General features: G+C 58.9%; 9 protein-coding genes and 2 long non-coding RNA genes across 22 annotated transcripts in view; 6 read left to right on the top strand and 5 right to left on the bottom strand.

The window, feature by feature from the left end:
• Positions 1 to 16,448, top strand: part of EVI5L (ecotropic viral integration site 5 like) — a 28,260-nt gene extending 11,812 nt beyond the window's left edge. For 2 of the 6 annotated variants that reach the window (XM_059388867.1, XM_059388866.1), the window contains exons 3-20: positions 539 to 728; positions 1,125 to 1,349; positions 1,453 to 1,527; positions 2,101 to 2,226; positions 3,600 to 3,743; positions 3,930 to 4,019; positions 5,104 to 5,201; positions 5,284 to 5,344; positions 8,602 to 8,655; positions 9,520 to 9,552; positions 10,649 to 10,789; positions 12,100 to 12,270; positions 13,754 to 13,894; positions 13,979 to 14,134; positions 14,239 to 14,385; positions 14,465 to 14,560; positions 14,674 to 14,769; positions 14,935 to 16,448. In XM_059388867.1, the coding sequence (XP_059244850.1) occupies positions 539 to 728; positions 1,125 to 1,349; positions 1,453 to 1,527; positions 2,101 to 2,226; positions 3,600 to 3,743; positions 3,930 to 4,019; positions 5,104 to 5,201; positions 5,284 to 5,344; positions 8,602 to 8,655; positions 9,520 to 9,552; positions 10,649 to 10,789; positions 12,100 to 12,270; positions 13,754 to 13,894; positions 13,979 to 14,134; positions 14,239 to 14,385; positions 14,465 to 14,560; positions 14,674 to 14,769; positions 14,935 to 15,219 (2,329 nt within the window). In that variant the 3' untranslated portion in view covers positions 15,220 to 16,448. Of the gene's footprint in view, positions 1 to 524; positions 729 to 1,124; positions 1,350 to 1,452; positions 1,528 to 2,100; positions 2,227 to 3,599; positions 3,744 to 3,929; positions 4,020 to 5,103; positions 5,202 to 5,283; positions 5,345 to 8,601; positions 8,656 to 9,519; positions 9,553 to 10,648; positions 10,790 to 12,099; positions 12,271 to 13,753; positions 13,895 to 13,978; positions 14,135 to 14,238; positions 14,386 to 14,464; positions 14,561 to 14,673; positions 14,770 to 14,934 lie in introns of all 6 variants that reach the window. The other 4 variants (XM_059388869.1, XM_059388871.1, XM_059388870.1 and 1 more) reach the window with 4 other exon arrangements.
• On the bottom strand, positions 6,920 to 10,640 carry LOC132010901 (uncharacterized). Of its 3 annotated transcripts, XR_009402303.1 has the most exons (4): positions 10,252 to 10,640; positions 9,991 to 10,062; positions 9,282 to 9,397; positions 6,920 to 7,913 (listed from the first exon to the last, which is right to left on the bottom strand). It is a non-coding gene; the product is annotated as an uncharacterized LOC132010901 (long non-coding RNA). The 3 variants fall into 3 exon arrangements; XR_009402302.1 differs by having other exon boundaries at positions 9,965 to 10,640; XR_009402301.1 differs by having other exon boundaries at positions 9,991 to 10,640.
• A 2,838-nt stretch (positions 16,449 to 19,286) lies between the features above and the next one.
• PRR36 (proline rich 36) lies at positions 19,287 to 24,398 on the bottom strand. Of its 2 annotated transcripts, none has more exons than XM_059388864.1 (6): positions 23,938 to 24,398; positions 23,110 to 23,384; positions 22,894 to 22,993; positions 22,567 to 22,679; positions 20,302 to 22,473; positions 19,287 to 20,109 (listed from the first exon to the last, which is right to left on the bottom strand). In XM_059388864.1, the coding sequence occupies exons 1-6, from the start codon at positions 24,381 to 24,383 to the stop codon at positions 19,604 to 19,606; spliced, it is 3,612 nt and encodes a 1,203-aa protein (XP_059244847.1). In that variant the 5' UTR covers positions 24,384 to 24,398; the 3' UTR covers positions 19,287 to 19,603. The 2 variants fall into 2 exon arrangements, with proteins under 2 accessions (XP_059244847.1, XP_059244848.1); XM_059388865.1 differs by lacking the exon at positions 23,938 to 24,398 and adding an exon at positions 23,802 to 23,895.
• A 2,028-nt stretch (positions 24,399 to 26,426) lies between these two features.
• On the top strand, positions 26,427 to 27,607 carry LOC132009676 (uncharacterized). Its single transcript, XR_009402032.1, has 3 exons — positions 26,427 to 26,816; positions 27,097 to 27,188; positions 27,518 to 27,607. It is a non-coding gene; the product is annotated as an uncharacterized LOC132009676 (long non-coding RNA).
• Positions 27,608 to 29,103: 1,496 nt separating this feature from the next.
• Positions 29,104 to 36,630, top strand: LRRC8E (leucine rich repeat containing 8 VRAC subunit E). 2 transcript variants are annotated; one of them, XM_059388861.1, is made up of 3 exons: positions 29,104 to 29,660; positions 32,883 to 33,025; positions 33,592 to 36,630. In XM_059388861.1, the coding sequence occupies exons 2-3, from the start codon at positions 32,888 to 32,890 to the stop codon at positions 35,833 to 35,835; spliced, it is 2,382 nt and encodes a 793-aa protein (XP_059244844.1). In that variant the 5' UTR covers positions 29,104 to 29,660; positions 32,883 to 32,887; the 3' UTR covers positions 35,836 to 36,630. The 2 variants fall into 2 exon arrangements, with proteins under 2 accessions (XP_059244844.1, XP_059244846.1); XM_059388863.1 differs by lacking the exon at positions 29,104 to 29,660 and adding an exon at positions 31,348 to 32,711.
• A 1,490-nt stretch (positions 36,631 to 38,120) lies between these two features.
• On the top strand, positions 38,121 to 47,816 carry MAP2K7 (mitogen-activated protein kinase kinase 7). Of its 2 annotated transcripts, XM_059388857.1 has the most exons (12): positions 38,121 to 38,343; positions 40,106 to 40,153; positions 43,078 to 43,219; positions 43,408 to 43,474; positions 43,591 to 43,704; positions 43,794 to 43,913; positions 44,056 to 44,163; positions 44,294 to 44,473; positions 44,577 to 44,657; positions 44,756 to 44,898; positions 45,383 to 45,428; positions 45,546 to 47,816. In XM_059388857.1, exons 1-12 carry the CDS (start codon positions 38,220 to 38,222, stop codon positions 45,678 to 45,680), a joined length of 1,308 nt encoding a protein of 435 aa, XP_059244840.1. In that variant the 5' UTR covers positions 38,121 to 38,219; the 3' UTR covers positions 45,681 to 47,816. The 2 variants fall into 2 exon arrangements, with proteins under 2 accessions (XP_059244840.1, XP_059244841.1); XM_059388858.1 differs by lacking the exon at positions 40,106 to 40,153 and having other exon boundaries at positions 38,124 to 38,343.
• A 1,326-nt stretch (positions 47,817 to 49,142) lies between these two features.
• Positions 49,143 to 52,603, top strand: TGFBR3L (transforming growth factor beta receptor 3 like; the record flags this gene model as incomplete). The annotated part of the gene is given in 7 exon segments (XM_059388860.1): positions 49,143 to 49,201; positions 49,203 to 49,377; positions 49,460 to 49,768; positions 50,391 to 50,511; positions 50,602 to 50,760; positions 50,968 to 51,040; positions 52,540 to 52,603. Coding segments are annotated over 6 exon segments (891 nt in total), but the record flags the coding sequence as incomplete, so codon positions are not given.
• A 70-nt stretch (positions 52,604 to 52,673) lies between these two features.
• On the top strand, positions 52,674 to 55,193 carry SNAPC2 (small nuclear RNA activating complex polypeptide 2). Its single transcript, XM_059388859.1, has 5 exons — positions 52,674 to 52,892; positions 53,552 to 53,671; positions 53,838 to 53,906; positions 54,168 to 54,468; positions 54,559 to 55,193. Exons 1-5 carry the CDS (start codon positions 52,710 to 52,712, stop codon positions 54,897 to 54,899), a joined length of 1,014 nt encoding a protein of 337 aa, XP_059244842.1. The 5' UTR covers positions 52,674 to 52,709; the 3' UTR covers positions 54,900 to 55,193.
• A 1,312-nt stretch (positions 55,194 to 56,505) lies between these two features.
• Positions 56,506 to 58,021, bottom strand: CTXN1 (cortexin 1). The gene is made up of 2 exons (XM_059387699.1): positions 57,874 to 58,021; positions 56,506 to 57,496 (listed from the first exon to the last, which is right to left on the bottom strand). Exon 2 carries the CDS (start codon positions 57,474 to 57,476, stop codon positions 57,228 to 57,230), a length of 249 nt encoding a protein of 82 aa, XP_059243682.1. The 5' UTR covers positions 57,477 to 57,496; positions 57,874 to 58,021; the 3' UTR covers positions 56,506 to 57,227.
• Positions 58,022 to 58,636: 615 nt separating this feature from the next.
• On the bottom strand, positions 58,637 to 72,564 carry TIMM44 (translocase of inner mitochondrial membrane 44). Its single transcript, XM_059388856.1, has 13 exons — positions 72,470 to 72,564; positions 70,279 to 70,380; positions 67,401 to 67,571; positions 66,400 to 66,480; positions 65,519 to 65,668; positions 64,650 to 64,789; positions 64,320 to 64,405; positions 63,502 to 63,594; positions 63,291 to 63,415; positions 61,940 to 61,990; positions 60,192 to 60,281; positions 59,499 to 59,609; positions 58,637 to 59,193 (listed from the first exon to the last, which is right to left on the bottom strand). The coding sequence occupies exons 1-13, from the start codon at positions 72,512 to 72,514 to the stop codon at positions 59,074 to 59,076; spliced, it is 1,365 nt and encodes a 454-aa protein (XP_059244839.1). The 5' UTR covers positions 72,515 to 72,564; the 3' UTR covers positions 58,637 to 59,073.
• Positions 72,565 to 97,212: 24,648 nt separating this feature from the next.
• On the bottom strand, positions 97,213 to 133,587 carry ELAVL1 (ELAV like RNA binding protein 1). 2 transcript variants are annotated; one of them, XM_059388855.1, is made up of 6 exons: positions 133,439 to 133,587; positions 121,933 to 122,120; positions 111,906 to 112,009; positions 106,400 to 106,553; positions 101,492 to 101,717; positions 97,213 to 98,787 (listed from the first exon to the last, which is right to left on the bottom strand). In XM_059388855.1, the coding sequence occupies exons 2-6, from the start codon at positions 122,102 to 122,104 to the stop codon at positions 98,463 to 98,465; spliced, it is 981 nt and encodes a 326-aa protein (XP_059244838.1). In that variant the 5' UTR covers positions 122,105 to 122,120; positions 133,439 to 133,587; the 3' UTR covers positions 97,213 to 98,462. The 2 variants fall into 2 exon arrangements, with proteins under 2 accessions (XP_059244838.1, XP_059244837.1); XM_059388854.1 differs by having other exon boundaries at positions 101,492 to 101,627; positions 133,439 to 133,519.
• Between the last annotated feature and the right edge of the window lie 800 nt (positions 133,588 to 134,387).

Genomic DNA, 134,387 nt, shown 5'->3' with positions numbered 1-134,387 from the left:
GGGGGCATCAGAACAGGAGAGACCATCGGTTTGTGGCTTCTAGACTGGCTGGTCTGCATAGGAAAGGTGCACTGGCAGGCAAGTCCTTATCTCTAGGAATCTGCTAGGCCTGCGTGGGCGGTCCCTCCACCGGCTGGGAGGCCCCAGATGTCGGAGCTGCGGGAACACTCGCAGCAGGCTGCCCCGCCAGTGGCTCGCCCTCTCTACCCCGGTCTGTAAAGCCCAGATCTTAACAACACCTGCCCTGCTAGGCTGATAAGACTGTCAGCTCATGCACATGCTTCTCAGCCCAGTGCTAGACACGGAATGGGACACCCGGAAGGCAGACTCTCCAGGGGCCCCGGAATAGGGGTGCGGCTTAGAGAGTTTAGGGCACCGGCCAAGGTCACTGGGCAAGAACAATTTAGACCCAATGCCTGGCAGCCTCTGGGGCTCCCGGGAGGAGGGGCAGGGCGCCCCACGGCGTCACTAGAGGCCCGGGGCTGCGGCGGGAGGTGCCCGAAGCCTGGGCCCGCCTCCACCAGCCCTCCATGGCCAGGCTCCTGGAAGCCGACTCCAAGTCCATGCGCTCCATGAACGGCTCGCGGCGGAACAGCGGCTCCTCGCTGGTGTCCAGCTCCTCGGCCTCCTCCAACCTGAGCCACCTGGAGGAGGACACTTGGATCCTGTGGGGCCGGATCGCCAACGAGTGGGAGGAGTGGCGACGCAGGAAAGAGAAGCTGCTGAAGGTGGGCGGAGCCTGCGAGGCGGGGCGGGGCCAGCTGAGCCCCTTGGCCCCCGGTAGCAGCCCTGGGTCGGGGGGTTGTGGGGGGGTGTGTCTTCCGGGGTTCGAGGGCAGAGGGCAGCGGTGGAGATGAGCCTTGCCAGGATACGGGTGGGACGAGGCACGGGGTGGGAATGGCGAGACAAGCGGCTGTCACGCTGGCGTCTCAGGTACCCGGCTGTCTCCTGCCCTGCTGTGTCCGGTGCCCTGCTGGGGACAGCACATTAAGTGGTGTGGACTCTGCGGCACAGTAGCTCCCCCAGCTCTGGGCCGCGGGCGAGGGCTGGTCCGGGGGGCTGTGGGGAGGCTGCCCCAGGACAGGGTCCAGCAGCCTGCCGCCCCCGCCCCGCCCCGCTGACAGGAGCTGATCCGCAAGGGCATCCCGCACCACTTCCGGGCCATCGTGTGGCAGCTCCTGTGCAGCGCCACAGACATGCCGGTCAAGAACCAGTACTCGGAGCTGCTCAAGATGTCCTCGCCGTGCGAGAAGCTGATCCGCAGGGACATTGCCCGCACCTACCCAGAGCATGAGTTCTTCAAGGGCCAGGACAGCCTGGGCCAGGAGGTCCTCTTCAATGTCATGAAGGTGAGGACTGGAACCCTCGGTCCTCACCCCCCCACCTCCCCCACTCCCACACCGTTGGTGTTGGCCTGCTGGGGTGGGCCCTAACGTGTGTGTTCCCTTGTAGGCGTACTCCCTGGTGGACAGGGAGGTGGGCTACTGCCAGGGCAGCGCCTTCATCGTGGGCCTGCTCCTCATGCAGGTAGGTGGCTGGGGCCAGGCTTGTGGCAGGAGCAGTGTTCCCTCCACCCAGGGTCTTTCTAGAGTCAGAGCTTCCCTCTCCATGCGTCTGTGACTTCTGCCAGTCTCCAGGCCAAGCCACCAGTGGGTGGGCGCAGAGAGGCTGGCCACCGGCACCATCCAGGGGCTGAACCTCAGGCAGGGGATTTAGGTCAGCCTGTGTGGTCTTGGGTGGGCTGAGGGTTTCCTCCAGAGACCCCAGCAGACTCAGGAGGCGAGAATGGAGACAGCTGGGGGTGGAGGGGGACCAGAGGGTGTCTCAGTTTGGGCTCTGGATGTGGGCAGACCTGGGCTTCAAGTCCCAGCGCCACAGTTTCCTACTGGGCGGCCTGTGGCAGGTGACCCTGGCCTCAGGAGGGTTCCCATCAGTCAAACCCAGGTGGCCATACTGACCAGAGGCCCCTTAGGAGGGTCTGGGCCGCCCCCGCAGTCCCTGTTCTGTAAATCTAAATGGAACAGAAGCAGGCGAAGCCCTGCACCCCAGGGCCGTAAAAAGAGTGGCGATCACCCCTCCCAACCCTGCCTGTTCCCCCAGATGCCCGAGGAAGAAGCCTTCTGTGTGTTCGTGCGGCTGATGCAGGAGTACCGCCTGCGGGAGCTCTTCAAGCCCAGCATGGCGGAGCTGGGGCTCTGCATCTACCAGTTCGAGTACATGCTCCAGGTGGGCGCGGGCCGGGGCTGGTCTGCACCCTCCCACCCCTGTCGGCCGCACCCACAGGTGCTAAACTAGGGCAGCCCCACTTCCGTCTCGTCGACTGACAACCCCAGGGCCACGAAGTCGCCTGCATGTTCCAGTTCAGAAAGGGGTCCTGTGCCAGCGAGGCTGTGGGGTACAGGCCCGAAGGAGGGCTTCCGGGGACTGGGCGAGGGCCAGCCATGGGTAGTGGGGGCTCCTGAAAGCGCGGGGCTCCCGGAGCCGCTAGGGCAAGAGGGTTCAGCCTGGCTCTGGTCGGATGCACCCCCGGCCCCCTCCCTGTCTGCTCCCCAGTGTGGCGGAAGGAGGGAAAGTGTTGTCTGCCTGCCTTTGCTGATACTGGAGCGCAGCCTTCTCTGTTTATAAATAGCAGCCCCCGCAGGCCCCGCCCCTGGCTGGCAGACAGAGACTGGGCGGGCGCGTGTGCGTGTGTGCGTGCATGTACGCACACGCGTGCGCGCGCACAGGGCCCGCTTTAGAAGCTGGTTGCGGGTGGGGCTGTGTAGTTCTGCATGGCACTGGGTAGCAAGGTACTGTCACTGGAGGGGACCTGGTAATATTGGCAAGCCGGTGGTCTGGGCCACAGAGAAGAAGCCACCTGCCCCGGGTTGGGTAGGCAAGGCCATCCCTGGAGTAGGGGGACAGGCCCAGAGAACCCCGGGCTGTGGGACGAAGCCCCAGGGTGGCGGGGAGACATCCCCAGAGTCTGATCTCTCTTGGCGAAGGACATCCAGGGGCTCCTGACCCCTTGTCCAGCCTTAGTTTCCCCAATTTCTGTCCCTTTTCAGCAGTCTGAAGTTCAAGCCCATCAGACCCGCATCCCCTGGGCACTGCTGGGCACCAAGTGTGATGGGGGGACTGTGGATGGGCACAGCGATGGCGGGTCACACAATATGGGGTGAGCTGCACTGGGCTCACACCGCACCCCACTCTCGCTGTCTGGGTGACCTGGGGGAGTGACCTGACCACATAACCATCCTCCTCCCCCACCCTGAGCCTTAGAAGCTCCCTCTTGAGGCAGTGGTGGGGATCCCATAAGTAACTGTGCCAGCACAGGCTCCCCGAGTGTACTCAGCCCCCTCCCCACCGGCTGCTGCCGCTACTGCCACCCCTGCCTGTTTCCCCACCGCCTGCCACGTAGAGCTCTTGGGTGCTTCAGCCTCACCCAAACACAGTGCCAAGGGCGCACAGAGGAAGGGAGCCACAGGCTGCCCGGGGCGGGCCAGGAAGTCTCCCTGGAGGTGGGGCACTGAGACCCCGCACTAGCGCGGGGAGAGGGCCCACTGTGCCCTCAGCCTTCTCACGGTGCCTGGCCTCCTCCTCCCACCCCCTCGCCCCAGGAGCAGCTCCCGGATCTGAACACTCACTTCCGCTCCCAGAGCTTCCACACGTCCATGTATGCCTCGTCCTGGTTTCTCACACTCTTCCTGACTACCTTCCCGCTCCCTGTTGCCACCCGTGTCTTTGACATCTTCATGTACGAGGTGAGGACCCCAAACACCACTTCCTCTCCCAGATACCTGCCGTGGGAAACAAATCCCAGCCAGGCCCAGGCTAAGGAAGGGCCAGGGCTTGGGGGAGGCAGGGCGGGGGGGCGGATCAGAGCTCCTCCCAGCTGCCCGCCCTGGGGGAGCAGGACGACAAACTCGCTGCCATCACCCCCTTTGCAGGGCCTGGAGATTGTGTTCCGGGTGGGCCTCGCGCTTCTGCAGGTGAACCAGACAGAGCTGATGCAGCTGGACATGGAGGGGATGTCCCAGGTGGGCCAGGAGGGCCGGGTAGGGTGGGATTCCCTTACACCAGGGGCACCCGGGCAGGTGAAGTCCTCCTGAGAGATGGGGAAGGGCCTGGCCTCACGGGCGGAAGGCGTTCCTGAACATCTGCCCTGTCCCGTGCTTCCCGGAGGCCTTCCTGGAGGACGAGGCGGGCTCTGAGGAGCAACCTGGCTACTGGGGTCAAGAGGAAATGGTGGAAGGCCCAGGCTTGGGCCAAGCCCCAGGAGGTCCCACCACCCACTTCCTGCTCCCAGCTCTGGGTCCTCCAGAGTCTAATGGGGCAAATAGTGATAGTAGCCAGATTGCAAGGCCTTGGGTGTGGTTTCAGCCCCGGCAGCTGGGCCAGGTGAGAGCAACGGGCGGGAGTGAGGAGCCTGGGGCAGCTTCACGCCCGCCCTGCCCGCTGGAGGGGAGGCCAGCCTGCTTTGCTGCCATATCCCCATCAGGCAGGCCCCTTCCCCTCCCAGCATCTTCCAGCTGGTGCTTCAGGGAAGAATGCACAAAGGCCACGGCTGTGTCCGTGAACACGGGCATCCATTGTGTGCAGCTGCCAGAGGGGGCCAGCTGGGCTGGGTGGCGGGAGCCGGCCTGACCCTGAACCGCAGCAAGCTGTGTCCTCCACCGGCGCCAGTGCTTAACCCTTCGCCCGGGCTCCCTGGGCCCAGGCAGGCAGGCCGGCCACCAAGGGGTCTTCCCTCCGCCTTGCTCCCATGGCCCTGATTCCTCCTCTCCCTGCCCTGGGACAGCGATAGGACCCCCTTCCTCTGCAAAAGGCCCACCGCCACCGGGCCTCCAGCTGGCTGCAGGAGCTGCTGAAGCCCTGCTTTCCGGGGCAGAAGGCAGTCCGGACTGCAGGCACTTGCTTACCCCCCACAGCCCATGCACTCACTTGCTCCACACGCGCTGACAGAGCGCCCACTGCAGGCTGGGCCCTGAGCTGGGACATGATGTCCCTGGCAGACCGGCTCCTCCTCAGGGAAACAGGGTACAGCAGGGCTCTGCCCCCCCCCCGCCCCGCCACGAGTCAGGGCCTGTGTGTCAAGGATGGCCTGTGCCCACCCCCCGACAGTACTTCCAGAGGGTGATCCCCCACCAGTTCGACAGCTGCCCGGACAAGCTGGTCCTCAAGGCTTACCAGGTCAAGTACAACCCCAAGAAGATGAAGAGGTCAGTACCGGGAGGCCAGGGTGCTGGCAGAACGGGGTCCCCAAGAGTGGGATGGTGACCACAGCGGCCCTCCTGTCTGCAGGCTGGAGAAGGAGTACGCGGCCATGAAGAGCAAGGAGATGGAGGAGCAGATCGAGATCAAAGTGAGTCCCCAGGGAGGCGGGGCACAGCGACAGGATGCTCTTGGGACGCAGCCTTGCCCAGGCCACGAGCCAGCCTGTCCTCGGAATCTGAGGCGTCTTCCCTCCGCCCACCTGTCCCCTCATCCAGCAGCAGGGCCCACCCTGCTGCTGGAGACCCGTCCCAGGGCTGGGGGGGGGGGGAGGCAGAGAAGCTGGATAGGTCCCTGCCCTCATGAGACCCCCCAGTTACAATGGGGAGATGGTTGGGGAACCCATAGGTACAGAGTATGGACTCCAGAAAGTACTCTGGGTAAAAACATGCAGCAGAGAGGTGGAGCTGACCCCAGGGACCACCGCTCCAGGCCCACAGAGTCCGTGCAAAAGGCCAGGTTGCAGCAGGCCTGATGGAGTCGAGGAATGTCAGGAAGGCGGCCTCGGTGGACGGAGCCCTGGGGTCGGGGCAGGCAGGAGCCAGGTGCCACAGGGCTCCCCACCCACTGTGACCCTCCGACCCTCCAGACTCTCCTCCCTCTCCTTTCTGCTTTCACCTTCCACACGTAATTTTACTTATTCATGCAACAAGCATTTATTAAGCACCTACGGTGTACCAGAGTCATAGGAGACTGAGGCCCCACCCCCCTGGTCCAGTGAGAGGAACAGACACAAATACATAACCCCTGGCTTTGTCCTCTTCAGGGACAGAGCCCCACAGCGGCTGGGACTAGAGTCCCACAGACCAGGATTCAAATCCCAACTCTACCATGGACCAGCCATGTGACACAGGAAGATTCACCTCTTTGAGTCTCAGTGTCCCCTTCTGCAAAATGGGGATAAGATTTGCTCTACTGTTCAGATTATTATTATTTATTTCTATTTTTCTTACCACCACCACTATCAACATCTCCACCTCCTTTAGAGAGGGAGGAGCACCTAGGGGGCTCAGTCAGTTACACATCTGCCTTCAGCTCAGGTCATGATCCCAGGGGCCTGGGATCAAGTCCCATATCGGGCTTCCTGCTCAGTGGGAAGCCTGCTTCTCCCTCTGCTTGTCACTCCCCCTGCTCTTGCTCTCTCTCTTCCTCATAAGTAAATAAAATCTTAAAAAAAAAAAAAAAGTTTCTAGAAAGGGAGAGGCAGAATCTAGATTAGAATCCAGGTCACCTGCCACCCATACCTGAAGGGAAAGAGACCGTCTGTGTCCTGGCCCCATTTGTACGTTTTCCAGAAGTAGTTTTGTGTCCCAAGTTTGCAGGCGTTCCCCTTTCTCAGAAATGGTGGCTTGACTGATGCACCAGTCCAAACTTGTGTGCCCGTCCTGCTCATGCAGTCATGGGCCTGCCCCCATCTGGTGACAGAGGACCTAGCAGTAGGTAGGGACACAGCAGATACTCAGACTACATGCCCCACCTGGAAACTACTCCTGAGAGGAGCCTGAGAGCCCACGGGCTTAAAGGATCCAGGCAGATGCCTTGTCCCATGGCCCTGCTCTTTGCTCTTTCCCTGACAGCCTATTTCAAAATGTACCTGGAATTTGCTTTAATCAGGTGTGGCAAAGTGACAGACATGGAGCCAACACAGAGACTGCCTTTGAAAGAAGAGTTTATTATTCATAGTTCCCAAAGGGAGGGGGCACGCCCCACCATGCTTGGCAACATGGGGAAGCATCAGAGTGGGTCCGGAGGCAGAGGGTGAGGGGGCAAAGCATGGGCCAGAGCCTTTATTGTGGTCTCCACAGAAAAGAATGGGCAAGGCTGGGTAGTCGAGTTTGAGTTAAAGGTTGGTTCCTTTGAACAGTTTCAGGGAGCTGCAGTCTACAGGGGGTCCCTCGTTGTCTTGGGGGCAATTTAAGGCAGAGAGAACATTGGGCAGGATGGCATGAGTGAGATGTAGTAGGTGGGTGTAGGCACTGGGTTGGCTGGTTTGCATCTGAAAGGCACACTACTACTGGTTTGCTGTGTCTAGGAATCAGCCAGTCCCAGGCGGGGCAGTCTCTCCAAGACCGGCCGCGTGGCTAGATGTCAGAGCATCAAAAATACAGAAGAAAAAAAAAAAAGCCTGATGTATACCTAGACCCCGCAGTTCCGGCTCACTCCTTGTGTCGTTTTCTCTTTGGAGTAAGCGGGAGAGGGGAGTTGTTACTTGGCCACATCGAACTTCTCGAGGATCTCTGTGCTTACAGAGTGGTGGGTCAAGCCCAGAGATGGGGCAAGAGCCCTCCAAGAGATCCGGACTCCTGATTCCAGATGTGGGGCAGAGACTTGTGCCTGAAACACCTCTAACCCAGGCAAGCTGCGGGGCTCAGACAAGACACTGCCCCCCTCTGACTCAGTTTCCCCATGCATGACATCGGTGAATGACTGTGAATCACATCTGTGATTCTCTGACTGCAGATGCTTCCCGAGAGTGTTCTAGGTGTTTCCATCACCTTCTTCTTCCCGGAAGAATCCGGAAAATGTTCTGTGTGGCCCACAGAGAGGCAGCTCCCCCATTAATAATGGATGAGTGTGGGGTCTCGGGGCTTCAGGAAGATGGAGGGTCTGGTTGGTCTTCGTTCAGAACACACTTAAGATCCAACCATCCACACCCGCGCCTTAAAGGGAACATAAGTAGAGACTAAGATGCGAGGCATATATAAACCTCACTTTGCTTCCCAAAGGCCATGGGGAACTTAAAACCACAAATATCTAACCCAAACCCATCAGTCCAGGGGAGAAGGTGAAAAGCAAAGCAAGAGGCCTGTAGAACCCCCGCTGGAGGGAAGTGACGGCTTCTGAGTCCCCTGACTTTTGGTGGGTCACAGAAACATAGCTGTCCAGCTCAAGGAGGCCCGTGGTATCAACAGGACCCCCTCCCCGGGATCCTGACTCTGAGGACAGTTCATTCGGGCGCTGGAAGCAAAGCAGTGAGGGGTGGGAACAGACAGGCCCAGAGGAAGGCCTGCCCTTGTAGGAAGCATCACATTGGCCTTGGACAGGCCCCAGCCTGGGCTCCCAGGAGACTTCCCAGGAAGGCAAGGGTGCTGATGGCTGACCCCTGACACACAAGTGCATATCCATGAAAGCGATCACTTTAAATGAACCAAAGTTTGTTTAAAAAAAAAAAAAAATCGAACGGGCCATGCTTGACGGGACTTGGCCCTGTTTTCTCGGATGCCTTCCCCAGAGCGTTGATGATGGCTCTATCTTGCCTGGAGGCAACCTGGCCCTTAAGGGGACAGACTTCTGTCTTTATGGGAGTGGGAGTGGGTTCTGACACACTTTCCCCCTCTCCCTACATAGAGGCTTCGGACGGAGAACCGGCTCCTGAAACAACGGATCGAGACCCTGGAAAAGGTGAGGAGTGCGGCCACCAGCCTGGGGCACCAACTTCTGCAGGCCCCAAGCGGGACCCAGCAGCCAGAGGGCCAGCCAGCCCCCTGCCCGGACCCCACCCTGAACCAGTGGCCCCCCACCAAGAGCCCCACTGAGATCTGGGCTGCCACAGAACCAGAGGCATAGGGCAGCTTTGCTTGGGATTGGGTGTGAAATTACAACCCAGTTAACTGTAAACCCGGGTCCCTCCTGGGCTGCCTGTGTAGGGGGAAGGAGGCAGACTGCTGCTTTGACCGGGGTGCCCCGAATTAGGCCACAGGCTCCCAACCCTGTAATTTGGAGGCCTCACCCTGGAAAGAAAGGAGGTAGAGGAGGGGCGGCCTTACACTGGCGCCGTGGGGTGGGGGTGGGGGGATGCCATAACCTTGATCCTGGCCCCCATTCTGTTTTTAAAGATGGGAGTAAAGGCGGGGAGGGGCACCCCACTTGCCTCTCCTCTCCAACTCCCACTCGGCGCCCCCGCTGACCACAGGGGGGCCTCGATTCTTGCGCCAAAGCCTCGATTCTTATTCCATGTTAAAATATTCCGCTCCCCGCCCATCCCTGCCACCACCCCATCCCGCAGCCCCCCGGGACGGCAACCCCACCTGCCCAGACACACACGTCCCTCTCCAGGACGGAGCCAGCTCTGGCTTTGCTCTTCCTCCGGGTCCTCTCCTGCTGGTTCTTTGGTTCTCTGGTCTCACTCCTCTCTCCCCTGCTTCTAGAGATAGTCCACTGCGTGTTAGTGACAAGTGGTTCTTGTCTGTCTCTCCCCCTCTCCTGTCCCTGCGCCTTCCGCTCTGCCTCCTCCCCCTGTCGCTCGGAACCCCCTCCGCCGGGTAGGAGAGCGCTGCTCTGGCTGATAGGTTAATCCAGGTACTGTAGCTCTTTGTCCCTCCCGCCCCCCCAGGTCCCTCCTGGTCCCCGCACACCACAGCCAGGACCCGCCTCTTCCCTGGCCGCTGCCAGCCCGGGGCGGGGGCGGGCAGAAGGGGGCAGGCTTGGCACCATGCATGGGGGTGGCTGGAGACTGCTTCTCGGGGGAGACAGAGCTTTCCCGAGGGGGAAGGAGGGGTGTGCGTGTGAGAGCATGGTGTGGGTAAGTGTGAGTCTGTCTGTGACTGTACACGCATGGGGACAGAAAGCCTCCTCCCTCCAGGGGACACGGGTGCGGACCCCGAGGCTCTGTCAGCTACAGGCCCTGATGTGTGCACTGCACTGAGCCGCACACACACACACACACACACACACACACACACACCCCACTCTGGCCCTTCACTGCTCCTACCTGCAAGGCCTGCCATCTTCTCTCACCTGCTTCTGCTGCTGCCTCATCTTGAATGGCTTTATCTGGAAGCTTCTGCCCGCCACCTGGTGGCTCCGAGCCTGGAATGGGGGGACCCGGATTGGGTGGGTTGAGGGGATGAGGTAGGGGGAGGTCTTAGCCCCAGGTAGATGGAGGCCCCAGGATTCAGGACTGGAGAAGGTTCCAGAAGAGCTGTGCTCCACCTCCCAACCCTGCCCTAAGGGGTTGGTCCTGAGTCCCTGGGCCCTCCACTGCCTCCAGACCCCCACCTTTGCCAGGGGAGCCCGGCCTCTGCTGTGCCTCAGTCCTAAATAAGGATGGTTTCTCCTCACCTGGGACAGAGGCTGAGAGCCGGGAGCCAGCAGGGGAAAGAGCTGGCCTCGGCCCCAGCCTGGGGTCCCCATTCTCCATTTCAGCCCCACAGAACCTGGGCCTGGGGTGGGTGTGTGCCCTAAGGTTCCTCCCCGTGTCCTGTTCCTGCCTGTGCCCCCACCAACCCCACAGGCCCAGACCCGGTGGGGCGCCCCATCCCAGGCTCTGAGTGCGGGAGGCCTTGCCCTTGTCCCACCCCATGTCCGCCCTCTCGGGGCCTCCCAAGAGGCGGGCCAGAGGGAGGGCCTGGAGTGTGAGCAGAGGGTCACGGTGTCCTGTCCTCCCTGTGCTCAGGGGCAGGTGACTCGGGCGCAGGAGGCCGAGGAGAACTACGTCATCAAGCGGGAGCTGGCGGTGGTGCGGCAGCAGTGCAGCTCGGCGGCCGAGGACCTGCAGAAGGCCCAGAGCACCATCCGGCAGCTCCAGGAGCAGCAGGTACCAGGCAGCGGGGCGGGGGGGGCGCTGCACCCCACACCACCGCTCCTGCTTTCTGGATCAGCCCCCTAAACCCTGGGAGGGGCAGGGGAGGGGAGGAGAAACCCAGAGGGAGTGCAGATTCTGTCCCCCTCCAAGGAAGCGGCCCCACCCCCAGATTGGGGAATCCTGGGGTTTCTATCTCCCCTGCCCCCAGTCCGTGAGGCATCCTGGGACCCCGGCTCTACCTGCAGGGTCCCCCCCCAACTGATGTGGTTGTGATTCCTTAGGGGAGCCCTGGAGTGTCCCCAGGGCTGTCAGACTTCCCCAGGGGCCAGCCATGCAGAGTGGGAGCTAGCATGAGAGACGGTGGGGGGGCTCCCCACTCCAGAGCCCAGCACTTTGCCCCCAGAAGAGGGTCTGGTCTGTGCCCACCACTCTGAGCTGGCCGAGTGGGGGTGTGGGGGCGGCCCAGGTTGTGCTGTGGAGTCAGGACCTCTGCATCCTGGGAGGCGGGCCCTCGGGCCAGAACACTGTGAAGAACCCACTTCTCCAGGATGTGGATTCGGGATTTTCCTTCAGCTGCACCCAGGCCACCTTCCTTATTTGATGACCCACCAGCGGCATGGCCCACGGGGAAACCAAGGCCGGGCTCATCCCGACCTTGGCGCAATGCCCACTTCCGGGCCAGGGAGACCTTCCCCTGCCCCCCCCCCCAGCTCCAGCCTTTAAGGAGCCTCCCTCTCCCACCAGCCAGGTCTTCACTGTTGAGCTCGAGGTGCACGCACCCGCCTCCCCGGGCCCCCATATGGGGTACCTTCTGGGCACTGAGCAAGAAAGGGATCCCAGCAGACTTTCCTGTTTCCCTTCCTGTTTTGAAATGGGGGTCCAATGAGAGCAGGGAGGTGGAGAAAGGGGCGGCAGGAGTGCCACAGCCCTGAGCCCGACCCCGCTCCCACCCCCACTGTCTGGTTTGACAGCGACCACCAAGGGAGAAGGGTGCCCAGTCCTGGGACCAGCCACTGGCATCCCTCCAGGGGCAGCCTGAGACCCTGCAAAGACCCCTTCAGAAGGTCCCTTCATTGTGGCTTTCCCCGGAAAGAGGCTAAGCCAGGACACTCCTAGGCACAGAGCATCAGAACCCCCATGATGGGCTTGGGCTCTCTCCCCACAAGGTCAGAAGGCACAGGAAGGGTGATCCACGGCTTCTCCTTACCTTCCAGCCGTGTCTACCTGCAGCCTGAGCTCCTCTGGCAGCCTGGGGGCTTTGGGGGGCGGGGGCAAGGCCCGGGCCCACAGCCAGGCAGCAGGAAGGCCTGCTTATCCTTCAGCGGCAGCCTGGGGCCCAGCACAGCCTTCTGCCTGCCCCCCAGGACAACCCGCGCCTCACTGAGGACTTCGTGGCCCACCTGGAGACCGAGCTGGAGCAGTCGAGGCTGCGGGAGACCGAGACGCTGGGGGCTCTGCGAGAGATGCAGGACAAGGTTCTGGACATGGAGAAGGTGCGACTGGGTGGGCATGTGGGTGGCTGTCCGGGGAACGATGGGCAAGAGGAAGCGGAGGTGCCGGCTGCACTGTGGGAGGCGTGTGGCCAGGCCCTGGTCAGGAAGGGGTGACCAGGCAGACCAGCAGGGCGCCTCAGACCGCCTCAGACCGGCTTCCCAAGGAACCTAGAGAGCCTCCCTGACCCTCTGGTGCCCTGCTTGCTCCCCCATGCTCGCCGGCAAGGTTCTGGGCCTCTGGGGAGTTGGGCCCCTCACCACAGACCCTGCCAAGCCCCAGACATGCACACACATGTCAGGGTACACACAAAACAGAATGACTCCTCAAGGGGCACACCTGCCCTCGTGCCCCAGGCCAGCGGTGTGGTGGCTTCCATGGGCTCCCTGGGCAGACAGCCCCACCTGTGTGTGTGTGTGTGTCTCCCTCCCTGGGCTCGGGGATGGAGTTGGGAGGGAAGGCCAAGGCCCATCAGGGTTGCTCTCCCCTTCCCCACCCCCAGGGAGATACCACCCAGGGCTTGGACTGGGATCACCCTCTTCTGGAGCCTGCTACCCTGAAGGGGGCCCCAGACTTCCTGGGCGGAGCTCAACGGCTGTCCCAGACTCCCTATTGACTCAGCTCCTGCAAAGACGCTGGAAGAGAGGTGCCCCGGCCAGCAGGGGGCAGCAGGACCCACTCACACACGGCAGGAACCAGGCCTCACTCCTCTCAAGCCAGTGATATTTGGGGTGCCCTCCCAGGTGGGGTGTCTCTGCCCTATCCATGGGCTTCTCAGTCCCCATCAGCCGGCCCAGAGCTGGGCTTCCCTCCCACCTGCCTCCACATCAAAGGGAAATAAGCCCCAGGAGATCCTGCCACCAACACCACCCCCCAACAACGCCCACACTCAAACAGGGGTCAGTGAGGACCCCCCGCAGCAAGCCAGATTCCCATCTGGCTGGAGCACAAGTCCCTCATCACTGAGCCCTTGGAACGCTGGACTCCGGGTCTAAGCTGGCCCTCAGCCTGTTCCAGAGGAAGGGGCTGCCTAGCCTGGGGTCTGGCGGGGTAAGGAGCAGCAATAGGGAGGGGCCACCCATGGTCTCAGCTGCTGCTGGGGCAGGTCCCAAGTGTGATCATGGGCCCCAGGGGGCGGATCTCAGGTTCCCAGGATGGGGAGGCACCCGCCCTTGCCCAGCCTGCCCGGTGTTAACAGCAGTAACATTTACGCAGAATGCAGGCGTCGGGGTCACCCTGAGACAGTCCAGTGAGAGCTGGCGCTCTCCACACCCCTGAACTTCTGAGATCTCTCCCTGGGGCCGCATGGGTGGGGTCTGCTCCGCAGAGGCCTGGGGCCCCTCGCCTGGTGTCTCCTGGGGTGCCGGGGACACAGTCTCCCCGCGGGGTGCTCAAGGTGGGGCTCAGAGGAGACCTGACGGAGGGGTCTCTGTCGGGGCCGCCTGGCCGCAGCTGCCCGGGCTCTGACCCCCTTTCGCCCTGCAGAGGAACAGCTCGCTGCCCGACGAGAACAACGTGGCGCGGCTGCAGGAGGAGCTGAAGGCGGTCAAGGTGCGGGAGGGCGAGGCCGTGGCCTCGGCGCGGGAGCTGAAGCTGCAGCTGCAGGAGCTCTCGGACACCTGGCAGGTGAGGGCCCCCCCCCCCCGGCGCGCACGCAAGGGCCCGCGCGGCCCTCGCGGCTGCAGACGGACCGGCCCCCTCTCCCCCCAGGCCCACCTGTCCCGCGGTGGCCGCTGGAAGGAGTCCCCTCGGAAGCTGGTCCTGGGCGAGCTGCAGGACGAGCTGATGAGCGTGCGTCTGCGCGAGGCCCAGGCCCTGGCCGAGGGTCGCGAGCTGCGACAGCGCGTGGTGGAACTCGAGACGCAGGTGGGCCCGGGCGCCCGCGCCTCTCGCAGGGGGTGTGGCGGGGCGGGGCGGGGCGGGAGGCCGGCGGCGGGACCAGGCGGTGACGCCCGCCCGTCCGCCCCCAGGACAACATCCACCGCAACCTGCTGAACCGCGTGGAGGCGGAGCGCGCGGCGCTGCAGGAGAAGCTGCAGTACCTGGCGGCGCAGAACAAGGGGCTGCAGACGCAGCTCAGCGAGAGCCGCCGCAAACAGGCCGAGGCCGAGTGCAAGGTGCGCCCCCGCCCGCCGCCCCGGCCCGGCCCCCGGCGCGCCGCGCCCCTTGACCTGCCCTCGCCCCCTCTGCCCCCAGAGCAAGGAGGAGGTGATGGCCGTGCGCCTGCGGGAGGCGGACAGCATGGCAGCGGTGGCCGAGATGCGCCAGCGCATCGCCGAGCTGGAGATCCAGGTGAGCCGGGGGTGCCGGGCCGGGGGGGGGGGGGGGGGGGCGGGGGGGGGGGGGGGGGGCGGACCCCGGGGCGGGCCCTGCGCTGACCCGCGGTGACCTGGCCCGCCCCGCAGAGGGAGGAGGGCCGCATCCAGGGCCAACTGAACCACTCGGACTCGTCGCAGTACATCCGCGAGCTCAAGGACCAGATCGAGGAGCTGAAGGCGGAGGTGAGCGCAGGCCGGCGGCGGGAGGGGCGGAAGCCCTGCGTGTGCCCCCGCGGGGCAGGGGCGGGTGGTGCCGGCGGGGAGGGCGGGAGGAGGGGCGGGGCGGCCGGGTTCTGTCCGCGGGGGCGCGGCGGGGCGGGCCTTCAGCGCTCGGGTTCCCCGCCCCAGGTGCGGCTGCTGAAGGGTCCGCCGCCCTTCGAGGACCCGCTGGCCTTCGACGGGCTGGGCCTGGCGCGGCACCTGGATGAGGACTCGCTGCCGTCGTCGGACGAGGAGCTGCTCGGGGTCGGCGTGGGCGTGGGCGCGGCGCTGCAGGACGCGCTCTACCCGCTGTCCCCGCGCGACGCGCGCTTCTTTCGTCGACTGGAGCGGCCGGCCAAGGACAGCGAGGGCAGCTCAGACAGCGACGCGGATGAGCTGGCCGCGCCCTATAGCCAGGGCCTGGACAACTGAGGCCTTCCGTGCCCTGCGTGCTGGAGCCAGGGGGGCCCCCACCTGATGAACTCCACGCCCTCCGTGGTCCCGCCCACCGGAGGGCTCAGCCCAGAGCACGGGGGCGCAGAGGCTACGGCCGCGGTCTGAGGATCCTCAGGGTCCCCCCAGCAGGCCTACTCTCCCCAGCAGTGTTTACCCATCTTGGTCTGTACTCCTCCAGCCCGGCTCCCTGGAGGGTCTGCCCCTCTTAACAGCCAGGGCAGGGAATGACCCAGAGGTCCCAGGACTGGATGAGCAGGAAGCTCCCCCCTCCCAGCAGTCTCTCTTCTGGGACAAGGGTGGCCCTGCTGGGAAGGGCCCCGGAGCTAAAGAAGGCGTAAGGAAGAAGGGGCCGCTCTGGGCTGGACGTCACCACCCCGTGATGCCCCTGGGGACCGTTGGCGGCTGGGCACAGATGACCAGGCTAGGCTTTCCTGCCTGGTGCGGGCATCATGGCCCCTGCAGCAGAAACCAAAGTCCCCCCTACTGTACGCAGGGCCAGCCGGGGTGTGAGTGGACAGCAGGAACCAGCCCAGACCTGGGCAGGACAGACCTGTCTGTCCCTGCTTCTTGGGGGCCAGAGCAGCTGCAAGGAAGAGACCCCCTTTCCCCAGCACCCCACATCTCCCTTTTGGGACACTCCCATCACCTTGTCTTGGCCAATGATGGAGGGGCTCCCCCACCCAAGCTAGCCTGCTCTCCAAGTGGTCCCCCGCCTCCCCATCCCTTCTTCCTTTCCCGTGTCCCCGGCCTCACCCTCTGGCCAAGGCCATGCCCCAGGGGCAGGAACCTTTCCAGAGGCGTTACCTCCCCTCGGCTGCTCATGGTGGTCCCGGCTGCTCATGGTGGTCCCGTGCTCTCTGCAGAGTCAGAGCCAAGAACGGTGCCAAAGTCCAACGATACCCCCAGCCCCTTGCCCCCAGGGCCTTGTGACCTTCAGGCCTCAGACCCTGTCGGTTCTCCTGGAGCCTGGAGCAGCGTCAAAAGCAATCTCCCTGGCGCTTCCTGGGATGGGGATCCATGCCCAGTTACCCCTTTCCGGTCGCCCGCTCCTCAGTGTTAACAAAGCCCGGGGACCAGGGTGGGCATCCGAGGGGCTCTCCCATGTGCCCCCCACACTGCCCACCACCATTTTGCACACTGCCTGTTCACACTCCACATGTCGCCCAGGCGGGAAAGATGGAAAATAAAGTGTATTTACACAGTCACAGACAAGGGCACAGCACGCCTGGGGGAACGGCGAGCAGCTGTGAGTCCCCAGCTCCTTGTCCCGAAAAGCGGTGCCAAGGGGACCAGACGGTCCTTGCCTATGGGAGCCTCCCACGGTCTAAGGGAATCAGAGGTAGGGGGCCCAGCAGGCCAGCAGGGATACCAAAGAGGCTGCCCAGCTGGGGTGGGGGGCAGCATGGGAGAGAAAAAGGCAGGCGCTGGTTCCGTGTGAACAAAAGGTTGGGGGTTGGGGGGGATCTGATGGGGGGACAAGTCACAAAGGTCTTCAGATGTCAGGCTGACACATGGACCATTATGGCATGCCCATTTTCGAAAGGGCGGCTCTGGAGATGGTGGGAGTGAGGAGGTATTGGGTGGGAGGCATGATTTTTCACCCAGGCAAGTTAGCCTGTGCCTCCCCTGAGAGACCTGGAGGATTGTGGGGGCACAAGGCTTCAGAAAGATGCGGGATCTGATCGGTGTTCATTCTGCTCACACTTCCGGAGACCTTCGGGGTCCTCTGCCCTGCACCGGGCTGAGGAGTCCCCAGTGTAGTAGAGACAGACAGTGGTGTGGGGCTTTGGGCTAAGCCTGCTGACTTGTGGGGTAACTGCCCAAAAGAATCAAGGAAGGTTTCCTGGAAGGTGGGGGTGGGAGGTGGAGTCCTCTCCAAAGACAAAAGCAGAGAGCGAGACTTGGCAGGTCAGCAGGAGGCGCAAGATGCCATTGAAGAAGGAAGTGGGCAGGGCCAGACTGAGAATCGGTTCGGGAACCAGAATTTGTGCTCTGAACTGAGGGCACCGGGGAGCCATGGGGAGCTTAGGTGGGAGAGGGGGCACCATCAGATGGACCACAGTGTTGGGGGTCAGTAGGTCAGGACGGAACCCCAACAGCTGGGCAGTAGGGACAGTGAGTAGGGGCCCCCCGGAGGGAAACGAGGCCCAAAGAGGCAGAGCCCTTTGTGGGGTTCCCCGTGGAGCTAAGGCAGGGTTGGGGGGATGAGTAGCGGGAGAGCCAGGGATGGCAAAGGAAGGCTTCCCAGGAGGAGAATCTTGGTTGGGTTCAGGCACATGCCAGCCGGGCCCTGCCCTCTGCACCAGAAGCGCCCCCACCCGCAGTGGCCTGACACCTGCCAGCAGCAAGGCATGAAGCTGCTTCTGCACTAGGACGGCCACGTCCCACGCACTGACCCATCGCCCAGCCAGTGTGTGTCCCCACACCATTCCCATCATGCAGATTGAACACTGAGAGCCCCGACAGTTGCTGTCTCTTCTGCTCCCACGGGTAATTCTACCCCAGCTGGCTCCCCAGGAAGGGGCAGGGCCCCAGGGGGCAATGTCTGAGGTTCTGCCCTGCTCCATCTCGGGGGCTGGTCTTGATGCCCTGGCTGCCCAGCACGTCAGGATTCAGCCCTAGCATCTGGAAAGAAGGATGCCTGGGTCCTTGCAGGGCCCTCTGGTTTGCCACTGAACTCCAATCTTGAGTGAGGGAGCAGCCTGCCCCCCCATGTACATTGGCCCCCAGGGGCGGAGGTGCACCGTCCCACTGGGAGAAGGTAGATTTTGTACTAGGACCCCAGGCTGACATCGGGGGTGAGGACAGGCAGGACTCGGTGATCTGTGCCTGACAGGACTACAGGGACCGGGTCTGGGGGCAGAGACCAGGCTAAGGGTCCAACACGGTCCTGCTCTGTCCTTTTACCAGCCCCGTTTGTGGTCCCCACCAGGCCTGCATCATACTTGCCGTAACACAGGAGACCCTCCGGGAAAAAAGGCCCGGGGGCTGAATTTTTGGCCCCATTATTTAGGAAGAAGGGCCTGGGTGGGGCTAGAGTCGTCCAGGGTCAGGGTGATTCAGCTGCCAGAGGAAGGACAAGAAATTCTGATAGGGAGACAGGTGAAAACAGACTGACTTTGTTGAGAACCTTTGCTGTGGGCACAGGCGAGGACGCCTGGCTGGAGGGGCTTGAGGAGGGCATCCTGAGATGGACGGAAAGGGGAGGCCCATGCGTTGGGAGGCACAAAGGGGCATGGTGGGAGCACCTGGGGAGCGAGAGGCAATGTGAAGACTTCTCGGTCTCCCACTCAGCCTTGGGGAGAGGCTGCTCCTTCCCCGCAGAACCCTCTCTGCACAGCGGGCTCGCAGGGGCAAGGAATCCTCGGAGCCTCCTGACCCACGAGGACCCTGTAGTCTACACCAGGCCTTCTTAAGGGGCCCAGGGCCCACCTGCAGACCTACCTTCTGCGTTGGAGCCTCCTCAGTGACAGAGCACAGTGCGCCCTGGATTGGGTTGGGCTGGGAGAGCGCAGGAGAGCCAAGATCGCCCTCAGGTCTTCAGCGACCCCTCCCCTCCCTCCTCTGGGCACTCCCAAGGTGCACCCTGTGAGGAGGCCTCAGGAAGGGACGCCTTGCCCTCGTCCCAGACCTGGAAGAGCCATTCCCACATGTCTTTCTCCTCTCGGCAAGAGATGCCGGCTCCCTTAGGGGAGTATAGGAAGAGTTTCGGTAGCTCAGCCACGCCCGGCACGCATCACTCCTGCACTTGATCTCGCAGTATCAATGGGCCGCTCCTGCGCCTAATGTTGCCACCGCAAATCTCCCAGGAAAAAAGCCCAGGCCCACGCACGTGCGTGGGGGCGCCGCGCTGGACCGCGGGGACTCAGCCGCACCAGGTCCCATCGCAGCCCTGCCTCTCGAGCCCGCGCCTTAACAGAGAAAAGGCACCGCTGCGTTGTGTGCAAGAGACCTTCAGCCAGAGCTACGACCCGCTCGTGCCCTGCCCCTCCCGCCGCCCCGCGGTGGACCACCCCCCCTCGGCGACCGCGAGGAGCGCAGGCTGCAGGGTCCCGCCTTTATTGCAAACTCGGGGAGCACGTAGTAGACAATACTCAGGACATGGGGTGGGGCCTAGACCAGGGAGGGGGCGGGGCTCGAGGGGAGCCGGAGGGAGTCCAAGACACCCGGCCGGGCTCCAGGGGGAAGACCTTGGCCAGAGGCGTGGGTGGAACGCGAGCCTGGCCCCAAATCTAGGCCTCCAGGGGCTATGTCCAATCCACCGGGAGCCAGACTCCCGAAAGAGGGCAGCCGGGCAGCCCAAGACAAGAGAGGCATAACCAGAGAGAAGGGGTGTCGTAGGCGGGGCTAAGGGTCTGGCTCAGTGGAAGGTCTCCACCTCCACCACCGTCCAGTCACCCTGCGGGGATGCCACGTCGTCCGGGGAGAAGCTGGTGACCGAGGTGATGCTGGCGCGGGACTCGTCCAGGGGAGACAACAGTTCAGCCCAGCGGCCCAGTTCGGCGTCGCTGAGCGCAGTCCGGGCGCCCCCCGCGACGCCACCAGCTCCCGCGCCTCCTGGGCCGCCGCCGCCAGCAGCACCCTCCGCCGCAGCTAGCAGCAGCGTCCGGCTCAGCAGGTGCTGCACGACGCTGGCCTGCAGCGCCCCCAGCGGCAGCTCGCCCAGGCGCGCCGGCTTCGCGCCACGCGAGGCCGCCGCCGCGCCGGCTCCAGCTACCACCTTCCCGCTACCCGCGCCGGCGCCGGGCCCCGCATCCAGCGCCCCTGGGGCGGGGGGCGCCGACTCGGGTCCCTCAGCCTCGTAGATAGTGCACAGGCCGTCAGCGGTGCCCGAGCCGGCAGCGGGAGGCCAAGGCAGGGGCGCTCCTGCGAGGAGAGATGCCGGGCTGGGCCTATGGGGCGTAAAGCGCGGCTCCCGCCACAAGGCCCCGCCCCTCGCCTCCGTCCCGCCCCAGACCCAAGTGACCTGTCCGCGAGCTGAACACCCCCTGGCCTCCCACCCCGCCCCCCTCCCACCTTGCCCCTCCCACAGCCCGGCGGGAGCCAGGGGCCGCTTACCTGGGGTGCTGCGGACGGCCAGCGGCGGAGCGGGACCTCGGCTCCAGGAGGCCGGGTGGCAGGCGGCGAGCTCCGCGTCGGCGGGCGGGGAGGCCGCAGCGCCGCCCTCGGGCCCACTGTCGTAGCCGCGCAGCTCTTCCGGCGTGCTGGTGGCGCTGCTGCTGTGGCCCGCCAGATCCGGGCCACTCAGCGTGCTGGACGGGCTGCGCGAGGGCGGTGGCGGCGGAGCCGGGGCCAGCGCCAGGGTCAGCCGTGGGCCCGGGATCGGGGCATCCGGACCTGGGGTCGGGGGGCGGCGAGGGGCCTGCAGAGGGGGTGAGTCCGGGGGAGAGGGAGGGACTTGCAGAGGGGGCAGAGCCAGGGAAGGTGGAGTCTGAGGAGGGGGCGTGGCCACGGAGGGAGGAGCCTGCAAAGGGCGTGGAGAGGCCTGTAGAGGAGGCAAGGCCAGGGAAGGTGGAGCCTGAGGAGGCGTGGCCAGGGGAGAGGGCGTGGCCTGCAAAGGGAGAGTCGGGGTCTGCAGAGGAGGTAAGGCCAGGGAAGGTGGAGCCTTCGGAGACGGTGTGGCCAGGGGAGAGGAAGGGGTCCGCGGAGAGGGTATGGCCACAGGGGAGGGTGGGGCCCGCGGGGAGGGCGGGGTCACAGGAGAGGGAGGGGCCCGCGGAGAGGGTGAGGCAGGGGGAGAAGGAGGAGCCTGAAGAGGAGGCAAAGCCAGGGAAGGTTGAGCCTGGGGAGGGGGTACGGCCAAGGGAGAGGAAGGGTCATGCAAAGGGGGTGATACCGGAGAGAGTGGGGCCTGAACTGGGAGCACGCTCGGGGATGGACTAGCCTGCAGAGGGGGTGTGGCCAGAGACACTGCAGTTTGTTGAGGAGCAGTGGTTAGGGAAGAGGGTGGGGCCTGCGGAGGAGGTGAGGCCAGAGAAGGTGGGGCCTGTGTAGGGAGCGGGGCCGAAGAGGGAGTGGCCTGTAGATGGGGTGTGGCCAGAGGAGGTGGGGTCTGTGGAGTGGGCACGGCCAGGGCAGAGGGTGCAGCCTGCAGAGATGGTGAGGCCAAGGGATACGGGGAGCACAGAGGAGGAGGAGGACCCTGTGAAGAGAAGGTGGTCAGAGGACAGGGAGAGGCTTGCAGAGGGTATGTGGCCGGAGAGGTGTCCTGTGTGGGAGGCGTGGTCACTGTATAGGGTGTGGCCTCAAGAGAGGGAGGAGATAGGGAAGGACTGGCCAGTGGAGGAGTAGTAGTCGAAGTGGAAAGGCCCTGCAGAGGGGGTGTGGCTTGGGGAGAGGGCGGGTTTAGCAGAGATGTTGCTTGAGTAAGAGGGGCTTGGAGTGGGGTCTTGCTTGGTGGTCCTGGAGCCAACAAAGGAGATGTGGCCAAGGAAGAGGGGGGAGTCAGAAGAGGGGGCAAAGCTGGAGAAGCCTGGGTTGGGGGCATACTCTGCAGAGGGGTTGACGATGATGGAGAGAATGAAGCCAGAAAAGTGTTCGTGGGAGAGGCGGACGCCTCCAAAAAGGAGGTACCCAGGTGTGTGGGTGGGTCTTGCAAAGGAGGTGTGGCCGGCGGAGAGGGGAGGGTCTGAGGAGGGAGTGGAGCGGAGGGAGGAGGGGCTAAAGAAAGAGGCGTGGCCAAAGGACCATTTGCGGATTGAGAAGGGGGCGTGGTCGGTGGAGAGGGAGGGAGCGTGGCAGGCAGGGGAGTGCCCGTGATATGCGGAGGCGGTGCCAGTTGTGCCCTCGAACCCGGCGGAGAGGGTGTGGCTAAAGGAGGAGGAAGACCCTGCGCAGGGGTTGCGCCCTTCCTTGGGGGTGTGGACTGGCGGGGGCGCAGAACCTGCACCCCTTTCGTCTTGGGCGGCGAGGGATGCCCCAGAGCCCGAGGTGTTCCACCCGGCGAGGCCCCAGGGCGGGCGGGAGAGGACAGAGGAGTGGCGCTGGACCCCAAGGGGCGCGAGGCTGGCTTCTGGAGGCCTCCGCCGGCGCCGGGTCGCCTCCTGGCGGCGGGGCTCGGCTCTGCGGTAACATGCTGCGGGGCACTGCTCACTGATTTCCTGGGAGCCTCGGTTGGAGGCCGCGGCCGGGCACTGGGAGCTGCCCGAGGGAGACCGACTTCAGCGCCTGCAGCCCGAGACCGACGGGAGGTGGCTGGGGAAGGGGCGCCTGGGGAGGGCCCAGAAGAGTCTGGAGACAAAGCAGAAGGCGGGAGGGTCAGAGATACTTCAGGGCTCCTCCCCTTCACTGCCCAGGAACCCCCATCCTCCCCAGGTCACGTACCTCTCCGTGCCCCGGTGCTCAGCGCGCTCCTTCTGGGGGTTTCTGGGGCTTTCCCTCTGGTCACGGGTTCCTCAGCTGGGGGACGAAGCCCCTTCTGTGCAAGAGAGCCTAGCCTAGGGACAGGAGTGGCCGCCCTCAGTTACAGAGCTCCTTGTTTTCTCCCAAGTCTCATTTTCTCATTTATACCCTCTCTGCGGACCAATAATGGCTTTCATTCAACTTGCACCCAGTGACCTGCAAATGCTCCCACTCCCCAATTCACATGTAAAATTAAGTTTCCAGATAGTGACACTAACCCTTACCAAAGGGACTGGGGAGGCATTTTACCTGGTGGTCCCGCTGGCACGTCCTGGGCTGGAGATAGAGCCTGGGCCTGAGGTCTTGGCAGGGGCCCGCTCCCCTCTCCCAGCAGCTGGGGGCCTGGAGGCTGTGGGGAGAAGGCCAAGTCAAGTTGGTGCCCCAGGAAGGAAGGGGAGACTGGAGCCTTAGAAGGAAAGGGGGGCAGGAAGATAGGATCTGAATGGGGGAAAGATGGTGCGGTACCTGGACTCCGGGGGCCTGTCCCAGCGCTCTGTGTTGGTCCCACCCGGGGACCAGCCTCCGGGAGAGCAGCTGCCCGGATACCCCCGGATCGCTCAGCCAGGGGCCCTCGCCCCGCAGCTCCCGCTGCTCCCAGGACGCGGAGAGCCGCGCTGGTTACTGGAGGAGGAGGTCGGGGAGACCCTGGGGGCCTGGGGGTAGGAAGGCCTGGAGGGCGAGAAGCCGGCGTCCGCGTGGCCGCCCCTGACCTGCCCTTGTCCCTCTTGTCCATCCCGCACCTGATGAGGAGACAGACGGATGGATCAGCATCTCCTGCACTGCTATGCTGCCTGCACGGACCCTGGTCCTGGTCCCTCGCTGCCCCTTCCCCAGCGTTGTCACCCATGGGCGCCCGAAACCCGGCCTCGATCCACTTCCTTCCCACGCACACACCCACTCACCCACCCACCCGCCCAGCTGCTCAGGATTGTCCCCTAGTCCCAACCCCACCGCCTTCCTCCAAAGCTAAAGCCCCAGCCCGCCCGCCTCTGCTCCCTTTCAGGACGAGACCCACGCCCCCACCCCTCGCCCCTTCAGGACCCGGACCACCAGCCTCGGGGACGGGGGGCTGCTATAGGCTCCAGCTAAGGGGGACGGGAGCGCACGCCCGGGTCCCCTCGCCAGCCCCCCAGACCTTTCCCCTAGGATGCGGGCACCTGCCAGGAGGAGGAGCGGCCCCAGCGGCCCGCGATGGGGCTCGGGGAGACAAAGAGCGGCGTCCGGAGCGCGTCCCCCTCCCCCAGCCGGGCCCTGGTCCGCGCCGCCCGCTCCACCTGCTCGCGCCGCGCTCACCTCAGGCTCCGGCCGCCCGCCTCTCCACGCTGGGTCGTCTGGGGTGGGGCCGGGCGGGAGCGCCGGGGCTGCAGCGTGCGGCGGGCGGGCGAGGGGAGGGGGCTGCGGGCTGTGGCGCCGGGAGCCGGGCCCGCCCCTCCGCCGCCGATGGGAGACGGGGGCGCGCGCGCTCGTTCCAGACCCGGGAGGCGGTGGGCGGGAGCGCGCCGGGGGCGGCGGGGAGAGGCGCTGTGGAGGGAGGCGCGGCTTCTCGGCTCCCGAGCCGGAGGGCCCCCGATTCCCAGACGCAGGGGCTTCGGCGGAATCCCTTGGGAGTCCCGGGAGGGCCTAGCCCCTTCCTCCCGACACACACACCTGCCCCGGCCCCCCCGACCCCAACCACCTGGCGACCGAGGCCCGCCTGGACGCGGATAGGCTGGGCCCTGACAACCAGGGGGCGGGAGCATCGTGCCTCGTGCCCATTCAACCAATCCGGCCCTCGGGGTCCTTGTCCCAGTCCTCGCCTTCGCAACCGCGCGACCGCGGAGGCCCGGCCCCCCAAGGATCCTCGGGGGCCTCGGCCCCTCTCATATCCAAGACTTTTCCCAGACCCCAGAAAAATCCTAATTGGTTGGGGGGGGCGGACTACGGAGAGAATACAGCCCTGGAAGTTTAGGGGTAGATTCGGATTTGGGGGAACACAAGAAGAAAGGAACGATGGGGAGGAGGAGACAGGACTGTGAGAGGTGATCCAGCCTTTGGCAGGGCAGAGCACCACCCCCTCCACGCCCTCCTATGTCATATGAAAAAGGGAAGTCAAGTCGGCAGAGCCGAGCTTTGGGGGGCGGGGGCAGCGGGCAGATACAAGATTGGGAATGGGGTGGAAGGGGTCAAAACTGGTGCATGAAGGAGCAGAGCCCATCCTGGCCGAGGCTGCCCAGCACAGCCGGGGGGGTGGGCGGTGCTGGAGGTGTCATTTTGGGGACTTTAAACAATTCCTGCAGGGGTCTCAGTGGAGGGCCCTGACCAGGGACAGTGGCATGGAGGAGGCAGAAGCATGAAGGAGATGGCCATCCTCAGCTGTTCCGCACTGGCCCACTGATGCCAAGCGCCCTCCTGCACCCCTACCTATTGCTACACAAGCTACCCCCCCAAAACCCTCCCCATCCCCACCACCCTACACACACATAGTGCTTTCTGCCTAGGATGCTTCCTCTCTCCGGACTTAGCCACCCCCTACCCCATCCCAAAGCACCAGCGCTCTCTGCCCCAACCCGTTCTCCATCACATGTCTGCATGTCCATCCGCACATGGGCTGTTCATTCCTTGTCTGGAACTGGGGGACTTCCATGCACAGGACAAGAAGAGGAGTCATTTGTCTCCTGGCTGAAGCTGTCCTGGAGGGAGGAGGTTGGGGGGCAGACTTAAATAGGGTGGGGCTGGAAGTAGGGCTTTGGGTTTTTGCACTTTAGGAGTTGTGCTCACCACTGAGGGTCAGGGAATGGAAGAGAACAGGTCGGAACTCTGCAGTAGCTCTTCTTTCAAGGAAAACCTTCCTCCAGACTGCGGGAGTGTCCTCTCACCATTCCTCGGGGCACTGCCCTCTCGATCAGATCATTCTAGACCCTGCCTCCTGCCCCCAAGTCTTCCCGAGCGTCACCTGTGTGAGCCCCTTCTGGCACGACAGCAGCCTGGTCCCTCCGCCAGCCCACCCGCCCCCTCACCAGCAGTGCCCTTCTGAGTGAGTCACAGCCAGCTACCCAGATATCTGCCTCCTACCTTGTACAGGGCAAGATCCCTCCAAGGCTACTCTGAATCCATCCTGCCTTCCATTGGGATCTGGACTCTGCCCTCTTTTAAGAACACTCCAAATGTCCATCAACGGGAACAGATTATACAAAACAAAGTATGCCTTATGGTGGAATGGTCCTCAGCAAGAAAAAAAAAAACAACAGACTACCAAGACACTCAAAACAGGGACACATCTCAAAAACATTCTCCTGAACAAAAGAACCCCCCACACACACACACACACATACACACACACCATGCACTGCCTGATTCCATTTATATAACACTCCAGAAAAGGCAAGCTAATCTACAGTGACAGAAAGCAAAGCACTGGTAGCCGGTGCTGGTGGGGGAGGGAGACTGTTGAACGGCCCACTGTAGCCAGTCTCAGACTCCTGAGCCTCCGAAATCCTGTGGGACAATAAATGCAAGTGGTTTTAAGCTGCTAGGATGGGGCGGGGGGTGGGGAGATAAAAAACGACCTCATGTTCACAAAACCTAAAAAGTTGGGTATTCCATACCAAGCATTGGTGAGGATGTGAAGAAATAAGAAGGCTCGTGCACCATTGGTGGGAGTACAAAATGGGGGAACCGGGGCGTCTCAGGGTCCTGGGATCGAGTCCCGCATCGGGCTGCCTGCTCGGCAGGGAGCCTGCTTCCTCTCTCTCTCTGCCTGCCTCTCAGTGTACTTGTGGTTTCTCTCTGTCAGATAAATAAATAAAATCTTTAAAAAAAAAAAAAAAAAAAAAAAAAAAAAAACAAAATGGGGGAACCGCGGTGGAAAACAGTATGGCGGTTCCTCACAAAAGGAAACAATTAAAGAAGTATCATATGACCCAGCAATCCCACCCAAAAGAATTGAAAGAAGAAAGAGAGAGAGAGAGAGGGAGAGAAAAGGAAAAAAAAGAAAAGAAAAAAAGAAATAGATCCAAACACAACTATGTTCATGGTAACATGAACCACAATGGCGAGGTACCCCTTCATGGATGAGTGGATGAACAGAACGTGGTACATCCACACAATGAGATAGTTCTCAGCGTTCAAAAAAGAAGGACATCCTGACACCTGCTACAATGCAGATCGACCTTGAGGACATCGTACTCAGTGATGTAAGCCAGTCACAAAAGGACGCATACTGTATGATTCCATTTATATGAAATCTCTAGAAGAATCAGATTCATAAAGACACAGTAGATGGTGGAAGCCAGAGGCTGGGGTGGGGGATGAGGAGTTAATGTTTCATGGAGACAGAGTCTCAGTTTTTGCAAAATGGAAAGTGCTCCGGAGACGGACGGTGGTGATGGTTTCAGGACAAGGGGAATGTACTTAACAATGGTTACAATGGTGGGTTCTGTGTTACAGTGTTTTACCTTGATTTTTTTTTTTTAGACTGGTTATTATCAATGTGGAAAAACTCACGTGGGACCCATGGGAATGTAAAGTCGGCCGTCTTTCATAGTGAGAGACTGTGTGAAAGCAGAGTGAGTATGCGTGTCCCGTGACATCGCCATTCCACTCCGGCAACTAAACTCCTCTTTATCATCTGAGCACCCACAGCCCCCACGTGGGCAGAAAGTCCAAAGTGCCAGGGAGTTATTACCCTCTCTATCCCCCTTCCCCAGAGCAGCTCTTAGTCTGACAGGAGCTAGTGCGTCAACACTTCGGCTCTTGGGTGGGACCCCGTGGAGGTCGGTCCCACACCATCTCCCAGAGCTCCCCAGCAGAAGAGAACCCTAGCGGCCTGCGCACCTGTTCATTTGCCCTCATTCGTGTGCCATTGCTAATACTTACTGACCTCCTTCCTTTGCAGGTCTCCCCTCCCCATCTTCGGCCCACTTCAGTGCTTCCTGAGATCACTTTCCAGGGAGACCACTGGAGTCCAATTCCTTGTCTCAGGATCTGCACCTAGAGGCGTCTGAACTGAGACAACACCTCAATCCTCCACACGCCCATCATTTACTGAAGCCCCATGGGGTGGCAGGCACCGTGCCAATGTTGGGGACCCAGCGGGGAGCAGGAATCTCATGTGCTAGGGTCCTAGGGCTTCTATCCCAGTGACCTCAGAGATTCGTACAAGGGTGTAAAGTAAGGTGTCTCAGGATGCTCACTCCGGGGGCGTGTGGGGGGCTCAGTCCATTAAGGGTCTGCCTTCAGCTCAGGTCATGATCCCAGGGTCTGGGGATGGAGCCCTGTGTTGGGCTCCCTGCTCCGCAGGGAGTCTGCTTCTCCCTTTCCCTGTGCTGCTCCCCATGCTCTTATGTACATTTGCAAACGCTCTCTCTGAAATAAATAAATAAAGTTGTTGTTTTTTTTTTTTTTTTTAAAGGATGCTCACTCCAGGGGCACCTGGGTGGCTCAGTGGGTTAAAGCCTCTGCCTTCCGCTCAGGTCATGATCTCAGGGTCCTTGGACTCGAGCCCCGCATTGGGCTTTCTGCTCAGCAGGGAGCCTGCTTCCTCCTCTCTCTCTGCCCGCCTCTCTGCCTACTTGTGGTCTCTCTCTCTCTCTCTCTGTCAAATAAATAAATAAAATCTTTAAAAAAAAAAAAAAAAAAAGGATGCTCACTTCAACATAAAGCTTTAAACACCACCCCTACCCCCAGGACATGGATCTAAGGAGCTACTCCTGGGCAGGAAGGGGTGAAGGAGAGGGAGACAGGACTCCATCTCAAATGCCCCAAAGTGGCGCTTGGCCTTTTTCACCCACCTCACCCTGCGTAGTGACATGCACAGCACTTTCCCAGACCGAGATCTCATTCCCTGGCCTGTCTGCCTGCTTACCTCCGTGTTGGCTGCCCCTGCTCCGGCAGAAGCTCTGAGAGAGAACGGGGCCTTGCTTATCTCGGCCTCACAATGAAGGTCTACATTGGGGCTGCCCATGGGGGAGCTCACAGACACTTTGGAGAAGTTGTGCCTCCCAGGGTCGTGCCAATCGCAAGGCTTCACAGAGGAACCTAAGCGGAGAGGGGGTGGTCCCCATCCTCAAGGTTTGGAGCGTCTGGCTATCTCCGGTCTAGCGGACTCATGGGCTCCTTATTCCTGCAGGGGAGGGATCTCATTCTCCCCTTTCGTCAAGGTCCCCTATCCCTTGAGGTTTACAGATAGAAGCGATCAAGGTTCATCAAAGGCCTTCAGGCTGAAGCGGGTGCTTTCTGATTCTAAGACTCAGCGTAGGCCTCCTCGGCGGGGGGAGGAATGAGTGGGGGTGGAGAGGCAGTCATCCTTTCTAGAAGCTGGCCTCCCAGGCTGCCCTCAAGCCTGGGATCTCAGAGCCCTCTGGCCCCTGTGCTTCCTGGCTCTGCACCCCCCACCCTACCCCAGACCTGAGGGCAGCTTGCCCCTACCCTTCCCAGGGAAGTCCAGAGCAGAACTCAAGGCTGGGCAGGGTCAGACCAAGAAGCGCCCCCACTCTGCTCAGCTTCCCTTGGCCTGGTGCTCAGAGCAGGAAAAGGGAAACCCCCCTTGGTTCCCCGGACTCTGTTCACTGGTCCCTTGGCTATGCCTGAAGGTGGCTACACCTGGGGGAGGGGCGGGGGTGGGGAGGCTCGTCACCTGTTCCTGACAGGGTCTATGCAGCCTGGATCCTGGAAGGAAGCCCCGAGGCTGGTTCTGGGAGCGCAGTCCCTCCGGGCCCCTCCGTTTCCCCGACTGCAGCCTGAGCCAAAGGTCTAAGACCCCCGCTCCTCCGGCCCGCCCCTCACCCACCGCGGGGAGAGCGGGGGCACGACTGCCCTCCTCCCACAACCCCTCCGCGCCGGGAGTTGGGGGCGACCTGAGAGGGCCCAGAGGGAGGCGGGGCCGGGCCGTCCACGGGGCGGGCAGGCGGGGCGGCTCCCGGGCTCCTGTCCCGCCCGCCCGCCCTGACTCACCCAGGCTGGCCCGGGAACTCTGCGGGAGTCCCGGCCGCTCCGCTCCCAGGGACCCAGGAGTTGGGCCCAGCGTCCCAGCCGGAGCGGTGAGTAGATGGCTGTCTGTCCCCGGGGACGGGGCGGCGGGGCGCGGGTCTGGCCCGCATGAGGGCCGCCCCAGGTGCCGCTGACCCTGGCGCCCGAGCCCGCGGCCCGCTGGGAGGCACAATGAACTGGGGAGGGGGTGGGGGCGGCGAGAGACTCGGCCGTCGGCAGCCCGAGGGCGCCTGTCAGGGAGCGGGGTGGGGGTGGGGGGTCTGGGCTAGGACGGAACGGAACGAAGGTCAGCAGGATGGAGGACCCCCCCCCCCATCCCCGGGGTCTTGATCCTGTTCCCCTCTCCTTGCCTGCTGGGGGAAAGAGAGAGCGACAACTCACCTCTGCGAACCCCTCAGCGCCCCCAGAACCTCACCCCTTGGGATCCTCTCCAGGGTGTCCCATCCAGAACTCTTAAACCTCAAGACTCCCTCCGCTCCCAAGTCCTGGCAGTGCGGCTTGGAAACATACTAGGTTGGGAGCCCCCAAGCCCGGGCCTGGCCCAAGATCTGCTACTAAGATCCCCCCACCCCCCCTCAGTTTCTCGCACTTTCTTTCCCCCTCAGTTTCTCTCTTGTGTAAAAGTCAAAGATTGGACCCGTGTGTTCCAAAGCCTGTTTCAGGGCTGACAACTATCACTGTGTTTTCCCTGCCCATGAGCATGGGCTGTGGGTTGAGGGGGGGCCGGGACCAGGAGCACCCACCAGTGCCCTGTTTTGGGAGGCCACCTGGGAGCTCCGGAGAGGGCCTGAGAGAGCAGAAGCAGGGGTGAGGTACGGATGGGTGGAGCTCGGGCTGGGCCTGGTGGTTAGGTGGACCAGGACCCTCCAGCCTGGCCATCCGAGCAGCTGCCGACCGCCCATCTGCTCTGCTGGAGCTCCCCTCTGAGGGTCTCCTGGAGAAGACACGGTGGCATCTCAGCAGAGGTTTTCACCCACAAGCGTACAAGGCGGTGTGGGGGGGTGCTACCAGGCAGATGAGACTTGGGGGTTACGCCTTAAATACCACTGGTAGCTGTGAAACCTCCAGCTGATTATTTCCCTCCTTGAGAGTCTGGAAAATGAGGGTTGCAACACCCTCCCTCCGAGAGTTGGGAGGAAAGGAGGTCCTGGAAGCATCTGGTGGCCATAAGGAGCGTGTGGCCGAGTGGCTGTTTTCCTCCGGACTCCCCTTCCCTCAAGCCCTCCGCCCTGGGGCCCAGCTCAGACAAAGTGGGGGGGCCCATCTTGTGTCTGTGGAAGCTTAATGGCAGGTTCGGGCCATCCAGTTTGAGTCATGGAGACAGATAATGATAACCCCCATGTCTGCCTCCGATGGTGTTGTGTATGTATACCTTGTTCCGTGAGAGCCACAGGGCCTTCCACTGGGGACCCTGGGTGTCTCTGCCTTGTTGCCTTTGATTGCAGTCCTGGTATGGTGGGCGCTAGAGCTCCTGGCCAGGCGAGATGGACGCAGGCAGAACGTCGGTCCCTGCCCATGTATTTTTGCCACAGCCCCCAGAAGTGCTCTCCTTAGGTTGAACAGCGGAGTGGGGTCCCTCACAGGGACAGGTCCCCAGCAGCTGGCTCCCGGCTCTCCCCTCAGCTCAGCGTGTACATCCAGGCGCACACTCCAGAATGCCCCCAGGTGTCCCCTTGGATGGCTGCTGTGTACATTGGGCCCCCCCCCCCCCCGGGCATGAGCCCCACGTGTTTAAGATTCCCCAGGGACTGGACTGATACAGTTTTCCTTTTAGGATCGGGTGTCACGGTGAGAGGGAAGGATGGGGCACTGTGGGAGGGAGCCTCGGTTCTGTCTGAGCACCCCCTGTCTGCGTGCCCGGTTGGGGTGAGTCAGGGCCTGAGTCAAGGGGCCCTGCCCCTGCCATCCCAAAGTGAGGGCCTCTGATGGGATTAGAAGGTGTGGTGGACTGCCCCGCCCTCAGCCCTCAGCCTGGTGGGCAGAACCCGCATCCTGTATCCTTGCCCACCTCCACCCCATCCCCACCCAGGAGCCAACCCAAGGCCTCACTGACCTGGGGACCAACAAAAAGGAGGGTCGGAGGGAAGTGTCGAGTAACTGACTGAGGTGTGGGCCAAGGCCAGGTTCCCCTCCCCTAGGAAATGGGTGAGAGGCTGGGGGACCCGTTGATGGCCCGGATGCCTCCCTCCCTTGCCCAGTCTCCGGGAACCCCATATGGGAAAACTGGCAGGGTAGAGGAGCACGGATGCTGGGAGGGGCGGTCCAGCCTCGGAGCCCCCTGGGAAGCAGTGCAGGTCTTGCTGCCTCACTTTCCTTCTGTCCAGCCTCAGGGCGCTGGGTAGGGAGGCTCCCTGTGGGAGGCAGGCTCCCCCGGCTCCCTGCTTGGGAGGGTGATGTCCCAGCCTGTGGCCCACGCCCCCATGTGACTTGCTCCTGGCCGTCCGTATCTGAAATAATGATACCTTGGTCTAAAATGAAACCCAGGGACAGACAGAGTGGGCCGGCCGCCCAGCCCCAGTCCCGGGCTGTAGGTGTCACTCTGGCTTCTCCCTGTGTTTTCCATTTCCTGATCCTCTGCCCTCCAGGCATCCTGGCACCCCCTACCCAGGCTTCTGTTTTCTGCCTCAGATTCTGGGCACCAACCCCTGTAGAAACCCAGGTGTCCTAGTGCTCCCTCCCCCTAACTGACCAGCCTTCGGTTTTGCCACTCCCTGCCCCTCGGGCCCTGTAACCAGAGCCAGGCTCCAGCCGGCTTTTCCGGTTGGAGGTTGGAGGTGGTGCCCAGAGCGCCCCTGAAGGGGGTGGGGGGCCCACACCCCGGAAGTCCTGAGCCTGCCTCAGACGCGCTCTGGCCCAGTGGCAGAGAGAGCTGGGGCTGGGTGTCTGGAGTCAGAGCCGCAGAGCGAGCGCTTCGGGCTCTGCATCGAGGGTGGGCGGCGGCTGCGTTCTGCGTTCGAGAGCGCCACACGGGCCAGCTGGGGGACAGCGGCCCTGTGGACTGCGGGTCCTGACCTCTGAAAGGGCCAGCAGCGTCAGATGGGAGCGAGGATCCCGGGGAGCAGAAGTGGGAAGAACAGTAGGAGCTCGGCTCCAGGAAGGAGGTGAGGTCTGGGGCAGAGGGGAAGGGGGCACACAGCTCGTGCGCTCTGCCAGGCTGGGACAGGCGAGAAGGCAAATTGGGAGCAGAGGCAGGTGTCCGGCTCGCTGGGGGCCCACGACCAGGCACCCCCTCTTGAGGGTCTCTGCAACCCCTGCCTGCCCCTCCCCCGCAGGAAAGATGATTCCGGTGGCCGAGTTCAAGCAGTTCACGGAGCAGCAGCCCGCCTTCAAGGTGCTCAAGCCCTGGTGGGATGTGCTGGCCGAGTACCTCACGGTGGCTATGCTCATGATCGGGGTCTTCGGCTGCACTCTGCAGGTAAGGCGCTCCGCCGGGGCGGGGCGGGGCCTGGGGATTCCGGAAGGGGGTGCCACCGTTCTGGAGCCTGGAAGGGGGACATCAAAGCGTTGACGGGGGTTATTTCCTTCTGCGGCTGTGAGGCAGAGGGAGCCTGCGTTCCCTGCCTCTCTCCTTCCCGGCTCTCCCGTGGCCTCTGACATTCCTTGGTGTATAGATGCCCGTAGCTCCTCTTCCCTGTGCATGTGTCTTTGTCCAAAGGACGTAAGGCCCACCTTAATGACCTCACCTTAACTTGATCACGTGTGCTCTGCAAAGACGATCTAGTCACAGGTATTAAGGGTTAGGACTTCAGGATCTTTTGCCAGGGCTAAGAGGGGGAGAGACCAAGCATCGCATTCAACCAAACTCCTTTTTTCAAAGACTGAGGTGCTTTCAGAGGCTTAGCGACTCTTCCAAAATCACAGCCAGCTGAGGACAGTCAGCAGGGCCTGGGGCTTCCTCCCACCTTCAGCCCACCTGCCCCCCTCAGCCAGCTATCCAAGCCGACCCAGCTCCTTGATCCTCTTCCCTCGCCTCATTCCCAGGTGACACAGGACAAGATCATCTGTCTGCCCAGTCACGAACTCCGAGAGAATCTATCCGAAGCCCCATGCCAGCAGCTGCTGCCCCGGGGCGTCTCCGAGCAGATGGGGGGCCTCCGGGAGGTCAGCGGCCTCAAGAACAACTTGGACCTCCAGCAGTACAGCTTCATCAACCAGCTGTGCTACGAGACCGCCCTCCACTGGTACGCCAAGTACTTCCCCTACCTGGTCGTCATCCACACACTCATCTTCATGGTCTGCACCAGCTTCTGGTTCAAGTTCCCCGGCACGAGTTCCAAGATCGAGCACTTCATCTCCATTCTGGGCAAGTGTTTCGACTCGCCCTGGACCACGCGGGCCCTGTCCGAGGTCTCTGGGGACAACCACAAGGGCCCCGCTGCGGGACGGGCGACGGCGACCGTGGAGGCGTCCGCAGGGCCAGGAAAGGCAAGTGAGGGTGAGAAGGAAAAGGTACTGATGGAGCCTGAGAAGGTGGTGACGGAGCCACCGGCCGTCACCCTGCTGGACAAGAAGGAGGGCGAACAGGCCAAGGCGTTGTTTGAGAAGGTCAAGAAGTTCCGCGTGCACGTGGAGGAAGGCGACATCTTGTACACCATGTACATCCGGCAGACGGTGCTCAAGGTCTGCAAGTTCTTCGCCATCCTGGTCTACAACCTGGTCTATGTGGAGAAGATCAGTTTCCTGGTGGCCTGCAGGGTCGAGACCTCGGAGGTGACAGGCTACGCCAGCTTCTGCTGCAACCACACCAAGGCCCACCTCTTCTCCAAGCTGGCGTTCTGCTACATCTCTTTCGTGTGCGTCTACGGGCTGACCTGTCTCTACACCCTCTACTGGCTTTTCCACCGGCCCCTCAAGGAGTACTCCTTCCGCTCGGTGCGGGAGGAGACCGGCATGGGGGACATACCGGACGTCAAGAATGACTTCGCTTTCATGCTCCACCTCATCGACCAGTATGACTCGCTCTACTCCAAGCGCTTCGCCGTCTTCCTCTCCGAGGTCAGCGAGAGCCGCCTGAAGCAACTCAACCTGAACCACGAGTGGACGCCCGAGAAGCTTCGGCAGAAGCTGCAGCGCAACGCCCGCGGCCGGCTCGAGCTGGCCCTCTGCATGCTCCCGGGGCTGCCCGACACCGTCTTCGAGCTCAGCGAGCTGGAGGCGCTGCGGCTGGAGGCCATCTGCGACATCACGTTCCCCCCGGGCCTCTCGCAGCTGGTGGGCCTGCAGGAGCTCAGCCTGCTGCACTCGCCGGCCAGGCTGCCCTTCTCCTTGCAGGTCTTCCTGCGGGACCGCCTCAAGGTCATCCGCGTCAAGTGCGAGGAGCTCCGCGAGGTGCCCCTGTGGGTGTTTGGGCTGCGGGGCCTGGAGGAGCTGCACCTCGAGGGGCTCTTCCCCCCGGAGCTGGCTCGGGCAGCGACCCTTGAGAGCCTCCGGGAGCTAAAGCAGCTCAAGGTGCTATCTCTGCGGAGCAACGCCGGCAAGGTGCCCGCCAGCGTGACGGACGTGGCCGGCCATCTGCAGCGGCTCAGCCTGCACAACGATGGGGCCCGCCTGCTGGCCCTTAACAGCCTCAAGAAGCTGGTGGCGCTGCGGGAGCTGGAGCTGGTGGCCTGCGGGCTGGAGCGCATCCCCCACGCCATCTTCAGCCTGGGCGCGCTGCAGGAACTGGACCTCAAGGACAACCACCTGCGGTCCATCGAGGAGATCCTCAGCTTCCAGCACTGTCGCAAGCTGGTCACGCTCAGGCTGTGGCACAACCAGATCGCCTATGTCCCCGAGCACGTGCGGAAGCTCCGGGGGCTCGAGCAGCTCTACCTCAGCCACAACAAGCTGGAGACCCTGCCCAGCCAGCTGGGCATGTGCTGCAGCCTCCGCCTGCTGGACATCTCCCACAATGGGCTGCGCTCCCTGCCCCCTGAGCTGGGCCTCCTCCAGAACCTGCAGCACCTTGCTCTGTCCTACAATGCCCTGGAAGCCCTGCCCGACGAGCTCTTCTTCTGCCGCAAGCTGCGGACGCTGCTCCTGGGCTACAACCACCTGAGCCAGCTCTCGCCCCAGGTGGGGGCCCTCAGAGCCCTCGGGCGCCTGGAGCTCAGGGGCAACCGCTTGGAGGTGCTGCCAGAAGAGCTTGGCAACTGCGTGGGGCTCAGGAAAGTGGGGCTCGTGGTAGAGGATGCCCTTTACGAGGGCCTGCCAGCAGAGGTGCGGGAGAAACTGGAGGAGGAATGAAGCGAAGGTGGGGAAGGTTGAGGTAGAGGCCTTCTGGATGCTTCCACGCCAGAGTCTCTGCTGCTGTCTTCAAGAGAGGTGGCCAAGACGGCCCAGGCCAAGAGAGGAGGAGCAGACACATCAGCCTCGTGGGGTCCAGGCAAGATCCTGGGGCTGGTCTGAGAAGAGACGGGAGGCCGTGGATTTGGGGTGGAACGTCAGAGAGGGATTAACTCAGTCCTTGGATTCTCAGGCTAAAACCACACCTGTGTCTTTGGCTGGCTGGCCTGCCCCACCCGTGGACATTCTAGCTCAATTAGTGCCATATAAGGGGGTGCGGCACATCCCAATGGGATTTCAACCCTTCCCCTGCCCTGGACCAAAACAGCTTCTATCTGGGGTCCTCTCCCAAGGAGGGGACACAGACACAGGAGACCGGCGACCCTCACCCCCAGCTTTGATGCCAATCCCTTATTTATAAGTTGTTTGCTATGTACACGTGCACTCAGAAAAATGGTTCTCACATTTGGCTACGCATCAAAATCAACATCCCCAAAACAAAACATCTTGGGCCCCACCCCTGGAAGACTGACTCAGGTCTGGCTGGAGACCAGGAACCTGACTGTCAGTAAGCATCCCAGGTAATTCTAATGAAGGTGGTCCTAGGTCTGTATGTTGGGAATTGTGGACCTCCAGAATCTGGATGTCCAGTGCAGGGATTCTGAACCCTTTTTAAGTCCTAGACTTTTTTAAACATCTGACAAAAGCTGGACACCTCCTTTCCCAGGAAAATGCTCAGGTACACATACATGCAAATTTCCGCAAGCGACTTCAGGCAGGCAGCAGATTCCCCCAGACATCCCAGAGGGCCATTCATGGACATCTGAAGGATGGCAGACTCCAGGGTTCAGAACGCCTTCGATGGAGGTTACATTCTTCTGAGCACAGGCAGGAACTTGTCTTTCAAATACTCCCTGTATGAGGGAGCATCTATCAGAGGATGCTCAATAAATAATACGAATTATGAAAACTAAACTTCTGATCTCTGGTATCCATTCTGTTGTCTAAGCCTTCCATTTTACCAGACCGGTTGGTTATAGGCAAGCAGTGATACTCACCTGCCAGCATCAAGGGTATGAGTTTTTCTGTCCTGGAAGCAGAGGCAGAGCGATCTTGACTTACCAGGAGAAATGACGTGGCATCCTCTGCCTACCTTTTTTCTGGAGAACCCCTTTTCCTCTACATTATCTGTTAGTTCTCCAGACCCCACTCTCTTGTACCGGTTTGACCCGTCAGTTGTCACCACAGAAGTTCCCACAAGCCTTCATCGCCCACCAGTGTTCCTGTGCTGGACCAGGAGTATGTGGGGCATATGGGACAAGCCGCCTGACCCTGACCTCCTGCAACTGGACACCACGAGGTGTCTCCAAAATGTGAGCCTCTTCCTGGCAACTGAGAGCAGAGGCAAACTGCTTTCCGAAAACCAGGATTCCAGCTGGGGACATTTTCCGAGGCACTCATCACACTAGCTAAGCCTCGGGGAAGACAGGCTGAGGCGCATTAACACCAAGGCCCATTTTCTGCATTGCCCAGGAGCAGGGCTCACATTCTGGGGCTGGAAGAAGAGGGAAAGTCTTGAAATACCCGATTTGGGTCTGACCTGGAACTCTGGCCATGACCCTGGCCGTGTCCTCGAGATCAGGGGTCATGCCGCTGGTCCTAGAGACCCTACAGTGACCGAGCCCTACCCCGCCCCTCCCGCCAGTCCTTGCCCAACCCCGAGCTTGCTGAAATAGAAAGGGCTCCCCACGGGCGCCTAATTATGGTGAGAAGGCAGCAATTAAGCCTAACAGGGATCCTAATGAAGCACTGTCCCAGACGAGAAAGGCAGCTGTGAGGGAGCGTGGGTGCCAGAGAACAGGCCGGGCGGGGAAGAGCGAAAACAACACTGGGGAGGACACACAGCAATAAGCTACTCCCGGGAACAGCGGCAAAAGAGCGGGCCAAGCTTGCGCATGCGTAAAAAAGGCCACGCGCGGGATCGCGTCTATCCCTCCGTACGCAGGCGCACCGACCCCCCCCGCCCCCGCCTTTCTCTGCAAAACAGTGTGAATGGATTTCCACACAGCGCCTCCCGAGAGTGCGCTCGGAATCAGCGCGTGCGCTTCACGGTGAGAGGCGTTGCACGCTGCCAGACGCGAGCTCTAGGTGGCGTCAGCTCTCCGGCTGGGAAGAAGCACGCATGCTCAGAGGTTAGGTACGAGGGATGGGCGAGCGCGCGCCGCGGGCATGCGCCATGCAGGGAGAGACGGCGGCTCGGCGGGGTCATCCGGGCGCAGGCGCAGTGCGGTGTTTGTCTGCCGGACTGACGGGCGGCCGGGCGGTGCGCGGCGGCGGCGGGGAAGATGGCGGCGTCCTCCCTGGAGCAGAAGCTGTCCCGCCTGGAAGCAAAGCTGAAGCAGGAGAACCGCGAGGCCCGGCGGAGGATCGACCTCAACCTGGATATCAGCCCCCAGCGGCCCAGGCCCAGTAAGCACGGCGGCGTGGGGGAGGGGGCGGGCGGGGCGGGGCGCGCGCCGCGGTAAGCCCCGCCCCCCCGTCAGGCCCCGCCCCCGCTTCCGGGGCGCTCTTGCTCCTCCTCCTCTCCGCCCCATACCCCCTGCTGTCTGTTCGCAGGGAGAGGGTCACGGTGACCCGGGGGGCGTGGGGCCGCGGGCTCCCGGGCAGTCCTCCCCCAACGTAGGGGTTTCCCCTTACGGGGACTACGAGCCCAGTTACCCGGCCCCGGGGCAAGGCCCCCCACCACCTGATGACCCGCCCCCTCACCGTGATTCTCGGAGCCTGTGTCCCCGTCACCTACCCGGAGCCGCGGCTCCCCCTAATCCACGCGACCGTGACCACATGCAGATTCCCGGCAAACGCGGACACCTCTGCCGACCAGATGATTTCGCTGCTGCCATCTCAGTGCCCGGCAGGAGGCCCCTTTTCCTCTTCTGCACCTGGGTCCTTGTCATATGGTTCCGTGGACGATCCACTCACACCCACACACACGCACACCCGGCCCGGGTGACCCCTGAGGTCATAGGACCCCATATAACTCCCTATTCCTGCGAACTCCTTCCCGGTGGCTGTGCCTGGGAATCCCTTTTTCCCAGGCTGGGCCCTTGTCATTGGGCCTAGCAGGCCCTGTCCCGTGCACACCCTACCCACATACACCAGGCACCCTCAGACTCTTCTGACTGGTTTCATTGCCGCTGTCTTGGGGACTGTTCTAGCTTCTCCAAAATTACACACCCGACCCCCAGCCTGGCAACGTTTCATCACCTGGACTCCAGGGACTCCCTCTTCCCTGCACTCACCTAGCCTAAGGATACCCGAGGCGAGTGTGTGATAACTCGGCCTCCCAGACCACGTACCGCTTGTCTCCGATCCCGCTCTCTCTGTGACCACCTACCTCCCTGGCGTCTTACCATCTGAATTCAAAAGCTGCTGCGCCTTCCCCCAACACCTGGCCTGGGATGCACCTGGCCTGGGATTACCCCAGCCAGTCTGCTTTCTTTGTTAGGTCCCACAGGACGCCCCCCCCCCCTCTAAATCCCCCAGCTAGAGGGCATCAGATCTTCACCCTCCCCACACACCTGACGAATGGTACCCCACCACACACTTTGTGTCTCTCGAGCTGGCAAATTGGCCTCTTTGGTGCTTCTCCTGATATGATCCTTGTAGCTTATGTAGCTCCTAAGGGGTCCTCCGGGTAGGAGGGGGCACCCCTCCCCCGCCAGTCAGGGCATTGCAGTCATTCTCTGCTCACCCAGCCCGACCATCCCCGACCCCTGTGTGCGGTCCTTTCCTTGTCCTTCCCTCTTCTGACTTGGGGTAGGCGTGTGGGCTCCTCCCTGGGGCAGAAAGCCCTCCCAGGACTGGAGGTTCCCTACTGGGCTCTGCAGTGCTGCCTCCGCTAGCCCCAGCACGGTCGAGACAGGGCTGGGTATGGGGCCAGGGGTCCCTTATGGGGTGGCTGTCCCAGGTGCACAGTGAGGCACGGTGAGGCCCATGGCGGGCAGGTCCCTGAGGAGCCCCCTCCAGGCATGTGTGTCTGTGTCAGCTCCATCCATCCTCCCGGTCCTGCCATTTCTGTCGGTTTCTACCCGTCTCTGCAGTTTGGAGCCTCGCGCCTCACCCCTCTTCCTCATTATGATTTGATTTCTTTTCTTTTGAACAAATCAGTTGTTTCTGTTGTGATTTATCGTGGTGTTGTTTTTTTTTTTTTTTCTTCCTTTTCCCCATCCAGTTATTGTGATCACTCTAAGCCCTGCTCCTGCCCCGTCCCAACGAGCAGGTACCAGCCTTTTTATCATCGTCGCTTGGACGTCTGCACCATTGACCTAACCGCTGCCCCCGCCGCAGAATACCCTCCCCTACCCCCCATGCTGTGTGTGCGCGCGCTCCTGTCACTCTTACTTTCTCTCCTTGCACACCATCAGTGATCAACAGTGTTCGGCCCACTTGGCCTCTTCTCTGTGCACTCACCTTCCACTCCTCCCTTCCTGGTGGGCTCAGTTTTGGACTCCTGGAAGAGGAAGTGAGCTCCTTTACCCACCGGGAGTCTGCCGCCTGTGAGAGGTCACGTGTGTGCATGCGTGTGTAAGGGAGAAAGAGAAGGTTGAGTCAGGCCGTCGGGCTGTTCCTGTTGATTTGTTTCAACAACACAGCAAACACATGTCGCTCCACTCTGGGGACACAGCGGCGGACGGAATGGACCAAGGGCCCCTTGTCGCGTGGCTGACAGTCACGGACAGTGAGCACTTTCCCAGTGTGGAAGAAGCGGAGAAAGCAGCGATGCCTTGTAGAAAAGGCCAGGTCTGCAGGGGGTGGTTGGTCAGGGAGGCCTCTGGAGAAGCTGGGATACGAGCCCAGGCTCGTGGGAGGCAGGGAGCCCGTGAACGAAGGTAGAGGAAGCAGCCGGCAGGGTCCTGAGTGCGGTTGCTTGTGGGTGCAGAGCAGGTGTGTGCAGGGTGTGGGTGTGTGTGTGTGTGAGAGAGAGAGAGAGCTGGAGAAACAGACACACATCTGAGGGGTCTGGCCCTGTTGGCCCTTGTGTAGGTGGAACTAGATGGTGTGTGTGTGTGTGTGTGTGTGTGTTAAGACAGCGTGGGGCTGGTTCTGTTCAGGGCTCTCAGCATATTGTCTGTATGTGTGTGCGTGGGGGCTGGTTGTGCCATCCCGTGTGTGTGTGTGTGTGTGTGTGTGTGTGTGCGTGCATGTATGTTGGACTGACAGCCCGGTATGTCTGTGGCTCCTGTTGGTCCTGTGTTCCCATACGCTTTCTTATTCTCTCTCTCTCTCTTTCTCTTACTCAGCCTCTCGCTCTCACTGTGCCCTCCTGACCTGCCACGTGGCCTCTCACCACCTCTGTAACCTCCATTCTCAGAGCCTTTGTGTACCTCCTCCCTTCGCCCACCTTAGCCCCCCTCAGGTCCCCACCGTGTTTCAGTTGTAGGGCCACTGGCAGTGTCTCCCCCCCACCCCCAGAAGCGTGCAGAGGGTCGGGGTGTGGTTCTCACCCCAGAGAGGAGGTGACCATGCAGGGCAGAAAAGGGGCCCAGATATTTCTCAGGGGGCGAGAGCCTGGCAGTGTCGCCAGAGAGTCCAGGCACAGGGGAGCACGGGGGCCCCTCAGGTGCCCCTGAGGTTGCTGAGCCAGAGACAGAGGGATCAGGACTCCGGCCATGACAGGAGTGCAGCAGGGACGTGACAAAGCCAGGGCCTAGAGCGACAGGGAGGGAGCACAGGAGGCTCCCTGGGGTCCCCAGAGCTCTTCTTTTGCTCTGAGCAGACCCCACCAAGACCCGTGTCCCTTCTGCGGCTGCAGGCTAGGATCACGGACCTGCTCCCTCACTCTGGACGTGGTCTGGGCCCGGGGTAACGGGGCGGAGAAAGTACCCAGACGGCAGCAATTCAAGCGTATTCGTCTGTGTCCACGGGTCACTGTCCACGGGCCCGCGTCACAAGGCGCTTGCAGAACTGTGGGAGGAGAGCGTGGACCGCGGCAGGAGGTGCAGGCAGAGAAGGGGGCATCAACTGAGGGTCGTGGGACGGTGGCCCCAGGCCTCCCGGCCGTTCTCCATAGGAAGGTTCTCTTTTGGCCCCACTTAGAGACACTTGCAGCCAGTGCCCTCCACGGTTAGGGACCCCCTTTTAGAGCATCTGGGCATCTGGGCTACAAGGGTTCAGTGGAGGATCATCTGTCTTCTCCAGGGGCCACACGGGTCTCTGCTCCCACCCTCCTGGCAGCCCATCCAGGGAGGATCCCAGCCCCTCCGGGAACCTACTGTCCTGTCCCGGGCCCCTGTCTGGCCTGTCTCTGCAGTGCCTCCTCTGGGCAGCTGGGCCCCGAGTCTTGGCTCCCATCTGTCTGTCTGTCTCCTGCCCTCCTGATCCCCGAATGCCGCCTGCCCGTCCTGGGGTGCCCGCTGCCTGCCCGCTGCCTGCCCGCCTGCGTGGAGCATGCCCGAGCTGTCCGCATGCAGGCTGCTGAGAAGACCCCCCGCTGGCCCATTCCCCACCCCCAGCCCCAGCCCACCGGAATCCCCTCACCCCAAGGACACAGGCCCAGCCTGGGGTCCTGCCCCCATCCATTGGCCCCAGCTTTGCAGGCCAAACTGGGAGGCTCAGAGATGAGCCTACTGGCTAGAGGGTGGCCCTCCCTGACCCTGGAACAGAACGTGGGGCCAGGCAGCCGGAAGGAAGCATGGGGCCCTCGCCCACTGGCTCCCTGGGATGGTCTTGCCTGATTCTTAATGGGCAGCCGAGTTCAGTGCTGCCGTCAGGGCCAGAACCCAGGCTGATCCTAGCGGGCATTCCCTCCTCGCATGGTCCGGAGTGTGGGCGCTGTGGCCCTGGGCCAGCTTCCTGGGCAGAGGTGGGGAGGAAAGGGGCATATCGGGCGGGCCGCCTGGCTGAAGGATGTCATCAGTCCCTGGGCCGCGATCCCGTGTCAGCACAGACTTGGGGACAACCCCTTAGCCTCTGGAAACCACCCCTCCCTGCCAGCCCACGCCATCTTCTTCCAGGTCAGGGGGGCGGGAGAAGGCACTCTGAGAGTGCAGGGAGACCCTAGCTCCTCCAGCCCAGTGGGGTGGGGGGTGGGGGGTCTGTGCTGGCCTACCTGATGCCAGGAAGGGGGAGACCAGAGTCCCAAGGCCCCAGAGTGCCAGGTGGTGGCTAACCCCCTCTCACTCCTGGTTCTCACCCCCCACCCAGCCCTCCAGCTCCCGCTGGCCAATGATGGGGGCAGCCGCTCACCGTGCTCCGAGAGCTCCCCACAGCACCCCACACCCCCTGCCCGGCCCCGCAACATGCTGGGGCTTCCATCAACCTTGTTCATGCCCCGCAGCATGGAGAGGTGAGCTGTTGGAACGGGGGCGGCTGGCCAGTGGGGGGAGGGGGTCAGGAGAGGATGTGGGGAGGGCCATTCACCTGTCCTAGGGAGGAGGGTGGTTAAATCTGTGGGAACCCCTGTGGGTCAGGAACCAGGGTGGCCTCGGTTTGGTTGGGACCATCCCCCACTAAGACCTCCGTCCTGTCTCCCAGCATTGAGATTGACCAGAAGCTACAGGAGATCATGAAGCAGACCGGCTACCTGACCATCGGGGGCCAGGTACCACCCTGGCCCTGGCCCCCTGGGGGGTGGGCAGGCGCACCACGGGGCTAGGTCTTGGGGTGGGGGCGGTGCCGAGGCCCGGCCCATCCTCCAGCTCTGGCTGTCCTGGCCAGCGCTACCAGGCCGAAATCAACGATCTGGAGAACCTGGGGGAGATGGGCAGCGGCACTTGCGGCCAGGTGTGGAAGATGCGCTTCCGGAAGACGGGCCACGTCATCGCCGTCAAGGTGAGCCCCGCCCCACGTGAGCCCCGTCCCGAGAACCGACCCCCACTCCTCCCCAATTGCGGGCTGAGGCTCCCCTGGTCCTTGTGCAGCAAATGCGGCGCTCGGGGAACAAGGAGGAGAACAAGCGGATCCTCATGGACCTGGACGTGGTGCTCAAGAGCCACGACTGCCCCTACATCGTGCAGTGCTTCGGCACGTTTATCACCAACGTGAGCGCTGGCAGGCAGCCGCGGATGCTCCCCTGTCCCCTGGGGCTCTGCTGGTCTCCTCCTTCCTGGGCGGAGTCCACGTGGGGTGGGCGGGAGTAGGGGGGTACAGCCGCACCCAAGCCTCCCTGTGCTGCGCCTGCAGACGGACGTCTTCATCGCCATGGAGCTCATGGGCACATGTGCGGAGAAGCTCAAGAAGCGGGTGCAGGGCCCCATCCCCGAGCGGATCCTGGGCAAGATGACGGTGGCGGTAAGTGGACCGGGCAGGGGTGCGGCTGGCCGGGTGCTTCCGCCACCATTCCCCCACCCACCCACCTGCTTTGTCCTCCTGTCACCGGTGTCCTCCCGTCACCCGTGCTGTCCCGCTGTCCCCGCTGCAGATCGTGAAGGCGCTGTACTACCTGAAGGAGAAGCACGGCGTGATCCACCGAGACGTCAAGCCCTCGAACATCCTGCTGGACGAGCGGGGCCAGATCAAGCTCTGTGACTTTGGCATCAGCGGACGTTTGGTCGATTCCAAGGCCAAGACGCGCAGCGCCGGCTGTGCCGCGTACATGGCGGTGAGTGGGGCCCCCGACGCGCAGCGCTTGGGTGGGTGGGCCTGGGGGATCCAGGTGACGCACCGGACCCGGGGGTACATCCTCCCCTTCTGCTCCCCGGCAGCCGGAGCGCATAGACCCTCCGGACCCCACCAAGCCGGACTATGACATCCGGGCCGACGTATGGAGCCTGGGCATATCCTTGGTGAGTGGGGGGCCCCCACCGTTTGAGGATCCAGAGGGAGGCGGGAAGGGAGAGGAGGAACCCGTCCTCAGCCCCACCGGCCCCGCCGTCTCTTCTAGGTGGAGCTAGCGACGGGACAGTTTCCCTACAAGAACTGCAAGACAGACTTTGAGGTCCTTACCAAAGTCCTCCAGGAAGAGCCCCCGCTCTTGCCCGGGCACATGGGCTTCTCAGGGGACTTCCAGTCCTTTGTCAAAGACTGGTGAGGAGCCCCTGCCTCCCCCCGCCCCCCCCCCCCGGGAGGCGGGGCGAGGGGTCAGGGACGCAGGTGCTTAGAGTCGCCAGCTAGGGATGTTGGGGCTGGGGGGACGACCACGGAGCAGCCCCCCACCCACACCAGAAGGCAGGCCCTCCCAGCAGGGGTGCGGGTAGAAGCTGGCCCTTCGCGGGGTGGGGTTGGGGGGGCTGTGTGTCCAGCCCCTGCGAGCCGAATTCTGCCTGCACAGGGGCTGCATTTGCTCGTCCCACGGGAGCCCCACTCACCTGTCCCACAAGCCCTTCACAGTCCAGGTTGGGCTTCCGTCGCAGGCCGGATTCCTAAGTGCAGGGCTCCGGGGCCTCGGGCTTCAGCAAGCAGCCCCAGGTCACGGGTGCCCACCCCCTCCAAGCCGGGACACCGAGACGGAGCGCCCGGCTGCCCCTCCTTCCCCGGCTCTTACTCCTCTTTCCTGCTCCTCCTCCTCCAGCCTTACTAAGGATCACAGGAAGAGACCAAAGTATAATAAGCTACTTGTGAGTACCTGGGGCCCCTCCCCACCCCTCCCTCTCCTCCGGAACCCCCCTCCCCCAGGGGCGGAGCTGCCGCTGGGCTCCTCCCCCCGTCCTCAGCCCCGCCCCTCGGCCCGGCAGGAACACAGCTTCATCAAGCGCTACGAGATGCTGGAGGTGGACGTGGCGTCCTGGTTCAAGGACGTCATGGCGAAGACCGAGTCACCGAGGACGAGTGGAGTCCTGAGCCAGCACCACCTGCCCTTCTTCAGGTAGCCACGTGGTGGCGGCCAGCCCCACTGGGGGCCAGGGGCATGGCCACAGGCCCCCCCTTCCCCATCTGGCCACCCAGCTGCCCGCCAGGGGAGACCTGGGACCTGGACAGCTGCTGAGGGCCGAGGACAGAAAGTAGGGGGGGCGCCGACCCGGCCCCGACCCCCTGCCCACCAGCCGTGGACAGATGGGCTCGCCAGGCCCCAGCCCCTCCCGTCCCCGGGGTCAGCCGGCCTCCCCGGGTCAGCCGGCCGTGCGCGTCCCCCTGACAGACACTGTGAACGGAAGACAGCAGGCCACGAGCAGACTCGCTATTTATTCAGTCGTAACCTCTGGGCTGGGGCGGCCCCCAGGGCCCGGGAGAGAGCCGCCCGTCCCGCCCCTCCCCGCGCATTCGCCCCTCCCTCCCACCCCCTGCCGTGTGCCTGCCCCTCCGCCGCCGCCTCCCTCCGCAGCCCTGCTCCCTGCCGCCGCCTCCCTCTCTGCTCCCTTCTACCTCTCTGGCTTTCCGCGTCTCCCTCCCTGCCTCTGCCTCTCTCCTGCCCACACCTGGGCTCTGCCCACACCCCCCAGCGGGACTCCTGGGTCCACTTAGGTCTCCGGCAGTGGCGAATCCGTCAGCTGGTGCCCTCGCCCCAGGAAGGCAGGCTGGGCCTTACGACTGCAGCTGGGCCTGGGCTGGTCTCTTTTTCTCTCTCTCTCTCTCTCTCTTTGATCTCAGGGGGTCCTTTTTGGAGTTTATTGTATTTTATTGTACTTGGTGGGGTGTTTGGGGTTGGGGGGGCAAAGAGCTTGTTCTCATGGGGTTTGTCGGTACCTTCAGAAACTTTTACCAAAGTCATGTTTAGCTGCTTGTGGTGGAGCCCCCCAACCGCCTGTGGGTATAGGCGTCTGGGGAAGGGGTTGGGGGGTTGGCGAGCCCCAAAGGTGGGTTCTGGGGGGCTCCTCCTCCCTTGGGGCCAGCCCTTGCGGCTGGAGACTGGCCACAGCTGGGGTGGGGTGAGTTGAGGACCTCAGGGGGCGTGGAGGGAGCCCAAGGGGCGGCGGCCACACAGGGTGGCCTTCAGGGAAGGCGGGCGCAGGGCCCGGTGAGGGCAGCGGACGCTGCTGTGGCAGGGACATGGTAGAGGGGCTCAGTGGCAGGAGCGGGGGCCCGGGGGCCCCAGGGAGGCAGGAGAGAGGGTACAGGGGGTGGGTGTGGGGGTTCGAGGACGTGACACAGGACAGAGGTGGGGCTGGCTGAGGGCTGGGCGTGTGCAGGCAGGGACGCCCTTGGAGTGCCCCTGAGCACCCCTGGACTCCCCCAGAGCTGGCCAGTGCGCCCTGCGCCCTCCGCAGCAGCCCCAGTGGGAAGGGGGTGTGTTTCCTTTTTGTTGGTGATGCATGCAAATCAAGTGGACAGCAAAACAAAACAAAAAACACAAACAGAAACCCACAGAACCACAAAACCAACCAACAGCAAAGGTGAGGAGCTTGGCCGGCCACGGACGCCGTCTGGGCCGAGGCGTCACTGTATCCCGTCCGTCCTGTCCACTCTCACTCCCGCTCCTGAACTCCGAAACGCCGCGTGTTCAAAAGTACAGAGTTCTCTGCTCTCTGCCCCCTGCCCCGGAGGGGGACCGCCGCCTTCTCTTACCCCGTCCCCTTTGTGAGGGGATGGGGGCAGGGTGGGGGGCCCACAGGTCTGGTCCCCCACCCTCCCTCACCTGGCCCAGCCAAGGAGCGGGGGAGGCCTTTGTGGGTAGCTGGAAGGTTCCGTGGCTGGGCCCAGGGCCAGCGGAGGCCCTGGGCCAGCCACCTGGATTTATTTTTATTTAACTATTTTCTGTTTTGTGAGTGTGTCTGCCCGTCCCTGCCCCCCTTCCGCAAGAAGTGGGGGTTCTGAGGGAACCTCTTCTTCCCTCTGCCTCTTTCCTGTCCTCCCTCCGTCGCCAGTCACCAGCCATCCTTCTTGACCAGGCAGAGGGCGGAGCGGGCAGGCAGGGGCCTGGGGTGGCCTGGCCCGGGCTGCCGGCCCTCGACCCCTCCTTCTCTGGTCGCCAGTATTCCCCCCCCCCCCCACACACCCTTTTTAAAAAACGAAATGCCCTTGTTTGTAAGCCCTTAGCCGCTTGAGAATAAACCGTCTCTCTTCTTCCACTGAGTCTGTGGTTTGTCTTCAGCTCGGCAGGCCCAGGCAGCAAGAGGTGGGAAGGGGCTGTGAGCTCTGACCTTGGTGGGGGGGGGGGGGGGGGCGTGCCCCTCTGGGGGAAGGGGCCTCTGCACGAGGGGAGACTGAAGCCCAGCGGGGGCCGGTAGGGTGGTGTTTGTACTGAGTGGCCTGGTATCAAGCGAGCAGTGTGCGGGACCCCCCCCCACGCCCCAACAGCCACAGGTTGGTCAGAGAGGAGCCCTTAATCCCTGGCAGACCTTGGGCGCCCGGCTCTGATGCGCACCGCTCAGCCTGCCGCCCCCGCGCCCTGCCTTCCTGGGTGGCCGCTCAGCCAAGGCCACGGCTGCCTGCCTACCTGCAGGGCCTCGGTGCTGCCCGGAGGCTGCCTCCGAGGCGGGAGTGCACACTCCAGCGCCGGTCCAGCATGCCGGGTGCCACGCTCCTGCTGCTGGTCCTGCTCCCTGGGGTCGCCACCTCGCCCAGCGGGCCGCTTGGTACGTAGATGCTGCGGACACGGCCCGTCACGCTGCCGCCCCCGTGTTGCCCTTTCTCAGTTCCACTGCTCACCTGCCCTGCTGGGGGTAGGGGGGTCTGCAGGGGGTGGGGGACACGGGGGCCGGGGAGGTGGGCCCTGCCTCTGTCTCCCCTTTCCAGGTTCCTCTCCTGGACCCCCCACCTTCCTCAGAGGCCCCAGCAGCTATGAGGCCCATGAGCGCGGGAGAGCAGTGTGCCAGTGCTTTTAGGAACTGTGTGTGGGGGCCGTCCTAAATGAGAACATAATTTGACAAGGGTCCCTCGGGCAGAGAGGGTGTGGGTGCACGTGTGTCCCTGCCTGGGGCTGCAGCTGCCCTCAGTCCGGGAGTGAGGAAACCGGAGACCCTGGAGGCCTGGATGGGCTCCTGCTGTGCCAGAGGGGAAAAGAGACAGCACCCACCTTCTTCCCTTCCCCACTGGTCACAGCACGCTTGGAAAGGAAAGTGGGGGATGGCACCCTCTGCCCGGAGCTGGCCCTGCTGCCCCCACAGAGCAGCCCTGGGGCCCTTGGGGAGCTGCCCTCCCCCAGCCTGACCGCCTCGCCCCCATCGGGCACCCTGTGACTGGACTGGCCCAGCCAGGGGATCCCCTGGTCTGCGCCGGGTGGAGAAGTCCAGGTCCGAGAAGTGGGGGCTCCTCCCCAGAGGTGCGTAGCTTTACTCCCAGCTTCTGCGGGGCGGCTGTGAGGGTCCCGGGACCTTCAGGGGGACACACCGCACCTATTCTGCCAGCAGTGAACCCGGCGCGGAGCCGAGCGCGGGTGAATCCTTACTGCAACAGCACCCATTTCCCAAAGGAGGCGGGGAGGTCGCTGCACTGGCCTGGAGGGGCTGAGGGGCTGCGCGACCTCTGTCGTGTCACCCTTTCTTCCCGCCAGCGCCTCCATTCCCCGCGGCTCCTGGGCCCTGGCCGCGCCAACCCCTTTTCAGTCTGGAGCTGTCGGACGCCGAGGACGCCTTCCCGCGCCGCGCGGGGCCGCTCGAGGTCCCGGCCGACAGCCGCGTGTTCGTGCAGGTGTGGACGCGGGGCGCTCGGGGCCGGGTCAGGCCGGATGGGGGCGGCCGGGGCTGGTGCTTATCCCGCCCCCGCACCCTAGGCGGCCCTGGCCCGTCCCTCTCCGCGCTGGGGCCTGATCCTGCACCGCTGCTCGATGACGCCGTCCTCGCGCCCGGCCCCGGGGCCCGCCCTGGCACTGCTGCGCGGGGGCTGCCCCGCCGACTCCTCCGTCGTCCTCCCGCCACCGCCGGCGCGCCCAGGTGCTGCCGGTCCCGTGCGCTTCAGCTTCCGCCTGCGCCCGGTCTTCAACGCCTCGGTGCAGTTTTTGCACTGCCAGCTGAGCCGCTGCCGCCGCCTCCGGGGAGCCCGCCGGACACCTGCGCCTCTGACGCTGCCGCCGCCATCGCTGGTGCGCGGGGCGGGGAATGGCCGCCTGGGCCAGTCGGGGGCTGGGCACAGGCCCTCTGGCCTCTGAAGGAAGAGTCCCTTGGAGCTTGGGGATCTAGGATTCATACGCTTTGGAGCCTGGAGACCCTTGGAGCTGGGGAGAGTCACTGGGTCTCTCTCAGGCTGGTGGCTGGGCTTCAGGGCCTGTGCGGGGAGTGTGGGTGGGTGGGGAGGGGGAGGGCTGTGACGCTCTCCCTAGGGGCTCCCCAGGGGACAGGGAATGAACACTGGGCTTGCTCTGGGACACCTTGGGTGGAACTCTGAGCTCCCTCCAGGGCTGGCTGGCTCTACAGATGCAGAGGCGGCTGAGCAGCCAAACTTCTGGGTGTCTAATGTTCTCAAAGAACTGGATCGTGTGACCTTGAGGGCCTGAGATTTGGAGTCCTTACAGGCTAGGCGGCTGGATGCTTGTATATCTTAGAGGCTGGGCTCGGGGACCTCTCACGGGGTCGGATTTCCAGTTTACTGGTGCGACTCCTGGTTGCAATAGAGAGCTAGACACCTATATCTCTCGGGAGCGCCGGGGACAGGTCCCTGAATCCTGGGGCCTGACGTCCCCATCTCTTGCCTCCTCCTCCCCACAGTGTCTGCCTCAGGATGAGGCGTGCACGGGCGCCGGCAGCGGCGAGAGTCTGGGTGCCGACGGTCCCCACCTGCACACGCTGACGCAGCCCATCGTGGTCACAGTGCCGCGGCCACCCCCCGGTGAGCGCGCAGTTCTTCGCAGGGTCCCGGGAAGGGGGGTGAGGAGGAACCTGGGGCTTGGGCCCAGTCCCTGTGATGTACTTCCCACAGGGCCACCCAAGGGCATCCCCAGCAAAGCCGTGCGTCCTGAGCCTCCCGCCCCGGCCCCCGCGGCCCTGGAGCCCGCGCCCGTGGTGGCGCTGGTGTTGGCTGCCTTCGTGCTGGGCGCTGCGCTGGCCGCCGGGCTCGGCCTTGTCTGTGCGCATTCAGGTACCAACCTCGGCCCGCCGGGACTTCCGCACGGCCCCCAGCCTATTCCCGCGGGTCGGAACCCCGGGTCGCCGCCACCCAGCCGGTGGGGCACGACCATCCCCAGACCTGCCTGCGCTACGCCCAGAGCAGCCGCCAGGGGGCGCACTTGCCCCGGCTCAATGCGCAGCAACCCCGACTGCTCCGCAGCCTGCCTCTCCTTTCCAGCACCCCCGAACCCCGGTCCCGCCCCGAGAGACTCGCCCAGCGGCCCCCAGCCCAGGAGGCCCCAATAAGGCAGGTAAACGGGCGGGGGGGGGGTTGTAACGGGGGGCCTGGAGGACAGCTGGAAGAGGGAGGTAATGATAATGACTTCATAGGCTTTTCCTGTGTCAGGAAGTGTTCTCAAGGTTTCATTAATATTAATTAATGTAATCCTCATAACAACTTTCAGGTAGATATTATTATAATCCCCATATTAGAAATGAAAAACATGAGGCACTCTCTGAAGTAACTTGTCAAAGGTCACAAAATTTGGTGGAGTTCAGACTCGGGCATGGGGTCACCTGCACCCAGCTTCAGGCCCTGTGTCACAAGAGGGGTCCTCAGACCTGAACAAGTACTAGGCAAGGAGAATTCGCGACTCAGACCTACCGCTCACCCTCACTCCTGCACACAGACTGATGGAGGCGGCCAATGATCCGCTGGGAAGGGGGCGGCCTGCATGGTGTCCCTCTGCTTCGCTCAGTCTGGGTAGCCCCTCCCCAGGGATGGCACACCCCCAGCACGGTCCGGAGACACAACAGCCACGGCCTTGAACCAGGCCCGCCAGGACTGGACCAGCCGGGTGGACCTCAGACCCAGTGGGACCACTGTCTCTGCCTCCTGAACCCTCGTGCCCCTGACGGCTCCTCCTCTTTTTCGCACTTGGGCTCAAAATAAACACCCGGTCTGACCTACTGAGTTCTGAAGTCTGCGTGTGCACTTGGCGCGGTTATAGGGGGCAGGAAGCAGAGGCCTTGGACCAGGACTTGGGGACCTGGCCCACACACTCATATATACGTGTGCAGATGGGGGCCAGGGCAGACCCAAGGGAGTTTTTCCCAAACAATCCCATCTGCTTAAGTTTTAATAAGGTCCACCTTCGGGGCGCCTGGGTGACTCAGTCAATTAAGCCTCTGCCCTCCGCTCAGGCCCTGGTCTCAGGGTCCTGGGATCGAGCCCCAGGTCGGGCACTCTGCTCAGTGGGGAGCCTACCTCCCCTTCTCTGTGTGCCTCTCTGCCTACTTGTGATCTCTCTGTCAAATTGAAAAAAAAAAAAAAAAAGGTCCGCCTCCTTTCTCAACCCCTGCACCTGCCCTCCTACAAAGCCAGGCTTTCTCCGCTCTCCACCCCCACCCTGGACCCTGCCCTCGCTAAGGCCTCGACCTCTGGCCTCTGCTTCAGTCTCCACTCCGTCCAGTTTAGAGCTCTTAGAATGTCTGCCGCCCCAGTTCCTCCCTTCTCCGGAGCAGGACTGCTAGCTCCGTTTTACAATGAGGAAATTGAGGCTCGGTTCGGCCAAACCATTTGCTCTAGGTCCTCCGGGCAGGCCAGCCTCACAACCCAGGTTCTTGGCTACCACTGAACAGCTGCCCTCCTGCCAGGGTCCACCCCTTTTGGAGAAGCAAAGCACACAGTAGGAGTTTTACAAGACTTAGTCCCGCAATGGAGGGACGGCAGGAGATCTATGGTTTCGGCTCCAGGTCACGGATGAGATAAAATGCGGACGGGGGGGTGTCTCATGTGCCCCCACCTCAGTTCGCCGGCCAGTCTCTCCATCTCCCATCTACGCCGCTCTCCTGGGCCACCAACGCGGAGCCACGCCCCCATCTGTTTCCGCCTCCGCGCCGCGCTTTCTGACCCCAGCGGCCTCCGTAGCCCCGCCTACCAGGGAAACGGGCCGGAGCGGCGAGACCGCCCTCGCCGGCATGAAGCCTCCACAGCGGCGGCGAGCGGCCCCGGCGCGCTACCTGGGCGAGGTGACCGGCCCCGCGGCCTGGAGCGCCCGCGAGAAGCGACAGCTGCTACGACTGCTGCAGGCGCGGCAGGGCCAGCCGGAGCCGGATGCCGCCGAGCTGGCCCGGGAGCTGCCCGGCCGCAGCGAGGCGGAGGTGAGCGGTCCCGGGAAGGGAGCGGGGCTGGAGACTGGGCTAGGACGTGGGCGGGGCATCCGGGCGGCGGAGGGGCGGGGCGAGCGCGAGGATGGGGGCGAGGGGACTTGGAAAGGAGGCGGGGTGTGAGCGAAGGGGGCGGGGCGTACGTGAGGCCGAGGGGCGGGACGGGGAGGCCGGGGCTGAGGGGCGGGGCGAGCTTGGAGGAGCTGCTGGGCGTGGGCGGGGCATGCATGAGGCCGAGGGGCGGGGCGAGGTAGAGGCCGCGCCTGCGAGAGGCTGAGGGTCGAACTTCGATTAGACCAAGTGGATGGAGGCCGGGTCAGGGCGGAAAGAGCCGCGGGACCCCGGGGCAGTGAGGCTGAAGTGAGAGCCAGGAAACGGGGCCGAGTGGGTGAAGCGAGGTAGTACTTAGCAAAGGGTGGGCCGTGGCTGCGGGGAGGGAGCGGAGCTGTCCTGGGCCTTACACCTGTGCAGGGTGGCTGGTCACACCTGGGGCCTGGCCCCGAACCCCGGGGCAGAGTCCCCGAGATCGGTCACACCGGGGTAGCGGGAGGCTGGGGAACAGTGCCGGTCCCGCAGCAGGCGGTAGGCTTTGGCGTCTCTCTCCAGCCCTGGGCGCCCAGAAGGCCCATTCGGCCGCCTCCTCTCTTCTCCAGATCCGGGACTTCCTGCGGCAGCTCAAGGGCCGCGTGGTCCGGGAGGCCATCCAGATGGTGCAGCCCGGTGGCCCGCAGGGACGGAGGCGCCGGGAAACACAGACCCCGGCCCCCATCGAGGTGAGGCAGGACAAGCCCCCCCACCCCCACCCCGAGGCCGGCCCCTGTGGCATGATGTGGGTATTGAGGGGAATAACCTCAGGGGGTCCCCAGGAGGGGCAGGGCTTGGAGACCCCCGAGGGTGGGTCCCCAGGCCCACCGTGGGCCTTTCTGTCGCCCCCTCCAGGTATGGATGGATCTGGCAGAGAAGATAACAGGCCCGCTGGAGGAGGCCCTGACTGTGGCTTTCTCACAGGTACAGCCATCCCGCAGGCCGGGAGAGGGTGGTGCGCGCAAGGCTAAGGGGGCCTTCCTCTTGCCCGCCCTGGGACGCTGGCCAGTCACTGAACACACGGAGCCTCAGTGACCCTGCTTGCGACAGCCCCTCCGTGTTACGTCCAACAGGGGGGATTTGGTGAGCAGGTGGAGGTGGACGGCTCCGCGGGGTGCAGGGCAGGAGGGAGGCCTGTAGGAGGACCTCCCCCCCTTTCCCCTCCCCGATCTCCCTTCCTGCCAGGTACTCACCATCGCCGCCACGGAGCCCGTCAGCCTCCTGCACTCCAAGCCCCCCAAGTCCACACAGGCGCGGGGAAAGCTACTGCTGCTCAGCGCCCCTGGCGGGCGGGAGGACCCCAGCCCGGACACTCCTGGCCCCGCCCCGAAGACGAATGGCCCCGCCTCGGAGGCCGCAGCTGCATCCCTGTGTGACCCCTCGGCGCCGCCGGCAGAAGCAGACTTCTCCGTGGACTTCGAGAAGATCTACAAGTACCTGTCGTCTGTTTCCCGCAGGTGTCATGGCCCTGAGCTTTCTGCAGCTGGTGAGACTAACGGACAGGGGCTGTGAGGGAGGGAGCCCCAGGTAGCACACCTGCCCTGCCCTCACCCCAGCCCTCTGTGTCCATCACCAGAGGCAGCAGTGGTCCTGGACCTGCTCCTGGCACTTCCGCAAGAGCTGCTCCGCCTGCCCTGCGAGGCCCTGGTTAAACACCTGTCGGATATGTACGCGCACCTGACAGCCCCCCAACCCGACCCAGCATTCGAGGGCCTGGCGCCCGGAGCTGAGGATGCCGGGGCAGGCGCCCAGGGGCACAAGGAGGCCAGCCAGGCCAGCCAGGCGGAGCTGCAGGCCCCCGAGAACGCCAGGCCCAGGGAGCCAAGGTCTGTTTGGCAAGCAGCTGGGGTCTGCCCCCTGAACCCGTTCCTGGTGCCCCTGGAACTTCTGGGCCAGGCAGCCGGCCCTGCTAGGTGAAGGCCCAGCGGACGGAGGACACAGCAGACATCTGCGAGCCCCCCCGGCCCTCAGTGCTGCCTGGGCTGGCCCCAGGTTATCAGGAGGATCCTGTCACGGTGGAAGGTCCCTGACATGGTGGGCAGCAGGGGTTGGCCTCTAAGGTGACCAACACGGCAGGGGTCTCCTAAACAGAGGCACGGTTGTACAGGGGTTTGGCCACGGAACTGAGGTGGGGGAAGCGGGAGGCGGGGAGCTCCTGTCCTGTCCAACATCTGCATCCTACATCCTGTGAGTAAAGTTCTTGTCAATCTGTCTTGCTCCCTTTTTCCTGTGAGTGAATGATGGGAGTGGAGGCCCGAAGTGCCAGAGGGAGAAGTCAGACAGGACCGAGGGAGCCTTAGGTCTCAAGGCTGAACTGGGGGGGCAGGCCGGAAGGAAGGCCCAGTCGTCAGTAGAGGCCGCCACTGCCAGGTCTGGTTCTGTGCCCCGGGGAGTGACCTTGGTCTGGCCGTGAAGGGGACCCTCGGTGATTGCTGATTGTGTGGAGGATGAGTTCTGAGCCTGACAGGTTCTCAGGCGCAGGTGACCTCACCTCACGCCGGTGAAGAGAAGCCAGGAGGGGGAGCCAGGCCCCAGGTAGAGGTCAAGGGTTAGGCGTGGCGGCTGCTTGTGCAGGAGCTCGGAGAGAGGGGAGCAGCCCCCCCCAGGTGGCCTTAGCAAAGTGAGGAGGTGCTAGGAGGGAGGGAGGGAGGCGGAGCTGGGGGTGGAGGGGCCTTGGGGACAGGGAGGGAGGAGCCGGGCTGGGGGAGGAAATGCTGCTGCTGCGCCCCTGCCAAAGGTCCCAAATGCCCGGGAGTGCGGCGGTGTCTCCCTGCAAGGGGTCCCCCTTCCCCAGCCTGCCTGAGGGTGTAGATTCAGGGAGAGGCTGCGGAGCGCACAGCCGGGAGCCGGGTGTCCTCCCACAGCACAGCACCGCCCCCCGCAGCCCAACTAGTCCTCTGGGAGCGGGTGAATCGCGTTCGCAGAGCCCGTGCAGTCACACAGCCTGCCTTTTATAGAAGCGCTTGCTTCTCCCCACACGCTGCGCACGGCTCCCTGGGGCACAGACCACGTCTCCCGGCGGGTGTGGAGCCCAGCCAGCCCACTCGCTTGCTGCCGGGCCCCTGGCTTCCAAAGCGCACGTGGAAGGTGGGCAGGAGGAACCAGGCTGAGAGAGGTTTGGGGTGCAGCTGTGGTCCGTGCCAGGAGAGCCTGCCACTTCTTGGCTCAGCGGGCCTCCCTGGCCCCCCACTTCCACGGAGCCTCCCCCGGTTCTTCCCAAGTCAAGGGAAAGAAAGGGGGGGGTGGATCTCAGCGATGCACGTTGCTGAACAGAGCTAGTTCACAGGCCAGTCCCCCCAAAACGCCACCTGGCTGTTTTGGCAGCGTGGGGCAGCCAGGAAGAGCATGTGCGAGTCAGACCCGGCTTCACGTTCCAGCCAGGCTGGAATCCTGCCACTCAGCACCGTGCAGGCTAGTCCCTGCGGCTGCCTGACTTTGGTCCCCCGCCCGTGGGGCAGCGATGCTAAGAGGGCTCACTGCGGGTCCTGCAGAGGGAACAGGTCACGCGCGGCTGGCCGGGTAGTAAGCGCTCAGTGATAGCTTTTATTGACAACATCCGCTCGGAGGCAGGGAGCGGGCAGAAGGGCTGGGGAAGGCCACCGGGGGATGCTCAGGAGGGCTCAGAGGGAAGCGCGGGAAGCGAAAGGAGGGCCAGGGGGTGCTGACCTGTGCTGGGGAGAACCTGCCCGCACTCCTCCCACCGAAGGTGCCGGGCGTCCTGGACACACAGCAGCCATCGGTGCTCTCGGATCCCGAACTCCCGGGCAGGCCGCGCGGGGCACGTGGGTATGGCAGCCTCCACGACGCGGGCGCAGAACAGACTGCCCCGCAGAAGCGTCTCAACACTAAGGGGGGTTTGGGGGTGGAGGAGTGAGGGTGGCCAGACCACAGGGGAGAGAGAGGGGACACGCGGGTCCCCCGCATCCAGGAATGGACGGGACACTCATGCTCGGCGACAGGACAATAGCAGAACCTCCTATACGCCTTGGGGTGGGGATGGGGGGCCTCTTCCCAGTCGGGGGCCAGCCGAGCTGTCGACTTATGGAGCGAGGACGGGGCGGGATAAAGGCACGAAGTGGGGCTCCGGCCGGGCCGGGAGGAAAGATGGGAAGGGTCTGAGGGGGAGGAGCTGGACCTCTAACGCCCTCCCACCTCGGGCTAGGCGATGGGGCGGGGTCCTGAGCGCGATCCCCTGCCAGGCTGCGCCCCCGTCGGGTCCGCCCTTGGGGAGCGGCCCCGCGCGGCTCAGACCAGCGCGTAGTCGAACTGCCCGCGCTCAAGCGCCTCCTTGTGGTCGGTCCAGGACGAGGCGGGCATGCGGCTGTAGGGGTCGAGCAGGATGCGCACGCAGCGCACCATCAGCAGCACCAGGACCACGAGCAGGCAGAGCACGAAGGCGAACACTGTGCGCTGCTCCGCGTCCAGGCCCGCGCCCACCGGGGGCCCCGTCGACGGCGGCAGCGGCTCGGGGGACAGCGTCCACGTCGCGCTCATGGCTCACATCGCCGCGCGCCCTGCGGAAGAGGAGCCGGCCGGGGGCGCTAGGATGAGGATGCGCCTTCCCGCCCCCTGCGCCGCCTCTCCCGCCACCGCCCCCTGACCTTGCCCGGACCCAACCCCCGCCCGCGCCTCTGTCCCCCTGGCTACGCCCAAGCCCGGCTCCCGGGCAAGCCGCCACAGGCACGCGGGGACCCAACTCCAGCCGTGCGCGCAGGTGGGGGCGCTGAGAGTGGGGAGAGGGAGCCCGGACCCGGCTGGCCCGCGCACAACAGGTGCGAACGCGCAGCCCGGCGGCGCAGCGGGGCGAAGCCCTGTCCCCCGCCCCTCTCCCTTTGTTCTCGGCGTCCCGGGGACCCCTCCCCCACCACCCCCGCCCCGCCGCGCCCCTCACCCTGGCCTCGACCGGGACGGGGACCGTGCGCCCGGTGGCTGCGCTCTCTTCCGGGACCCAGCCGGCTCCGCTCTCGGCCTCTCCCCGGCGGCAGCGGCGGTGGCGGCGGCGGCGCCCGGGGCTCAGCCCACCCCACCCGCCCCTGGAGCGCCGGAGACCGAGGCAGGCGAGCCGCGCGCTAGCCGGGCCGCCGCGGCTGTTCCCATGGCGACGGGGGGCGGGGCCCCCGCGGGGGGCGGAGGCTGCGCAGGGAACGGTGCGCGGGCTCGCGACCCCGCCCCGGACTCGGCGAGAACGGAGCTCCCACCCCGAGGCGCCTGGGAGACCTCCGCCGCGGGGAGCCTCAGCACCCAGGACCCCGCCCACCCCACCCCAGAAGCATCCAGGCAGCCCAGCCCGACTTCCGCACCTTCCCCGCAATTCTGTGCGATGGACCCCTGGACCAAACGTCCTGCGGGGGCGGATCCCAGTGCCTCCAAAAATCACTCCTGTCGGCACTCCAGCTTCTCCAGCTCTGGGGACCCCAACCCTCTGAAACCCCAGCGGGCCTACTGAAAAGCTCCCTAGCTCTTGTGTCACGGCCCCCACCACCACCACAGGGGAAGCAGGGTCCTGACCAGGCAAGACTGCTCCTCCAGAGCCACAGTTCCTTCAGTGACCTTGCCCACCTCCTTGTGGCCTCCTGGCCAGCTCCCACCACCCCATCATCAGTCCCAGCTCCCCCCGCCCCCCCCAAGTGACAGACACATCAGACGACCCAAGCTGCTTTCCTGCACTTTGGTCTTTTATTATGTCCAAATATCAGGCATATATACAGGGTAATAAGGGCACTGTTAAAAAACAAAGCCAAAATGGCCTGGCTGAAGTGGCCAGTGGGCCACTCTGAGTGGCAGGGGCCTGGGCCCTGCCGTCCGGCCTCCAGAGAATCCCTGGGCAGGGGCCCCTTGGCACCATCTGGCCTGTGCACCGCAGTGACCTCGCCCAGCAGCCCCACAGGGCAGAGGAGCAGTGTGGGCCCGCAGTGTGGAGAGAAGCCCTCTGCGGCTGCCAGCCCTTCCCCATCCAGCTGCTTCCAGTCACCCTGGTAGAGAACCAACAGTCCTGTCCCCAAAGGTCTAACTGCTGTGGGCAGACACCAGTCCTCCGGGTGTCCACTGTGTGCTGATCCAGCCCAGGAGCCCCCAGTCATGGCCACCACGCTCAGAGGACCTGCTCCGTACTGGAGGCGGAGATGTCCAGAAGCCGCCAGGCTGCGTAGGGGTTGAGCTCGTCCTGGTCTCGGCAGAGCGCCCACACGTACAGCATGCGCAGCACCTTGTCCTGTCGAGGTGGGGAAGGTGAGGGCTGGGGATGAGGGACTGTCGAGAGGGGACTCCCGCTGGAAGGGACCAGGGAGTGGGGCAGCGGGCGGTAAGCCTGGCTCTGGGCTCCAGAGGCTGCAACTCAGGATGTGGCACAACCAGACAGCTCTGTCACCCTCTGACCTCCACCAGGCCCAGCTAGGGCCCTCGACTTCTGAAGGCCCAGCCCTGCTGCTTCTGCAGTCATAAAACCTCCTGGCTCCAGAGCACAGGGAGCTGAGGGCGGCCACCCACCCGTCCTGCTCCAATTCCTCCCTCACTCACCGGGTCGCCCTCGACCACCTCGCCTTTGGGGTTCTTGATCACCATCACCAGCTGGGCCTGGAAGGTGATGATCAGCACAGGCCCCTGCTCCATCATCTTGCCCATGGCCAGCTGTTGGGGGAGGGGGGCGGGGCCGGTGCTCAGAGAGTGGCCACACCCCTTCCCTGCTCCTCCCTTTTGCAGAGGCGGCCCCAGCACTCCCTTTGTGCCCCTTGTTGCCCAGGCCCCAGAAGGAGACTGAGGGGTCGCCCGTTTCTGGGTGGGGGATTCCAAGGTCCTTCCCAGTGTGAGCCCAAGTCCCAACTGCTAAGAACCCATGCGGCCGCCCCAGACGTGGGCTGGGTGCACACATCAAGGCCTCCCAGAGGGGCCAGTTCTGCACACAGGCAGGGAAGAGGGAAGCACGCGCTGGCGTGTCTTCAGCTCCCCATAGGGACAGTGGGGGCCTGAGCGGTCCTGACAAAGCGCCCACCCTTCCCAGTAAAGGTGCAGGGACACGCACTGCCTTCCGGGGCCCCGAGGTCAGGGCAGAGGCATCCAGTGTGTCTGCCACCTGCCTAAGCATTCTCCCACCACAGGCTCCCACTGAAAGGGACCCTGGAGGTCCCTTAACCCAAGCACCTGCCCGTGCCACAGCTCCTCCAGGGACAGGGCACCCCTGTGACAAGCACACCCCCAGGGAGACACACTCACATCGACGTTGTCGATGTCCAGGATGCGGGAGTGGAACTGCAGGCCCAGCGCTCTGGCCTGCTGGATGGGGTGGGCCAGCTGGCTGTAGGTCTGCAATGAGAAGCCGCACACCTGTAGTCCCCAGCACGCCCCAGGGCCGGCGCCCCACGGGTCCGGGTGCACAGGCCTGGGAGACTCTCCCTGGCTCGCCAGCCGAGCTCCGTGCTTTCGGCCCCGGCACTGTCCAGCAACGGCTCCTGGCGCCTGGGTTTGCCATGCCAGGAGTGGCAGATGCCAGGAGCCCGGCTCCGAGCAGCCGGCTGCTGCCACCCATTTGCTGGTCCGAAGCACGGCCCCGTCCCTCGCAGCAAAGGCAGCGCTGCATCAAAACCATGAACTACAAGTGGTAGCCCCGAAGGGTTGGTAATTTTCCGCTACAGGATCTGAAACCACAGGCCCAGGCGTCCGGCGAGGCCTCTCTGACTGATCCTGGACTTGCCCATATTCACAGTCCTGAGTCTTGGCCTGGAATCAAACGCGTTTTCTAGGATTTGCCCTAATCCGCGGCTACTCTGACATGGGCTGCCCGGGAGGCCTGCTCCACGCTGACCAGCTCTTCTGAGAAGCTGCTGGCTGCAGGCAGCTCGTTCTTCCCCAGGGGCAGCAGCGCCCCCCAACAGCCCTCTCCCCAAGCCTGCGCCCAGGCCCGGGACATGGGCAGCCTTGCAGCTTTCCTCTGGAACCTTCTCTGGACTCAGCAACTATGATGGAAGACATTCCAATCATACCTACTTTTTATGGAAATAACTGATCTACCAAGAAAAAAACCAAAATGCTGCCACTCCCATTTCTGGTGTGATTCTTTAAAAAAAAATGACATTTAAAAAACACCCTCTCTAAGAGCACCTGCAATTTCAAGTGCATTTCCTGGGGCACCAGCAGCTTTCTGGCAAAGATAATCAACCACATCCTAATGGACCCAAAGTATTTAAAAAAAAAAAAAAAAATGCCACCCCCACTCTCAGAAATGTCTGCTGGATTAGTCACCATGCAGAGGAGTACTTAAAAAAAAAAAAAACCTGACATCTTCTCCTCTGCTTTCTCCAAGTTGTTTGTGAGCTGGAAGCAGAATAGAATCAGCCAAAAAAGGCTCTGGATTGCTTAATACAAATAAGCTCGGGGAAAAAAAAAAGCCCCATGAAGACACAGGTCAGGGAGTGAGCAGGGTGAGCCGAGGTGGCTGGCCAGAGCCCTGCGGGGACACAGAGGCTGCCAGGCCCGGGGCAGACAGAGTGTGCTCCCGAGGAGGGCTGGCCCGCCGTCCACAGCCCGGCGCCGTGCAGCCCCGGGACCCGGAGCCCCGACTCCAGGCAGCCTAGTCAGGCCCTGTCAGGACACACGGCTCCTCCCCGTGCGGGAAATCTATCACCGTCTGTTTTGATCTGTGTTTCGGGAACTTGAAGTGAGAACAGCTAATGAGTCCCATCAGAGCTTCGTGTCCTGCAAATGCTGCATCTGTGTTCGTGCTGTTTCCTCATGACGCCTGTGACATGCGCGTGATGATGGACTCTGGCCCAGGGACAGGAAGGTCACACACACCCAGGGCTATTCACAGCCCCTCTCCGCCCAGCCCTGGCCCCCGGGGTCTCCCCACAATCAGGACACCAGACCCTGTCGTGCCCTTCTCTGACCGTCCTGCCCAAGCGGATCTCCAGGCTGTGATTCTTTTTAGGCCTAACTAGAAAAAATAAAAAGAAAGAAGTACTCACAGCTTCATAGCACCAATCTTTGAGAATGTCGAGCTCTCCAGAAATCATGGCCTAAAAGGGGACAACAACAAAAAAAATTAGCTTGAGTCTCAGAAGGGACGATCCAGCTGGGGGGCCCTCCACTAAAGACTCTAGCTGGGGAGAAGGGGCCCCCAGGGACCAAGGGCCTTGTGTGTTGACCCCCAGAAGCCCAGGGTGGTCCCAAAGGCCTCATACGAGAGGCAGAGGAAGGTGGCATCGTGGCGGGCTCACCCCGGCCGGGAAACTAAGCCAAGGAGGGCAGCAGCTGTCTTCTCGCTCCACTGGAGCTCTGCCCCGCTGGGTCCTCACAGGCCCAGAGGCAGGGACCCGGGCGTGGCCTCCAGATGGCATGGGGGAGGCCTCGGCAGGAACCGACAGGCAGGGCCACACCCACAGAAGGTGATGAAGGAGCTCAGGACCCAGAGCCCAGGACCCGAGGGTAAACACAGGCAGGCTCCCATGGAAGAAACCTTTCATCTGTGTTCGGACAGCTGCTTTTGGGGATTGCTCCATGTCGACAGCCTCCCGGCCCCGCCCAGAGTGGCCTGAGGGACCTGGGAAATCGGAGGGGGAGGGGACCCTGGGAAGGTCACTGGGATGGAGGAGGAAGGTGGCGGGGATAGGGACCCATCAGGGAGTGCAGGGCCCCTCTGGGGTCTCATCAGGACCTTCCCCGGGTCCGGCCACATCGTGGGGGCTAAAGGAACAGACATGGCACAGAAAAGGCCACCAACCTCGGGCACGGGCCTTGGGGAGGGTGCACTGTGGCAGGACCCTGAGCCAACTGCTCTCTCCTCGCTTCTGAGCCATAAAGAGGGGCTAGGAGATGGGACCAGGATTCCCACAGAGAGGACACCTCGGAGGGAAGCCCCCTCAGGGTCCTCTTTGTGGCTTGGCCCCCGTGCCATAGTGTCCCCAACTCCTGAAAGGCCCCAGGCGGCCGCTCAAGGCAGCTTCGAGGGAACCGCCTCCAGCAGTGAGCACGACGGAGCCGGGCAGGAGGCTCCAGGCCAGCTTGCAACGGAGGTAGGAGTTGCTGCCGGACATCGTGATGGGGAACTCAGTCCCGGGAGCAGACGCACCCCACAGGCAAGGCAAGACAGAGAGCACCTGCCATCGTGGGGACCAGCAGGGCCCATGGGCGGCCCCGGGTCCCTTCTCAGAGGCGCGTGACAAACAAAGGCCAGGCGTGGGGACTCAGACCTCTGAAGCCGGGACAGCCGTCTGCCCCTGGCACAGTGCCCCACCAGGCCGCAGCCTGTGTGCTGTGCATAGCCCTGGGTGACCGAAGCAGGGCAGAACAGGGAGGGCCCACTGAGGGGCAACCCACCTCCAGGACGTTGGGGATGATGTCATTCTCACACTGCTGCAGGAACCGCTCCTTGTCAAAGGCGGGGTCGACTCGCAGGATCTCCGTGAGCACCTCCGACATCTCGGTCTTGGAGAACAGGCCCCCTGGAGGCAGCCGAGCCAGGAGTGGGTCGAGGGCCCACGGCCCTCCCGAGGCCGGCCCCAGTGGCAAGGACAGGCAAGCCACTCACCCAGCAAGTCCGTGACCTTGTCCGTCAGCGCACGGGACGCCCGGATAAGTGCGTTGTCGCTTTCATCATACTTCATCTTCATCTCGAAGAACCCTGTGGGGACGTGGGCCAGGGTCAGAGGCCCTTCCAAAATGATGCCTCTATTCCACGACTTCCGAGGGCTCTTTGGGGCCCCTGTGAGATCCACTCTCGGAGCAGAAAAGGTAAATGTGGGGCCCTCTCCGAGCCTGTGTCCCCAGCAGTGGGTCGAGGGGGCTATGTGAACAGTGAGGGGCCGCCCCGCTGCCTGGCGCTCTCCCTTCACAGGAAACAGGCCTCTAGCAAGCCTCACAGAACAAGGGACGAGGGTGTGCAGCCCCTGGGAGGCCCCCCACCCCAGACGAGAGCAGAGCAAGCCGGGCCCGCGAGCTGGCTGGCTGCGCCGCACCAGCGCTCTCCCTAGCGGGGAGTATCTCATGGTGGAATCCACAGCCGTGGCCCCAGCGAGACGGGTGTGCCTGGCCGCCCTGCTGCTGGCAACAGCTCTGGCAATGACAGCGGCGGGTGACGGCCCCCACGGCAGGGTCCCTGGCCCACCGGCCCAAGATGTCCCGGGCTGCCCGCGTGAGCGGGGCTGGCCACTGTTGGCCTATGCTCGGCCAGGGCTCTGCTGCTCACTGGCTGGGTGAGCCTGTGGGAGCGGCTGGTCCCCTCGGACCCTGGTCTCCTCCTCTGTAAAGTGGGGGGATCTGGCTTGTGCCCAGCCCAGGGGGACACTCAGGAAGCGTCTGCTGTTGCGGCCACGCTGTCAGCTGAGCCTTGGAGATGTGAACACTCACGATTAAAGACCACGTTGTTGTCCCTGAAATCTTTCCACTGCTGGTACCACTTGGAGTCCTTGTGCAGCACGACTCCCAGGGCCTCTCTAGGGAAGACGGGGCCAGCGGTGAGCGGTGAGCGGTGAGCGGGGGAGCACCTGAGCCCTCCCTCCAGCCCGGCCCGGAGGGGAGGGTGGAGCCGGACAGCTCTCAGCCTCCTGCCTCCTCCCTCCCCTTCCCACCGCCCCACCCTCTCCCCCAGAAGCACTAGGGAGCAGGAACTCCAGAGCAGTAAAGCAGCTGGGGAACGAACGGCGCGGGGGGTGGGGGGGACCGGGGCGCCGAACCTACTCATTGGGCTCGAACACCTTCTCTTCCTTGAACTTCTCTCCCGCAAACTCCTTCCTCTTCCTGAGCCGCTCTGGCCTCCGATAGGGCCCAGTCTGCCCCAGCACACTCTGGTCGAGCTCCTTCTTCACCGACTCCACCCCCTGGAGGAAAGCAGCCCACCACGCAGTGGGCACCCAGGACCTTCCCGACACTGCGGACCACCACGGCGGGCCTGTGCATGTGCACTGGGAACCCCAGTGTAGGGCCTGATGGCAACCCAGGGCCTTGGCCTCCCCCAATTTTGAGGTCATGTGGCCCTGAGTAACCTGCCTGACTTCCCTGCATGGACAGCAGGACTGTTCTAGATGGAACCTGCTTTTCTTCAGCCTCCGTCTCAAACCCCCAGGCAGGGGCTCTGGCTGCGTGCAGGGGGCTATGCGCGGCCCCCCTCTGGAGAGCCTGCCCCCCGACCCCGCCACCTGTGGCCTCTTCCCTATATAGTCCTCCCTCACTTGTCACTCAGGAACTGCTCATCCCTGCCAGGTCCCCCAGGCCCCTTGAGAGCAGAAACATGGGCTTTCTATCTTGGGACCCCCATGGCCAGAGAGGACCCAGCCAAGGAAGATTCGACAGGTGATGGGGAACGAATTCAGGACTTCCAGTCACCCGGAGTGCAACAGGTCCCCGGTTTAAGGCCATAAGCAAAGACAGTCAGCAGCTCAGAGGATCTCGCTCGCCCAAGGCTGCCCGGCCTCGAGTGGAGCACAGACCCGGTGCCTCGGGCAGGGGCTCCCGCTTCCAGGGCGGCGCTCCGAGTTGGGAGCTCTGGCTCCTGGATTCAGAGCAGGCCAAGGGAGGCCAGGGCACCCCGGCCGCGAGGCCTGACCCACCTGCGAGAGGGCTCTGAAGGCGGCGGTCTTCCCCAGCTTCTCCCCGCCCTTGGACACTGACTCGGCGGACTGCTTGGCAGTCTTGGCTGCTTCTTCCACGCTCTCCTTGATTTTTCGGCCAAGGTCGCTTTTACTGACTTCGTCAAGACTCTACTGAGACAGAGGGAGGAGGATGTCAGCACAGCGCCCCTTGGGGCCCGCACGAGCTCCCCCAGACTTAGGCCGGTCTAGCCCTCCCAAGGGCAGGAACAGGTGAGCATCTGGCCCACGGGGCCCCGAGACTCAGGTCCCCCGTGTACGATGTCCAGGGTGCTGGGCCCTTGGGCTCCGGGCTAGACACCAGGTCTGCTGGGCTCCCCCCAGAACGGGCAGGAGTGGCAGCCTGGGGAACACAGGGGAGGAGCCTGCGTCCAGCACGACACTGGCCTGACCCTCTCTCCTGCCCAGAACAGAGAAAAGCAAAACAAGCCCCGGAAAGGAAGGCCGCAGCATCTCCCTCCCATCTCCATCCCGGCCTGCGGGCCAAGCAGCGCTTCCCAGTTGTTCGGCAGGAAGAAAAAAATCCTCCTCTCGCCTTCGGTCTTTGCCAGCTGCAAGCAAGCTTCTCACCCAGGCGGTAAACTGCAGGGCACGTGGGCTAGTCTGACTTCACCCTCCTTCCCGGGGGCGCCCTGCAGCCGAACTCCGGAAGCGGCCGACCAGGCACGCTCTTCTTCCCTTCTCGCCGCCCGCGGCCACTCATCGCCTGGGCCAAGTCCCGCCCTGCCAAGTCCCGGGCGCCGGCTCTGCCTGCTGCTTCCCGCTCCGCGCTCCTCCCAGAGGCGCCGAGCAGATGGCCCCGGAGCGAGGCCAACGGAGCGCGGGGGCCCCGAGACCATTACCTCCTTCACTGTGCCCGAGATCTCCCCCAGCTTCTTCTTTATCACCTCGCTCGTCCGCATGGTTTCCGATTCGATGGTTCTCTACGGTAGGGATGGTGTTTCTTTTGGTTACGACGCCACAGTTCTCTTACAGGGGAGGGTCCAAAGAAGTGTTTTCTCAGAGGCTCCTTCCCCCGCCCCGGGGGCCTCTCACTGCCCCACAGCCTCTCCAGCGGGCTCAGCAGCCGGAAGGCGGACCTGTGGAGACCCTCCACTCTCTCGCTAGGTGCAAGGGAGAGCCGTCCCCTCCCCGACCCCTCCCCCACATCTGACATGAACTGACATGGTCCTGCCTCACTCGGCACCCCTGCAGCTGCCAGCCCCGGCCGGATCCCCCACAGCCACGGTCCCACCTGCCCTGCTCCCAAACCACCCCTCAGCCCCCTTCCCTTCCTTAATGGAGAGGAAGGGTGATCCACCACAGATAGAGCAGACCTTGCGCATGGCTCGGGAGGGCGCCGAGAGAACAAACAGCCCAGAGACCCAGAGCGGATGCCCACTGCTGAGACGGGGTGGGGGGCTGCCCCACCTCCCAGGCCTTGTGTGGCAGAGGCGGTGCAGCCCGCTCGCCATGGCAGGCGTCTCGCAGCTGCTCATCAATGACGACACCCACAGTGCGGTGACCCGCTTTCTACCCACTTCACTCAGAGAGCCACGAGCGCCTCTCAGGAGAGCGCGTCTCAAGCCTACTGCTCCCGCGGTCACCAGGGGCGCCCGGCGGATGCACACTCGGATCCTGCAGCTGGGGGGCTCCGAGACCCGGCATTGCTCACGAGATGGAGATGGCGCTGTTGGTGTGCACAGGCCGCGCTCCATCTCACCACGGAAACGGAGGACTGGCAGCGGACTCCTGTCCCCTCGCCCCCCAGTGCCAGCACAGTGACCTCGCCTGCCCCTGCCACACGGGCACCGCGCGGGAAGCGAGTGTCCCAGCGGGGGACACGCGCAGCAGAGGGACTCACGTATTTCCTCCTGGCTTCCTGGAGCGCGTCGGACTCTTCCAACCTGCGGGCCTCATCTCGGAACTTCTTTATACTTTCTTTCATTTCCTTGTTTTTGGCTAATTCTTGTTTGATATTATCCAACAAGCCAGAGAGAAAGCCTTTCCTGTTTCCAGAAGAATAAGATCTGGACTAGAAAAAAATGGGAAAAAAAAACAAAGGGTTTGTACTTTCTCCTCTGCGCCGATACGGGTTTCACAATGAACAGCTACCTCTTTCCTGAGTGACAAAAGTCAAATCAAAAAAGCATCGGGTTGGGTGCCTGGGGGGGGCTCATTCAATTAAACATCTGTCTTCGACTCAGGTCATGATTCCTGTGTCCTGGGATGGAGCCCCAAGTTGGGCTCCCCGCTCCGTGGGAAGTCTGCCTCTCCCTCCCCCTCTGCCTCCACCCCCATTCACACTCTGTCTCTCCTTCTCTCATAAATAAATAAAATCTTTAGAAAACATATATATAAAAAAATAAAAAAGCATCAGGTGGTAAGTTGTGAAATGTCTGGACAATAAAATATCATTCAATAATAAAAAGAAATGCATTAGCAAGCCATGAAAAGATGCAGTGGCTTGCCACAACGTCCTATCTCAATGACATCTCAATTTAAAAAAGACCCAGGGAGGGACGCCTGGGTGGCTCCGTGGGTTAAAGCCTCTGCCTTCGGCTCAGGTCATAATCCCAGGGTCCTGGGACCGAGCCCCGCGTCGGGCTCTCTGCTCAGCAGGGAGCCTGCTTCCTCCTCTCTCTCTGCCTGCCTCTCCACCTACTTGTGATTCTGCCTGTCAAATAAATAAATAAAATCTTTAAAAAAATAAAAAAGACCCAGGGAAACCTTGGCTGCATACCGCCAAGTAAGAGAAGCGGATCTGAAGAGACTCCAAACGGTATGATCCCGCTCTAGGACCTTCTGGAAAAGGTGAAACCATGCAGACAGTAAAAGGATCAGTGGTTATCAGGGGCCCGTTGGTGGGGGTTGGCGGGGGAGATGAATGGGCAGAGCCCACGGGAGTTTCTGGGCACCAAGACTACTCTCTGGGACATGATGACAGTGGACACGCAGCAGACGTCTGTCCTCAGCCCAGGAATGTGCAGAGTGAACCCTGAGGTAAACCACGGACGTCAGGTAATGATTACAGATCGATACTGGCTCATCAGCCGTAGCTACCGCGCTCCACTAACGCAAAACGCGCCTCATGGAGAGACGCCTCACAGGGACACTGTGCCCAGGTGGGAGGAGAGGGGGAGGGGGAGCTGATGGGAACTCTCTGTACTTCCTGTCAGCTTTTCTGTACATCTAAAAGTGCACAAAAGAATAAAGTCTATTCTGGGGCGCCTGGGTGGCTCAGTGGGTTAAGCCTCCGCCTTTGGCTCAGGTCATGATCCCAGGGTCCTGGGATCGAGTCCCACATCGGGCTCTCTGCTCAGTGAGGAGCCTGCTTCCCCCTCTCTCTCTGCCTGCCCCCCTGCCTACTTGTGATCTCTGTCTGTCAAATAAATAAATAAGATCTCAAAAAAATAAAATAAAATAAAATAAAGTCTATTCTAAAACAAAACAAACTACCAGGCTCCTTCTCCAACAGAGGAAACCCTGGACAAGAAAGAGGCACAGGTGAGAATCCTCAGAGGGACTCAAATGTGCTCACCCCAGGTGAAGGTCAACAGCCAAAGGGGCCCTTGTCCTAGGACTGGAGTTCAAAGGACTCCGTGGCCCCTTATCCCAAAGAAGCTGGCATGGGACCCTGCTCCCTGGGCTTCTGGGGCCGGAACAACTGCTTCCTTTGGGGGTCACTCTCAAGTCCAAAGTTGGGACTCACGTGTCACCCCAGGGCTTGGCACAAACCTCCCTCATCAACCCACAGGATCACTGTCACCAAGAACCAAAGCTCAGGGGTCTCTCTTGTAGGAAAACCCGACAAACCCAGAAGCCAGAGCCTAGGGAGGCCACAAGAAAGGCCAAGGCCCCACTCCAGGAACAAGAGTCAGTCCACTGCCCAAGACACAGGCTTCAAGGTCAGACTAGGCCAGGTTCGGATCTCCGCTCTGCCGCAAGCATGAGAGTAGGCTCCGAAAAGGGAATGCTTGAACAGCGACACGAGGGAGTTGTGCCATGGGACAATGGGCACTTTCACAGTGTGCAAGTGCACCGCCGTGGACACGGCCCGCCTTCCCACTTTCAGGGTGACCGACTCCCGAGCCCCTATCAAGCCGCAGGGCCAGCCTGGCCAGGCTTTCTGGTGGTGGTGGTGGGGGGGGTAGTCCAAGTTCCAAGACTGTCTGGGACTGCACCACTGTCTACGTGAGAGAGTCTAGTGCTGAGAGGAAACCCAGAGGGAACGGTAGGGTGTGGGCTGCCCACCCCCCATGTGGGTCTGGGGAGGTAGGTCAGCTTCTGGGCTTTCCTCCCAATAGCGGTGAGGCACCCACAGAAAGAAGCACGGTTGAAGAGGTATGAAGGGAAGGGCAAAAGCTCTAGAAAATGTGGTCTTGAGGAACAACAGAAACAGGAAACCAAGCTCCCGATGTGGGTGACTCTGCTCCAATGCCTGGAGGGCTGTCACAGAGAAAAGGGAAGAGTCGCAGGGAGGTGGGTTTCAGCAGAGTCCAGGGACGCCTTCCCAGCCATCAGAGCCGACACGTCATCCCCTCCATCAGGCTGGACCTCCTCCCGAGAGGACCAGCAGGCTGGGCTCCGAAACCTCGAAGGGCTTAGCTGTGGAATGTCAGCCTATCAGCGGCCCCGGGCAGTGTGAGCAACACTTGAGGCCCTCTCTTCCTGTCACCTAGACCTAATCTTTCAGAAGACGTTCCCCTGCCCTCAGCTTGCCGGCATTCTGAGTCACTCACCACGGGCAGCTCTCTCCCGGGCCAGCGCGTCTGAGAGGTACGGTGGCGTAGCGGCAGCAGGCTGTGGCTGGACAGGAACTGGACCCCACTGCCGAGGCATCTCTAATTGGGCGAGAAGAGAGAAAAGACCCAATACAGGTAAGAGACTGACAGGGAAGCAGGTAGGCCACACTAAAAAGCAGGGGGGTCACCCAAGACTGATTTGCCAATTTTTACCGCATGCCTGTGCTGCATGCTAGTCGCTCGGCAATCTTGCTAAATTCTGAGAAGCCAGTGGAATCTTGCGGAAAAGACGACACTGGATCTGCACCTCCAGAGTCCATGTCTACTTTCCTGCCTCTGAACCTGGGGGAAACCAGAGGAGGCCTGGGAAAGGCCAACCTACAGTGGAAGAAGGTGAATCATGCCAGTCTGATTTGATCCCAGAACCTGAAATGGGCACCCAGAGCCTCGACACTGGCAGTAAGCAGTCTTCTCTCACAGCCTACCCCCTTTCTACCAGCCCTGGAAGAGCAGAGACCTGGGCTTTCAGAGGTAAAACACGGAGAACTTCTTGGTCCAGGCACAACCCTGGGACAAACCTACCATGTCCTGGTCCAGGGCTGGGCTGCCAGCGGGACAACTGAGGGGATCCACCTGAGCAAAGATACTCTTAATGTCATATAAAAGGCATTTCTGCTCCCACCAAATGAAGAACTTAAGCCCCATAAGAGAAGGGCCTGTGCAGGTCTTGTTCAATGTTGAACCCTAGCACTCAGAGCTAAGCCAGGTATGCTGATGTCAGTGACCCCGCAGAATCACGCTTCCATTTCCACTCTCTGGCCCTTTCCTCTCCCTGTGTCACTCCTCCATTCTCCAGGAACTTTAAGCAACATCCCAAATGTCACCATCTCCTATAGCTCAAGAGTAATTCCTGAGATGCCTGGCTGGGTCAGTTGGAACAGACTGAGACTCTTGATCTTAGGGTGATAAGTTCGAGCCCCATGCTGGGGATAGGGATGACTTAAATAAATAAACTTACCAAAAAAATTGTTAAAAAAAAAAAAAAAAAACAGTAACTCCTGAGATGCCTGGATGGCTTTGTCGGTAAGCATCTGTCTTTGGCTCAGGTCATGATCCCAGGGTCCTAGGACCAGGCCTTGAACCAGGCTCCCTGCTTTTTTCCCGATCCCTCTGCCTGCTGCTCCCCATGCTTGTTCTCTCTCTCTCTGCCAGATAATAAAGTAAAATCTTTAAGAGAGAGAGAGCAACTCCCAAGAGTTTAAGTAAGTTCTTCTTCTCTGCCTACATTATTGATCCTGGAGCCACTGACTTCAGCAACAGTCTGAAATAGTCTAACTTAGGAAAGAAATCCCACAGTATGCCCAAACCTGAGGTTGGTTCCCCACCAGTTTTTGTGCCCAAATCCAAACATGTAGAGATTCAATCTCTCAGCCCTGACTCTTAAGACAAGCAGCACCCCCCCCCCCAAAAAAAACCAGCGTTGAATCAGAGAGCTTCTTTCTCCCCACACTAGGATCCCTATGAGACATTTCCTCCCTGCATTCCGGCTCTGTGGTCAGCCTGACCCAGGGTGCTGGCCGTGTCAGCTACTGGAGTAGCTGACATTGTGGACAGGTTGCTTAACCTTTTTGAGCCCCGGTTTCCTCACCCAGTCCCAACAACATGAAGCACTACTGTTTTCTGAGCGCGCTATACACACCTCAACTCCCACCGCCCCTGTGAACCCAAGCTCTCAGCCAGGGCGACAACTACCAGCCGCACTTTCACACGGAGGGTTAGGAGGAGCGAGGCAGGAAATGCTCTTGGTAGAGGACCTGGCATATAAACGCGAGCCGTGACTGTCACGGTGTTCTGACTTCTCGCTGTTTCTCCACTGGGCGCCCAGGCCACCATTCACTCCCCGAAGCACGTGGAGTCTGATCGGGAAGTGAGGGGCGATTCGCCCCCCGCCCGGCTCCGCCCATGGCGGCCTCCGACCCGGCACGCTCTGCTCCTGCCCACGAGCTTCGCTCCGGGATCCCGGGCCCGGCCTCCGCCGACCCAATGCCCCAACCCCAAGATTCTCGCCGAGCCCAAGGGAGGGCGGAGGGGGCCAAAGGCCTGAGGACAAAAAGGCCCTGGAGGTCGCAGGCCTGGAGCTCCCTGGACCCGCCCCCAATCTCCACCCTAACCCCGCACGTCCACTTACCCGCGGGCAGCGGCACCAGCCTCCCCACAGCGCCGCCGCCGCCATGTTGCAGGATCCCGTGTGACCTTCTTGCGACGCGGCCCGATGGCGTCACCCGCCGCGTCGATGTGGCGCGGCGTGGGCCTGGGAAAAGCCGGCTCTGGGGGCGGGGTTTCGGAGAAGAAACAGCCTATGACTAGACAGCATTCCCGGGGAGGGCGGAGCCTTGGAGAGCGGTGTGGCATAGGGCGGAGCGTAATGAGGGGGGGAATTCCTAGACAGCTAGGCCTCTGATAGGGCAGGATTTCGGAAGGCGGGGCCTGGTACTGGATGTCACCCGGGGGGCGGGCACTTTTTTGAAGCGGAGACCTGTGGTTGGATAAGACTGCGAAGGGGCGGGTCGTGAGGGGGTGCTGCGTCGCGAGCCGTGAGCTCTCCGGCAGATCACGCGGGGTTGCCGCGGCTGGAAGGACGAGGGCGATTCCGTTGGATTCTGACCGATGGGCCCGCGGGCCGGCCCTGTAGTGACTGGCCCTGGGTCTCACTGACAGTGGCCTGGAGGGACCGACAGAAGGGCAAGTGAGTTGCTCCAAAGCGAGAGCCCAGGAGCCCACTTTGTGCAAAACGTTGAGAAAGCGCCTGTTGGTTTTAGTCCAGAACAGGAAGGTGAAGCTGAGACCAGGCCGGGTGGACGCCACTCCTCCACGGATTCCGTGTGACTTGACACACTTGGCCCTGAAGATCAGGCCTTTTGTCTTTTTAGCTCCGGGACACTATTTGCCATTTAGAGAATGCCGCCACCAAGCGGCGGTACCTTGACGTGGCCGCGCAGTCTGAGTCTGGGAGGGATGGGGACGGTGGCGAAGTCCGCGCGTGTTGCCTTTGCCCTCTTGTAGCCTTTTGAGGTTTTAAACTGTGATAAGGTCTGTGGGACTTGAAAGGGAGGCAACACACACTCCCTCTAGCTTCAGGGCTGGACAATTCTCTGTCTCTCAGAAGCTCCACCTCCAGGTGGGAGTCTGCGATCCACTCTGGATTTGTCTGAAATATCTTGACTCCAAGAAGAGCCAACTAGTTAAGTGGTTGGGATATATAGGTTTGTTGCTGAGAAGAAGGTCAGGGCTTCTTCATAGTAGCTAAAACCATGAGATCGGATCAGGGCACCTGGGAGTGTGTCAAATGGGCATATCTAAGGCCGAGGGTAAAGTGGAGAGAGAAGAGCCCTGGGAAGAGACTGGGCAGGACTGGTCAACAGGTAGGGAGAGCATCTGGAGGACCTCAGAGAAGGCAGGTGGTGTGCGGAGTGTTGGATGCTGCCGGGGACTCTTGCACTCGGGCAAGGTAGGCATAGCCAGGCCGGGTCCGTCATTCTTGGCATTTTGCAATACGGAGGTCCCTGGTGAGAAGCAAGGGCATTCTGGTCGAACGGTGATGGTGGAAGCCAGATTTCAGTGGGTTGAGATTCCTTTTTTTTTTTTTTTTTAACAGAGGTAAGCCGGAGTCAACTTGTACTGGCCGGCGAGAGCTAATTGTCAAGTTTTTAGGAATCTGGGAGCTAGTTGTCAAACAGCCGTTGTTGAAAAGTTCATGTGTAAACTTCCCCATCACATGGATCGTATTTAGGCAAAGGTAATAAATACTCAAAACGCAGTGCTTTCTCGTTATTTTTCCACGTGTCGCTAGCTGTGCTACTGGAGGTATTTACGTAAGTCACATCTGGATGCTGGGAATGCTGTCCTGTGCACTTTTGCATCCTCTATCAACTCCGTGTTCCGTGACGCTACATCCAAGGCTTGAAAATCAGCCACGGTGGGAGTATTTATACCACGGGAATTGGCAGACACTACAGATCTTGAGCTTTGGCTCGTTTAGAGGGCCCATTAGTAAACACTCAGCCGGCCCATAGAGCAGGCATGGACACCGCTGAGGAATCTTTGCTGTGTGTAGCGGAAGAAATGATGGCAGCTGGAGGAACATATGGGGAGGCCTGAGGGTGCTGTGCTTCTCCACCTTTTCATTTTGAGACATTTAAAAGCCACCAAAAAAGTTGCAAGAGTGGTATAATGAACACTCATAGACGCTTCCTCTAGATTCATTTTGACCCTTGCCATCTCTTATATGTATTGACACAAATGTATACAAGCAGATTTGTTTGTTTTGCTAAACCTTTGAAAGAGAGTTGCAGACATCAGGACACTTCCCCTTCAATACCTCTTCTGGGGCGCCTGGATGGCACAGTCGTTTAGCGTCTGCCTTTAGCTCAGGTCTCGATCCCCAGGTCCTGGGATCAAGCCCTGCATTGCTCTCTCTCTCTGTGTTTCAAATAAATAAGTAAAAAATCTTTTTTAAAAAATATTTTATTTACTTGACAGAGAAAGACACAGCAAGAGAGGGAACACAAACAGGAAAAGTGGGAGAGGGAGAAGCAGGCTTCCTGCTGATCGGGGAGCCCCCGGTAGGGGCTCCATCCCAGGACCCTGGGACCATGACCTGACCTGAAGGCAGACACTGAATGACTGAGCCATCCAGGTGCACCAGTAAATAAAAAATCTTAACAAAAAAATACCTAAGCACATTTCTGATAAGGGCATTCTCTACCAGACCACAATGCCCTTATCAACCTGAGAGAGTCATTATTGGCAATTAAATCAATCAAATAAAACTCTCCAGTATTCCTTCCCCAATTTTCTCTTCGTAGCTTTTTTTTTTTTTTTTTAAGATTTAATTTATTTATTTGACAGAGATCATAAGTAGGCAGAGAGGCAGGCAGAGAGAGAGGGGGAAGCAGGCTGAGCTGAGAGCCCGATGCGATGCTGGGCTCAATCCGAGGGCCCTGGGATCATGACCCAAGCCAAAGGCAGAGGCTTAACCCCCTGAGCCACCCAGGTGTCCTGCTTTGTAGCTTTTCAAAAAAAGAAAAATCCAAGGTTCCATCAAGCGTCACTTTGGTTGTCATGCCTCCTTCAGTTTTCTTTAATCTAAACAAGTCCCTGGGGTGCCTGAGTGGCTCAGGGGGCTAAAGCCTCTGCCTTCAGCTCGGGTCATCCTGGGATCGGGTCATCCTGGGATCCAGCCCTGCATTGGGCTCTCTGCTCAGCAGGGAGCCTGCTTCCTCCTCTCTCTGCCCGCCTCTCTGCCTACTTGTGATCTCTGTCTGTCAAACAAATAAATCTTAAAAAAGAAATCTATACAAGTCCCCTTGTTTTTGGGGGGAGGGATCATTTATGACCGAGCATTTGGAAGGGCTGTTGTCTTGTAAACATGCCCCACATTCTGAAGGTGACTAATTTCAGCATGATTAGTTCCTATGTTGTCAAGAGGTCCCATAGGTGATGCGTGTTTCCGATGCGCGCCAACAGGAGGTTCATGATGTAATCGGGGGACACTCCGTGTGCTGGCTTGGTCAAAGGTTCCATCTTTTATGATGTCTGTGAAGGGAGAGGGAGGAGTGTATTTACATGCTGAGCTGCTGGGCGGCAAGAGCTCGAGGGAGGATGGGGAGGAGATGGAGAAGGGAGAGCAGCCGCTGGCAAATGTCATGCTGGGCCCAGGGGACATTGTAGGTGTGTCCATCCATCCAGGCATTATTCCAGCCCGGCAGGTGTGGGCAGAGAACCTTGCTCTGCATTCATCACCCTGGTCCCCTGTGGGGAAATAGTTGAGGTTTCCAGGCCAGCGATGTGCTCCAGCTGATTTGTACTGGGCACACAGTGGGTGGTCAGTGATACCAACAGTCGCTGATTTCCTGACCCAGACGCGTGCCGTAGGAAGTGCTGTGCGTGCTGTGTCTCATTTAAGTTCTCCAACGACCTTATGTGGTGAGATGTTATTTTTCCATTTCTGCACCACAACTCACCACCAAGTTCGTGGCTTAAAACACACCCGTTCCTTAGCTCCTAGTTCTGTAAGCAGCAGTCTGGCTGGGCGCTCGCTGCGGCACTGTGTATACCAACATCGGAAGGAGCCTGGAGGAACACAGAGATAGCACAGCCCCTGCCTCAGGAGGATACCCCGATTTGGGAAACATCCCCCAATTTTTACAATAGTGGGCTCTGTAGTTGACGATCCTGTCCTGTACACTCAAGAATTGGTTAAGATCTGGGGCGCCTGGGTGACTCAGAGGGTTAAAGCCTCTGCCTTCGGCTCAGGTCATGATCTCAGGGTCCTGGGATGGAGACTTGCATGGGGTGAGCTCAGCAGGGAGCCTGCTCCCCCACCCCCAGCCTGCCTCTCTGCCTACTTGTGATCTCTGTCTGTCAAATAAATAAATAAAATTAAAAAAAAAAAAAAAAAGAATTGGTTAAGATCTCTCTCGCGCTTGCTCACTCGCTCGCTCTCTGAGTCAGAAAGACCGAATTCTGCCACCACCTTGATCTTGGACTTTTAAGACTCCAGGCTGTGAGACATCATTGTGTGCGGTTTAGCGCCCCGCACTCCCCCAGTGCAGCTGACGAAGAAGACCTTCCCCTGATCAGTAGACCAAGCCGTGTGTGTGCTCCAGGATGCCTGGTGTGGTGGCAGAATGCAGGCAACCTTCCCAGCGCCGTGTGGTGAGTGTGCACTGGGCAAGGCCATGGCAAGACCAAGAGCAGGACAAGGACCAAGGCACTCAGGGAGCTGCCCTCTGGAGAAGCATCCAGAAAGCCTGTTCTTGGGAGTGTGTGTGCATGCAGTCTTCGTCGACGAAGGTCAAGATTTGGGTCTGGGATTATCACAGAAACACTATTATTTCACCATGGCCATGGGACAGATTCTTCCAAAACAGAATGACAGAGAGCAGAGTGGTGGTTCCGGGTGACTAGGGGGTGGGGGAATGGGCAGGTGCTGTTCAGTGCGTGCAAGTTTCAGTTAAGCAAAGTGAGTGTTAGAGTTGTGCTGTGCACACAGGACCTCCAGTTCTCTATGCTATATTGTACACTTTAAAATTTTCAGTTTTAGGGGCATCTGGGTGGCTCAGTCAGTTAAGTGTCTCCCTTCGGTTCAGGTCATGATCCTGGAGTCCTGGAATTGAGCCCTACATCCAGCTCCCTGCTCGGCAGGGAGTCTGCTTCTCCCTCTTCCACTGCCCCTGCTTGGGCTCTCCTGCCCCCCCGCGTCCCATCATCAAATAAAGAAATAAAATCTTTATTTTTTAAAAAGATCATTTCTTTATTTATTTGACAGAGATCACAAGTAGGCAGAGAGGAAGGCAGAGAGAGAGGAAGGGAAGCAGGCTCCCTGCTGAGGAGAGAGCCCGATGCCGGGTTCCATCCCAGGACCGTGGGATCATGACCTGAGCTGAAGGCAGAGGCTTCACCCACTGAGCCACCCAGGTGCCCCGAGAAGTAAAATCTTTAAAAAATTCTTTTCAGTTTTAAGAAAACTCATGTTGGGTGTTCTTCCGCCCCACACCCCAAAAACAAAGGATACAAGAAAACTTTGGAGGTGAGGGGTGGGTTACCGGATTGTGGCGATGGTGTCATCGGTGTGCGCATAGGTTCACACTTGTCACATTATATCCGCTAAGGATTTGCAGATTTTGCATATCCGTTTTACCTCAATAAAGCTATATTTATTTATTTATTTTTATTTTTATTTATTTATTTTACTTTATTTATTATTTTCTAAAGATTTTATTTATTTATTTATTTGACACAGAGAGAGAGCACAAGCAGCCAGAGAGACAGGCAGAGAGATAGGAGGAAGCAGGCTCCCCGCTGAGCGGAGAGCCCCAATGCGGGGTTCGATCCCAGGACTCTGAGATCATGACCTGAGCCGAAGGCAGAGGCTTTAACCCAATGAGCCACCCAGGCCCCTATTTTTATTTTTTTTAAGATTCTATTTATTTACTTGACGGAGAGAGAGAGAGAGACAGCAAGAGCAGCAGGAACACAAAGCAGGGGGAGTGGGAGAGGGAGAAGCAGGCTTCCCGCTGAGCAGGGAGCCCAATGCGGGGCTTGATCCCAGGACCCTGGGATCATGACCGGAGCCAAAGGCAGATGCCTAGCGACTGAGCCTCCCAGGAGCCCCAATAAAGCTGTTTTTATCTTTCCACCATGTCATGGCTTAAGACCAGTTTGGATGCTCTCACCGTTTCTGGGGGAAGGGCATCTTGGCATGGCCCAGCTGGTCCCCTGGTTCAGAGCGTCTCACGGGTCTGCGAGCCATCTTCTCAAGGCCCGACGGTGCGGAGGTTCTGCTCCAGGATCACTCCTGCGGCTGTTGGCAGGATTCAGTCCCTGACCGGCTGTCGGACCGAGGGCCTCCGTCTCTCACGGACCGCCTGCTGGCAGCCTTCTGCAGGGTTTGCCAAGTGGGCATCTGGCAGCTTCCAACACGACAGCCAGCGGACGTGCACGGGTGTACGAGAGGGCCAGCAAGACAGAAGTCACGGTTTTCTGTAACCTAATCTCCGATCCCAGGGATCGTATTCTTTTAGTCGAAATGGACTCGCTAGATCCTGTCTGTCCTCAAGGAGAGAGGATCAGACAGGAGCACGAATATAGGAGATGGGAACCATGGGGGCCAGTTTAGAGCCCCCCACCCGCCGCCATCAGTGTTAGGGTGTTTTGATTGTGCAGCCCGGAGAGGCTGAGACTCAGGGCTCCGGGGTAGCGCCCCCTGCATTTTCTGTAGTTGTACTGTAACAGAACCTGAGGCCTGGGCAGTGTCTACTTTTTGTGCTTAGAGATTTTCTTCTTGGCCTATGCATGTTGTCAGTCTTTGTTACTGTTCCTTGAACACACACCTGAGATTAGTCCTGCGGACAGCATGTACTCTGTCTGGTTAGGATGTGATATGATGGGAGGGGCCCTTCCCTTCTGGGGTTTTCCTCCAAAACCCCCCACCCCAGTCTGTCTGTGAGAAAAGCATCAGACAGGTCCCAGCTGATGGAGATTCTATAAAATTCCTGATTGGTTCCTCTCTGAATTGTCAAGGAAGGTCATAACGAACCAGGAAAGTCTGAGAAGCTGGCCCAGCCAGGAGAAGGGTAAGGAGACATGACAGCTAGGTGATTGTAGGGAAAAGGACATCATGGAAAAGTTGAAAAAATCTGAATAAAATATGGACTTTAGTTAATTATAATGTGTCAGTGTTAGTTCATTAATCATAACAAAGACTTTATTCTAAGATATTATAACTAGGGGAAAGATTGTAAGGTACATGGGAACTCTGTAATCTTTTTTTTATTTTTAAAGATTTTATTTATTTATTTGACAGGCAGAGATCACAAGTAGGCAGAGAGGCAGGCAGAGAGAGGAGGAAGCAGGCTCCCCGCCGAGCAGAGAGCCCAACGCGGTGCTGGATCCCAGGACCCTGAGATCATGACCTGAGCAAAGGCAGAGGTTTAAACCCATTGAGCCACGAAGGCGCCCCAACTCTGTACCATCTTTGGAATTTTTCTGTAAATCTTCTAAAATAGAAAGTTTAAAAAAATTTTTTCAGGGGCACCTGGGTGACTCAGTGGGGTAAAGCCTCTGCCTTCGGCTCAGGTCATGATCTCAGGGTCCTGGGATCGAGCCCCGCATCGGGCTCTCTGCTCAGCGGGGAGCCTGCTTCTTCCTCTCTCTCTGCCTGCCTCTCTGCCTACTTGTGATCTCTCTTCGAATAAATAAAATATTTTTAAAAATTAAATATTTTATTTACTTATTTGAGAGAGAATACGTAGATAGAGAAAAAGGGAAAAGCAGGCTTCCCGCTGAGCAGAGAGCCCGATGCGGGGCTCGATCCCAGGACCCTGGGATCATGACCTGAGCCGAAGGCTGGTGCTTACTCCACTGAGCCACCCAGGCACCCCTCTGTGTCATTACTTTTTATGAATGCATACATTTAATATATTTATCTCCCTGAAGGGTACTGTATTCTCAATAAAGGCATTAATGTAAAAAACAAGGGCCCCTTGGGATCGAGTCTCCCATCAGACTCCCTGCTTGGCGGGGAGCCTACTTCTCCCTCTCCCTCTGCCTGCCATGCCCCCTGCTTGTGCTCTCTCTCTAACAAACACACAAAATCTTTAAACACAAACAAACAAACAAGGGCCTCTTTTAAAAAATTAAAATACAACTTGCATTTTAGAGCAGTTTTAGGTTCACAGCAAAATTGAGTGGAAAGTGGGGCGCCTGGGTGGCTCAGTGGGTTAAAGCCGCTGCCTTCAGCTCAGGTCATGATCCCGGGGTCCTGGGATCCAGCCCTGCATCAGGCTCTCTGCTCGGCAGGGAGCCTGCTTCCTCCTCTCTCTCTCTGCCTGCCTCTCTGCCTACTTGTGATCTCTGTCTGTCAATTAAATAAATAAATAAATCTTTAAAAAAAAAAAAGTGAGTGGGAAGTGAACGAAGTTCCCATTGACCTCATATCACAAACCTCTGCCCTTCCGGATGCCCAGCCTCCCCGACCGTCAACCTGGCACCAAAGGGGCGGCTTTGTCACCATCAGTGAACCCACACCGACATCGTTATCGATCAGAGCCAGGGCTGACACTGGGGTTCACTCCACGGGTTGGGACAGATGGCTAATGAATGCACCCATCGTTGGGGTGACATACCGAGTGTTTCACTGCCCTAAAACTCCCCTGTGCTGGGCTCCTTCATCGCCCCCTGCCCACCCACCCCCCCGGCCCCCGCCCCTGACAGCCACTGATCCTTGCATGGTCTGCGTGCCTTTGCCTTTTCCAGAATGTCACGGGGCTGGACTCCTACAGCGGGTAAGTAGCCTTTTTAGACTGGCTTCTCTTGCTTACTCATCTGCATTTGAAGTTCCCCTGTTGTGTCTTTTCAGGGCTGGGGAGCTCATCTCTTTCTCACCCTGGATATCACCCCTTGGCGGGATGTCCCGCAGTTTGTCTCTTCGCCCCCGCTGAAGCCTGTCTCGGCTGCTTCCGGGTTTGGGTGCTGATGAGTCAATCAACCTTAGACACCTGTGCGCGCGGGTTTGGGGGTGCGGTTGTAAGTTTGGATAATACCGAGGAGTGTGACTGTCGGATAGAGGATTTCTGTTCTCGTACCTCGCTTTGCCACGGAGTCTCTTAAATTCTCACTGCAATTACGTTTCTGGCAGTTTATTCTATTTCGAACGTTTTTTCCATGTGGTGTGATTATATTCTATGTGGCACAGAGTTTTAATAATGCCATGTCTCCAACTTTTCGTGATGTTTATCATTATGTAATCAGGCTCTTTTTTTTTTTTTTTTCCTTTTGGCCCAAATGGTGGTTTTCCTAGATTAATATTGCCGGCCAAATCATCTTAATTAAGAATGATTTATTAAGCTCTCGAGGCCAGGCAGTGTGCCAAGAGCTTCGCATACTGGCTTCATCAGGCCCTTTGTAGCCGTGAAGAACCCGAATGAGAGAGTCCGGCATCTCACCACGTAGCTAGGCTCCCCCGCGGGCCGCCCCGGACAGCCCTCTGGTTTCGGGGAGACCGGCTGGGGCCCCAGACACATCCTTAGCAAGAGAAGTCTGCCTCTTTGCAACCGACGGCTCCTCAAGCTTCCTGTCGTCCAACAAGCCCCTCTTCCAACAAGCCCCTCGCTGGCCGCTCTGGGCTGACCATCATCCCCGCCCCCCGCCAAGTTCATCTGTGAACCTCCTTACCATCCCCAGCCCAGCAGAATGCGATGATGTGGAGATAAGGCCTTAAAAGTGATAATAAGCAAGTTTGAATGAGGTCATTTGGATGGATCCCGGTCCAGTGTGACTGGTGCCTTTAGAGGAAGAGGAGGCAGACACGGGACACGGGACACGGGACATGGGTGCAGAGAGGGCCACCTGCCAGCCAAGGACAGAGGCCCTGCCACCTGCGGGGGGTGGGGTGGGGGGGAGGGGTGAGGAGGGGTGTGGGGGCAGGGGAGCCCTCTGACGTGTAAGCCCCTCCCCCCAGCCCGTGGTATTTTGTTAGGGCCGCGCTTGCAAACTCCTCCAACAGCTTCTGGGAGTCCTGCCTCGGGCCCAGAGCCCCTGCCCACGCCCAGCTGCTGCTGCCCACAGGCCTCCGCGTTCTGTCTGCCTTCTGCCTGGCTTCCTTCCCGCCCCTGCTCCCTCCCCTACCGGCTGGCTCTCTCCTCCATCTCCTGCTCTCGCCTCCTCCAGGTACCATAATAGCTACTGGCACTGGAGCTCCCCTCCTCTGCTCCAGCCCGCCTGCCCCCCCCAAGTGCCGGCTCCTTTAGCAGCCCCCCCACCGCGGCCCCCCCCACACCTTTGAGGCGGATGCGAGCATAAGCTCTTGGGTACAGATGGGCGCCCAAAGTTGCCGAGGGGAAGGAAGCTGCCCACAGCGGCTGGGAGCCTCGGAGAGAATGTGACCTTGGAAAGAAAGGGCAGGGCTGTCGTCCCAGGTCAGAGCAGGGGGCACTCCTGGCCCCGGGGCAGGGTGGGGGCAGGGTCACGAAGAAGCAAGAGCCATGCATAGGCAGATGCGGACTTCAAGTCTGGGAAGTTGACAGCAAGCATCCCCCCATTTTCTAGGCCAAGAAGCAAAGGGCAGCGAGCGGGGAGGTCTGTGATGGGCCAAAAGCGATTCTCGATTCTCGAAGGCTGCTGTGGGGAGGGATGGCAGGCAGGGGAGAGGTCAGGACGCTCTGGGATTGGGGGGATGACCTATGCAAATATCCCGGGTGCAGAAGGACGCGGTGGGTGTCCTGCGAGCCCTACCGTTCTTTCTGTTTTGCAGAAAGATCCCTCTGGTTGCAGTGAGGAGGCCACTGGAGGTCACTAGGAGCCACCATAGTGTCCCAAACCGGGGGGCCTGGCCGGGGGGGGGGGGGCCGCTGAGGAGCCCGGGGGGGGGGGGGGGGGGGGGGGGGGGGGCTCTGCTGAGAAGCCAGGAGACGGGCTGGACGGGGCTCGGTGACGGTGGAATGGCCACACCTGCCTGTTCGGGTATCAGGTGGGCAACGCAGGCCATTAGTAACCACTGCGCTGATCTCTCTTGTCGAAATCATTTGCGCTCATCAGAGCCTGGGTAGGTTGTGGGTGGGGTAGTCAGTGAGTCGGGCCCTCCCAAGAGCCAGGCCGGACCTGTTAGCAGAGCTGACTTATCTAGTATATGCCTAGGGCCCCCAGTACTCTGGGGGTCCTTGCAAATGTTTCCGTTTCTTTTACAATCAGAAAAAAAAAACACCTGTAATCTAGTCTGGATTATATCCATCTTTATGCCCCCCGCCCCAGTTGCAAATTTTTTTTTTTTTAAAGATTTTATTTATTTATTTGACAGAGAGAAATCACAAGTAGGCAGAGAGCCAGGCAGAGAGAGAGAGAGAGGAGGAAGCAGGCTCCCTGCCGAGCAGAGAGCCCGATGCGGGACTCGATCCCAGGACCCTGAGATCATGACCTGAGCCGAAGGCAGCGGCTTAACCCACTGAGCCACCCAGGCGCCCCCCAGTTGCAAATTTTAACTTTTAATATATATATGCATTTTTTCCTTATGGCCTGGGGGACCCATGAAGGCCAAAGCACCCGGGGCGCAGGCAAATCGCAGTGGGGCGTGCTTTGAGTGTATTTTGGGGGACTTATCATCCTAGGGTCTGTCTTTGCAGTCTTGGTACGATTATCAACCCCGCTTCTGTGACCGTGATCCAGAAAGGGAAGATGGCGAGGGGAGAAGAGAAAAAACAAAAAACAAAAAACAGAAAAACGGCTGGCATGGAAGCGGCCTGCACATGCCCAGACTCACACAGCCTTGCTCATAACAGCCAGAGGGGGAAAGTGACCCCAGCATCTACTGACTGATGAATGATAAAAACGTCACGCGGCGCATCCATGCGCAGGAACGGTTCTCAGCCCAAAAAGGGGATGACGCTCTGCACTGTTGCAACAGGAATGGACCGGAAACACGTGCTAAGGGAAGCGTGGGGCCTGCTTGGGAGTCTCTCTCTCTCTCTCTCCCTCGCCCTCTGCTCCTCCCCGCCTAAACAAAAGATGAAAGATTTTGGCATCTTTGAGTTTTTCCTCATTATGACAAAATAACAGAAATCTGAGGACGGGAGAAAGTCTTACACAAATACGGCTGCAACTGTTATAGCTGCAATTGTTAAGTTTTCTAGACTTCACGATCTTCCTGCTGTCAGATCCAGAAAGCCTCTTTCTAGGAAGAGCGGTTGTGTGCCGAAGGCAAAACAGATAAAAACATTTCCGGATTATCAAATTCATAATCTGCCACATCGCTTATCAAGTCTCATGCTCTAATCTGTCACTACCGACGGCTTGTGTTTCTTCCAAGATTTCATTCTATCCAGCACATTTAGATGTGTTCTGGATCCGTTCTTTCCTCTGAGCAAGAAGGGCGATACCTCTGCTTTCTTCTAATGTAAAAAGAGTCTTTTTTAAAAAATAAGAATCACCAGAGAAACTTCTTTATTTTTTCTTAAAAGATTTAATTGATTTATTTGAAAGAGAGAGAGAGAGAGAGAGACTCGATTCCAGGGAGGTGAGAAGTGGCTAGATTAGCTCCTTTCCTCCTATATCCCCTTGCTCAAGGCATTAAAAAGGACTGGGTGAGAAAGTCTTGAGTCGCCGGTATTGAAATTCTGTGGGAATAAACACGCACAGCTGCCAACATTAATTTTACTTCCGGACCTTTGAGTTCTAGGCAGCTAGAAACACATCCACTGGCCACATTCCACATCAAAAGTCGCTCGGAGGGAACACGTGAAGGAGCTATCCTTGCGCTCCCTCCGGGATAAAAGGCACAGTAGACTTGGTTGGCAGAAGCAAGTGGTGCCTTTGACCTTGTGCCAGGAGAACTGCTCATAGAGTATAAGAACTATAGTGATCTTCTGGGCACACTGGAGAGTTTTGTAGCACAATCTGGGGAAACTGAGGCTACACAGTAATAAATACACTTTGTATCTTGAGAGTTTTCGTGATTTTAAAGAAATTGTCATCTGTTTTTCAATTCAACCAAAATGGAGAGTAAAAAAGAAATCTACCCACATCTGTATTCCAGGGACTTTCCTCTTTCATTTTTTTATTTTCAGGTTTTTTCATACCTAGTATTTCCTGAGATGATGAATAAAATAGTTTTAAGAAGGTGGGTATATGTTACTGTTCTGACTTTACTTCCCCCAGATCAATTTCAAATACCATTTGTTTGTTTATTTTAAATAGACTCCACACCCCACGTGGGGCTTGAACTCACCTCTCGGAGATCAAGAGTTGCACGTCCTACTGACTGAGCCAGCTGGGAGCCCCCAGTTTAAATACTATTTAAAAAAGAAGTTTGGTGGGGGTGCCTGGGTTGCTCAGTGGGTTAAACCCTCTGCCTTCGGCTCAGGTCATGATCCCAGGGTCCTGGGATCGAGCCCCACATCAGGGCTCTCTGCTCAGCAGGGAGCCTGCTCCCCCGCCTCCGCCTGCCTCTCTGCCTACTTGGGATCTGTCAAATTTAAAAAAAAAATCTAAAAAAGAAGTTTAGGAAAGATTCTACAGTTTATCACGTGTCCTGGTGTCCTGGGGACAAGCGCGGGGGGGGGGGGGCATCTAGCACATGAGGAGGAATGTCTGTGAAGCCCCTGAGACCGGTGGCGAGCGTCTGAGTGCAGTAGGAGGGATTCGTGTTATTAATAACACCTTTGAGGCAGGATCCACATACTACGAAACTCATCCTTTTTTTTTTTTTTAAAGGTTTTATTTATTTATTTTATAGAGATCACAAGTAGGCAGAGAGGCAGGCAGAGAGAGAGAGAGAGGGAAACAGGCTCCCAGCTGAGCAGAGAGCCCGATGTGGGGCTCGATCCCAGGACCCTGGGATCATGACCTGGGCTGAAGGCAGAGGCTTTAACCCACTGAGCCACCCAGGCACCCTGAAACTCATCCTTTTAAAATGTATACAATTCAGCGGTTTTTAGTATATTCACAGAGTTGTACGACTATCGCAATGTCTAATTTTAGGATATTTTTATCACCCCCTCCCAAGAGAAAACCTGTGCCTATTCCTCCCTTCCCCCAGCAAGCTCTGACCAATTTCCCGTCTCTGTGGACCCCCCTGTTCTCAGAGGGGAGGACATACCGGATACAGGTGGTGTGGGAAGTTCGTACACTAGTAACTCCTCGGGTATGTACAGCACTTAATGACTTATAAAAGGCATTCACATGGTCACCTAAGTATCAATAAATACCATGAAATGAAAAAAAAAGGGGGGGGGGATGCGCCTGGGGTGGGTCAGCCTGTCGAGTGCCTGACTCTTGATCTCAGCTCAGGTCTTGGGTTCGAGCCTCACAGAGGGCTCCACGCTGGCTAAGATGCAAGAGGGAGCAGCAGCGTCAAGGGCAGAGACAGGACGGCTGGCGCAGGACTGGGGGCTGGGAGCCACCGACCCATCGGGAAATGTCACATCCCAGCATCCGGATGAAGTGGGAAGATGGGGTCGCCCCTGCTGGGTCCTGGGATCAAGCCCCGTCTTCTTCTACCCTCTCCTGCCCTCTGCCGTTGAGACTTCTCCAGAGTGGGGGGTTGAGGGAACTGCCAGGGTAGAGATCAGGATCCAAGCTGATGGTGCCAGCATTTTGGAGGCCCCGTATTCCCCAGGCTTGCCCTCCTGGGTTCTGGCACATTCTGCCATATTAGCGGATGGAGTTGTCCCGGGAGCCCTGCCCCACTGCTCTCAGAATCCCCCTGTCCTGTTCCGCCAGGGGCTTCTCCCTCCTCCTCCCTCCTCTGGCCCCTCCTGGTTCCACAAAACCTCCCCAGTTCCTCGACCCGCATCCAGACTTGGCCTCTCAGCCTGGCCTGGGAGGGCTCACGCGCGTGGTTGTCTAGTGGAGGGCGTTTTCCCCAGGCAGCCTACGGTCCCTAACGAGCTGCAGTGAAGGCTCCGGTTTTGACTTTGGCTTAAAACTTCCAGTCCGGGGGCACCTGGGTGGTGCCGTCAGTTGAGCGCCCAACTCCTGGTTCCGGCTCGGGTGGTGATCTCACGGTCGTGAGATCGAGCCCCGCATCGGGCTCTGTGCTCAGGGCAGAGCCGGCTTGGGATTCTCTCTCCCGCTGCCTCTGCTCCTCCCACTCATGTTCTCTCTCTCTCTCTCTCTAAAATAAATAAATCTTTATAATTTCCAATCTGTTGTGAAGCAATAGGCTGTTCCCCACAAATTCGTATGTTGCAGTCCTGACCCTCAGGACACTTCCGGATGGGACCTGATTGGGAGACAGGTTCACTGCAGGGATGGTTAGTGAAGATGATGATGTCATCCTGGAGGCGGGGGGCCCCAAATCCGACAGGACTGCATTGCTATAAAAGCGACATTTGGACACAGGCACGCACACAGGGACACCCGTGTGAAGACGGAGGCAGAGATGGTGGTGAGGCTCCCAGAAGCCAGGGGACGCCAGAGATGGCCAGCAGGCCCCTGACGCCAGAGAAGGGCTGGAATGGGCTCCCCCTGCCCCCCCAGAAGAAACCAGTCTGCCCTCAGCCGCATCTCTGACTTCTGGCCTCCTGGCCTGTGACACGATACACTTCTGTTATTCAAGCCCCCCTTGCCAACAGATACCTAGCTCTCCTGACTCCCTGTTCCTGTGGGAACAGACCCATTCGGAGCCTTCCAGGTTGGCACCGCCAGGGCCGAGCCCCCGTGGGTGAGTCAGCTGGTCGCACTCACTGGCATCGGATTCTTGGCAGTTGGAACACCGAAGATGATTTTTGTCTTTTGACTGAGGTGAAACCCATGTAACAGAAAATTCGCCCTCTTAAAGTGAGCAATTCCGCAGCATTTAGCGCATAGAAGTTGTGCAAACGTCACAGTCTGTAGTTCTAGAACATTTCCATCACCCTAAAAGGGAACCCCTGTCCCCACGAAGCAGCTGCTCCCAGCCCTCCTCCCTCAGCCCCAGGCAGTGACTGATTTACTTTCTACGGATTTACCTGTTCTAGACATTTCTTAGCAATGAAATCAGACAATATGTGACCTTTTTTCGGGGGGGGGGTAAGATTTTATTTATTTGAGAGGGAGAGAGAGAAAACACAAGTTGGGGGTGCCGGGAGAGGGACAAGCGGACTCCCCACCATGCAGGAAGCCAGATGCGGGGCTTAATCCCAGGACCCCAGGGTCATGACCTGAGTCAAAGGCAGACGCCGAACCGACTGAGCCACGCGGGCGCCCCAATATGGGACCTTTTGTGTCTTGGCTTCCTTTGCTCAGCACGTTTTCTAGGTTCGTCCACACGGTAGCCTGTCAGAGCTTTGCTCCTTCTTACGGCTGAGTCCTACGCGGCTGTACGGATGGACCACGATTTGCTCACCCACGGACCACGCGCTCTCGAGTGTTTGACCCCGTGATTATGTGCGGACGGAGTGCCAGAACGGCTGGAAGGACGGAGGCCGTAGGGGACTCGGCGGCCCAGGCTGGCGGGGCCAGGAACCAGTGGGGAGAGTGGGTGGGGAGGGACGTGGGCAGTGACAGAGGGAAGGCGGGGCGAGCACGTGCGGAGGACAGTGCACCGGCGGCCGGCGGCAGGGGACAGCAGGCTGCTGTCCTCTGTGGGCTTCCCGCCCCCAGGGGCTCGGGGCCAGGGCTGCCGGGCTCCCCGACCTCAGGCTGCCTGCGGAGGCAGAAGCCCTCGGGGTGGGCCGGGAGCCCAGGAGGGGCCGTGCCCCAGACAAACACCCAGGCCCCTGCCACCCCGTCACTGCCCACCTTGCTTCTTTTGGCGCTGAGTACTCTCCGCCAGCAACCCCAGTGTGGATTCTCATGGGGACTGGCCGGGACTGGGTGTGTTGGGCTGCGGTCAGCACCAGCAAGGGGAGCGGGTACCTCCCCCGCCGACCTGGGCACCAAGGGCAAGGGAGTCTCGGCCGCACCTGGAGGCCTGCAGGCTCATGCAGCAGGTGGCGCGAGCCGCAGCCAGGTGGGCGGCTTTGGGGGGCTGAGTGACCCTCTGCAGACCCACGCGGCCCCGTGCTCCGTGTCGCGCTCTGCTGTGGCCATTTTAACATTCTCAGTACATTTTTTAAACTTTATTTTTTTAATTTTTTATTTTTTTAGATTTTATTTATTTATTTGACAGAGAGAGATGACAAACAGGCAGAGGCAGGCAGAGAGAGAGGAGGAAGCAGGCTCCCCGCTGAGCAGGGAGCCCGATGTGTGGCTCGATCCCAGGACCCTGAGATCATGACCTGAGCCGAAGGCAGCGGCCCAACCACTGAGCCACCCTGGCGCCCCTTAAACTTTATTTTTAATCGTGGTAAAATTCGTATGACATGAGATTTGCCATCGTAACCATTAAGCGTCCAGCTCAGTGACATGAGGCACACTCACACTGTCCTGCCGTCATCCCCACCTTCTGTTTCCAGAACCTTCCATCTCCCCAAACAGAGACTCCGTCCCCACGAAGCACGGACTCCCCAGCCCCTGACCCAGCCCCAGCTCCCACCCTCTCCTCTCCTGTCTGTGTGGACGGGACTCTCCTGGGGCCCTCCTGGGAGCGGGGTCCTGCGGGATGGGTCCTTCTGGGTCTGGCTGCTCTCGCTGAGCCCTGTGTCCTCGGGGTCCCTCCACACCATGGCAGGGGTCAGGATGTCCTCCCTTTATAAGGCTGCATATATTCCAATGTATGGACCACATTTTATCTGAAATATTTTCTTCTTTTTTAAGAACATGGGGCCGGAACTCACGACCCTGAGATCAAGAGTCGTATGCTCCACCGACTGAGCCAGCCAGGTACCCCTTGTCTGAAATTTCTGAACAAAGCCCGTTTTCATTCTGCACTGTGCCTCACAAATCGTGTAGCCTGTCCTGCCAGCCACTGTCACGTGGAATCCAGCAGGAGGAACCCTTCCAGGCAGCAGGAAGCACGCTCAGTCTCCTTCCCGAAACACACGGAGGGGAGCTCAGTGTGGGGCATGCAGTGGACCCCCACCACACTGCTTTGGGGGAGCTCGGAGAAGACCTGCTGGCAAACCTTGGAGAAGGCCAGGTATGGGCTGAATTGTGTCGCCTGAAAAAGACGTGTTGGCGTCCTAACCAGGAGGACCTCCGCATGTGACCTTATCTGGAGACGGGGTCTTCAAGGAGGTGGTAAGTTGAAAGTTGATCAGTAGGGTGGGCCCTGACCCAATGGACTGAGGTCATAGAAAGGGGCAGTTTGGACAGACGGACACGCAGAGACAGGAGACGGCCGTGTGACTGCGTGACATGTCTACAAGCCCAGGAATGTCCCCCTGCCTCTAAGACTCACGCCAGCCTGCAGGATGTCGCCAGGGGTGGCTGGGAGGGCCCCAACTCCTCCTTCCCTCTGTCCCCTGCCGACCCCGTCCTCACCGACAAGCTGCCACACCTTCCAGTCTGATTCCTGGCCTTTTCAGGGATATAACCTGTGTCGGGCAGGGGGGGATTAAAAGGACCCGAACAAGGGGGAAAGAGAGGGAAGAACACGGGGTGCTTGACACACAACCTCTTTAAATTCAAACATTTAAGACGGCATCTTCACGTGGCTGAAAGGTTTAAAAATAACTTACCAAACACATCTTTTTCCTTGGGTCACAAAAACAGATGAGTGGAATGTTTTAAGATGTTTTAAAAATGATCAGAAAAGATCATAATAAATCTGGACGCCTTTTGCCGAAGCACATTTAAGGCTCGTGCTTCTGTGCCTCTGTGGGTCCAGGCCCCAGACGCCTCCACGGCGGGCGTCTTCCACCACCAACCAGGTCTCTCGGGACGGCCCCCTCGGCCGTCAGCGGTCCGTGCGGGACTCTGACACCTCCGCCTTGCACACATCCCTTGCCAAGAGTCCCTATACTTGGTCACTTCCATTTTTCACCTGGAACCGCTGTGCTGCGGGCTGTTTTCCTGTCCCCCGTGAGCTCACACACCGCGGATGCCCTGTGGGGACTCGCAGTGGACCTGCCTCGTCCTGGCCCAACACTGGTGGCGAGAAGGCAGCGGAGGGACGGAGGTACCAGTCCCCCTTCACCTCGGGGGTGGCCTCAGCCATGGAGGCCTCCGCCGCCTGCCTCCGGCCAGCTTGCCGGGGAGACCTGTGAACCTGCGGAGACACACGCGCCACGCTGGCCCCACCCTGGGGAAAGGCAGCGCGCTCACCTCCACCTGCCTCGGAGCGGGTGCCCCTGAGCCTCCAGTTCAAGCACGTGTGACCCTCCTCGGGAGTCCTGTGGCCCCGGGTTCGGCAGCCCGGCCATCGGAGGGGCCCCTGTGGGAAGTTGCCAGTTGCCACGAGTTCCGTGTGTCCACTCAGATTGTCCCCGTCACGCCGTCCGCATCTGGTGACGACCCACACGGAGGTTTCCCTGGGACGTGGCAATTTTATTTACGAGGACGAAGAACGCTTGCATCCACTTGTAGAGAACTGGCTTTCCCGGAGGCCGCACGTCCTCCCGCCCTGGACTCCAGGATCTTTCCTGTGCGGCCCCTGGTGGCCCTGGAGCTCCTGGCCCGGCACAGACTGTATCTGATCGCGTCTGTGACACTCACAAAACTAAGAAGCAAGTGAAACCTGGAATGCTCTACACCAGACTGGTTAAAAAGGAAAAAAACCCAAAAAACAAAAAGCAAAGCACCGAATGCCGTCTCCTCTCCGACCGGCCGAGCTTCATTTGCACCATCTGTAAAATGGGCACCCGCGCAGCGCTCGCACGAACCTCTCCCTCACAGGGATGAGCCCGTCAAGGGCTGCCAAGCACTCGGCAAAGCAAACGGCACGACTGGTCGCCAACAGCAGCCACGCCTGCCTGTCACCGTCTTCCAGCCACCGCCCACTCTTCTCTGTGCCGCCACACGCGGCCGCACCCGCCTGGCTCTCGGCTCGCCCGCACGGGCTGGGGGTCTTCAGGCTGGTCCTTTCCGACCACTGCCAGGCCCCAGCACGTGGAGGAGCTGGCGGGTGGAAAGCCCAGGGCTCTGCCAGGGGTCAGAGGCTCTAAGCCCTCGGCCACCAGCATCTTTCTTGAGCCCCAGAGGATAAGGGGTCAGTTCACGGTGCCCCCACGGCCCGCACTCTCATGTCACGACTTGGATCTTATTATTAAACACAAACCAGTTTCCCAGAGGACAATGGTGCCTGTGATTTTTTCCCTTCTCTCCTGGAAATCCTTTCAAACCGGGCTAAGATGTTACTGAGGTTAAACAAAAAAACAAAATTCAGAGATAAAGGGAGGCAGGTCCTCGAAAGCGTAACCTTGAATGGAAACACGGAAGCAGCTCAGGAGACCATCTGGTGAAGAGAGCTCCCGGCCCCCAACCACCTTGCACACGGGGCTGTCTCTCGGGCCTCCACATTCTGGGGTGAGGGGGAACTGGCAGCCATCAGGTGGAGATGCGGGGCTGGTAGGCTTCGTTGAAGCACACTTCTGGCCTCACCAGGGGTGCTGGTTAGACATGCAGACTCTGGTTCACCCCGGACCTGCCAACACCAAGTCTGCTTCTAAACGAGGCTCCTGGAGGAGATGGACCATGCTCTGGTCCAGGAAGCCCTGCTGTCTAACACACGGAGAAGGACTGACACCCAGATCCTTTTTCTCCTTGATGCCTAGGACTACCAGCACCTGAGAGGCTGCCCAGGGGTCCCGGGGCCCCAGGAGCCCCGGCTGGAGGCCCCAAGCTGGCCCTGGGTCCGAGGACCCGAGGGACACCCTCAGAGCCCCTTCTTGCTGGAATGCCAACCTGCTTCCCCAGGTGGCACCAGACTGATCCTCTCTACAGGGAACCCATGGGACCGTTTAGCCACATCTGGAAACGAGGGAGATGGGTGGGTGTTACGGACCCCTGTGCTCTGTTGTGCCTCCACGTGAGAACTCACTCTCTCATCACGAAAGGAGGTTAGCATCAGAAGATACTCAGTATGGCCACGGCCCCGGGGCTCTGGTGTGGGGAGCAGATGGAGAGGCAAAACCCAGGGGCAACGCAGGAAGCCCACAAACCTCTCAGAGAATCTCTGGAGAAGAGAGGCCTCTGGGTCTCCCAGAGGAGGGGGCTGGCTTGTGTGGACGTCCAGATGAGGGGCACTTCTGGGCAGGGGCAGTGGGCGGGGGTGGGAGGGGGTCTTCCTCTCTACACCCCGGGACTGGGCTGTCCCAGTGCACTCTGTGGCAGGGCACACAGGGGACAGCCGGGCAGAAGGCAGCTGTCGCTCACCTAGCCAGGAGGGAGTCACCTGCGGCCCTGGGCGGCGCTGTGCTCAGCGGGGCTGCTTATAATCACACACCATCAGCCCTACACCACCACATCTCGATGAGCCCACTTCATTTATTACCAAAATATCACACAATTCCAGTCAGAGTTAACATACAGCATTTAACACAAACCTGATCCCTGTGGAAAGATCTAAGTATTTGGACAATTGAGTCATTTGGAACCGTAAGTAACACCCCGAACCGATATCACTCCGTACTCCAAAAATACGCTTTGAGAGCTTTGGAAACTGAATTAAAATGTCTACACAGCTATGAACAATTGTTTAATAAAACTTTTTCATGTTTCCATTACATGTAAATATATCAATTTGGCATCTCTATAAAAACTCTGAAAATGGTGCAAAAGTTTCATTCTCTTTGAGAAAGCCATTGACAAAAAATATTCACACTTCACTAAAATTTTGAAAAATGGTCTTCTTTCAAAGCTTCTTTATTAATCTGAAATCTTCTGGATTATCAAAATCTAGGTTTGCTCTTTTCCTCCTAAGACACTAAAGAACATTTATTCACAAGGATCAAAAGGCAAATGGGGAGACGGAAAACTGAGAAGGGCTTTTTTTTTTTTTTTCCCTGAAAATAATAAAAAAGAGCTAGTTACATAAGCATCCTCAAAAGAACACGATGGGATTCATTTTATTGTTGACTTTTGGACAGCAGTGTCAGACTTTATTGAAAACAAACCCATGTAAAAACAAAGTTAAAATGAAAAATGGTACCTGAAAAATAAATTATTTTATATAAAACAAATCAATAACTTAAAACACACTAATATACAAAACTACCCATCTACTGTACAACACGGGAACCAGCTGGTCGAGCGCCCGCCCCCCCCCAGAGCAAGTCACTGGAAACGGAACAGTACATGGTCACGAGGTGGCCCCAACCCACGGACAAGGCTTCTCTCCCGGTGGAGTGCCACAGAACCCTCTCAGAGCCGCTGCTCGAACCGTCGGTTAGCCTAACTTAGGTCCCCGCGGTGGCGTACAAATAATTTTTTGTTTTTTTTTTAATGACCAAGCAGAAAAGTGGAAACTAGGTCACCAAAAGGCTGTGGGAAAATATACGATACAATCATTAGAAGTCAGAGGCAAATCAAAAGGTTTGGAAGCGTGCACCCTGCCGGAGGTCTGGGGTTCGGGTTCTACTGCTACAGTCAGCGCGGGCCAATCGGGCCAATCGTCAGTGCCGCCAACAGAAAGCACCGGCGACATGGGCCGGGGGCCAGGCCTGGGAATCTGATGGACAGCAGGAGGTGCTTCCTGAGGAGCTGCCTCAGGTCCCAGAGGTGCCAGAGGTCCTGGGAAGGTGGCAGAGATTTCAGGGGGAGGGCTCGGGGGGGGCGGTGGCTGGGGGACAGAGACCTTTGGCAGCTTATTCTTACTCTCCATCCAACCCAGGAAGGCTGCAGAAAGCACAGAGAAATAAAACCAGGCTGAATCGGATGTGAAATGGAACAGCTGGGCGATGTTAACTTTGATTTTCAAGGCTGACAGTGGACGTGGGGTTGGTCAACGGCCCCAGTTTGGAGGCAAACCAGGACGAGTTATTGCCAGTAACCGTCTACAGATTCATCCCCTGGTCTGACCCAGCAGGGGCCACAGCCGCCCCCCCCGCCCCCCCCCATCCCAGGTCCCCAGCTGCCGGCTCAGAAAGCACCAGCTCCCTACAGCAGCTTGGGTCCGGCCCTGGACACTGGGTTTCCGGCATGAACACCAAGCGCAGACTCTCACAGGTTAAGGCAGCTGCCCTTGGCAAGGGAAGGATTCACCTTCAGGGAACAAAGAAGGCAGAGCCTGCCCAGCACCATCTGCCTACAGGCTAAGAAAGCCCGTCTCGCAGCTATTCCGGCAAGATGGTGGCGGGGGTGGGGGGTGGGGGGTGTCCCAGTCACAGGACGTGCGACTAGAGGCACAGCTAGCGCAGAAAACCACAGCTTGGCGTATTACCATGAAAAACTAAAGAAGGGCAGAGCCAAGGCGTAGAAAGTGACTAATAATTCAACCGGAACCAGGTTCAGAAATTTAGAGCTTCTTAGCAAACGACTATCAGGGGAAGTTACGCCAAAAGAAAATTCAGTCAAAGCCTCTTTGGTATTTATGTACCAAACCAAACTCTCGATAAATTAACATTATCTACTCTTTAATTCTTTTTTTTTTTCATCAAAATTCCCAAATAAAAGGAGAGCACTCATTTTGCGAAATACAAATATGATTGACCTATGTAAAAAACTTTTTTAAAAAACAGTTTTCTTTTGGATCGTGACTTTTAAAAAATGGGATCTTCCTTTTTGCAAAGAAGCCTGGAGAAGAGAAAATGAACCTTTTGGACCCAGGGCCAGCACCTGATACATCACCGGGAGCGACGGTTGCTTTTCAGGGTTAAGTAGCACGGCAATAGGGAGCGCCTTCTACACACCTGCAGACGCGCACTCCCACAGAAGCGCGCGGGCGTTTTAGCCAGAAGGCTCTTCCGAGCGGAGCCCGCGTGAAACGAGGATTTGACTGAACTCAGAAAGCTCAGGCAACTCTCAAAGGCTCTTCTCCTCCTCAACGCGAGCATCAGAGTAATCAACAGGGGAGGGAGGGGCGGCGGCGCTGGCTCGGAGCCCACGGTCGTTTCACGGCTTAGGCTTCCAACAGAATCCGAGGAAGACACGGGACACTAGTGAGGGCGGGCGGGCGGGAATGTGTGTCGAGGAAGAGACCTAAGGGTCGCTTTCAGAACTGGGAATCTCATCTTCACTGAGAAGACGCTGGCCCAAGCGAGCACAAGCTGAAAGGCATATTATTCCAGGAAAACATCCTGGTCTGCGGTGAGGAGGGCTCTGGGGCGGACAGAGCAGGGGGCACCCTCTTCTGTGTCAAAAGCAGGCAAACGGGCCTTGGCTCTGGGTTCCAGGAGGAGGCACGTAAGCTGGCTTTGACTCAGTATCTGGAAACTTCCGCTGGAGGCGGGGGTGGGGGGGGGTCCTCCATGGCACATGGCCAACTCATGAGAAGGCCTCCAGGTATGAACTTGGCCCCTTCTGTGGGAACACAGCACAACATCTCAAGTCGGGGAGGATAATGCAAGCAGTTGGCAGCCCCTCGGCGAAGTCTGAGGGATACGGGGCTGGGATAGGCAGCCTCAAGTGGTCCGGGGGCTTCTCAGAACACTGACCTGCTCTGGAGAAGGCTGTGCCCTTTTCTTGTTTATTTTTCCCACTTAAATAAATAAATAAATAGGTAGGTAGGTAGATAAATAGAGATAAATAATACCACAATTGCATGATATTGATCAACTAAAACTGCCTACTGTTATGTGTTTTAGTCTTATGTCAAGGCTAAAAACTGCTGGTACTAAGTTCTCCTGTTTTCGATTCTCTCTAAACACTAGATATTAGTCACATCACACTCCTGAGGAGTTGCCTAGAGGTCCGGCCTTGCTACTTCTCAGGCTCTCTCTCTGACTCTCCGTACTGGCACCCCCGTTTTAAAAAACGGCGTCTGTGACCGCACACACCTACGTCACAGACCTGTAAATGCTTTGTCTCGAGGCAAGTCTTTGTTTCTTAAGATCTTTTACAAATCCTCCCTGAATGCTGGCCGTCTGGACCTTACCTAGCCAAAAAGAAAGAAAAGGTAAAATAAAAAACAAAACAAAATTCGAGCAAAACAAAATCAAATTTAATGGTCTTAAATGCAAAAGTAAAAACAAACAAAAAACACAAAAAAGCAAAAGAAAATTAACAGAACAGAACAACCCAAAATGTCAAGGCAGTTATGGAGAGAACTTGGGAGGGTTAATCTTTAAAACTACAAATCAAAGGTTTTTTTTTTGTTTTTTTGTTTTTTTTTTTGTTAATAGATAACTGGCAAGAAGTAAGTACTTTTCTGCTGAGTGTTCATACGAAAGCAAAGTTTCAAAACAAAATCCGACTAAAATAGAAACAAGTCTAGCGCTCACGAGAAGGGATGCGAGAAATACAATGCTCAAATGTTTCTGTGTTCTTAAAGTATAGAGCGATCTTAGGCATTCGAGCTGTGTGAACTGCTCTTGGAAAGTGGAGAAATGACCGGGAACACCAGTGCCCGGTGTGCGGGGCACCGCGCATGCAATGTGTGCACAGAAATCCGGGATGTCAGAGGAGCAGCCCATCTTCAGGCGCGCCTGGAGTTAGGTCTGACTCTGGAATATACTGGAGTTTCCCTGAAACTCTTTGGTCCGTTCCCACTGGCGCCAGGGCTTACGAAACCCGTGCACGTCCTTCTCTGGAGGGCCCGGCGAGGCCCGGCGTGTGGCCCACCCCCTCCCCGGTGGCAGCCCCCGTGGACTGCCCGCTGCAGAGCCCCGGGGCTGAGTGAGCAGGAGGTGGCAATGGCACCTGCTGGGGAAAGCAATTTCCTGTCAACCAAAGCAGAAATCGCTTAAAATGTTGAAGCGGTTGAGAAAACGCACACTCAGCATCTGTCTAACGTCTTTAGTTGGAAAACTAAAACTAAAAGGTCATGTCTTTTTTTTTTCTTTTTTTTCTTTTTTTTTTTTTTTTTTTATATCCAGTTTGTGGAGACACCGAATGAAACGAGTGTTAGACAGTCTTAGAAGTTAAAGCATGCTTCAGGGTCACCACCGTCCCGAGGGACTGGTTAGTCAATGCAGTCTACTTAGATTTCTGTTTAATATATATTTTAAAGGAAATAACTTAAGAAACTTAAATTGGTCTAACATTGTGGGATTTCAAACATTTGAACATGTCGGTTGCATCCCGGAGTATAAAAACCTTTTCACTTCTCATTTAGACTAAGACAAACACTTGTGAAAATTGGCGCAAAATGAGTTGTACACTAACAAAAAAGTTTCAACTTCTTCACTCTGAATTATCTATTCCGTACAAAAAAAAAAAGCATGAGCGAGTTATTTGTGGGACTTGTTGGTTTTGAAGGAAACCTGTAAGATTTTGTCCCCCAGGCGGTAGCCGTTCAGACTCGCTATGGCCATGGCGGCTTCTTCATAGTTTGTCATGGTCACAAAGCCAAAGCCTTTGCACTTGTTGGTGTTGAAGTCGCGAATCACTTTCACATTGGTGACTGCCCCAAAGGGGCCAAACATCTGCCAGAGGATCCCCTCATCGGCGTCCTGCCCGAGGTTGTAGATGAAGATGCACCAGCCCGAAGACGCGTTGCCCGGGACATTGACACCAGAAAGCCCACTCATGTGATCTACACCCATAGGGGAGAACCTAGCAAACAGAGAGCACAGCATGCAGGTCAAGGTCACGCGGGCTGGTGTGCGACGCAGGGGCAGGGGCACGGCGGGCAAGGCGGGCACACCCCCATGGGTCACGAACGGGAAGTCAGTATCGGGGGGCGCTGCTCCCTGCTCTGCAGAGAGCTGGCCCCAAGGAGAGACACTTGTCACCTGCAGAGGGTCAGAGACTCAACCTGCTCCCCTTGGAGTGACAGCCTGTCAGTGACCAGCCGCTCCCTTCAGCCCTTCCATCGCTGGGGCGGGGGGATTGGGGGGTGGGTAGGTCCTGTTTAGTCATTCCCGGCCTTCCCTTATTTTAAAGGATGGAAGCTTCTCCACATCCTCCTAGGTGCTGTCATACCCGCAGATCTCCCGAGAGGAGAACTCACTCTTTACAACCTATGCCTCTGTATATGTGTATGTCTGGCCGGAGGGAGCAGGGATTTTTTTCTTCCTCCCCCCCACCACCTAAATTCGGTACCCTGCCCTCATCTTGACCGGCCTGTCAGCGGGGTGCCAACCCTGTGAAGGGCCAACGCAGGGCACAGGGAATTCCTTCCCATGGCTCCAGGCCACCTTCCGCTGCGGGTTCACAGCATCCCAGGAGGGCCAGGAGCCCAAGTGATGGCCGTGAACTACAAGTCTGCCCAGCTGGACCAACACCGTGGGACCCTTTCCAAAGCAATGCTTTCAAGTGCATACACGATAAGCGTTCTACAAGCACGTAGCCACTGCAACAGGATAAAGGAGATGATAAAATTGTCGCCGAAGCCACACGGCCTCTGAAGGTTTCAGAAAAATGGATTCTGGGTCAGTTTAAGAAAACCCAAGTGTGACACAGCATCTGCGGGGCCACGCTGTGCAGGAAGGTACGACCTGCTCTGAGACAGAATCGGGCTTTGAGCGGTGGTGCTGGCCCAGGGGGAGCAGGAGCTTTCAAGGACCACTCAACAGACCAATCTTTTGACAGACACGAGACCGGAGTGATGGGCTCCCCGGGAAGGGCCTGCTTATCTAGAGATTCTTCCCGATGCGGGTTTGGAAGAATCAAGATACAGGACTGGCCTGCCTCTGAATCTGCAAAAGTACTTGTGAACACCTCACACCGGGATGTCTGAGTTGGTTAAAATGACTCAGGTGGCTTGTTAATGGACTTGACTCTGCCTGAACAGTGATTCCAATGTCACTGAAGCAGGGGTAGGAAAAAGCACCCTTGTTATCTGTGGGATAGTAAGCCACGGCGGTTTTCAGTGAAAACTGGAAAGACGTTTAAACTTTTGATGGACCCTCATTTCCCCCCCAACCCCTGGTTCTGTGGGAAATCAAATATGGGCCCGAGTTAGGCCGGTTAACCGAACCTCATGTACCTGTCGTACTGAAAGTAACCTGAGGTCTTATTTCATAGGTTCTCAGTCCTACTCAGCATTAATTGGTTCTTCTCTGGTCACCGGAGCTGGTTTCTTTCATCCTGGCCACCAGGAAACCCACCTTTCCATTCTTTTCTCTGACGATACAAAGGAGAGCTGAACCTTCTTTCATTTGGGGGCTTTTCCTGCTGTGAGAACTGGCTGTGAACTCTCTGCTCCGCTGGCCTCTCTTCCTCTTACGTGCTGAGTCTGTCTTCCGGTGGCATGTGTTCCCTCCTGCCTCCCCGGCCACCCTCACTGCCCTCTGGCTCTTCTCGCCGTGAACCTCTCTGGTTGTAGGGATCCCCATCCTACCTGGCCAGCAGTTTCGGCTGCTCTGGCCCCCTTCCTTTGCTGTTGCTCGTTCCTGCGACCAGAGCCCCTCCCCCTCCTGCACCCATCCCCGGCTGCCCCGGGAGCCGGAACCCACTACACGTGGCTGTCCACGTATCCCTCCTGACTGGACTGTGTTCCTGACCTTCAAAAATGGATGGAGCTCACTTCCGCCCCAAGACACTTCCCCTGCTTTTGACTTGAACTAGAAAAGCCAGCGATGAAAGGCCCACTCTGGAACCTGAGCTGAGCCGAGAACCCTGCACTACTAGGTGTCAAAATCAGTGCCTCCCCAAATGGCCTCGGTGCCGACGAGCAAGGTTGTACCCAACCTCACCGATTAACACAAAGATGGGAAACCTGCAAAGTCACAGAAAAAGGTCCCTAACCTGCCCGAGATAAACCCTCACGCTGCTGCTTTAGGTTTTGACAAAAACAAAACCAAGGGGCCCGGCCGTCGGGACCGCCGCTCCTTAAGAAGCAGACACACCCGACTTGCAAGCCCAAGCTGCTGACTCTCACTGTCTCTGTCCTACTAGATCCTGGCGACCGGTCACTTTCAATCTGGGAAGATGAAGGGATGTCGGAAAACCATTCGCCTCTGGGACGGGGCTTCTCCCCAGCGAAGCCCTGGGGAGGTGGATGAGCGAGGGCTCCCCGCAGGACAGGGAGCAGGGCAGCTTTCACCTCTGTACACCTGGGGCTGCGTGTTCCCACTTGTACACTCCCGGCCCCACTCGGGGCACCAGACCCCATACCTGGGGGTGCTCTGCACTCCCTGCTCCCCGGGCTGGCTGGAGAAGGAACCCAGGAGACTCGGATGGAAACCTTCTGCACAGACACCTTGCGGTGGGGGCGGGGGCGTGGGGACAGGCCCGGGCTCCGACCAGCCTCACAGGCCCCGCGGGCCGCGGGGGGGCTGAGCTGCCCCCGTGAGAGCGCCGCCTCCCGACCCACCTGAATCTCTGCGCCTGGTGGTGCACGGGGCCTCCGAAGCGCCTGGCGGGCGAGTGGTACAGCTGGGAGAGCAGCGCCACGTTTTTGTTCTGGTTGGGGTTGGCTGCGAACTTCACTGTGATGGGCTCGGAGGAACCTGGGGGTTTATGACCATTGAAACTGGTAATTGCCTCTTCTGCCTCCGACCGTTTGTCAAACCGGATAAACGCAACCCCTCTGGACAAACCTTTTCAACAAACCAACAGAAACGGAGTTAGGAGGGGAAAGGCAATGATTTTTTTCAAACTGAAAAAAAACAAAAAAAAACAAAAAAAACAACAAGTCAGTCAGGCTGCTGTGCTTCAAACCGGACGCTATCTTCATGAGGCAAACAAAAGTTAAACCTATATAGGGAAATGAATGAATGAACTTTTAAAAAACATAGACTGAGAAAAGATGAAGGTTTCGGACTTCCTTCTGAGTTGCAGCAGCAGCTACGGTCTCTGCCGAACGGTCTCCTGCTCACGGCTCCCTCACTCAAACCTCTTTTCCAGAACAAGCCATGGCAGAAGGGACGCCGCCTGCCATCGCCCCGTCAGCACCCGGTGCCCGCCGGCAGCGCACGGCCAGGCCAAGGAGCGGGCAGGCGGGCCACGGGGTCGGGTCTGAGGGACTCTCCCTGTGCTCCGGCCGGCAGGGCCCGGGAGCAGCCGCTGTGAACAAGGAGTGATGGCCGGTCCTGTGGTCCTGCCGGGCCTTTGCAGGCTGTCGCCTTCCCAGCTGGCCCGACAGAGTCCCTGGCGGCTCGGCCTTTTCTGTCATCCCCAGAGGGCACGGAGTCCTAGCGAACAGCCCTTTCCGCCTGCCCTCGGCTCACTCACCTTTTGGATGTTCCATTCTAAGGTCCCACTCCACACCCGTTCTGCTCCTGCGTGGCAAGGCCCGGGACCCCCGGTCCCCGGCCTCCAGCTGCGTGGGGAAGGCACTGTCTCTTGCTACCTAGACTGAGCCTCCTGAAGTCGGCCCGGGGTCCCTGCTGTAACCTAATCTCTCTACAGAGTGAGAATGTGGACCGGAACCAGGCTGCCTGAGCTCCGAGACCCGATTATGAAGGCAGTGGCTGCTGTGGCACATGCATGAAACCTCGCAAACTGGGCAGAAGGGGCTCGGCCACACTCTACCCTGATCCGGGAGGCGTGAGAACCGTCCCCTGCAGAACTTGACGAACGGGGTGGGGCTGGGGCGAGGGAAGGCGGAGCCGTGGAAGAGGACCGGCTCCTTCTCTGGGGAGAAAAAAAGGGGGTCAAGTGTGAAGGTCCAAGTGCAGTGGAGACAGGACAGCCAAAGGCCAGTCTGAGTATGACGTCACGGCGGGAGTCATGGATACATTCTGGGGTGGTGGTGGGGGGGACTGTGGGAGACGCCCTATCCCAGACACCCTTGTCTCGACTGCCAGTCATAGCCTGTCTGAAGTCGCATTTTCTTCTCCAGAAAAATGCCTTCAGCACACAGTGAATGGCAATTATTAAAGCAGGACAGCCCAGGGCCTTGGGCCACCAGCTAAGTGAGCACACCAGGTGTCCCCCAGGCAGCTCCCACTTCCCACAGAGCCCCACCAACTGCCGCACAACAGGCACAGGCTGTGGGCCTCCCCTGCTGGCCCAAAGGCCACAGAGGGGCACAGAGAGACTCAGACATGCCAGGTGGGATGCTGAAGTGACAAGTGCACTGTGAGGCACAGTCACCCACTCTGGGCTTAGAACTCCATGCCTTAGCCGGACTCAGATGCACCATCGTGGGCCCCATCTCAGCAGCCAGACAGCAGCCAGGGACCCTCAGGCCACGGCTTCCTTGTTTACAGCTTAACACACCGCAGACTCTCCGTGGGGAGTCCAATAGCACAAACCCCAGCTCTCCCAACTGGGAAACCCCCCCTCCTGGCACCCCCCAGCACAGCACCCTGCGGGGGAGGGGCACACGGCTGCTCTTAGTGGACTCCCGATTGCCTCCACCTTGGCTCCATGATTGTTGAAATATAAATTTAAAATTCACACAGCCAGGGGTGCCTGGGTAACTCAGTGGGTTAAAGCCTCAACCTTCGGCTCGGGTCATGATCCCAGATGATCCCAGGGTCCTGGGATCGAGCCCCGCATTGGGATCTCTGCTCAGCGGGGAGCCTGCCTCCGCCCCCCTCTCTGCTTGTCTCTCTGCCTGCTTGTGATCTCTGTCTGCCAAATAAATAAAATCTTTAAAAACAAACAAACAAAAAATTCACACAGCCAGAGGCACTGAATTAGTGAGAACAAACCCAGCAATTCACACGTGTACCAAGAAAATTCTAGACACTGAGCTTGTTTTCCAATTTCAGTTCAGAAGGAACACCTAAAACCACACACTCAACATACATGGTTTGCATTTACTCTTGAACAGCACGAACAGTAGCCGTCCTGGCTGGCTCCTGCAGAAAGCCGCCCTCAGGGCTCCTGTTCCTGGCTCTGTTCTATGGAGAGGGACCCTGTTGAGGGACTCTGCCGTTAAGCAGAGAGCAAGTGTGTGTGTGGGTATGGTGTTGCTGCTCGGTTTTGTAAAATGACTTTCAAATGGGAACCACCCAGGTGAAATGAAGACAACCCAAGGAAGAGAAAGTCGGCGAACTGATGAAACATACACCTAACTAACCAACCCACTGAACGATCTGAGGAATGAACACCTTTCGAAGCCGGCCCTGTGGTTTTTTTCCCTTTTGTTTTCAGAATCAAGGGCAGAGATCACCGAAAGGCATGATTTCCAGATGAGTAAACTATTAAGTTCACAATTAAACTGGGTAAGAAGGCAAAAGAGATTTAAAAATGAAGTTCTGTCAATGAAGAAGTTTAAGAGAGCTGCCCCCTGCCGTCCACGCTACAGGGACATTGCAAGGAGGCACACTGGACACACAAGCCACCCAGCCATGCTGTTCTCTGCTCCCCGGGGATGCCTGTGGGAGCGTGAAGCTCCCATGGATGCCACACTGAGCTCACGGCCAAGCCGGGAGCCCTCTGATCCTGGGGCACCACCCCCAACCTGCGACAGCAGCCTTACAGAGGGATGGGAGACCAGAGGCCCCACAGAGGGCTATGGGCAATGGTCTGCAGAAGTGACCTCTCTCGGGGTGGTGGGAGCCCCTGGGAAAGCTAGTGGCCGGGGCGGGGGTGCTCTTGGGGAGAGCCGGCTCTACTCCAGCCATGCTGGGCTGCATGGAGATGAGCAGAGGCACAGCAGGACATGCAGCAGGAGGAGGAGGACGGCCACGGGAGCAGAATGTAGCACGGTCATGCCATCCAGGTCCCCGGGCGGCCCACACAGGTGGGGCTGGGGATACACACAAGCACCCGCCAGCCGACTGGCGTATCTCTCTCAACTGCCGCTTGAAGGTTAGTTAGGGGAGCTTCAGGGACCACAGGAAACCATCCTGGTGCAATCAAGGGGGTTGATACTGAGTAGATGGGATCCCTACCCGACCCCAACCCACCCCCACCCCAGGGCGAAGGTGCAGAACAGAGGCGTGATGTGATCCTGGTCCCTCTAGCAGAGCCTGGCGTCAGAGCAGGTGTCTGCAGCAGGCATGGGCCTGCTCAGAGCTCCTGGGAAACACCGGCGAGCTGCATCTGCAGGCCACACTCCAGAAGGCCCTCCTCCCCCTCCAGGCCTTGGGGACTCGCGCTGGCCACTCCTGTCTAGGCCAGGTCTCGGCCCAGACAGCAGGGCCAGCATATGCAGAGCTGAGCTTCCAGAGAGGGGGTGGGGGAGGGAGGGCAGGTGGCCAGGCCGCCCACCCCAAAGCACACAGCTCAGGGAGATGCAGGTAAGTGTGTGCACCTCCATGCCCGCCGGCCATGGGACAGGAAGGCCCAGCCCACCTGCTCTCTGGGATCCGCTCTGCAGCCTCCTGGGGGCGCTGCCGGTCTCTTGGAAGGGAGGTCCCCTCGGAGTTAGAGGACTTCCTGTGACCAAACTACCCAGGGTTTGCTGTAACACCACAGCCAAGGGGGTGGCGAACACACTGCTTTGGAAGAACATGAAAACCAAGCGCAGAGTATTGCCAATGGCTTCGTGGGGCTCCACGAGCAGAAGTCTTCCTTGCCAGTGTGTCAGCAGGTTCCCACTCGTGGTGGGAATAGAACCGAGGAGTCCTAAAGCAGGTGTGGCCCAAGCTCGCTGCTCCCCATGCAGAGCCAGGCCCAGGGCCGGCAACTGACATCCCGACCCTCGTCTCTAGGCCGCATGGTCAGGGCCGGCACCAGCCTCCCGCACAGGGCTGCTCCTGGGCGCGGGGGTTCCTCAGCGCAACTGTGTCTCACTGCCTCTTGTGAAGTCCAGAGCCCGAGCTGCTCAGCTCCTGGACTGAGACGACCTACGAGGGGCTGGTGAAAGGGCCAGGATGGCCAGGGAGGGGAATTTACTGCCTTAAGCAATCTGAGCTTTGAATGTGCCACCCGAGGGGCAGGGGCATCCAGACCGAGGAGACTGGAGACCGGCTCCTCAGAAACAGCCACCCTGCGGCTTTGGCCCAGTGAGAGGCGGGGAGTCTGCATCATGCGGAAAGACTGTCCCGCACGCACACCGCGCACCTGCGAGAGCAGCGGCGAACGGCTGACCGGTGGCCTTTCTCACCCACTCACGAGCCAGGCCAGGACATCTGGATGCTTGAGGGAAGGCGCCGGGATCTCTTGGTGTTTTCACCATAACATGCCGGCCGGACTCGGGGGCGGCTCTGCTACCGTTTTTACCTTCCCAGCCTCGTAAAACAAAAGCCAAGGTCTTCTCGTTTGGAGTCTGTCCTCCCTGGGGGAATAACTATTCTGCCGCTGAAACTCAGACCTGTCCTCTGGGAAACTCTCGCCCCCGCTGCAGGAAAACCTCAGCCTGCATCCGGGCCGCCCACTGTACCTGTGGTCTGATCCACAAGGACTCGGGAGTTGATGATTCGCCCGAACCGAGAGAACATGTCCTCCACGTCCTTCTGGGTCATGGTCCGCGGGAGCCCACTGATGTACAGGTTGGCGTCTTTGATGACCTCTGAGCTCGGGCGAGCGTACGACACCTTGAAAACAAAACCACTTTCTGGGGTTAGGGCAGGCATGTGGCCAAAGCATCAAGGGAGGGGGTTAACTTTTCAGGCAGCAAAGAGCCACCTGTCCCGTGAGAAACCATGCCGACACTCGTCGCCTGCGGCGGCGCACGCGAGCAGCTCACCTGGGCCGAGCGGCGAGCCGGACAGCGCCTAGCCTGGACTTTACACCCCACGGTGAGGCAGACATAGTCCAAGTTCTCAAAGCCAAGGGACTGAGGGCCCGCAGCTGGCGGCAGACAGGGGACGGCTCAACCCCCGCTCTCTCTCCTCGCACCGCGGCCTCCCCCTCCGGCAGCGCACAGGCTGGACGCGGGACCCAGTGCTGCCTGTGAGGGGCCCGGAGGGCAGCGGCTCTGGTGCTGGGCGCCGCCCGGAGGGTGCCGCTCACCACCCTGAGGCAAACTTGCCAGTGGAGCCCAGAGGGGACCCAGGGCTGCTGGGGGAACCCGCAGTCCAACACTTGAGTGCTTGATATGAAAGGACTCCACGCTTTTTGGGCCTTCGTTTTTGTAAAACTGAAAAAAGCCTGCAAGAAACTTCCACAGCAGCGTCCATAAAACGGCACGTGTGCGCCCTGGAGCGGGGAGGCGTCCGCGGCCGGCCTTCATGCTTCCCCAGCTCGGGGTCAGGGCCACGGCTGTGCTGGCCAGGAGGAGAGATGGGACTGAGGCCACGGGGGAAGGAGCAACTGCGACAGGCCCCCTCTGCAAACGGGAGGCCTGAAGGGAAAGGACTCGGTCGCACCCAGTGGCATCAGAACCGAGTCAGGAGGCTGGGAGACGAGGCGGCGGCAGGGAAGGGTGCTCCGGAAGGGTGGGGGACTCGGACCTGTGCCAAATCCCGCGTGAGGGTCACGGAGCTGAGCAGACAAGGAGCCTGAAACCATAACCCAGGAGAAGACACAACCTCTTGGGCGTCACCGGGCAGCACGAGGCCACAGACAACAGGTGTCCTCGCCCCCCAACGCTCAGGCCTGCCAGGAGGGGCCGAGTGTGGCTCCTCGCGGAAAGCACACAAGTCCCCCTTCATTCCTGCGCTTGCTGACTCCGAACGCACACCGTGCCCTAACAGGGGACCACAGGCGCAACGCTTGCAGGCAGAGCAGGAAGCAGTCCAGTGGGCAATGCAGAAGGAAAGAGAAACTGTGCGGTCAGAGCCCGGCTTCCCCCGGCAGGGCCTGGACATCAGACGACAGTGGAAGAGAAGTGGCCCTGACTGGAAGGACACCCCGGGACACCAGGTCCCATCAGGGGCAGGCGGCCCCCAAGCAGTAGTGTTGCCCAAGCCGCACTTTCCCCGCCAACTCCCCCGTGCTGGGTCCAGGCCCGATGCACCATGGTTAGACTTACAGCGGAGGAACACTGTGGGCACTCGGTAATGGACCCAAGGCCTGGGGCATACATGGCACTGTCTCCTGAGATCCAGGCCACCCTGGCGTGCAGGGACTTCCCCGGCACCCTTCTCCACTGAGGCGGTGGCTGGCCAGTCTGCTGGGGCTTGGTCACACTCCTCAACATGGCGGGTCTGCGTCAAGCAGCCTGCTGAACCCACCCCGCTGGGACCTCGCCAGCCGGCTGCCCCATTTCACCAATGGCCCCAGGCAGGGGCGTTGTTTCGGGCAGGAAGGCTGAAGGGGGAAGGCCTGCCTGGGCGGGGCCCACAGGCAGTGCCTCTCAGAACTGTCCTGTCTGCTCCTCTGCAGATTTGTCTGGATGGGGCTGCAGCTGGGGTCCGCCCTCGGCTTTCAGTGAAGGACATGGTGGGAAAGAGCATCCCCAGACCGAGAGCCCGGCACTGGCGAAGCGCCGCTGAGGCTGATACAGACTGTGACCGTCGCTGATAAAGCACCGGAGCGAAGATGCCGGTTACGGCCAAATGCGCTTCGACGCCTTCCAACAAGGGGATCCTCAAAGCCCGTGAGGACCACTGCAGCTTTCCTTCCCTTCAACCACTATCAAGTTCAAAGTCAGAGCAGCAGCCAAGGAGACTGCACCAGAGCACCTGGCACCCGGTAGGCATCACAACACCAGATCCACAACCTCTTTCCTAAGCTCTTGGCATCACGGGCTGCTTTGCTGCAAGCAGGTCTTTTCCTGTCACGTTGTCCAGAAACCTTCCTAGGGCTGAACTGCGTCCCCCGTCATAGGCATATGTTGCAATCCCAGTCCCCAGCGCTGCAGAATGTGACCTCACTGGGAAAGAGGACGGTCACGGAGGTCATTCATGATGAAGTCACACTGGCACAGGGTTGGCTGCAAATCCAGTAACTGTGTCCTCAGAAAAACGGGGGACAGTGGCCAGAGACGCCCACAGGGAGAACGCCATGTGGAGGTCAATGGAGACGTCCGGGTGAGGCTCCTGGGAGCCCAGGAACGCCAGACATGGCTAGAGACCCCCAAGCCAGGGGAGAGCCCGGGACAGATTCTCCCTCACGGCCTCAGAAGGAACCAACCTGGCCACACCTTGATCTCGGACCTACGGCCTCCGGGACCATGAGAACAAGTGTCAATTGGGTGACACGCCAAACCCCACAAACACCATCTGTGGTGCTTTGCTGCGGCAGCCCTGAGGACCGACTCCACTGCCCCGGGGCACCCGGCTGGCCAGGGAGCCGCTCCACCCACAGCCAGTGCCCAGCCCCCGGGGATCTTCCTCCCCGGCAGGCACCCCAATCTGACGAACTCCATGTCTCACTTATTTAATGGTGTACGATACCCTAAGAGGGTGGAACTTTCATGTTTGCTGTGGTATCGCCAGCACGCCGCATGGTCACCCGCGGACCACAAGCAGGCAGGGAGCAGTCGCTGAGCGAGGGCACAAAAGCAGCTGCCGTTCCTGCTGGTGATGCCTACCTACGCCGCCGTCTCCTGCGCTCTGCTCGCAGCTCGTCAGTCATACTGTTCCGAGTTCTGGTGTTTACCTCCCGCGCTGGGCGGGGGAAGCGGCCTGGCAGTGGTGTTAAGTGCCCCGTGCCACAGCCCCGGTTTCAAACCCTGGCTTTGCCCCTCTCTACCTCTATGACCTTGGGAGACCTGTCATTACTCGAAACATCAGCTTCTTCAAGCCTAAATTGGGGACCACCTCTCCCAGGCTGTGGTGAGGATAACGGAGACAAGGTACTGAAGGGCCTGGCCCACACTCACGGTGGTTGCCTGCGCTGCTGGCACAGGACACGGGGGCAGGGAGACTCCTCACTCCCTACTTGGATCGAGGAATGACATTTGAACCAAAGAGGATGGACTGAACGCTGCTGAGGTCCAGGGCACATCCAGGTGGGCCGCGGGGTGCAGGACCTGAGTCTGGGGGGCCTTTGGAAAGATCCAGATTTCGTGGTGAGAGTGGGGCTTCAACCTTGGGGAAAACTTGTAGTTCCCAAAACATGCTGGCCCTTGAGTCTCCCCCAGCATGGCCACCCTTGCCTTGTGCCCCACCCCAAGTGGCACGCTTTGGCCCCTGCAGACCCCTCTGCCTGAGTACCCCTTGTCCCCAGCCTGGCCCTCTTTACCCCAACTCGTGTCCCAGATCTCAACTCTGACTTTCCTGACGGAACCTCTCTGCTGCCCAAGCTGCGAGAAGGCCATCCCAGGTACAGTCCTGTAGTGGTCTCGGACTTAACATCTTTGTTAACAAGCGGGCTATCTGAGGGCAGTGGTAGGCCATGGAACCCAGCACCAGGCAGAGGACATGGCCCCTCGAATGTACTGGTTGTGTAACGATGAGTTTTCTGCACCCGAGTAACTGTCTGCTCTCCTGGCATCTGCAAAGATTTTCTAAATGCAGGAGAGAATTCCTAACAGACCGGGAGCTTTGGGCTGAGAATAAACAACCCGGAGCTGGCGGAGAGGAACCAAAGTCACCCGGCGCGTGGAGAGGCTGTGACACGTGATTTCCTTCACCAGCCCCCATAGGGAAAGGGCCCTCTGGGAGTCGGAGCTAGCCACAGGGTTACGTGGGCCGCGCTCCTGTCCTCAGGGAACACGCGACAGGCCCTACATGCAGGCAGGCCCAGGAAGTTAGCTGAGGAGTGTTTTGTGGGTTTGGGGATGAATAAACCATGGAGTAACCCGTATCACAAACAGTTCAGCAGCAACAGACCCCCGCCCTCTGAACTGAATGTGTGCGGCCAACAGTCAGGCTCCAAGACTTCCCTAGCAGGAGGGAGCACGGGCTCTCAGGGCCACCCCGAGGTTTGACCTGGGAGGCCCACGCAGCAACTCTGGGAACCTTTATTAATCATACAAGCACCCCCATGGTCCCGATGCCCTGGGAAGCCTGGGAAGCCGGCCATGGTACAGGTCCCACGAGGGACCTTTCTGGGCACCCACATGATCAGTGATATGAGATGCTGGGCTAGAGGTCCAAAGGCTCACACAGGGCAGTCTCATTCTGGGTGGCTTCCTGTCGAGGGAGGTAACGTAGGCAAACACGGTTTCTGCCAGGCTGCAGGAAGCCCGGCCGGGGGACCGGCCTGGGGCAGTGCGAGGACAGGTGTCCTCAAGGAGGGCTCGGCAGGGAGTTAAGGTCAGGAACACATGCAGTTGGTCCCAGACTGGGTCTGGAGCTGCAAACAGACACTTGCGGATGGGGAGGGGGAGGAGGCAGGGCTCCGGGCTGAGACAAGGAGGGGGTGGTAAGTGAGAGCAGCCTAGAACACGAAGCCGTCCTGTGAGGCCTGGAAGACTTGCCAACTCGTCCCAGAAAGCCCCCGCAGCCCCTGAATGGGGAGTGACTGTGGTGCCGTCCTGCCGGAGGGCCCCCTGCTGTGCTGCACGGCTCCCCGCTTTGCTCAAGGCACCAGTCAACGTGACGCCACCCCACAGACCGTCCCCCAACCTGCACCTCTCCCAAACGTGACTTTCAGATCTACGGGATGTTGTTTGAACCTTTGCGTGCACGTGCTCTGACACCCGGCAGGGGCTCCGTTAACAGCAGCAGAGCAGGTGACAGGCCCGGCCGTGATGGGGCAGGAAGGGGGACATCGGCCAGGAGGGGGATGCCGCACAAACTCTCGTCCAGCACCGCCTGGGCCCAGGGCGGGGGATGACTGCCCTCAGTGAAGTGCCCTTCCTGGTGACAGTCCCTTTGCTCGTTGAGCTGAGGCGGCTGAGTGGCAGGAGCACGGGGCGGGGGCGGTCCCCGCCCAGCACGCACTGGACAGGCACCACTCCAGCCCCGAGTGGACGCCCCCAGAGCAGCAGGGCCCTGTGCAGCGGTCCCCTCACCAGCGACGATGAAGTAATAAGGGGGAGACCCCTCATCCGGGGGAGGCAAGGGGAGGCCGCTCCCCCAGGCCGGGCCGAGGTGGCAGCGGCAGCGCTTTACCTTAATGGTCTTTGACTGGAGCCGCAGGCCATTCAGCGTGTTGATCGCTCTCTCCGCGTCCTTGGCGGTCACGTAGTTCACAAAGCCGTAGCCGAGGCTGTGCCCTGTATGGGAGAACACGTGCACAATGGTCAACAGCCGAGAGCCAGGGCGGGTGACCAGGGTGACGACTGACTGGGCTCGGGAGGAAGAGGTCGCCAAGAGCCACGGCCTCTGGGAAATGGGCTCAGAGACCGGTGGTCACGATCTATACTCGCTTTTTGTTATGCTTCTTGGCAACCTGGCAAGTTTTCTACAACGAACAAATATTACCTTTATTTAAAAAGAAATACTATGTGGGGTGCTTGGGTGGCTCAGTCTCCACTGTCATGATCTCAGGGTCATGAGATCGAGCCCCAGGTCTGGCCCCGCTTTGGGCTCTACGCTCAGCGCAGAGTCGGCTTGGGATTCTCTCCCTTTCCCTCTCCCTCTGCTTCTGCGCACACGTGCTCTCTCTCAAATAAATAAATAAAATCTTGAAAATAAAAAAAGAAGCAGCAGCCATTTCTAAGAGCTCCCCATGGAAGCTCTCACAAGGCAATGACAATGATCAGTCTCACCGGTCGCCGGCTAAGACGTGGGGACTCCGAGGGCGAGGACAGAGGGCAGTCACAACTGGTAAGGCAGGCAGGCGGGGAGGGCCGAATGGTGACCAGCTGTCTGTGTCCAGGGGTTTCTCCACAACTCACGCCCGAGTGGGAAGGTTTGCTGGGCTCTGGTGCCACCCAGCGTCGGGTCCCACACTTTCCCAAACCTACAGCTCAGCTATGGGCAGATGCCAGGGAGCTCGAGGAGAAGCTGCAGCTGAGTAGTCCCAGGCCAGCCATGTGCCGGGCATCACAGCCCCGGCCAAGGCTCCAGGGCTGCCCTTGGCGGTGGCCCATGGTGGTGGCAGCAGCAGCTGAAGTAGGCGGGGGGAGGGGGCGGTTAGGGGGAGGAAGTACAGGTTACTAAGAAAGACATTGAGGGTCACAGAGAGGTGTCCCCTCTCCCTGGTGAAACATTCAAGTGGTGACAGCGACCACCACCGGCATGCCACGGGAGGGGCTCAGCCTAAGAGGGGAGGGGCTGTGGGTTCCCAGGAGGCCCCCAGAGAAGCAAAGGCTGAGGGATGGAGTAGAAGGAGCCTTGTCCTTTCCCTACAGGAGGGGCAGGCGGAGGCCCAGAGAAGAGAACCAAGGCGCCCACCCTTACCCGCCCACGTGCCATGCTAGGGGGCAGCCACTGAGTGCTGGGCACTGCTCTGGGCACAGAGATAGAGCGGTGAGCCTCGCTTTCCTCCTCCAGTTGGTGGAGGGCGACAACAAGCAGGTATAAAACACTAGGCCTTTAGCCACATGTTGCAGAATTCCACGGGTGCCTGCTGAACTCAGGCCCTCTGGGAGGTAATGAGACGTGGAACCTAGCAGTCTAACCCAGTTTTGCCGCTTTCCTAAAACACAAAAAAACCCCAATAAAACCCTTTACTTTTTAGATTTAAAGTTACAAAGATAATACAGAGAGTTCCTATAGAGCTACACCCCATTTCCCCTGGTGGTAACATCTGCCGCCAGAAGGGGACAGTTGTTACAACTCAGGAACGAGGACTGATATGTGGCTAACTAACCACACTTGATTCAGATGGCCTCTGTTTTCCCCTAATGGCGCTTTCTGTCCCAGGAGGCCATCAAGGATCCCACAGGACATGTAGCCGTCAGATCCCTGTAGGCTGCTCTTGGCCGGGATGGCTTCTCGGACTTCCCTTGCTTTTGATGACCCTGAGCGTTTCAAGGAGGGCTGGTCAGGAATGTCATGAAGTCTCCTGCAGCTTGGGTCCGTCGGATGTGTTCCATGGTGAGGCTGGGCTGTTGCGTCTTGTGAGGAAGACGGCGGAGTGAAGTGCCCTCCTGACACCCTATGGGCGGGTGCACTGTCCCCATAACTTACCACTGCTAACGCTGGCCCGGATCCCCTGGCCGAGGCCGTGGGTTTGCCAGGTTTCCTCACTGTCAAGTCCCCCCTCGCCCCACACTGCAGGTTGCGGAAGGCAGTGTACAGCCCACACCAAAGGAGTGCCTTGGGGAGATGTACTCTCCCTCCTTCGGGGCAGAGTAGCTACATTAACTGTCCACAGTTCTGCACGGGCCACTTTCTTTTTTAAAGAAACAAATCCCAAACCTCACCCTCCACACTCAAACTACTTCTCTTTTTTCTTAAGATTTTATTTCGTATTAAAGAGAGAGAGAGAGCAAGTAAATGAGAGCAAGCAGGGGGTCCGGAGAGGGACAAGACTCCACACTGAGCTTGAAGCCCAGGGCGGGACTTGACCTCAGGACGCTGCGATCATGACCTGAGCTGAAATCAAGAGCTGGACACTTAACCGACTGACCCCCACACGTGCCCCCACACCCAAACTTCGAACGAAACTCCACGGGTCTGAGAGACTTCGCTCTGACCGTGGGCAGTGAGGAACCCGGAGCTGCGTGCCCACCGGGCTGGGGCCCATCTAGTAGGAGAATCAGACTCCAAAGTTCAGAAAACACCGTCACGACTGTGGTCGGCTCCAGGCTGGAACTTTAGGGCCCCCTGCGAACAGTCCAGACTACAATGTCGAAGCTGAGAACGCAGAAGGCCTGTGGTATGGACTCCCGAACTGAAATACACGCTTGCTGGGATTTATCCTCGTAAACAGCTGCTCTCCGATCCCCGCTCTACCCATCTGTCATGGTGCCCAGGCCATGAAGCCCGTTGGCCCAGCCCCCAGAGGGGCTCTTCTGCCTCTCTGGTGCACACAACCGGTGCTCGGGTCTTCCTGTATTTCTGCTCTTTCCACAAGGCCAATCCCAGTCCTGGACCACCTGTCTCCTTCACTGGTGGCACAGGTGGCCTAAGCCCAGGCTGCGCTCCTGTGTCTCAGCCGCAGGTGGCCCCTGGCAGCATATAAACCTGGGTCCTACCTGGGCCCACTGCCTGATTCCTTGCCTCCCTGGTGCTTGGTGGCCCTGGCCGGGCTCCTAGGGTGGTCACTGCAGAATGTCAGCTCTGCCCTCACTGGAGCCACAACTCTCAGTGCCACTCCACAGACAGGTGCCTCCTCCTCCAGGATGTGATGACAACAGCAAATTTTCTTTCTCCCCAACGGTCCCTCCTCAAGCTCCTAGTCTTCTGCCCATCCCATTGAGATGGCCCCCAAGGGTTCTGCCTCTGGCTCTTGTCTCAGTTATACATTCTTCCTGAGTGGCCTCCTTGAGCATCATGTACCCACACCTGCCAGTATCACCCAGGAAGTCACACACTTCCAGACTGCCACTGCCTCCTTTCCCAGGCTTGCTCTCCCTCCCCCTCGATGAGCCAACAAGTATTAACCGAGCAGCTACTGGGTGTCAGGACCCATGCCAGGCTGGCCAGGGGGTTCGATGATGATCATGAAGGACAGCTTGTGCCTCAACGAATGTCCCATTCCAGTGGGCAAGCTGGGTGACGAACCAGCACGGAAGCAATGAACAAAACCGCCACCAAGGTGGTATGAGGACAGTCCCCACTGTGGTTGACAGGGACTGATGGGACAGGGCCGGGGTCGACAGGGCAGCTAGGAATGCCCTCTGAGGAGCCGATGATTGCAGGAAAACCCTGGGATGGCTGCTGACAAGCAGTCCAGGCGGAAGAGCAAGTGCCAAGTGTCTGAGGCAGAGGAGACGTTAGTGTGTTCCAGGAAATGCAAGGCGACCAGCACAGTTGAACAAAACCAGCTGGGAAATGGCCCAGAGGTGGCTGCTGGGTGGAGTGGGGCCGGGCCGCCGGGCCCAGGAGTGAGACCAGGTGTGGATGCACAGGCCGGGGCAGCAGCAGGAGGACCCACCAAGAGGACCCGCAGATCGGCTGCTGGAGGAGGGAGCTCAGAGGAGGCCGAGTTTCCCTAAGTGCCACGCAGTAGCTCCCCACCAGCATGCCCAAGCCGCGCCTTCTGGGGCCTGCAGCTGCGTGGGGCGTATCTTTGCACACCCCGTTCTGGGTCTGGCCCTGTCCTCCTGGAGTCTATTCAACCCTCTGTGGTGGGCACCTGCGTAGAGTGGGAGGGCAGGCAGCTGAGGAATGAAGGGGAGCCCCTGGTTTGCACCCACATGAGGCCACACACGGAAATGCCAAGTCCCGGCCTCCACCCAGCTGCTGCCCATAAGGCACCGTGTTCAACTCTGGCTGCTTGCTGGAATCACCAGGGCAGCTTCTAAAAACGATCACTGCCCGGGCCATAACCCGAACCAATGACAGCGGTGTGGGGGTGTGTGCAGAAGGAGGGGAGGTGGCATCAGTTGTTGTGAGAGCTCCCCAGCGACTGCAATGAGGAGTTGAGAGCTGCTGCTGGAAGGGAATGAGGAGAGTGGAGCCCTCCAACAGCACAGAAGCCTGTTGGCGTGGCTCAGAGCAGGCGCCTGGGGGAAGGCCCTCACCTCCCCAAGCAGCCCCCACGTTACTGCGTCTCTAACAGGGTCTGTAAGCCATGCCGGGCAATGCCGCAGCTCCCAAGGCCTGCCTCAGCCTGAGGATCCCAGATGTCAGGCAGGCAGACTTCCAGTCTCCCTATAGATGATTCTCCCATCCCTTAGAGGTAATGAGCGGTAATGAGCCTGCCAGGATCCCGGCCACGAAGGCGGATCAGGGGCAGCCCCCTCTCATTCAGGGCACTGGAAGACGAGCCCTGATGGAGGAAAGTCTGAGGTCTGGTCGGGGAACAGGGGTGCTCAGAGGCAGTGCTTGGGCCGGGTACGTACCCTGCACAGGCTGCTGGGGCTTAAGGAGGGCAGGACCTGCCTGGAGTCCATGCTGGCAGGTGAGGGCAACCAGAAGCCCATGATGGGAGATCTGGAGAAGAGGGGAGCAGGTAGGTGATGAGTGAGTGAGAGAGAGAGAGCGTGCACACAGGTAGGGATGAAGCATGAATCAACTCAGGCTAAGGCCAACGGGCGTCCTAGAGGCCAGCGCTCCCCCCGGTTCCCGCTGCCCCCAGCTCTCGCTCCCCACCTTGCAGGTAGAGCTCCTCGACTCTGACTTCCTCTGCACCAGCACAGTAACCTCCAGGAAGGTTAAATCAGATGTGCGGAAACCCTGGCCTGGCTGATTCAGGGGGGCCTGGGTGGGGCCTGGGACGTGTGCGTCTCCGAGGGGCCGCTGCGGGTCGGCGGCCCGTACTCCGACAGCCGCTGCCTGGAGGAGACCCAGACTGCCTCCTTGCAAAGTACTGCCTGTGTCCGGCCCGGCGGCCTCAGAACCACTGCTCTTCCAGTTCCAAACACTGCCCTCTCTCTAGACAAGGTCAAAAGCAAGAAATGATGCCCCGGCATCTCCTATTACACTCGCCGACCCGAGTGGCCAGAGCGGCCAGAGCAGCCAGACGCTACGTCTCTCAAACCGACCCGGGGCGGGCGGCTGGGGGAGGGAGCACCTGTGGCCAAGGCCTCCCCTGCAGCGTGAGAGGGGAGGGAGGGGCAAATTCTGCCTGTAAATGTCCGTGGGGGCTCCAGGGAGGGCTGCCCAGGGGAGAGAGGCTGGGTCTTAGCGGAGGCAGAGGGGTGACTGAATTAAAGAGACAATAAATAAGACACAGCAAATGCCCCCAAAAGAAAAAACGGGCAAAGGACAAGAAGGTTATTTCATAAACGAAGAGTGCGAACAGCCAGCAAAGACACGAAACCAGATGAACGTCATTAAAAAGTGAATGACGACCCGAGTCGGGTGTCATTTTTCACTTAGGCTGGGCGAGATGAGAGCCCCCCACCCTCCCAGCCTAGGGGATGGTGGGGCAGAGCAGAACGAGAGTAAACTGGTGATGGCTTTGAGTTGGTACATGCTGTCCCCTCTACGGGCTCACCTCCAGGAGGACCTCCAACGGCAACCACTGAGGAGCGCAGACACGCACCAGGACGCGAGGGGTTTCCATCAACACGCAATATGGTTCTATCCTGTTGTACGCTCAGGAGCGCCATACGACAGGGCCCCGTGTAACTGTTCTGGTGAGGTAGTTATGCTCAGTGACAGAAAAACATTCACAGGTACAGAAAGCAAAGGTTCTCACACAGCTTGGGTGGCGCGAGCCCGTTTTTCTGAAAGCGCACACTTGCTCATCACCACAAGCATGGAAAGAAACAGGTCCGGAAGGACACGAACTACAAAGCTAACAGGATTTGGGGTAATTTAAACTTTTTTCCCTCATGTTTTCCTCGTCTTGCCTCATGTTGTTTTTCTAGAAGAAACAAAGGTCAGGCTGGCTTGGTGTGGAAGGGCTTTCCTGTAGAGGGAACAGTACTCACAAAATCACAAGACTGTAAGAGCCAGGGCATGCTGGGAAATGACAAGCAGCTCAGTCGGGCCTGAGAAGAGGGTGAGTGGACAGCCGAGTGGCTGGGGAGGAGGAGGACAGGTCCCCGAGGAGACCTGGGAGCTGCAGGCGGGGTGTGGGCTTTGGCAGGGCAGTGCAGGAGGGCAGAGGCTGATTCCTGGGCCATATGGCGTCTGCAGAGGACCGGACACCAGTCCAGAAAGCGGGGCAGGGCTGCACGGCAGGGCTAGCTAGAATTGTGGATGAACATGCAGCAACAAATGCATGTCCCCAACACAGGCACTGGGGCCTGGCAGCCAGAAACACCCTGAATCTTGAGGCCAGCCCGTCAAACCTTCCCAGCATCCTAGCCACCATACGGTCCTCACTCCTCCTATCGCCCATGACTGGCCAATGGTTGGCACTCGGTACATATTTGTTGAGCAAATGAATGGCCGAGCTGATTAGCATTTCCCCCTTCACTAGATGTACTCATTCATTCATTCAGCAGGCACTGATTATGACTGTATCTAAGGAGCTAACAGGGTCCCTGCCTTTGAAAACCATATGGACCTCCTGGACCAGAAAGTTCTAACTTAGTGCAGTGTGGAAACCCATCCCGCCAGCTGCGCAGTTGCTATGGCAACCCAGACAAGGAGCATCCAACGCTGACACAGCTGGGCCAGGAAAGGTGACCTGAAGTAAGCAGGGCCCGGGAACTGACAGTGATGGGGGCACAAGCAGACTGTTTCGATTCCTTTGCCACAGTGAAGAGAGCCTTCTGGAGGAAACATGGGTGGCTGGTTAGGAGGCCAGAATGCCAGCGCAGGCAGAAGACAACATGGCCTCATCTGGATCTGTGGCGGGTAGTGGGGCAGGGGAAGGGGTGGAAGGAAAGGGATGGAAGCATCCAGAAGAAGGAGTGCCAGCCAGAGACACACATCAAAAGTCATGCTTAGATTTCTGACTGGAGTCACTGAGTGAACACTGGGGCCACCTGGTAAGATGCAGAAGCTGGGGAAAGGCTGGGGAAAGACTGAAGGTGAGGGGTGGAGGGGTCTGAAGGTTGGGAGAACATTCTTGTTGAAGCACAGGGGGAAGCAGCAGCTTGGGAATAACCCTAAGGACCGTCTAAGTTAATGGCCAGGAAAGAGCTGCAAGAGGGAAAGCAAGGCCTCGGGGCTGGGAGAAAGCCAGGTAGGTAGTTCATGGAAGCCCAGGAGGAGGGGAAGCTTCCAGAAGGAAGAGAAGACAATCAACTGATGGCTCTGTGAATGGGAGGGGAGGGAGGACAAAAGCTAGAGCAGCGAGGAAGGATACTGGCGACACCTGGCAACGTCTACGGGCATTTTTTTTTTTAGTTGACACGACCTGGAAGATGCCACTGGCATCTAGCAAGTGGAAGGGATGCCGCTCCACATTCCGCAACGTAAGACGCAACCTCTGCCCCCAAGAATTGTCCAGTCCCAAGTGTCTTGAGTGGAGACACTCTGAGCTGGAGGGTCAGGAACCTCAGCAAGGATTCTTTTCAAGTGAACAGACGTGAGCGTGTCTGATCGCGGAGAGACCTGGGCAAGCAGGTGCTCGTCTAGCCTGAGGTTCCCAGGACGTGGAGACGGCTGTTATTTTCCCAGCGAGGTGGGAGGCAATCGCTAGCCCAGGGTGAAGGGTGCAGACGCGGCTGCTGTGAGGGCCGGGGATGCCTGTGTTGTAGGCTGAGCTCCGCTGGGAAGGGGCTTTGAGAGGGCATCCATCTATCTGCCTGGACGCAAGACTCTCTCCAGGATGGGCTTCGTTAGCCCGGCTAGGAGGGAGCAGCTGGACGAACATTTCCCTGCCTGGGGTTTCACCAGAGCAGCCTAACAGGGGACAGAGGGGCCGCGCAGCGGGCGAGGTTTCCGCACACCAGCGGCAGGAGGGGAGAAGCAGATGCAGTGCGCCTCTTGTGAAGGCAGGCTGTTTTCAATTTAAAGAACTGCTAGCAAGACGCAGAGCTGAGATGGAGCCTGCGGCCACAGACTCCATAACACTTCGTACGTTACACTTATCTGGCCTGAAGAGGAGGAAAAGTTTATCTCTGAACTGAAATAATTTCCAAATTACACTTTGTTGCTTTTACCCCATTCCCGAAACCAGTTCTCTCTGGACTGATCTTGCCAAATCTAGGTGTTCCTATCATCAGAGCTCACATTCCTTTGAAACCACAACAAGTGAACAAAGAGTCAGGTACCGTGAGAATGCTGGCAAAATTGGACTGTAATGTTCAGGAATATCCATGGGGCTAAAACTTCCCTCCCGTCAGAACATAAGAGGAGAAAGGCAAGACTTGTTAGTAGCATAGGAGAATTTTAAAACACTTCTGAACAAGGACTCTTATGCAGATGGTCTCCCGAAACAGGAGAAAGATAATGGCTTCTAGAAATTCTAACACCGTTAAAATTTGTGTATTATCTACAATTCCTGGTTAGAAGATGTTTATTAAATCACAGACTCAGAACTGGAAGAGTCCTTAAAAAACTTCTGAAGTCAGTGCCCCCTCTGATGAACTGATTCCCTACACAGAAGTCAGCTGGCCTCGACAGGACGCAGCCCAGAGACAGGCAACTTCAGGATCCTGGCAAAAGCTGAGAATCAATGAAGTTAAGACGATGGGTACATAGGGCTTAATATATTACTTTCATGCAGATCAGAATACAAGATATTATCTTATTTCCATAATAAAGTTTTTCTTGTGGGTTTTTTGTTGTTTGTTTTTTTAACTTTTAAAATAGTTTTCAGTGCAGAGAACCAGTCTCACAACCCAGGGTGGCAGCCAGAGCCCTCTTTGGTGGGTGGCGGTCGGGGGGCATTTGCCCATTTCTCAGCTCACCGGAGCAGAGAGGAGGGACGAGAATGGGGCGGGGCGGGGGTGCATAAGGGTAGACAGGACGGGAGCAGGAGACAGGAGGAGGAGGGGACAGCTCCTTAGAAGCGATGTTCCTCCTAGGGACAGAAGGAAGGAAGTGCTTCGTAGCACCTGATCTTTCCATGTTTTCCTCCTTGTAACCACACTCTCGGGGCGGAGGTTGCGCCGTAAGGACAGCCTTCCCAGGTGTCTGCAAACCCTTATGAGGCAGGTAAGCACTAGGACGTAGGAGCCATCCTCACTTTAGGTGTGGGGACACTGAGGTTTAAAGGTCGCAAGTGGAGGCAGTGGAGAGTGGGGCTCTCAGGCGGCATCCAATCAGACAGCCTGCCTGTCGATCCACGGGGAGCCCCGCTCTCACCCCCAAGAGTTCAAGCTCCGCATGTGTCCGATGTCCCAGCTGATGGTGTGATGGCAAGCAGCACAGGGACACTCTGTGTTCTGCCACGGGCCTGGCTGCGCACGCGGACCCAGGAAGACAGGGAAGGACCTGCCTGGACCAGAGTCCCTTCGGCGCATGGGGCCGAGCCAGGCCGGCTGTCCCGCACGTGGTCTGCGCTCTTCCAGCGGTCAGGGCTGTCCCCATTTCTGGTGTCCCCTCGTCTTCCCACCCTCCCACCATCTCGCTGTGCACATGCTCTGTCTCGGGAGGAGCTTTTCCTTTTTTGGAAACCGATGTCCAATCTGCCACCAGGGCGGTGGCTCTTCTGCCCTAAGGAACCGTGGGCACAGAAGCCGGTGCTTAGTGGGACCCCCCAAGTCCCCCCTACGAACCCTCTCCGTTTCTTTACCTGCTACTTTATCTCGAATGAGTTTTGCAGACTCGACTTCCCCGATACTGCTGAACAGACTCCGCAGCTCATCCTGGGTCATGTTCTGAGGGAGGTAGTTGACAATTAAATTCGTTCTCCCGATATCATCCCTGCAGTCTTCGGCCATGTGGTCTTCATAACCATTAGACATTGTATTTTTTAAAAATCTGTAGAGGGGGGAGAAAAACCAAGTAAATTCCACACGTCCATACTGCACATTATGGCAAAACGAATGACTGGCACTTAGGGTTTTTTCTTTTCAACACTGCTCAAGTTCAACTTGACATAAAAACCCGCACGTGGAGGTTTACGGAGGCCTAATTCATAACTGCCCCGTGGCTGGAAGCAGCCGGCATGCCCTTCAGTAGGCGAAGGAAGGAACAAACTGCTACTGTCCGCGGCCTGCACACAATGGACCGTTATTTGGTGACAGGAGGAAATGAGCTCTGGAGCCAGAGACTGGGGGAGGCCTTAACTGTGTATTGTTAAGTCTGAAAGGCGACACACCAGGCGACCCCGGTTATAGGACATCGTGGAAGAGATGAAACCCAGAACAGGTAAGAAGACCAGTGGCTGTCAGGGCTCAGAAGGAAGGGCGGGAGGCGGAGAGGAGCGCAGAGGACTCCGTGCAGTGCAGCTCTCTGGGTTGTCTGGTCCTGGTGCATACAGGTGAGCACGCATCCAGGCGAAACACACCGAAGGTGCACACGGAGACCGAACCCGAAGGCAAACTATGTTCGTGGAGTCTAGCAAAACGCCGCACCGACACACGATGTCGGTGTCAAAGGGAAGATTCTGACGGACGCCCGCTCTGTACTTCCTTCACAGTCTTTCTGTAAACCTGAAACGGCTCTAAAACAACAGCCGTCTCTTCTTACTAGGGTGCTTCAAAAACGCTACGAACGGGGGCGCCTGGCCGGCTCAGTCGGTGGAGTGTGCGACTCTGGATCTCAGGGTCCTGCGTTCAGGCCCCACGCTGGGTGCGGAGCTGACTTAAAAATAAAACACCGACAACCAATTCCAGCACCATCATTCAAGCTCCTGCGAAAAGCGTTCGGGTTGTCTCGAGAGCTTTCCAAAGCTTCCCGATCGCCTCCTCACATCTCCGCACGCGCCACCGTGCAGCTGGGTACTGAGGAGGCCGCCATGTGCACCTGAGCACAGCGACTCTGGTGCCCCGTCTCTGTCCTCACGCAGGGAGACCATGGGTCCCTCCATCCCTCTATCCCCAAGGCCATGGCGACGGAGCTGGTGAAGAGGTCAGGGTTTCTCTACCAGTTGGGGGAACGTGGTCTTCAAAGCTTGCAGGCTCTGGAATGCCCTTAGCCACCCGCAGAGGTCTTTGCTCTCAGTGGTGAACACCACGGCACAGTGACGGCTTCAAGGGGAGTCCGGATCAGCGCGGCCGAGAGCGTCGGGACCGCTCTTCTGAAAACACAACTCGTGCTGGGCTTGCTCGCAAGTCCTGCCGTGCCCGGCCACGTCATCTAAGATGTCCCACGTCCCTGCCTCTAAATATGCAGGCACTCACCCCCATGGGGCTGAAGTGTCATCAGCGGAAAAAGGCCCCGCGGCCCACCAGCCGGGAGGTCTCCAGGGCAGCCCACCCCTCTCTCCGGATCCCTCTGCCCAGCCCCGCTCTTATGCTTGAAAACCCAGTGCCCGCCGTCAGGAGCACTGAGCCTTCTTTAAAAATAGCCTTGCCAGTGGTTATATAAAAACCTGAACACAGCTCCCACCTCCCCCCTGAGTCAGCACTGGGAGAGGACTTAGGTGTGGTTTTGGGTTTGGGTTTTTCTTCCCCTGCTGGAAACAGGTGGGACTTCTCTCCTTCCTGCCTCCTGATTTGCTTCGGACTGTACACAACGTGTGAAGTTAGTGCACTCTCCCAGTATTTCTTTTATTTACCTGCAAATGTTCTATGCTCCCTGTTCTTTATAAAATAGGTTAGCATCTAAAGCCATAAAAGAAATACTGGGAAGTCAGATTTCCTAGGATTAAGAAGTTCTGTGTGGCAAGAGGCACCACACGCAGACAAGCAGTGGACTTGGGAGAAAATGCTCGCTACCTACGACATTATTTAGTGGTTCTTGGCGTGGGTGATTCGGCTCTCCAGGGGACACCGGGCTGTGTCTGGAGACATTTCTGGTTACCACAACTGCGGGTGGTGATGTGCCACTGGAACCTAGTGGGGAGGCCGGCGGTGCCACAAGGTCCCGGATAGTCCCCACAACCAAGAACTGTCCAGCCCCCAATGTCAACACTCCCAACGCTTAGACCACTTGATTCTAAGCATCTACAAACTCACCAGAAAGAAGACACATCATTAACAGAGAAGGGGACAAAGGACATGAGCCGCAACTATTCAAATGCAATTCAAATGCCAATAAACCAAGAGCCCAAACTCACAGATAATGAGGAAATTGTGAAGTCAAAAGAGATGCCACCTTCTGTCGGTCAGATACAAGACCGCCCAGGATGGACAAAATCTAGCGTTGTAGAGAAGGATAAGGCAGACAGACACCCTGGTACGCCGCTGATACAAGCATGAAACACTACAGGCTTCTGGAGGATGCCCTTGAGTTTCACACCAATGCCCCCTCTGCTTCAGAACCGTCGGACCTGTTCTCCAGAAGTAATCACACACGTGCGGGGAAGTATGTGTGAGGACCCCAGGACCCCATAGCAGGTACAAGTGAAATGCTGGATATAATCTAAATATGAATTAAATAAACACCAATTTTCAGGAGAAAGCATGATACCACCAGCATTAATGGGCTTAATCATGAAAAACTCCAGAACTCTGTTAACGCATCTGCAGCCTTGAGGCTTTCAGACAGATCATCAGCTCAAACACAAACACACACATTTGCTAAAGCCTGAACCCAAGTGCAAGGGTTAACTCTGAAAAATTAAAATACACATTTGTTCGAAATGTGATTCCAGCTTTTCTCTTCTCCCTTGTTTTTCTTCGCCCTCCCTCTCCTCACCTTTGTTCGGAGTCAGGGACATCCTCTCCCATCTTCTCCCTCCCCCCGCTTTCATGGATGATGAACTGCGCAATAATGACCTCATTCTCATTATTCAGAGTGGGGGGTCTTGCATGCCCGCTAAAAAGATGACTTTCTAAAACAATGGATGGCCCACCACCTGTTTGTATAAATAAAGTTTTATTGGCACACCGCTATTCTCATTTGTTTATGTATTGTCTGTGGCTGCTTTTGCACTACAGTGACAGAGTTGAGTAGTTGTGACAGAGACCAGATGGCCCAAAAAGCTGAAAATATTTACCATCTGGCTCTTCACAGAAAAAGTGTGACGACCTCTGTTCTAAAATATAAAAAAAGAAATTTTCTAAGAGAAAATCTTTGTGACACAGGGTGAGGCAAAGATTTCTGAGATACCACAGCAAAAGTACAATTCATTTTTTTAAAAATTGAAGAACTGGATACCATCACAATGTAAAACTTTTGCTCTGCAAAGCTTACAGGCTACAGAGAAGAAGAAAGTATTTGCAAATCACATATCTGAAAAAGGACTTGCATTCCGAACATATATTAACTCTCAAAACTTAGTAAGAAGACAACCTAATTTTAAAGATGACAAAAGACACGAACAAACAATGCACCAAAAAAGATATACGGATGGCAAACAGACACATGAAAAGACGTTCGACATTATTAGTTATTATGGAAGTGCAGATTAAAACTGCGTTAAGATACCGTTACCCATCTGGAATGAGAATCGAGACAACGCCACCCATTTAGAACGGTTAAACCAAAATAAAACAAAAGCAGGCAGGCGACAACAAAACAGACGTTATCAAGGATATGGAGAAACCAGAATTTTCATGCATAGCTGGTAGAAATGTAAAAATGTTAAAGTCGCTTTAGTTTTTAATTTTTTAAAATTTTATTTATTTATTCGCCAGAGCACAAGCAGGGAGAATGGCAGGCAGAGGGAGCGGGAAAAGCAGGCTCCCCGCAGAGCAGGGGGCACCCAACGTAGAACTCGATCCCAGGACCCCGGGATCACGAACTGAGCGGAAGGCAGCCGCCCAACTGAGCTACTCAGGTGTCCCTTAAAGTAGCTTTAGAAGACGTAAGGGCAGTTTCTGAAACATACGCTTTCCAAGACCCAGCAATTCTACATTAGTAGTCATACAAGAGAAGTGCAAAGCTACGCTCGTATAAAAACCACACGCCAAGCGTTCACAGCGGCTTTACTCAGTCACACCTGAAACTGCAGCAGCCCAGATGCCCTTCGAGCCATCAGCGGCCAGGCTAGGGAAGGCCATGCAATGGAGCTCTGCTCCCAGTAAGCAAAGTGCTGCCATCCACGCAACTTGAATCGGTCTCAAATACACTCCACAGAGTAAACGGAACCTGACTCCGAGGCTCCGCAGTGTAAGGGTGTGTCCTGGGAAAAGCAGAACTGCAGGGATGGGCCAGTGGTGGCCAGGGGCGGGGAGCAAGGGGGGCGCTGCGTACACTGGGGGAGCACAAGAGAGCACTTTGTTTCTTGGGGACTGCACCTCCCACACGACTTTACGCATTTGTCAAAACTCAAAGAACCCTACACCAGGATTTCAAGGGAACTCGAAAATAAATTTGAAGATTTGAAAAGTGAGCCTTACTCCACAGCACTCGGGGTCCTCCTGATGCCCCCTGGAAGGCTGAGCAGCCTCTGCGGACCCAGTTCTTAGGACGACTGCCCATGACGGAGAAACCCAAATCCCAAACAGAGCACAGCTTCTCAAAGCTTCAGGGCTGCACCGCCCTGCTCTCTGTGTTCCTCCCCTGACCTTTCCAAATCCATGTCCCTAATTCCTGGCCAAGCCAGCTTCTGTCAAGCACCAACCACAGCTGGGCCTTTGTCTCTCCCCAACAATCAGTGACTTCCAAGTTGTAGCTACTTCTGGCCGCCCCTTGGCTTGTCCGGCTGTCTCCTCTTGCTCGGGGCCTCTCCAGGGAGACGTCTCCAGGTCAGCACATTCGGAGGCCCCTGTCCATGGCGGCCCCGCCCACTGAGGCTCAGAGGCTTCGGTACTGTGCTCATGGTCAGGGTCAGCCATGGCACAGTTCACAGTGGCAGCGCGGGGCCTCCAACTGTCGCTACAGAACAGCCCCCACTTCGCAACGTGGCCCTTCGCTCCAGCTTCTTCCCTAGAGGGCGGCAGACCTCCCTATCTCCGTGCCTCTGTTCTGGCTGCTCCCTTTACGGAGACTGTCCGCTCTCTCCATCACCTCCTCACTCATCTGTGAAACGTCCCCCCGGACAATAGGTTGCTCCAGTTCCCTGAGCCCACACGCCATTTAGCCCAAAACTTTACAGATGCACGAATCACTCTAACTCCTAATTATTTGCTTTTCACCCCATCGGCCGGTGAGGTCGGGGATGGACAGACACCAGGTCTCAGAGTCACCTGGGAATCGTGTATATTTGCCACTTCACGTTAAAGGGCAACTGAAAATTGTACTAACAGTCTTAATATATTCGGTACCTTACTTTTTTTTTTTTTAAAGATTGACTTACCTATTTTAGAGTGAGAATGCAAGAGCAAACAGGCGAGAGGCAGAAGGGGCGGGAGAGGGACAAGCAGACTCCACGCTGAGCACGGATCCCAACGGGGGGCTCGGCCCCACGACCGTGAGATCACAGCCTGAGCTGAAACCCAGAGTCAGACGCTCCACCGACTGAGCCACCTAGGCGCCCCAGTACCTGACTTTTACTTACTACTCGTCCCATCTGATAGAATCAGACTCCATTGTAGAGGGCAAACAGGGAAACTTAGTTTAGCAAAGCAATTCCTGCTGAGCTGGAAACACTTCCAGTAACTGCATGTCCCATGGAGAAGCCCTGTTTGGATGATCTCTGAGGGTTTTCAGCCCCATTGCACTATTTTCAACAATCCTGGTTGTCTGTGAGACTTCAGCAATGCTGTTCCCATCAGTAGTATTACCACTATGCACATAGGGAAGACATATGTGTACAAAGGACGCAAAAACTTACACAGGTAATATACATGTAAAGCACCAAGACCAGTTCCCATTAGACACCCCTGAGAATCTGTCTCATTTGATATTCACACAGCAGCCCTGCTGAATTACTCAAGCCGGAGCAAAACTAGAACAGTCAAATATGTCCTCAGGCTCAATCTTGACACTTCACACATCACATGATGGGGCTTGGACTCAATTATTGCTAAGGTCCCTTCCAGATGTAAAATTCTGAGTTCTCCAAGGTAAAAGCCTCAGGAATGTCAGGTCACCCAGGAAACACCTGAGGGTGCCAGAGACAAAGTGAAATGTCCCCGCTGACCCAGTTCTAAGCGCTATGCCAGGCGAGGGCTTCAGTGAACACAGCAACCCCCGGCGCGGAGAGCCGCCGGCCCCACCGGCCCCAGCTACGTCACAGCAATTCAGTATCCACCAGGCTGAAAAGCTTCGGGTAGAAGCACATCCGGTGTAGCCAGTGTGTGGCCCAGTCCGAGTGCTGCGCAGGCCTGCGGGGACACGACTGGCTCCACAGCCTTGTGAAAGAGTTCTCGCTCCTTCCTGGCTGGTCAAGGCCACTCCAGGGCTCTTGCAGAGAACCAGAGCAACAAGGCACGGCAAACTCCCGGGATGCGGAGTCTGACAGACCTGCGCCTCAATACTACCCTACTGCTGATCAGCTGACTGTAAGGCACTTCCTTTCCTGAAGCCTCAGTCTCCTCGTCTGTGAAATGGGGAGGGTACACCTGCTTCGCAGTGCCCAGCACAGCTCCTGACCCTTGGCAAGTGGCCACTTCACCTGCCTCCAGGTCTACGAAGGAACGCTTTGACTCTTTGCCCCGGAACCCTGGAAATGATCCAAACTGCTGATGCCATTTCTAATGGGCCTGGGCTCTGTGGGAGTCACAGGGAGTCACACCAGTCAAGGCTCACGGCTGCAGCCTTACCTATGTGGAACACCCTGGCGCTGTCTAGGCTCACTCACCATCAACTGCACACACCAGCTTGGATGGGTCATCTGGCTTCTCACTCTGTCCACCAGAGACATGAACCTTACTCCAGCCCTGTGCCCTTCCTCTGACTTCACTTACAAAATGGAGTATGCCTCCCTGACCTCCCCGTCTCCAACTGCAGGCACCCTCAAGTCCTCCCCTCCTGCCCTTGTCCCCCTCTTCAAGCCTCTTCTCCCCCTGAGTTACTTTCCCTGGTGGCAGGACACATTTGTCCTCCAAGCCACCTCTCTCCCTCCCTCATACCTAAACAGGCATCAAAATCTGCCAGTTGCACATCGGCAATGGATCTCCTTCTCCCCCATCTCTCTGCCACTATTCTGGTTTGGGTCCCTTTATCTCTAACCTAGACAGAGTCCCAAATGGTCTCCCCACCATGGGATTATTTCAAACCCAGTCTCTCCAAACCCAACCAGGCCTTCTCCCTCCAAACCACTCCTCTGCCTTCTGTTTCCTCCCTCTGTGAATCCTTCTTCCAGGAGAGATGTCTTTTTGCTGGGAGGCTGGATCCAGTCACTCCTGAGCCCCCTTCTGGCCCTCCCTCCCCCAGGAAAACAGAGTGCCAACCACATGGCCAGGCACGGAGCAAGGTACTGGGTATATGAGATAAAGGAACAGTCCCAGTCCCGGTCCTCCTGTTCAGGCCATCACCAGGCCACCTTGTACCACAAAAGCATCCTGACCAGCCCATCCATTCTTAAGTCTCCCCCAGGAAAACAAACTTCCAAGATCACCTCTCGTCTGTATCCAGAAACCCTCTACCACCTGACCCTGACATACTTTTCTAGACTTATCTCCAAGTTCACCCTCTCAACCCCTCTCTGCCTGCCCCAACCAGTCCACTCGGGCTTCCGGACCGCTTTGTCCCTCCTCTCTTACTCACCCTGGGCCACTGGCCGCACCTTAAAACTCCTGCCCATGCCTCTTCGATCACAACGTTAGGTATGGACACCAGCTCTTTCATCAAACACAGAAACCCAGCACCAGACAATCCTTTCTTTCAACACTTGCAATGCTGTCCCCACCCGCTGCTTATCCTTTTGTTACTTCATATCTGCACAGATCTCTTCTCCCCAGCTCAGGCTGGAAGTTACTCCAAGAGGCCGTTTCTTCCCCTTCTCCCTATTCCCCATGACAATCCACAAGCAGTCATGTTTCACGTTTTCAACCTACAAAAGTGTGACCATCGACTTGGCTAAAACACACAGAGGCCCTGGGTCAAGTGAAACCAACAGTGCTCATGAAAGCGAGTCCCCCCCGCCCCCGCATGTACGGACATGGACAATGCCTTCTGTCCCCTCTCTGCTTCACAGCATATCCACTGCATGCTTTCCTGTGTCTGCATTTCAAACTGCTCCTTCTCTTGCCTTTCCTGTTTCTCTTACTGACCACCGGCCTTCTACTGGTCCCTCAGGCGGAGACCCAGAATCACCCACTGGTGTCCTCTCTTGCTCACTCACATCCCACATCTAAATACCCACAGAGTCCTGTCTCTTACCCCCAACCATGTCTCAAACCCATCCCCCTCTTTCCCTACCACTACAGCTCCGGGTCACAGCTGCAGCTTTTCCTACATAGAGCAAAGCGATCACCTTCTAACTGGTTTGCTGGCCTGCAGCACCGTCCCCCTCCAACTCTGCTCTAACTCCCTAACCCTTCACTTCGTGGACTAAAATCACCCCTGGCCTGGCCTACAGGACAACCCCCTCTGCACACCAGTCACAGGAGTCCTCTTGCCACTACCTACTTTGCTTTGCTTGCCCCTGAAAGATCAGACCCCAAATGGTTCCTGGAACAAACCAAGATGTTCCCACTTCCATGCTTTTGCATATGCTCTTCCTGTATCCTGCAAAGCTGTTCCCTGTGGTCTGTGCCTGGCTAACCCGCACCTACCCCCCACCATTGCTTGGCCTCCTCCAGGAAGCATTATGTGATCTCTTTTGCCTACCCTGCCTAGGTGAACAGTCTCCTTTTCTGCGCTTACACATCAGCCAGTGCATAACCCTCACCGCACGTGTGGCCAACTCTGCCCACACTGTAATCACCACTGCCTCTGAGCGCCGAGCAGCGGGGCAGGGAGGGTTGGTTAAAGGAGGGAAGCAAGACTCACTTCCCTTCTGTAGGCTGCTTTCCTCTGCTCTTCCCCCGACTTACAGACTCCCGCCGGCCTCGCTGCTTTACTATCGCCACCTAGGGGCAAAAGGCGGCAACTGCACCTCCCTCACCATTCAGCATTTAATTTGGCTCAACTGAATGGGATAAGAACACAGGCGAGGGAAGGAGGGAACGGTTAGCCGTTTCCAGGGCGGGTCAAGGGAGACTGGCAGTCAGGGGAGGTTCCGAACGGTAGGCGAGCTCTGAGCGGGGTCTTGCAGCATGAGGAAAGCATCTGTAGGTGGAGGAGAACTGGGAAGTTCTAGGCCATGTGGACAAAGGGCAGAGACGATGGAGTTTCAGGTCCAGGTGCAGGCGAAATGCAAAAGGGGGGGAGGGTTAGAAGATGCGAGACCTGAGACCCCGAACTTTGAAGTCACCTAAAGAGGGGAAAAAATTAAAATCTGTTCCACAGAGAAAACTTTTAATCAGGAATGATGATCAGACCTGCATTTTAAAAAAGACAACTTTTGCTGGAGTATGAAAGGGCAGAGGCGAGAAGGAAGCAGAGAGCGAGAGAAGCAATAAAGCAAGCAGGGAAGAGTATTTTCATAATTCTCTCGTTTTCCATTTGCTGCGCCATGACCTCAGACTCAGCACATCCAAAGCGAACTCTGCCTCCTCCAAAACCAGTGCTTCAACAGAAACATTTATTTCCACATTTTGAGATGTTTGTGTATCTCAGCCTCTTTGTAGACCCTGAAGTCACAAAATTGTGTAATAAATCCCAGCACAAAGCTTCGCACACAGAAGACGGTGAATGAAAACTGAACGGAATTCCTCTTGGGATTCCCTGGACACTTGTGACCGTAAGAGCGATAAAATCTCATGGTTAAGAGTAAGGATTTTGAGTCAGAGGGCCTGAGTTCAAATCCCACCTCGGCCACCTTATGGTGAGAGACTGGTCATAACAAGTGACCCATCTAAGCCTTGGTTTGTTTGTCCTGAAGATGGAAGTTACAACAGCACCTATCTCAAGGGCTGGAGATAAAGATCTGTAAAGGAACAAGCCGGTAGTAAATCGTCACTAAATACTGGTGATTACTTATGACATTATCTATTCAGTGCTTACCGTGCTCAAGCCATTGCTGGGGGCTTCCCACACCCTTAAATCTGCACAGCAATTTTTCCACTCCATTTTACAGATAAGAAAACTAAGGCTGCCACAGTTGAATTTGTACAAGTTCTCGGGAGCCTTGGATCCCGATGTATCAGAGATGAGGCAGGAGGAACTTTTAAGATCCCTTAGTTCAGTGGTGCTTCTCTTGTGTGTGTGATACTTTTAACAATACCTCAAGACATTTCTGATCTTCACAACTTGGGGCGGGGGTGGGGGGGGGGAGGGAGGAAAGGAAAGAGATCCTGCGGCCATCTAGTGGGATGCTACTCAACATCCTACAATATACAGGACATCTTCTCCACCCCACCCCCACCGCCACCCAGCGTGATCAGACCCAAAATGTCAGTAGTGACCAGGTTATGAAATCTTTCTCCAGTAGGACCATCTTTCCTATTTCCCCACTTCTGGACCACTGACCATACAGATCCTACATGAATACTTTTGGTAAGGGGTGGGGGGTGGTTCTGTCCCTCCCGGGGCAGCGCATGCAAAAGTTCTTCTCCACCTGCCTGCACACAGTAGGTATCAGAACCCATTTTAATAAGCCTAGCAGCAGAAGAGACCGGAAAAGGAAGAGCATCCATCCCCCATTGTTCAATTGCATGCAGGTTGTGTTTTCAACACACACACACACACATATTTTACAAATCCCAACGTCCCACGCCCCAAAAACAGCTTTGTTAGAGATGGCGTTCAAAAAATACATATTTTTCTAAGACTCCCATACATTCGGAAAGGTATGCACACTTCTAAAAGGACCTCCGATCGACCGCGGTTCTCTGACAACGACTACAAAAGAATCTGTAGGATTTCCCCGGGGAGCGAGCCCGTGGGCCGTGACCTCTGCGCGCCGAAGGCGCTCACCCCACTCCCTCGCCTCTGGCTTCGCTCTCCCGCCCCCGGCTCCTCGGCTCCCAGGACTGCTGGGGCCCCGGCCGCGGAGCCCGGCCGCCAGGCGCGTGCCCACGCCGTGGTCCCCCTCGCCCGCCCCTCGCGGCGGCCGAGGAATCCGGCCCGGGGCCTGACGCCGGCGCCCACACCGGCCGGCCCCCGCCCGCCCGCCGCGGCCCGCGCGCGTCCCCTCCCGGCCTGGTGCGGCCTGGGCCTCGGCCGGTGCAGGCCCGCGGGCGCCCGCGGCCGGGCCAGGCGAGCTCAGGCCTGCCGCGGCCTACCCCGTCGGGTGCCGCCGAAGGCCCCCGCCTCACCTGGACACGGGCGGACGGGCCCGGGGCTGCTCCGGGGCGGGCGGGCGGCGGCGGCGCGGCACTAACGGCTCCGCTCGGCCTCGGTAGCGGCGGCGGCGGCAGCGGCGACGGCGACGGCGGCGGCGGCTCCTCCTCAGCGCGCACGACCCGCTCCGGCCCGCGGCCCGGACACGCCCCCCCGGCGCGCGCGCCCATTGGCCGGCGTCCGCCACGGCGCGCTTCTCATTGGCCGACGTGCCTGTCTCGGCGCCCCGGGGCGCGCGGCGGAGGCGGGACTTCCGGCCGGCGCCGCCTGCGAAGGGCTCGGCGGCCGGCGGAGACGCGGGTGGCCGGCGATGGCCGCGGGGAAGGCCGGCTGGGGCTGGGCTCATGGAGGCCGACGGAAGGCGGTGGCCAAAGAACCGCGCCCCTTGCCGAGCGCATGCTGTGTGCCTCGCGCCTGTCTTTCCCGCCGCCGCCGCCTCCCTGCCAGGTAGGAATGGTCAGCGCGCCAGGGCTGTGGGGACGGGACCCGGGTTCGAATCCCGACCCCGACGTTTCCGCACTACGTGCCGTTGGGAAGTGGCTGACGTCACCTCGCCGGGCCTCAGTTTCCTTATCTGGTATGGTGAGGAGGTGGAGCATGGGACGTGGTCTGCCTTACATGAGTGTTGACTGTTGAGCTAGCGGGCTCTCAGAGGCGCATCCTGAGTCAGTCATTAAAATTTTATTGAGCGTCTACTATATGCCAGTCGCTTGTATTGGGCAGCAAACGGGCAAAAACGTTAGTCACAAATGTTAGGTGTATAATTTAAATTTCCTAGGAGCTGTGTTAAAGGAAAGAAAAGTTAAAAAAAAAAAATCCAGGTGATGTTACTATTATTAATGTGCTTTATTTAACAGCGTGTCCAAAATGTTATTTCTATGTGTAATCAATATAAAAGTTATGAGATTTTTTACATTTTTCTGC

The sequence above is a fragment of the Mustela nigripes genome, chromosome 2, assembly GCF_022355385.1.
Source record: "Mustela nigripes isolate SB6536 chromosome 2, MUSNIG.SB6536, whole genome shotgun sequence".
NCBI classification, from domain to species: Eukaryota; Metazoa; Chordata; class Mammalia; order Carnivora; family Mustelidae; genus Mustela; species Mustela nigripes.
This window is presented reverse-complemented; position numbering and strand designations above follow the sequence as displayed.

Coding starts and splice junctions, on each gene's coding strand:
- PRR36 (XM_059388864.1), bottom strand. CDS start 24,383: ATGCTCCCGCCCCCTGGTTGTCAGGGCCCAGCCTATCCGCGTCCAGGC. Junction 22,994..23,109: donor GACAGGCCCCCGGAGTCCAG/GTACCGCACCAT, acceptor TTCTCCCCACAG/CCTCCAGGCCCCCAGCTGCT. Junction 20,110..20,301: donor GGCCGTCCGCAGCACCCCAG/GTAAGCGGCCCC, acceptor CTCTCCTCGCAG/GAGCGCCCCTGCCTTGGCCT.
- LRRC8E (XM_059388861.1), top strand. CDS start 32,888: ATGATTCCGGTGGCCGAGTTCAAGCAGTTCACGGAGCAGCAGCCCGCC. Junction 33,026..33,591: donor TCTTCGGCTGCACTCTGCAG/GTAAGGCGCTCC, acceptor CCTCATTCCCAG/GTGACACAGGACAAGATCAT.
- MAP2K7 (XM_059388857.1), top strand. CDS start 38,220: ATGGCGGCGTCCTCCCTGGAGCAGAAGCTGTCCCGCCTGGAAGCAAAG. Junction 43,705..43,793: donor GCCACGTCATCGCCGTCAAG/GTGAGCCCCGCC, acceptor GTCCTTGTGCAG/CAAATGCGGCGCTCGGGGAA. Junction 45,429..45,545: donor CAAAGTATAATAAGCTACTT/GTGAGTACCTGG, acceptor TCGGCCCGGCAG/GAACACAGCTTCATCAAGCG.
- SNAPC2 (XM_059388859.1), top strand. CDS start 52,710: ATGAAGCCTCCACAGCGGCGGCGAGCGGCCCCGGCGCGCTACCTGGGC. Junction 53,672..53,837: donor AGACCCCGGCCCCCATCGAG/GTGAGGCAGGAC, acceptor CGCCCCCTCCAG/GTATGGATGGATCTGGCAGA. Junction 53,907..54,167: donor TGACTGTGGCTTTCTCACAG/GTACAGCCATCC, acceptor CCTTCCTGCCAG/GTACTCACCATCGCCGCCAC.
- CTXN1 (XM_059387699.1), bottom strand. CDS start 57,476: ATGAGCGCGACGTGGACGCTGTCCCCCGAGCCGCTGCCGCCGTCGACG.
- TIMM44 (XM_059388856.1), bottom strand. CDS start 72,514: ATGGCGGCGGCGGCGCTGTGGGGAGGCTGGTGCCGCTGCCCGCGG. Junction 70,381..72,469: donor GCTGGTGCCGCTGCCCGCGG/GTAAGTGGACGT, acceptor TCGCCCAATTAG/AGATGCCTCGGCAGTGGGGT. Junction 64,406..64,649: donor AAGGTGTTCGAGCCCAATGA/GTAGGTTCGGCG, acceptor CGTCTTCCCTAG/AGAGGCCCTGGGAGTCGTGC.
- ELAVL1 (XM_059388855.1), bottom strand. CDS start 122,104: ATGTCTAATGGTTATGAAGACCACATGGCCGAAGACTGCAGGGATGAT. Junction 101,718..106,399: donor CCTTGTGGATCAGACCACAG/GTACAGTGGGCG, acceptor TTTGTTGAAAAG/GTTTGTCCAGAGGGGTTGCG. Junction 98,788..101,491: donor CACCAGGCGCAGAGATTCAG/GTGGGTCGGGAG, acceptor TCTGTTTGCTAG/GTTCTCCCCTATGGGTGTAG.